The sequence below is a fragment of the Corvus moneduloides genome, chromosome 9, assembly GCF_009650955.1.
Source record: "Corvus moneduloides isolate bCorMon1 chromosome 9, bCorMon1.pri, whole genome shotgun sequence".
NCBI lineage: Eukaryota > Metazoa > Chordata > Aves > Passeriformes > Corvidae > Corvus > Corvus moneduloides.
Window position 1 is genome coordinate 32,505,238 of NC_045484.1, and position 144,179 is coordinate 32,649,416.

At 41.3% G+C, this 144,179-nt stretch overlaps 3 protein-coding genes and 1 long non-coding RNA gene across 4 annotated transcripts in view; 2 read left to right on the forward strand and 2 right to left on the reverse strand.

Annotated features, from left to right (window-relative positions):
• The first annotated feature begins 24,678 nt into the window (after window positions 1-24,678).
• On the forward strand, window positions 24,679-37,815 carry LHX8 (LIM homeobox 8). The gene is made up of 9 exons (XM_032118637.1): window positions 24,679-25,110; window positions 26,887-27,048; window positions 27,263-27,421; window positions 30,177-30,298; window positions 31,729-31,949; window positions 32,488-32,591; window positions 35,115-35,210; window positions 36,270-36,453; window positions 37,210-37,815. The coding sequence occupies exons 2-9, from the start codon at window positions 26,968-26,970 to the stop codon at window positions 37,284-37,286; spliced, it is 1,044 nt and encodes a 347-aa protein (XP_031974528.1). The 5' UTR covers window positions 24,679-25,110; window positions 26,887-26,967; the 3' UTR covers window positions 37,287-37,815.
• An 11,240-nt stretch (window positions 37,816-49,055) lies between these two features.
• SLC44A5 (solute carrier family 44 member 5) lies at window positions 49,056-120,463 on the reverse strand. Its single transcript, XM_032117206.1, is given in 26 exon segments — window positions 49,056-54,037; window positions 56,019-56,051; window positions 56,053-56,088; window positions 56,090-56,110; window positions 56,745-56,836; window positions 57,913-57,983; window positions 59,933-60,006; window positions 61,274-61,377; window positions 61,746-61,840; window positions 62,812-62,891; window positions 62,893-62,999; window positions 63,002-63,075; window positions 64,719-64,832; window positions 65,776-65,868; window positions 68,601-68,700; window positions 71,508-71,639; window positions 72,067-72,179; window positions 74,783-74,866; window positions 75,761-75,884; window positions 77,517-77,577; window positions 78,352-78,480; window positions 80,885-80,969; window positions 84,887-84,971; window positions 86,968-87,041; window positions 88,483-88,531; window positions 120,211-120,463. Coding segments are annotated over 26 exon segments (2,361 nt in total). The 5' UTR covers window positions 120,449-120,463; the 3' UTR covers window positions 49,056-53,944.
• Window positions 120,464-132,446: 11,983 nt separating this feature from the next.
• Window positions 132,447-144,179, forward strand: part of ACADM (acyl-CoA dehydrogenase medium chain) — a 14,845-nt gene continuing 3,112 nt past the window's right edge. The window contains exons 1-11 of the mRNA XM_032117204.1: window positions 132,447-132,551; window positions 135,742-135,841; window positions 136,642-136,739; window positions 136,853-136,922; window positions 138,863-138,963; window positions 139,050-139,130; window positions 140,014-140,144; window positions 141,214-141,322; window positions 142,178-142,318; window positions 142,395-142,490; window positions 143,180-143,428. Coding sequence (XP_031973095.1) covers window positions 132,528-132,551; window positions 135,742-135,841; window positions 136,642-136,739; window positions 136,853-136,922; window positions 138,863-138,963; window positions 139,050-139,130; window positions 140,014-140,144; window positions 141,214-141,322; window positions 142,178-142,318; window positions 142,395-142,490; window positions 143,180-143,428 — 1,200 coding nt within the window. The 5' untranslated portion in view covers window positions 132,447-132,527. The remainder of the gene's footprint in view (window positions 132,552-135,741; window positions 135,842-136,641; window positions 136,740-136,852; window positions 136,923-138,862; window positions 138,964-139,049; window positions 139,131-140,013; window positions 140,145-141,213; window positions 141,323-142,177; window positions 142,319-142,394; window positions 142,491-143,179; window positions 143,429-144,179) is intronic.
• LOC116447741 lies at window positions 136,289-142,181 on the reverse strand. Its single transcript, XR_004241677.1, has 2 exons — window positions 141,860-142,181; window positions 136,289-140,806 (listed from the first exon to the last, which is right to left on the reverse strand). It is a non-coding gene; the product is annotated as an uncharacterized LOC116447741 (long non-coding RNA).

Below are 144,179 nucleotides of genomic sequence, written 5' to 3' on the forward strand. Positions count from 1 at the left end.
CCACAGAGGCAGTAGCCACAGAATCACCTGGGGAGAACACCAGGCACTGCTTGGTGGGGACAGCTGAGCCCAACGGGCTGCCCATGGGGTGCCCCCCACCCAGACAGCGCAGCCAAGGGCACACAGAGCAGCAGGCACCCCAGCCCTCCCACTGCCACTGCCCAATGCCAGGGCCAGCTCGGGCAGGTGCCCCTGCCATGGCTAAGCAGGGTGGTGGGCCAGGGCTGAGAGCCAGGGTGGGCTCTGCCCCAGCAGCCCCTGCACACCAGGCAGGGCTTGACAACAGTGCAGGAACAGCTGCCACAGACAGAGCATCCCAAGCCCTGCACACTCTCGGCTCCTGGTCACCTGCACTCACTGTTTGGCTTCATCTTGCCCTTCCCTTTGATACAAGTGCACAAGGGCTGGTTCCCTTGGAGTCCAGTAGAAGCTCAAGGATTCTTTCTCTCCTCCGTAATTTCACCCACAGCTACCCAGGGAATTGGGTTGTATAAATATTGACAGAGAAATATACGTAACAAAAATATTTATCATTTCTGTTCCACTCAGCACTGAAATTTTGCTTCAGGACATGAGGTGCCGGTTTCAGTGAATCTGCTCATTAGTAGACAAAACAAACAGGATTAGAAGATATGTTTTTAAACAGGATGAGTGATGCACGCCCTGATTTAGAAACTGTCGGGCTGATGCCCAGGCCCAAGGAGTCCCTGAGCAGAACACAGTCCCTGCCTGAGGGGAACACAGGCAGTGCCCAGCTCCCTGCTCCCAGCAGCACAGCACTGGACGAACCGACAGCTCTGTTGACTGAATAAAGCTTCGTGGGAGTTTATTGGGGCAGGTGCAGGGCAATAAATGCATTCCTAAGTATCTTATTCTGACTATATTGAAGTAAAAAGCCATTTTTCCTGCCCTGTCCCTCCTCAGAGATTTCACACAGACTGGAGTGTGAGTAAATATTGAAACACACACTGGGATTCTCAGCATAGCATCACAGCAGAATCATTCCCAATCCAGTCAGAGGAATTTCACTGCTAACAGCACGACATACAGAGCCACAGTGCCCAAGTCAGAGTAACTGGAGCCCTGAGCAAGATGTCGGTCTCGGCCCCATAACTGGCTGCAGCCAAAATGAGAGCAAGTACAGCAGAAGAGCTGTGATCTCCAGGACCTGCCGCTCCATTCCTGTCAGTGCCATTTTACATTCACCAGGAACCCAGTGAACAGAGCTGGGAGCAGACTGAGGGTCCTGTTCTTGAGAACCTCAAACAGCAGTGTGGTTTATTGAGTCAGTTTTGTACCATCTGCCATAAGAAAATAAGGGGAGACATGCTGTATTTGTATGAGTGGCTCAATTCCTATGTCATCCAGGCAAAACAGGAGCCATGTTATTTCTGTCATTAGTTATAATTAGAGAACTCTAATCAACCCCCTGCCTGCTTCAGTACTCAAGTGTTTGAATCTGCAATTTTACTTGTGTTCTTCATTAAGAAGATGGAAAAAGGAAAAGAAACTCATTCATGAAATTTCCATCCATATCAAAGACTTATTTTAGGATTTACTTCCAACTTATGTATCTTTAGACCTTTTAAACAGGAATACAGTTTTCTTCCTCTACTATTCTCTGTATGTATAAATTCATGTAATGTCTATTAAATATAGGATTTTTGTGCAGAGATGGAGAAGAAACGCTAAGAGAATATAAAGATCTTTAAGACAATAGGAGGTATTTCTTGCATGTACTTTCTGGTGCAGAAGGACAAATTGCTTAAAAATCTTCAGCATCCTAAGTCTCAACTATTTCCAATAGATGGAGCTGATGACATAATTACTAGTGATTAAATTTTAACATTTATTAGTGAAGGATTTTTAAAGGCACAGGTTAGCAGCATCAAGTCCAGAGTGAGATCTCCACTGGGACTGCCCAGATGCCATGACACCAAATTTCACCTCCACCCACTCCACTGCTTTGACACTGGATGTCATAGATTTCATTGGTTGCTGGATTTAAGAGGTTCCTAAAGATCAGAGACAGAGTGATAAATAATCATCCTTTTACTCCATCATATGCTTGCCCAAAAACATACCATCTCTGTGAGCTACAACATCAACCAAGGCTTCTTTAAAGCCATGTATTTCTCTCTTTTTTCACAAGCAGAACCACATGCTATTAAGACAGAGTCAAGGAGACCAAGCCACCTGAGCCTGACACATCTATGTTTGCAGGACATTGATATAGGAGACTTACACAGCAGATTTCAGACACCAAGCTGACCAAGGGATGTAAAAGAAGATTAAGAACTACACAAAAGGTTCTGCTTTAGAAAAGACCACTCAACTGCTGACTGCAGGAGTCACCAACCTGTAGCAAGACCTGCTAGTCAAACATTCAAGAGGAATACCTTGTCTTTTTCCAGAAACCCAGAACAGCTTACTCAGAATTTTACCTCAGACACAGATCATTGCCTATATACTTGAAAGAACTAGTAAAATTGAATTTAAATTTCATGCTGCCTTGTGGATAAGAAAAGTCCCCTGAACCTAAAATAGGCAGAGTCTCAGAGTAGAGCATGTCCTAATAGATACCCATATAAAACCTGTATAAAACCTGTGGCCAAACTGCCAGCCCTGAAATCCCCTCAGCATGCTATGAACTCCAACAGTAATCAGGCTAAGATTTACTGGGCACTTGGATCCACGGAGCTCAGTGTTACCAAGTATGCATCCAAGAACCTTTCTATAGAGGCTTTCCAGACTGGAATCAGAAAGTGTAACATTGATTGCACTGGACAAACTTGTCTTAGTCTCACCAGATTTCCATATTGCTGCCATGGAAATGCACTGTGAGACACCTTTACATCAGGCAGCATGGCACATGTGTTGTTGCCACCAGACAGCACACCACGTCTCACACAGTCAGGTGAGCTGCAGGAGCAATACAGACAGCATCAGTTACAGCCTGTTTATTCAGCTTATCTGGAATGGGTTGTGCGGTGACTCTCATATATCTGTGGTCTCAGAAGAGTAATTCTGAGTAAATCTCTGAACTCAGCTGTTTCTTGCTGAGATAAGCCAAGTCAGTGAACCCAGAGCTCCTAGAGCTGCAGTGACACCAGCATGCTCACAAGCCCACTGTTCATGTGGGTGTAGTGCCAAGGACCCAGGCATTCCCTCAGGATCCAGACAGTTCACAACCTGTGCCATCTCTTGTCAGCAACCCCCTCACAGGGATGGGGACTCCAAGCTGCACAGATCTGCAGGATGAAATAGCAATGCAGCTGGAAGACTGATAGAGGGCTTGTTGGGTACTAGTGAACACTTGGCAGAAAGCTGAAAAGAACACATGCACCAAGGACAACCGACTGAGCTCTTGTGGTGGGAAAAGCAAGGTCCTCCATGGTCGCCTTGGCAGTTCAGCCCAACCTACTAAAGGATATATCAATGTCCTAGTGCTCTCAGAACAGGGGACAAGCATTGCATGATACAAGCACTGCGTGAACAAAAAAAAAAAGCACAACTCAGGCTCACACTACATGTTATTGAATTTACTACAGTACTTCCATGCTTTCTACATCCCATAAACCTGCAAAAACTGCCCACAGATTATGATTTCCTGAATCACTCTCTGCCTAAGAAATCCTTCCCCAGGGTGAAAAGTCTAGGACCCCTCCACCTTGCCAGGTGGGACATCACCCTTCTTGTGGCCCAGGTTGCACGAACACAACTGTAAATACAGAAGGCAGAGCCAGCATTTCTGCTAACATGCTTCTCTCCTTAACAATCCACATCCACAGATCCCTCTGCACGTATTTCTGCCACTGGAGCAGCCTGGCTCAGTCTCAGCAGAAAACTAAGAAGCCACTTGTACAGATTGAGAGTTCTACACAGTTGGTCAACAGTTGTCCTGTACACCACAGGCACATCACATTCAGTGTTCCAGTCTTAAGTGCCTGATAGAGCTGATGAGGAACACGCATGTTTCCAGTTTAGTCATCCTGATTTCCCATGCCACCTATTCCCAGCAAAATGAGGAATAAAAAAATTAACAATCTATCATCATGACAGAATTGCAAGAACATATCATCTACCTGCAAATTAAAACTAAGGACAGAGATACAAAGGCCAATGAGGATATCCTGCATGGCTGCACAGACCTGCTTTCACTGCTGTCAAACAGCAAACACACTCGCTCTGATTCTTTTGACATCTTCTGGAAGCTGTATTCAGTACTGACAGCACAACTAATTCAGACACGGTGCTGCACACCTTCAGGGTCTCAAACACTTCAATCAGCAAGGACAACTTTGCACAGGGGCTCTCTCAGCAGCCAGGTCAAATGCTCCAGCTTTCCTGCAATCTTTGTCATCTATCTCACTATTCCTTTCCTATCCACTGATACCACACATCGGCAACAGCCTCACCCTCTTTCTGGAAAAAAATTCTTCTGTGTTCACATCTAGCCCAGGTCTGCATTTCCCTTACCTGAAGCTGCATGGTTTTGCTTAGCTATAGCCAGGGCCCTGATTCTTCCTCAAGATTCCCAAAAGCCTGTTCCATTTTGTGGGAAAGTCTCTCGGCTACCAAGCAGGTGCAAATGTAAGACCAAACGTATGTTTTTCTAAAGGCACCTGGTAGAACCTGAAACACCATGCAAAGAAAAATATTTTTAGCATTGACCACCTCCTGAATTTCACCCACAGAGGAAATAAAAAATGTTCTCTCTTCAAAGTTACTCAGGATAAAAAGGACCCAGAGTTCAGCTCTGGTTTTTAACAAATCAGGCTAAACATCTGGGAAATTAAAAACACCTATAAGGTCAAGGGCAGTTTTAAACAACATTTACATTTGTCAGAAATACTAAAAGCCTTAAGTCTACCCTTAAGGATTTCATTTTATTCACACTGAAACAAAGGGATGATAAGAAGTATCACCCGAATCAGGAATAAACAAAAGTACACAAGTTCAGGATCATCTGAGAATCTTAAGAATTTAGATGGAGCTTGGAGACAGTCACTTCAGAGACTAAAGTTCAAACTTCTACCAAGTGCAAAAAAAATGTTATATGTTAGTCTTCAAATTTAAAGTGAATGGGTGCATACTGACGTTTATGAGGATGCAATAAAGGAATGGTAGATTAGAGAAAAGGGTTAATGAGGAATTATCTGATTACAAGCGTAACTAATGTAAAGAGTACATCAGAAGAATATAGGAAACAATTCCAGTCTGTGACAAGTTTTGATTTGAAAACAGCTGATTCCACCAAACAAACTCAACCTGATTCAGTTACATACCAAAGCGGAAAAAAAAAGTTGACTTTTCAGGAAATCCTCAGCATTACTGATTTACTGAAATTTGACAAAGGACTGGTAATGAAATGTTTGAACAAGATTTTGTAGTGGGAGATTCATCAGAGTTCAAGCCTCATATGTCTGGTATTAAGATCAAAAGTCTGCCTCCAAATACTGTTACTATCCTCAGTTTCTTAAAACTTGTGGAGTTTATCGTGGCCTTAGATGCGGCAGTGGAAAGAATATTTTCCTGTGTAAGCAGATTTGGACAGAGTTCAGAAAGCTGCTGAACATAGGTTTTTCTGGGACTGGGCTTAATGTTAAAGCCAAAGTCAAAAAATATATAAAAAAACTTCCTTGTTTGATTCAAAATAGCCATGACACATGAGAGCAGAAAGCACTAGTCCAAACAATAACATTATTAATGAAATGGAGTTGTATATTTGAAGACAGTGGAAATATACACTAGAGGAAAAAATACATGTCACAACAGGGAGCTGCTGCTTCCCTAAAACATTCCTTCAGATAGTTTCCCCTTGCTTTTCAGGCAGTCTATTTCTTTCATGCATGAAAGAGACAAGCTCACCAAGTGCCAGAGCAAGGAGTGCTATTCTGGACACACAGCATGGCCTGGGTAATCCATCACAGGAAAGGAGTGTGGGGGTGCAGGGAATTTCAGGTTAGAAATGCTGGAGGGCACAGTGGGGGCTGCTGGCACGTGCTTTCCCTATGCTGCTCAAACTCCTCCTAGCCTGCTACTTCCAACAACTTCCCTAAGAAGCCATTTTCTGTACCAAGGAAACACTACTGACCGAGTAGAAACACCACTTACTCATTTAAGGGAAAATAATCTCCCTTTTGTTGGGAACGATAAAAATAAGTGCAATGAGAAAAAAAAGGCAGTCACATATCATGTCTGGCACAAAGCCCTAATCCATCACAATCACTTGGGGTTTGGCTGTCTCCAACCTGCAGCCACTCCTCACTATGGCATCTCAGGCTCCCACAGGCAGCTTGGGGAGCTGGTGCCTTTCTGCAGGGTGTACAGATGTCAGGAGGCACTCTGAGAAAAGCACCCGTGCCAGGTGCTCCAAGCATGGGCTGGATGGAGCCCCAGCTGAAGCTGGGACATGCAGCCTGTTGGTGGCCCTGCCACTGCAGAGCCTGGCTCCTCCCAGGGGCACATGGGGACAGGGGGCATATGCATTGTCCCATCCTCAGGGAGAATCTCTGTGGACAGCAGGGCCAGGAATTCACCCCTTGCCCCAGCTGGTACCTCACCATGACCATGCCTGCTGCAGAGAGGTGGGATGTGGCCATCAGAAAGAGAAGGGATGAAGTTTTAGCTTTGGATTAGAGGAACCCTTTGCCACCTCCAGTTAGCCCCATGCTCCAATTGCTCCTGCGTTCCTCAATCTCGGACTGCCTGGATGATTGTGTCATGCTAGCAGCAGGCTGCACAGATGTCAGATGTCACGCTCTATCTGATGAAGAGGTCTCTGCCTCGGGCTGTTTATATATAACCTACCAGAATTTCCTGCTGCATGATGAAATAATTAGGGGGCCCTCATGCAGGGAACAAGGTTGCAAGTAGGTTGTAAAGGCATTACACATACAAAAAGAAAATCTTAAGCATTTTACTTATCTATGATACAATCTTCTAAGACTCCTTATATACATTCAACTTGTTTGTATTATTTCTTTTAATGTTCTTCATGCACATGCTAAATGAAGTCTTCAAAAAGTTCAGCAGTGGTCTTTCCTTTATGCTCAGATTATACAGTGGGAATAGCAGCATGAGAAAAACAGAAAAAATGGAGATTTATTTGTTTGTTTTAAACCAAGATTGTTTTTTGCATCTTAAGTCGGTGAACTCTAAACTGCAGATAGCTTAATAGAAGTTGATCATGTCATCAGACTCTCATTTTGTAGCTCTCCTTTTTTTCTAATCAGTTTTAATTTGCACCTGGTTTTATCCATAAAGAGATCACCCATATGCCCACATACGCTCCGTGTGCTGATTCATCTCAGCTCGCTCCCCGCCCAGCTCACTACACCAGAAAACCAGCTGGATCATATCCTCAGCTGCAGTCTGGAACAGCTTCCCTGTGACTGTCAAACTTTCAAGTAAAACTTAGGAGTCTGAGGTTTCAAACCTCACATGTCCTGAACATGTCCAAGGCAGTTGAACTGGGCAGTTCTGCCGGCTGGCAGCAGTGGAGAAACCAGCCCAGAAGGGAGGTTGGCACGTAGGTCTGTCCAGAAACACCCCCAAAGTGGAGACCCCCGCAGTCCCTCACCCCTGCCAGGGCTGTGCCACAGCCCTTGCCCTCTGCTCTGTGGTCCAGAGCTCAGCTCACCAGGAGAGCCGCTGGCAGTGAACATGGCTAGCTGGATACACTGGGCCCTCTAAAACCTCCTGGGGTCTCACAAACACAGTTTTAATGAGGTCAGCACATCTGAGGCAAAGTTGGAAGTCATCTTAAAGGAGAAAGTTTGTTGAATATTTGGCATTGGGGTAGCTTGCCCAGAAAGGCTGTGGAGATACTGAGACCTCAGCCTGGTGTAGCCAAGTCTGTTTGAGAGTGAACTTTTTCTCAATGAGAGCAGGCAGCCTCGATGTCCCTCCCAACCACAGCTGTCCTCTCTGTTTCTGTGAAAATAGCAGCAAGATTTAGTGTAAAAAAACTGATGTGCCTAGAAAGTCTTCCTGGACTCCCATGTAATTTGTGCTTATTCTATTAACTACTTACAGAAGAACATTACACTATACTTTATCAGTTTGGAGACAGACATGCAGTTGTCACCCTTCCCTGATGTTCTTATCTGGTGTGGTCTCATGGGCATTTGCTCCATCCTTCTCAGAGCAATTACCTGCTTGAATGGATATTTTGTTTAGAAATATAAATATTTTCTTTTTGTTTTTCCTGTTTCCAAAGCACATTACCTCTATTCTACTAAGAGAGGCTTAGAAATGGTATTGTCATTTGTTTTGAGAGGACAAAAATATTAGATAGATCCCGTGGTTCAGATTAAGAAAATGAATGGATATCAATTTTCAGATTGGGTGCATAACTTACAGCCAGCCACCTAGCTGGATTTTGACTCTCTCATTTGGGGGGAGCCTGAATAAGTAATAAGCATGTCATTAAATAATCAAAACTATGTCCAGAGAGTTAATCAAAATGGGGTATTCTCAGAGAAGTGCAGTAGGAAACAAGGATATGCTGAACAAATACCTAGACAGGATAAATGAATACGTCAGATTTTTTTGTAAATTCCTCTTATCACAAATCATTAAATAATTTTGATTGGAAGGAACCTTAGAAGATGATCTGGGGACCTGTACTCAAAGCAGGGACACTTCAAAAGTAGATCAGGTTTGAATGTCTCCAAAGATGACAGCAGGCACCACATTATTTACCTGCACGGCTCAATCTTTCCGACAAAGCAGCTGTGTGAACCTCTGTGACCCACAGTTACACAAAATGTCAGTAATAAACCAAACAAGAGGTAAACACATGTGCTCATTAACAACTGGCTTAAGCTGCTGACCAGCAAGCCCCTGTGGGGGGGAACCAGTGGGGGCACACTGAGAACACCTCAGCCTCTCAGCAAGTGGCTGTGGAGGGCTTGGCTGCTACCAAGATTAAACCACAGCAATCATGATGGACCCCACTGTAGAACAAACCAGGATGAGCCATATTACCTTTTTTACTTCTTATACACTCTCAAATAATGCATCAAGACATACCAAAATTCTTTTTGGAGTTGAGAATCGACATACCTTCCAAATTGCTCAAACAGTTGCCACACGCGTATCACATTTACAGACTTCGTTCAATTCAAACGACCACAAATAACAGGAAATAGGATAACAGGTGACCAAAACACGTAGAAGAAGAGTTTTCAGTGTGGTGACCATCTATATTTACATGGTTAGGAAAACTACATCCATGCTTTTATTAGAACACAACATGGAAACCAAATTGACATTTCCCAAATATCAAAAAGTACCTATGTCACTGTTCTACAGATACATAATTTAAATCAATTTCTAAGTTATCATTGCCTTCCTACGTCTATCTAGCATCTCAGCAGTCTTCCTTTACCTATCTTCTTCTCTAAATGGATCCTGTCTTTCACTAAGTGGTGGTTCAGGCACAATAAACAGACATTTGTTTGAGTGTGCTGTCCCTACAGGTATCAGTTCACATTAACACTTCTGAAGTTAGGTTTATACATAGCACAGCTTACAGTACTATCAAGGAAAACAATCTTAAAGGTTGGAATAAAACAACATTTCTTTGATCTTAGTTCTCCATTCAGCTCACTATTTAATAGCTTCAGTAACTATATCAGGGAGATAGGCCCTCATTTTTTCACCACCATTAAAATCATACAAGTACTGAACATCAGTGGAGGCTCTGAGTGGGGGCACATGGGAGGCAAGGGTGCATATCGTACCAAGAGCAGCAGCATTCTGCCCCCTCTGAACCAGACAACAATGTATTCCACTGTGCTGCTATTCAGCCACTGCCAGCTCATTTTAAGTTCCTTTTTCTCAGTGCACATTCAAGAAAGAATAAAAAGACCGTAAGAGAAGGAAATTTTTGCTACTCATGTATTTGAAGACTACAACCATAACAGACATCAAGCCACCTATCATCAAGGCCAGGACACCCTCGACAGCAGTCATTCCTCTCTGTAAGGGAAAATGAGCAATGATACGTGATGATGGAAGGCATTGCCTTCCTCAAGGGCCAATTTAGCACAGCAGGGGAAAAGTAGCTCAGGCAATATGCATCTCAAAGCAGGAGAAAAATTAAAGGCAGGAAGAGGAAGAGTGGCTTTGGAAGGGAGAGCAAGGGATGAAAGCAGTAGCAGTAACCATGGGAAGGATAACCATGACAAGGGCAGTGGATAAAGTGGAGAAAATTTAGTCCTTGCATTTTGTTAGTGTATAGAATACCTGGACTGAGAAAACTGGGACATCACAAGCAGGGTTGGAGCCTAGACAAGTGCACATTTACAAGAACAGCTGCTTCTTTGTTCAACTGCTTTCTACCAAAAGGTAAAAAACCTTTAAGAAGCCAGTACCTGCATGTCAGGTATCTTGCAGTAGGATTGCAGACCTGTGGCTCTCCCTGAGCACTGACTTCATCACTCAGCTGTGAATGCTGTGTTTGGGTGAACAAACAGGAGCTGCTTCTGGCCCAGCATGTTTGTCCCCAAACCCAGCCCAGATGAGGTTGTTTCACTGGTTGTCCCTCCACCCTTCTGACCCTTTTTTGGCACAACTGCTTCCACACAGTGCCACCTCTTTCTTGCCTAGCCAGAGTTCTGCATGATGGTGGCCAGCTAATAAAAGCATCCTCACACCACACCACCTGCGTGTACCCACAGCACCATGTGCTGCTGGGGTGGCACTGTCAGACCCCAATCCTCTAGGACCCTAGGCAAGCCATTATCTCCCTACACGTCTGCTTCTGCCTCCACTAAATTTTACTGACTTACCTCACACACCTGAGAAGAAAAATTATTAAATTAGCATATTAAAAGATGTGGAGAATTCCCTTCCCCACTGTCTGCTGTCAGAGCTGTGGAACAGTATCTTACACAATTTACAAGCCCTATAAGTGCCTATTTTTTTGAATGAAGTATTTGTTGAATGAGCATTATCTTTTGACCTCTAATTTGTAACATCATGTTACAACTTCTGCCTAAATGTGCATATTAAACAAAAACCCAGTAGTGGTAGTGTAAGGGAACAACAAAGCCTTATAGAAATTAAATATGATCATTTGAAGTTGATATATGTAACAAAATTTTTCACCTGTTGTGTCTGTCCTTCAACCCAAAAATTTCATAATCTGAAATTTTTTCAAAGTTTCTATGGATTTAGGCAGTCTATTTGAAAATGGACCTCTAACTGTTCTGTAGGCAAAGGACACAAAATAGAGACAAGTCCATTTTTCCAGGTTCACAGGAAATTTTGTCTTGGTGGTCCACTAAATCTCACATATTGAGGGACAATACTGAAATGTCTTCAGTGTGAAGAGAACTCTAGTCTAGGGGAAACCTGAATTTCCTTGCTGCCTGTCCCAGTGATTTTTGCAAATGATTACATATATCTTCATCTTAGTTTTAAACTATCCTTAGTTTATTTCATTTGCAACATTTCTAAGCCCTTTTCTAATAATCATTTTATTCCCTTGTCTTCATTTTGTTTGGCAACAGATGAGCTGGCAGCAAGCCCAAAGCCTGGTAAATGACAAATCACTACCAGATGAAGCTGCGAGTTTTACACAGAGCATGTCCTCCAGCCATGGAAGAGTTTGAGGCCCAATAAAATTACCAAACTGACTGAGAAGTCAAGTTCAAGCTTTACATGAAGGCCTGCCATTAACAAAAAACCAGAATAATTCTCCAAGCAGTGAATCTAGTGATTGGGCTAATGAAGCCCCAGAAAAGCTGAAGAATCAGAAGCAGAGATAGAAATGCAAATCTTTAGCAGGGCCCCCAGGCAGGCTTTAACACTTGCTGCCTCACGGGAGCAGAAAAGGCCCTCTGTTCCCCAGGAAAGAAGGCAGTCACAAAACAAAATGATCCACAAGATGCACTAATCCCCCTTCCATCCTCCATGTCCAAGTTACAGCTCTGGAGCTGTGCCAGGTTACACCCCTGTAGAGTGGCTCAGAACTGAGCCAACATGGGCACAGAAAGCTCCCCAGCAATCCAGCATTTGGGCCAGAGAGGAAAGCGACACTAGGCAGAATTACTGCTGCTAATACCCATGATAAATCGTTCTCTGCAGACTGTATCCCCTCAGAGGGTCAGCAAAGTGGGGTGAAGTTAGGATTGAGAAGATGTTTCTCCTGGGTACCCTCCAAGCAGGCTAACATTGCCTTTTTACCAGGAGTCCTCCCTGCAGAGTCTTGTGAACCCAGCACTGAAGCCACAAGGCACGAAATGTGAATGCTTTCCTGAACCATGTTTCATCCTTCCCAGGCTGATGCCACAGGACATCACCCTTTGTTACCCAAAATTATCAGAAAAGAACTGAGGCAAGCCACCCTGCAAAAATGCTTCCCCGTCTTTTGCTAGGTATATGTTTTTAGTCAAGGCTTTGGCACCCACAGTATCCTTAGAGGTCATGCAGAGAGGATCTGCATGCTCTAGTAGTATAGACAAAAAGGCCTGAATTTCTGTGTGTAGTAATTTTATGGTAGATATAGAATGACAGAGTGGATGTAAACCAACACTCTTCTGAGTCGTGTAACATAGGCTGGACAGCACCTGGCTGTGAACATAGCCAGAAGGTGTAAAGTGAAGCCATCAGAGTCCTCAACGCTCCTGAGATGCACCCTTCCCAGATAGTCATAATGGATGATACATCCATGCAAAGAGTGTTGAAAAGTAACATCAGAGGGGAAGGAAAAGACTCAATAAAAAAGTAGTGTTTGGCTATAATCCTATGTACCCAGCTATCACACAACAACACAAATTCCCTACAGCCTCTCCCCTGGGCTCCCATGGAGCAGGCCCCCCACAGGCACCCATTGGACCCAACTGTAAAAACCACAGGAGCATCCACAGCCCCCAAGAACACAGGGCAGGGGACCCCAGCACTGCCATTGCAGCAAGCTGGAAGGTGGAGGTGAGGGAAGCTTCAAAGGGTTAAGTCCAGACAATACTTTCCTGTCCTGGGGGAGTCAGACACAGTCTGGGAGAGGCCTGTCAGCCTTCAGTGGCCACAGGTAACGGTATAGGGTAATTTCTTCTGATAATGTCACCGGAAGAGGAAATCCTGCAGACTAAACTCATTAAGGTCTGAGGGGAACACTGTGAGGGGCTCTTTCTGCAGGCAGAAGGACTGTAGGCTGGGTTTGTCTGAGTGGAAGAGCATCTCTTGTGGCATATGGTTGGAATGCTCTCAGGGATTTCAAATACCCTTCTTTGGCATATGTCAGCCTTAAAGTCCAAGTTTTCACTTTGAAGTCAAAACTCATCCCTCCTTCCAAAATGCAGCCCCCCCTGAGGGAAAACAAAAACACCAAAGGGAGATGGTAGATTGATGCTCAAGAGCCAGTAATTTAGAGGCATTTGAACAACTGTCATTCATTCACACTCTTCTATCAAGCAAGCAAATAAATAAGACACTACATTGCTGTAAGTGCTTGTCCAGAGGCTATTAAGGCTTTGAATCAAGACTGATAATGCCTTGAGTTGCTGAAGGGCAGCATCATCTGCCAAAAACAAGCACTGTTATCCTTGCAAGGCATCTGAGGTACGTACAGGATTTAGCACCTAGCTCTCCCCTCCTTTGTGCATCCTCAGGTCTGGAGGGAGTCCCTTGTGGCACAGGCAGGAGAGGGCACCACGACATAGGGCTGCTCATGGGGTGAGCCAGTGCCCAGCAGGCACCCTTCATATGGCCAGTCCTGCCAGCCCTGCAACCACCAGCTGTTTTGACCCCAATAACCTGCACACACTGGATGTCCAACACTTTGGCCCACACCTGCTCTCTGACCTTGAGGTGCTGCCCTGCACGCTGGCAACAGATTTGAGAAAATATGGAGTTCCTTCTCTTCTGAGAAGCACAGTGGGACAGCTTATCTACTCAGCTCAACAGAAAAATGGCCTTGATTTCAGAAGCAAGGCAGCCTGATCCCTGATCTTTTATAGGAAAATATTTTGACAGTGTAACAGATGAAATTACCTAAAGCAAGGATGACTGGCATTTAATCTGATAATCCTTCCAGAAGCAATTAACTTGAAAATACCTGATAAAATTTGTTCAGTGTGTGTCTCCGCTGAGGCAGTGCAGGCACAGCCCAGCTGGCATGCAGCTCTGACCTGGCCCTCTGCCGAGGCAGCGACTCCTGGGGACACTGTCCTGGTCACAGTCCTCTCTCGCATCGGCACAGCAATCCCACCCCTTCCTCCACAACACAGCTGGTTTCCACACCTCTTGAGAAACGTGGGACTTGACACAGGCAAAATTCAGTTAACTGGTTAGAGAACTTTGGCTTCATCTCAACACAAAAACCAATTGTAACTTTACACCAGCACTGGTCAGAAAAATTTCTGATGGACAAGTACTTTAAATATTGGCTTGTCACAAGTGAAACAATTTAAGGAAACAATATATCACCTTTGCAGAATGTTAAGCTTTAAAATAAAGAAAAAGATAAAGCATTCCCATTAAATCAAAACTTTATATTCCTACCTTTTCTTCAGGTTTTGAAATTATTGCTCTCCGATAAACTGTAAAATACAAGATCAGCATTTCAATAAAGTGTTTGAATTTTGTTAATCAGACTGTTCAAATTTTTTTTCTTTTTTTAGCATTTGAGATCACAGGAAATGCAGAAGAAAAAAAAAACTGTTCCAGAAGAAAAGTCTAAAATCATAAACTCCAGTAAAAATTAAAAGTCCCATACTTGCATTGCTGCACTTTGAAGCCTTTAACCATCTTTAGGGATTATACTCTATCACTTGGCATATCTAAAATGTCAGCATAACCATACCTTTGGAAACAAGCATATGTATTTCATCTGTGTACATGCATACTTCCATGAGAAACCTGAAATCTGTGGAGAGAAGCCCAGTCTTGTGGTCACTACTCAGGCTAAAGGGCACTTTGACAGAGTGAGGATCATGGGATTGTTACAGGAACAGGGCTGGAATTTGATTTTTAAACATAGAACATCTACACTTGTCATCACTAAATACACAAATAGCTTTTGCCTCCAAAACTGTAACATGTTACATGAACTAAACCGGTTGTCTAAGAGGCCTTTCTTAGAAATGAAAGACAAAATTAAGAGGAACTGTCTGAACTATCTGAAAATGCACTAAATAGAATGACTGTGCCTCCAGTCTGGGAGGGATGGTTTTACTTAAAATTGGTCTGCTGTGTGCAGAGAAAGTCAAAAGCCTCAAAGTATGCCAGAGGCCAATTAACCAGGCATCGATTCTCTACAGAGCAGGTATAGCATACACTGAGAACACTAGGTATGCAGACCTCTGCTGCCAAATCAGACGCCCCTTTCTCTCCAGGAACAGAGCCACTCCATAGGCCATGTGCTGGCTCACGCTGCTTGATGCACCCAAGGGGGCTGGCACCCTCAACTCCAGCCACCCCCAGACCCCTTCTCAATGTACCCTGTCCTGGTTCACCGTGGGCAGAGGCACGGGTCTCACTGGCATGCAAGCAGGACAGTGTGGAGCACCTCTGACAGTCCACTGCAAAGTGCCCTGAGTATCAGAGCACATTTGCCATTCAGAACCCTGAAACTGGGTATTACGCTAAACCTCCCATCGTCAAATGCCAGCCTATGAGGTCAGTAACTGACACAGCAGAAACCTCCATTGAAGGCACTGCAAGCTGCCCATGCAGGGATGTGCTAGCCTAGGTGACATTCTGTGGCGATTGGCAGCAGGCCCAGCCCAGCCCTACCAAAGTCAGTAGGTTCATTGCCTTCATCCTGAGGAAGACAAGCCCAACATGAGGCTTGCAGGGGCGGGATTTTTTTTTCAGATGCGCACTGCAGGTTGTTGAACTCTTACACAAGACGTATGGACACTACTGCTGGACCCCACGGTTACAGATTGCAGGGCAGAGCTCTGAACAAACATTGAGGAATGGAGTGTCAAACCTGCTGTTCAATGCACCTGTCTTTATATCATCTATCCCATGACTGTTTATTAGTATTGCAAACTGCACACCTGTAACCTTAAAATAACCCATTCCTCCAGTATCCCATTTGCAGAGGAAGATACTACACCCCTAACTGCATCCATCACTCTTTCAATCCTTTCCTAAAATAATTGTTTTTATTTGGGAACTTAAATGGAAGGAGACATACATATGTAGAGAAGAATATATTTAAACCATCACTTCTGTGCACTGAGCTGGTCTAATTCTGTTTCTTCTTCATTCCTGACCATGGCCCTTTGCATCAGATCCATGAGCTTGTGCTCTTGCCCGGATATTACCTCACATTTAAAACAAGAGAAAGAGGGTCATAAACAGACAAATCCTGCACCAATGTGACCCATGGGCACTAAGCACAGGAGGACAGTCCTTCAGGTGACCCTGAAGGAAGTGAGAACTCTTCTCTCTGCTGGACCAAGCTGGAGGGAGCCTCCTGGCACACTGTGATGTGCACCTGGCTAAAGACTGACACGAACCCTGAAAAATGCATTTTGTGGGAGCAGATGATCTCAACTGAGCTTCAAAATTATGAACTTTTTGTTGCCAGAAGGTGTTTAACTGTTCTCTGAAAGTAAGGCAGAAGGACTCTCTTGCCTCGTCCCCTGTGAGAAAATGTGAGAAGTTGTGGCCAATGAAACCACAAAGATGCACTTGGAGAGCAGGATGCCCTATCTTAACTACTCTTGGTATCAAAATGCAACTGGTGCTTACACACAGTGGGTAAAAGTAAGTCAATTTGCCAAATCAAACTGGTGAAAACATATTTGGTTCTTAATTTTCTCTTATAGTAAAAATAGAGTTTCTACAAACCCTGAAAGACAGCAGAGCTAGAAAGAAGGGATGCTTCAGCTGCACTAAGCAGAACTCTTTAGTGATATGAACTTCAGAGAAAGCAGGATCCAGGAATATATGGAATATGATTTATTAAGAAGGACCCTGAAAATAAGTTTTATTTCTCTTACATACCTATTTTAAAACTTTTTTTTTCTACTCAAAAAAAAGTGTTACTGTATTTGAGGTCCTTATTATATAATTAGTAGCAACAACAAATTAAAATCAATTAATCCCATTCTGATTTATTTTGCTTGCAGTGTTAAATAAGAAGTACACAAAACACAATTAAGTAATTTTAAGTCCTCTCTTTAAATACTAATCAGAAATTGCTACATCTAGATAAAGCCAAAACAAAACTTTTTATTTGTTATGAGCTGAGAAATGTATAGAGTGCATGGTCCCCACTGACTCCGAGGTAAATACTTCCACTGCTTAGGATTTCTGGCTAAAAAGTTGCTCAACAATTTCAGGACTGTGCAAAGATGTTTACACAGAATCTGCTGCTTGGAATAATTAGTGCAAGGAAGCTTTAACTACAATGTGCAATATGAAGACAGCCATTAGCCTGAGGATGGGGAAGGTCTGACACTTGCTAAAATAAAGAAAGAAATGGTTTATCGACCTGCACTGATACCTCCCTCATATTATGAACTGACATTTCTGCAAGGCACCTCCCCCCCAGGCAGCCTACTTTGTTCATTTTTAAGCACCCAAACAGAACCCAGACTTATGTTTCTAGCTAAGGCATTGCATATGTCCAGATAACATTCAGACACATGGCCCACAGACCTCACTTGAGGGTCAAAGCGCTCACTCAGCAGACACCAGCCACAGACAGATGTGATCACTGATGCGAGCAGAGCAGTGGCTGTGCAGCAGGGCGGGGGCACAGTGCCCAGCACTGCCGCAGCAAGGGGTGCTGGCTGCGCTTGTGCAGGCTCTGCCTGTGTGGGAGGGCCAGGGCTGCAGCACCAGCAGAAATACGGGAAAGATGTGCACATCCCCAGAGCAGTGGTGACACCTGAGCTGCTGGCAGTGTGATAGCACTGGAGGATAGAGGCCTGGCACATTTCTTCCCATCCCACATATCATGTGCATGTGACAACTAGACGTCCAAGAGTTATTGAGCCTTTTCTGGTGTTCTAAATTAGCTCACCTGTGCACAGAGACACTAACCGCCTGCCTGCAGACGTGCACGTCCCGCCAATGCCCATTGACACTCATGGAGTAACTCCTGGCCCAGAAGCTGGTAACCCTGCCACAAAGCAGAAAATAAATATAACAGGAAGCAGATGATTTGTTGGATGGCCCAGCTGCTCTCCCACCAACTTGATGCAGCTCATGGTCCCCCTTCTTATCTCATTTTTCTCCAAGTGGTGCCCAGACTTCTCTCCTGCTGGACAAACCTCTCCACCCAAGATGGCAAAGGTCACCCTGCACTGTCCGGCTGCTCCTAGAGCCTGATGAGAGCCAGAGCCTGCAGATGGGTGCAGCACAAATGAGAAGTTTGAGAAAGGGAATAAACGTAGCTGTTGATTTTCAGGCAGCCTGAGCACCAGAGAGAAAAGGCTGTTCCCCTGGGATGCACCCAAGATGCAACCAATGCTAACCACAAATTCTCTGCATGGCAAAAAACAGCATAAATTAAATATTGCAGAGAGACCTCTTAACTATTCCCAGGGCAGCAGGTAATGAGGAAGGTACCTTGTCTGTCAGTTTGGCAAGCATATAAGTGAACTGTGTCCCCTCAAGAAGTGTCATCATAAACCACACCAGTTACCATCTTACTGCAGGGATGAGTCCTAAACTAGTGCCTCTGTCTGCTCCAGAAGATGTATTTGTCGTTAGACAGGCACTGCACATTTGACATTTTCATGTCTCTGCCAATCAACATTTTTAACCTACATTCACTATTCATTCAATATGGGAAGGAGTCCTTCATTATACCAACACCTTTTTTGGCCTTTAGATGTAATAGCTATCTGGTCGGACTCCATTCTTCTTGTATCTATCATCCAGTCACACGTATCATAGCTGAATAGCACATTCATAGCCTCTAGCTATGAATCTCTCCTCTTATACCCCTGCAGAGATTTAGCTGTCTGAAATACTTGCTATGGGATCATGCATATCCCATTTTACACCAACATTCAGACATAAAGCAGCATCACGAGAATGTGGGGAGCAAACAGTATGAAAATCCCCCAAAACACTGGTATGAACTGCAAATACACCAAGTGGAATGCAGTGAAGACAGGATAAATGTTATTTCCATTTCTGAACTCTCTATGATTTTGTCTCACCAGAAAGTTCAGAGTTCCACAGTAACAGTGGAAACATAGTAAAAAACATTGCAGAACATAACCAATAAACAAGGCAGAGAAGGGCCATGTCTCCCACTCTGCTTGCAGCCACCTAGCAGGCAAAACCAGACAGACCCTGATGACCTCACAGCTGCTGCTGTGACAAGCACAAAGCAGGCAGGTGTTCACAGATTTGTCTTTCTGCTTGCCAAAATCCTGGGCTCCAGCCTGATTGTGCTTCACGCACTGGGAGAGTCTCAGTGGGCAGGAGCATGGCAGTGCAAGGGCTTCATTTTTGTGGCACTCTGGCTTAGCATGCTGAGCATGGGCCCATTGCATTCTTTGTTTTGTAAATCTGCCTCTCAGTGTCATCAGGGGCTAGTTGATGGGGATGTAAATGTTTGGATATTTATAATAGAGCAGTAGAATCGTAACAGTATTATAGTCTGTATAACCCTGATGGTAAGTCAGTGCTTCACTGAATTCTAAGTTTTCTTGTATCCATCAGACCTTCTTTCCCTGAGAGTTGGTGAAATAATTTTTCTTCTGCTCACGCACCAACATTCAGATTGGTGGCAAGGAACAGCAAAATATTAAACAATGAAGTGCTGCTGTATGTAAACCTAAACCTTTTTTCAGGTAATCAGCCAGAGCTGACTCCTCTTTGAGTGTTTGCTTGTATATATTAAAACAAACATTTGCTTTTAAAATTAGTGGTTCCTTCTGTCACTCTCTTGTCCTTCTGCAATCTCAAGCTGAAGCTTATCTAAGATGACCAGAAAAATTCATTTTCTGTTGACTTTTTCTGTGGAGTATAAAGAGTATTGAGGGTGCATAATGAGAGCGCAGCATCTCCTGGGCCCCAAAATGGGAATGAGTAGTTTTGTGTAGAGCAGTGGGGTGAACAAGACTGTGTGTTGTTAACATGCTACTTAAGTAATCAACCTCTTCAGTTACTTTTTTTTACATATGCTCAGTGAAACACATCCTTGTTGTCCTTCAAAAGCAGAGACATGATAGCTGGAGCACTGCTGACTGCAGCAGGACTAGATCCAGATTTCCAATAATTATAACTGAGGTACTGCAGAACAATGATTTTTCCTAGAGTCACCATGTGCTCACAAATCAAAGATGTATTCTAAATCCTGACCAGTGTCTTTTCCTGTGTGAACAGGTTTGTTAAACTCAGAAACAGCTCAAACCAAGCAGGTTGACAAAGGGCAAGTTGTGTTAAACTTAGCATAACATTTCCCCCATCTTGTCACGTGCCCAAAAACACTGGACTGCTTTCAGGCACTAAACTTAATAAAAGATGTCTGACCAGAAACATACACTGTTCAGGCACTTCATTCTTCTCCAGATCAACATCACTCTGGCACCACGTAAAATTTCCCCACTCGATTCTGTGTCAGTCAAGAGTTAATGTTGCCATATCAGTTTAAAAATTATAAACACCAAGAAGAATATGATTTCTCATTTCTACTTAAAACACTGCACTTGCTGCTACTTAAAACCTGCAGCCTCTGCACTTTCCAAAGAAATGTATTTTATTTCAGAGCATTACAGTAGCACTTTGTAAACGCCAGTTACAAAACTGTAAATCTTGATTTACTTGTAGACACATCTTGGCAATTGTAACCTGTGGGCAGCAAACCAGGATCTTGTTTCTGGAGGCTCTCTTGTGTTTTTCAGACCTGGTATGAATTAATCACCTTTCTTTCACGAGCTCCCTTCCCAGTTTGCCCACTTACTAAACAAAACATCTCTACCTCGCTAGTCCCAAATGTGCTGTATCTTTAACAGACATTCATTTTAATACACACACTGAGCACTGTATCAACACGCAGTCATAAATTGGCTGGGGAAGAATTTGAAAGATGAATCTGCCCTGAAATTCTGATTTTGCTCTGAAAAGCATTTGCTGTTCTGTGGGGAGGGGAGCTGTCGTTCCTCACAACGGTGGCTGCCTGTGCCCCCTCGGCGGGGGCTGACACCCGGCAGGGCGCCTTGGAGCAGCCTCCTCCGAGGGGACTTGCAGCCGGCGGCGCTGCCCGGCCACCACTCGTCTTGGCCAAATCCCGGGGCAGCTCAAGTCCTTCCTCTCGAGGACAATCGCCAGTGCGGCCAGGAGCAGGCTGCGGCCCGGCTCGGCCCCCCGCGCCCCGCGGCTGCCCGCCTGCTCGGCCCGGCACAGCCCGGGTACCCATCGAGTCGCTCCCGCAACCGCGGCGGGTCCCGGCCCACCCGGCCCGCCCCGCCCGGCACTGCTCGCCCGGCATTCTCCGTTGCCGGCCGTTGACTCTCGCCTCAGCCGCCCCCTCTCCACATGTCCTTCCCCGTCACCTCTGTTCCTTCCGTCGCCGCAGCCCCAATAGTGATCGTGGCCCACGGGCTGGAGCGGGCTTGTACGAGACCCGGGGCGTGGGGGCTACGGGATCGGAACCCTGTGAGTCCGTAGCGGTGCTGGCTGCTTACAGTGCCGGGCGAGATCGCGCTCAGCTGGACACGCCGACCGCGATGCCGCCGGGCGCGACCCCGGCCCCACCGGGAAAGGGTTCCGCGGGGGAGCTGGGAGAGGACAGGGTTTCCACAATACCTGCCCGGGTCCCGGCGCAGCCTCCCCCCTTACCCGGGCCGCGCTGCGTCCTGCAGAACGAGCTGCGGGACGAGCAGCGGGGAGCAGCCGGTGCGCACGGCCGTCTGCGGCACCGACTGGGTGCGGCTGGGTGCGGCTCCGGGGGAGGGGGGCTTCGGAGTAGCTGGACAGCCTGCGGGGGGCAGAGATAACTCCTAGGGAAACTCTCCTGCTGCCGCACTCCTCGAATGTTTCCCAAAGCCTGTCCCTGGAGGGGCTTCCGGCTGTGCCCTGTCCGCATCGACGATGGCCGAAGGAGCCGAAAACCTTCCGAACCTACAGCGGCCCCGCGGGCCCCCGCCTCCCCCGCACAGGCTATCCCGCCTGGTGGCCCCGGTCTCCTGCCAGAGAGTGATTAGTCATCGCGTAAACAGAAGCGAAAGGAATCAGGCAGGCAGACCCGATATCTCAGGGAAACCTTTCGGGCCCTCCACCATGGATGGAGTTACCGTGCTCACCAAAACCAGGACATCCTTACAACGTTGTGCCTGCGTATTTATGAACAATCCGCCATGGTTTCCAGTTTTGCTTTGGCTTCCATTTCGTTAGGGGCAAAATGCTCTTTTACATAATCTGATCGCTGCTCTAATTTCCTCTGTCCCCAGCACTTTCCCTGAGTGATAACGTGACACAATTAGCACAGACGCTTAAAAAGTCAACTTCTACATCAAGTGTTCACCACGATTTCAGGAACGCAGAGATGCAACCCTTGATTTGAACAGGCACAGCTTTGATCCAGCTAGTATGTTCAGAGCGCAGCGACCAAGAGTTGAAATAAGGTAGATTTGAATAAATGAAGAAGTTCCACATTGGGATGCCGAAATTACTCCCTGCACTTCTGCCCACAGTGCAAGGGCCAGCGATCTAAAAACATGCAGGGCTGCATTTCACTGACTCACTTCTTGCCATCTGCCTCCCCGCCCCAGCCCCCTTCTGAAAGGGGGGGGGGGGGGGGGGGGGGGGAAATGCGGGGGAAAAAAAAAAGCAAATTGCATCAAATTCTGGATCTTGGGAGAGGGGAGCCATAGACTCAGGAATAGAGTTAGGACATAGGAATTTTTCCCTTTGACTGATCTTGTCACTCACAACTAAGCAACACAGAGCTCTACACTGGAAGAGTCGTGAACAAAAGCTCCATGTCTGCAGCCCTGAAAGGTCCTAGACCCGCAAACCGGAGACAGACAGCCTGACCCAAGAAAAGTGCATTGCATTGATTTGGAAAACAAGTCATTGGTAAGAGACGGGGTTCGTTTCCTTCCCGTTAAATCAGCCCAGAGTCAATAATTCAGAGCTAGTCCAAACTCTGCATCTTTTACCACGGGCTGCAATCAGTGAGGATGCAAACTCACAGAGAGCAAGCCTGAGGGCGCTGGCTCGGTTCTTCCTTCCACAGCCCAGAGAGGCTCCACAGCCCAAGACACAGCGATCTGCAGATGAAAATTCTCTTGATACTTGAAGGTGTGCAAACACCCAAGTAGTGCAAAGAGATGGTTGAGACAAGAGAGGGGCCCTTCCGGGGAAGTGAACCTTGTCCCGCACGGGTGTGAGGCTTCCCTCTCCGAGCCGTCCCGCCTCTCCGAGCTCTCCTGCCAGCAGCTGCTGGGGGGAGATGGGGTGGCGCTCCGCTGAGGGGACTGCGCGTCCCCGCGGTCCCTACGGCCCTGCGGCGCGCCGCAGCGCCGCGCCCGTCCCGCCGGCAGCTCGGAGGGACCCGCCGGGCGGGCGCTGGGATGGCCCGGTCGGGCACCGACAGCGCCATGCCCAGCGGGACCCGCCGGGGGTGGGCACCCCGCCCACCGCGGCCGTGGTATCGGTGCCCGTTTTTCGTAAGCTGACCACAGCGGCGGTATTAATTTCTTACAGAACTTGTTTTAACGGGAGAACCGGTGTCGCTGCAGAAGACTCCAGAGAGAAGCACCCAGCCGCATGCACTTGCAGCACGGTGCAGTCTCTGATGAAGGAGTCCGTATGCCAACACCCTCTCGTTAAAACAGCCCTAATTCCCCGCGTTCAGTATTTTCTTCGTGCTGTGTCATGTCGTCAGATATTTAAGAGATCTCTCCTATGTGCAGCTGATCAGCGCTCCCACCTACATACGTCCTGGCATTACTCTTGAGAGAGAGGAATCAGAACCAGATGCAGTTCTCGTTGGAGGGTCCCGCCGGAGACCCCCACTCTTCTCCTCTCTCAAGCCTCAGTAGGATCAGGCCAGGGCCACCCTGCCCGCCCCCGGCAGGCTCCCCTTCCCTTCCGTCTCTCTCTGCCGAGACCACGACGACCTGCCGCGGGGTCCTACCCGACGCCCCAAAAGGGGACACATACTTCCGATGTGCACAGAGATGGCAGTGGGAGAGCAGGGCGTACAAGAGTCGGGAATTCTCTAGAGCCTGCGTGTCCACCCGTTTTCATTTCTTCAGTAAACGATGCAGAGAATGTTCACTAAAATATTGAGGGCGTGTAATTTAAGCAATGAAGTTTAGACTGGACTTCGGAGAGATAGGTGGTAAAGGTGTACGGGCCAAGCATGGGTGCATCCCGAATAACCAAGCCCATATACTTCCCACGTCCACCCTGTACACGTTATCGCGTTTCTGACCGCTTCTCAGAAATAATGCTTCTCTCCAATTAGATCGGCAAACCCGCTCACCTCTTGCGAAGCCCCTCCGGCCATAGCAATAACCCGGATCTGCTGACGGACTGTTCTCTGGGCGCGTTTTCCTCCTGACTCCCCGCACCTCCCGCGCCCCGGGGCGGCCGACACAGCCTGCGGCTCCGCGCAGCCATCGGAGGGGCCCTGGCTGAGCCCCGCCAAGCACCGCACCCCCGCAGTGCGTCCCCCGCCCCGCCTCCGCTGAGACCCTCGCACTGCGCGGGGCTGCTCCGAAGCCTCGGGGCGGGCGGAGAGACCGGGGCGGCCAGTGCAGCGGCACCCGCTCGTCACCTGGCGGAGCCGGATCTGGACACTGTAGGAAACATGGAGATCTCCCGCACGCTGGTTTTCCTCCAACACCGCGGTATGAATTACCGCTGCTCGTAATCTCACGATCGCCACGGGAAACAACGCGCAGATTGACTTTGTTGACTCCTACCGCTGTATTTCCAGCGAGAAAAGGCGCATAGGAAGGAGGTTATTTCATAGAAATCTAACCCGCAGCCCTCCTCGGAGCGCGCACCAACCTCATTAATTAACTCGTTGAAAGCGCAGGAAAAGGAACGACGAGCCTCGACGCTGCTCCCCGCCGCGCCCGATCGCCGCGTCCGGGCTCACCACGGGCTCTGATCACGGTGGTCCGGCCGCACCGCAACGCATCCCTCGGAGCCCCCCGCCAGGTGCTCATTTTCTGTCGTGCCACCTGCGACAGACGACAGTAGTGCTGTCGTGCCTCTGTCGGTCACGGATAGGGAGATCCGCGCGGAGGGCGGGATGGGGGCTCGGCAGGATCCGCGCTGGTCCTGCTCGGAGCCGAACGCTCCGCTCCGCCCCGCCGCGACCCACGGGGCCGCCCGAACACTCGGCCGCTGGCGCCCCGACCTGCACCTCTGCGGACAGGGAGCAGAGCCCAAGGGGGAATCCTGCTGCGTGGGGGGGGGGACGGGGGGGCCAGAGCGCGGCGACGAGGTGCGGTTACCGGACGCTCTGTGGGGCAGCAGCCCGTCGCCTGCGGGGCGGGTGGTCGGGCCCAGTCGGGGGCAAGCACACCCCGGCCCCTCGGGGGAGACGACAGAAAACCGGCTCCGGGCCAGCATAGGTGTTGGCCGGGGCTGGGCCGGGGCTCCCAGGGGCCGGCTTTGTCCGTGTTTCCTGCCGCCGCTCGGGGCTCTGGACGCCGGGCCGGGCGTCGGTCGCGCTGCGCCGAGCCACGTCACGGCCACCGCAAACCCCAAAGCCCTTTTGCCTCACTGAGGCAGCGGTGTCAGGAATACCGCGACTGAATGTCAGCGAGATTCTACCCAGGGTTAGATTGGTTGAAACCGCTGGACAAACGAGTGATTGACGGGACGTCCCGGCTTTACCGGGGCTCAGTACAGTTACGGTTCCGCAAGATCGGGGCACGGGATTTGAAACAACGTTCATGTTTTTTAGAGGGAGAACAATAGAGGGCTTCTCCTTTCACATAGCTCCTCAAAAGCAGAATTCTCTTTTATCAAATCCATCATGTTTGTAAACGTAGGGGCAATTGTCTCAGATCACTTTACCGAGGCTCAACAACACGTCCTGCATCCATGGTGAGGCAAGGCTGAACCACAGAGGTGAGGGGAAAGATGGAAACTAAACGACAACTTTAATTAAAAGCAGCTGGCTGGTTAAATACGTGCCAAGAAGCAGACACCCGGTTATTTACCTCATCTGCAAAGGACAAGATGCTGCTTTATTCTCCTCTAATGTCCCGAGAGCACCATCAGTGTTTGGTGTGAGGGAACTCTGCGGACAAGATTTGTGGTCGTGGAGAAAGGGTGCCTGTAAGCCACAGCCTCTCCGCGGAGAGACGCCAGCTGGTTCTGCAGGTAGTGAGGGGCAGCCAGCCTCCGCACCCTCTGCTCGCGGCGCCACCGGGACACGGGTGTTAATCAGCAGCACCTGTGGGAGCTCAGAGACGGAGGAACGCTTTCGCAGCTCAGGTCCTTCTATTTTAGCTGAATGACAAAGGTCTTATTACTAGATTTCGGAGGTGCAAGCAAGAGGCGAGGTAGTGAGACGGGTGTAGGAGCTGTGAGTTTGAGCTATAGGAATTCGCTTGGGCTTTGGGATTCAAGAGCGTGGGAAAATCGCTCCTGTCACACGGGCTCTCGCTTTCCTTCGTGTTTGTTTTCTTCGCTCACAGGGAGATGTAACTGGAACTTGTGCTTAGACTGGGGTAGCGGGGGGGAAGCTGTGGCAAAAGATAAAGACAAGTGAGGGGGTTCTCTGGGGGGGGGGGGGGTTGTTGCTGGGTTTTTTGTTGTTGTTGATGCTGGGGGGGGTTCCCTCCCTCCTCCCCTCACTAAACCCGCACGGGCTCGCTGGTGGAGATAACGGCCCCGCCGCGCTGGAAGGCGGGTTCTGTGCAGGAGGTGAGGCCAGCGGGGCAGGTCCACCCACTTGAAAACAAAACTTTTTTCCTGCAGGCGCTGAGAGCAGAGACCGGCGCGGGGTCCCCGGAGCCGGCTCGCCGCCCGCCGGGGGCTGGTATGCGGTAGGGTAGGGCCATGTATTGGAAGAGTGACCCGATGTTCGTCTGCAGGCTGGAGGACAAGGACTTGCCCGCCCTCGGCGGCCCCGCGGAGAAGGTGCGCGGGCGGGGGGATGGCGTGGCTCGGGCGCCGGGTGCGGCTTGGTGGGTCTGGTGGTACCGGGCGTAGCGCTCCCGCTGGCTCCCGCGGACACCGCGACTGCCGCCAGAGTCCTGGCGGGACCCACAGGTGTCGGTGGGCCAGACCGGGCCGGCGCGGGGCTCCTGGGGGGCGGTCGGGCGCTGACCGCGGCCTCCCTGCCCTCTCGCAGGCCAGCCCCGCAGCAGCTGACGAGGACTCCTGCTCTTCCTCCGCTGCGCTGTCGCCCTCCTCATCGCCGCGGTCCATGGCCTCAGGCTCGGGCTGCGCCCCCGGCAAGTGCGTGTGCAGCAGCTGCGGCCTGGAGATCGTGGACAAGTACCTGCTCAAGGTAAGGGTGCCCGACCTGGAGCCCCCTTCGTCTGGCGACTCTCCCTACCTTCGGCGTCGGAGGGCGGCCCGCTTAGGGAGAGCCTGCCCGAGCCACCGGCAGTGCCCGGAGAGCCTCGGGGAACCGGGCCCGCCGACATCCCTCCGGGTCGCCGCATCGCTACGGCTCAGCCCTCCCCTCCCCGGACGACGCGGAGCTGCCGCGGACACGGGAGTGCGGAGTCCCAGCGCGCTTGTTCGCGGTGTTCGGGCCAGAGAGGGAACCCTAGCTGCTGTCGGTGTTTCGGGTGACGCTACTGGCGCTGCGCTGCGTGTTCCTGACACGCTGGGAGAAGCGGGGAAAGAATTGGGAACGGGCGGTCCCGACCGCGGTGACTCCCGCGCGCTCTCGGTCAGACGGCGGCGCGACCTGCATTATACTGAAGTAGGTCTGGGGGGAAGGTTGTGAATCTCAAAGCCAAAAGTGCCTCTTTAGAAATGTGGAAATAAATTACTCCTGCAAAAGGTGGTCAACTAATATATTTGAAGGAAACGAGCTGCGTGCATGCGGAGCAGCTTTCTTGTCTTAGCAATCAGGACCGAGCAAGATAATTTAAAAACAAACACAACTAAGTAGCTTTAAACATGAAATGTTACTGCAGGGGGGAAAGGAGGGAGTTTATTCGCCTTTTTCATTATAGCCGTTAAAATTATTCTGGGTCAGACTTTTGCCGTCTTTCCTCTCATAAGTGAGAGTAACAATTATGGCAGAAGTCGGTTGATTCCATCACCCTTAAACAAAATTGTTGTATACTTGCGAAGGATGGTGGGTGACACCCCTGGAAGCATATCTGTGGTGTTATTAGATCGTCCACTTAGATCTTGGTTGAGGTGGAGAGGTCCAAGGAAAATGTCTGCGGGGGCTAGTGTTCACTTAAAATGGGGTCGGTGCAGGAGCTGCCACGGATCCCTGGTCCGGGTGACCCCGTCCCCCTTGCAGTAGCCTAGGCTGGCACAGAACGGGCGGGTGGACAAAGAACAGAGCTGACTTGAACTCTGTTTCAGTTCTCTGAACTCTCGTGACGTTTTGGCAGCTCATTTATCGTTTACTGATCACTGCTGTCTCCTGTCTGAACAACCAGGATAACGGGACTCGGAGCAAAAGACCTCTAAATTATTTAGCCTTGAGTTTAAATTAGCTGTTACTGCTTCTTGTGTAGGCAGAGAGGAATCGATGCTGGTATGCTACTGTCCAGCAGCAGCAGAGCTTCCAACTTTCAGCCCTGTCAACCGACAAGTAGGAATACGGACAAATTACATCAAATGGACTATTATGGAAGCTGCTGGTGTCCCGCTCTTTGGAAGAACGTTGGTTTCTGAAGAAGAGGCAGTGGGCTCTGAGCGGCTGGGATGTCAGCTCACGTTGTGCAGAGCTGCGTGGGCTTCTCTTGCCTGTGCCGGGGCTTGGTGTGGACCTGGGGAGGCCCAGGGAGTCTTGGCACGGCAGGACCGGTTGCGGGGCAGGCTCAGTCTGGCTCAGCGCTGCCCCTCTGCTCTGTGGCTCTTCTGAGAGATGGCTGGGAGGGTGAGTTTGGTAACAGCTATCAACTGCAATCAACAGTTTCATATATTGTGGTGTAAACTTGTCAGCATATGGGAAGGTAGCTGCCAACAAGGATGAGGGTTAGGAAAGCATTGGGCAAACTGCAATGTTACAGCCTGAAGAATGACTGAAACGGGTGATTCCAGCGTGAGTGTTGGGGTCCATGCCTTGCTTTCACTGTGGTTTGTTTGGCTATGCTCTGATGAAAGGCATATCCTGGATTACCTCAAATCTGCTTTGCCTTAGGTAATATATCGGCTGTTTGGTATGAGATGAGAAATAGGCTCAGTGGAAAAAAAAAAAAAATCTAAACTTAATCATTATTTGGTTTACAAAATTCCTCCTCTACAGCATGGGATTATCCAGGGGATCATTACTTAATTTTTGTGGTCACTGGGAGTCTTGGATTGTCAAACGGTTTACTTAGGTGATGCGCAATGTCTGCACAATTAAGAGTTCATTTTATAGGAAAGCAAAAATTAAAATAATTGCTCTCATTTTATTTATTTTGTATGCCCCAAAATGACATGTAAGTTTTCAAAACTGCTGATTTCTGCTGAGTTCCATGACTACATTTAGTTTTGCTATGGGCATTTGAAAGAAATATCGAATTTGCTATTAAAACACCTGCTGCTGTTTTGAAACTCAGATGCCATTCACCAATTTTGCTTTAACAGAAACGTGGCAAATGGAGGTGTGATTAATGTGCATTTCTATTTGACAGACTTTTTTTTCTGCCTTCAATACTCATGTTTTAAAATTTTAAATAACTTTGCAATGTTTGGGGGTTTTTTTAGGCAGGAATTTATGCAGACTAGGGAAAAGACGTGTAAGTTAGCTACCTTCCCAAGGTCACATAAGGCCAAAACTTGCTCTTTAACGCTGTGAGAACAGAACTGGACACAAGTATCTGCATGGAACTTGTATCTCTTGCTTCTTCTCCTACTGCTTTTAATTACAAACCCATGAAAGCTTATTCTGAAGACATGCATCAAATTAGTTAACCTTCAATATGAATGCAGTTCTAAGACATTTTGCACTCAAGATAACTTTTTCTGTGAATCAGGATGCATAAAACTTTTGGCCTGGTCTGGAATAAAACAGGGTTTGTAAATATAAAATGTAATATTGGTAGTACAAGCATTGAGGGGTATTTTTTGTTGGGTTTTTGCAGGTAAATGACCTCTGCTGGCATGTGCGCTGCCTCTCATGCAGCGTTTGCAGAACGTCCCTGGGAAGGCACACCAGCTGCTACATCAAAGATAAAGATATATTCTGCAAACTTGATTATTTCAGGTATATTATCCAGGAATATAATTTATCAGATAACTTGTTATATTTGCCTTGTTACTTTTCACTTCAGCCATAACTGAAATTCACTTGACTGTCTTTCTTTTTCATTTGCTAGGTTTTATTTTCAAGCAGTTTAAAAGTTTTTCTTGAGGAGGGACTTGGGGAACCCTAAGTCTGTGTAATGTGACTGCCTGCTAAGTCTCCCCTATGCCCTTCCCCTGTTGTGCATAGCTGCTGTATTTATACCATCACTGACTTGTGTGTGCACCGAGGGAGAAAAAAGTCAGAGTCCCTGTCACAGTATTGTTGTAAAGCTATTGTATGTGCAAAGAATCATCCTTGGGTAATGCTGGCTGAAAATGCAATGCAAATTGAGATTATCTGTTTGGAGTAGCGCTTTACTGGTGTGGGGCTTAAGGCATCACAAGGAGCTGCAAAATCAACCCAGAATAAACCCCATGTTATTTAAAAGAAGGTTTCAACAGTTATACTTTTCTGTGATCAATTTGATTTAGAATGTAATTTTTCAAGATTACAGGCTAATCTTGCAAGAAAGAATATTATTTGTTTTGGCAATGTAGTACTCAGGATGCAAAGCCTTTGATCCAGAAAGCAGCAAAAATTGTTGCTGTTAATTTTGATGTGATTGCTAATACTTCTCTAGTTTGATTGCTAGACCAAACTTTCTGGGCTTCTCAGCTGTGCAGTGATAGATTGCATCAAGACTTGACTAGTTGGATGCAGAGTGGGAGGAGGCACGCTGAGTGCTGTAAAACTTCTGGAAAAACGAAATCTTGTGTGACTTGAAAAAAATTAGGGTCTGCAAAGATTTTCAGGACAAATTCTTATCTAAATAATCAACATATTTTGGTGGCTAGTCTCCTCTTCAAAGAGAATTTTTCTACTGTAATAATGTAAATACTTGCAGATTTTTTAGTTTATTTAAAAATCATAATGTGATGCAAATTGAGGAAATAACTATGAAGATACAGGTTTCCCCTCCTTCTGCTGAAGATGCTCAAAGATTAGTGAAGGGAGATGTAGCTAAATATAATAGTTCAGACTACCACTAGAGCAATGTGAAACGCATTTGAATAATTGGAAGAATTTTGAACAGCCTACTGTTTCCATCTTTCAGCTTTTAAGAGTAAGTATCTTTATAAAAGGAATGATGAGGAGCTATGAATTCATGTAGCAGTTAAAATGCTTCCGTTTTGCTCTTTGCGTTATGAAAATACTAACCTCTGTATTCCAGTTGTGTCTTGCCTTAAGCTATCAGACACAAACTTGCTGACACTTTTTGCGATGCAAACGCAGTCATGCCGTGGGTCTCTGCTGCGCTGCCACAACACGGTCACCTCTAATCCTGCCGGAGTTTCGCTTTGCCCGAGCCGGTGTCTAACTTCGCCTCCTGGTTGCCGTTCTCATTGCAGGCGGTACGGCACTCGCTGCTCCCGCTGCGGGCGGCACATCCATTCCACCGACTGGGTCCGGCGGGCGAAAGGGAACGTGTACCACTTGGCGTGCTTTGCATGCTTCTCCTGCAAAAGACAGCTTTCAACTGGAGAGGAGTTCGCTTTGGTTGAGGAGAAAGTCCTTTGTAGAGTACATTACGACTGCATGTTGGATAATCTGAAAAGAGAAGTTGAAAATGGTAACATACTGCTTTTGTTAAGAACTATGTTTGTGGTTCAGATTTAATTAAATTGTTGGGGTTTACTTCATTTTCCTTACTAAGAGATAATTGACTGATTTTACTAAGACTGGAAGCACAGGTTCTTGTATCAAAAGAATGTGAAATTATTTCATGTTTTGGGGGCAGTTTTGGTGTGGTTTTTTGTTTGGTTTGTTTTTTGGTGTTTGTTTTTTTGTTGCTGTTGTTGGGGTTTTTTGTTGTTTTTGTTTTGGTTTTAGTCTGTATAACTTGTTTTGTATCCTAAGGAAAAGAAAGCAATAGCATATATTGTTGATGAAATATCATGCTAGATTTATTTCTTTCCTCACTTGCAAGGGAGTTGTTTAGGGCATAATGTGTTATGGTGCTGGATCAATTTAACTTTTAATAGAATATGGCTTTTATAAGCTGAAATTCCGCTGACCCAGTGCTGTTGGTTATTGTTGGAGAACAATCTGACTTAAAACATCATTGTGAATGTTTAAAAGGCAGCGTTGTTTTCTTTTTAATGTTTCAGGTAATGGCATTAGTGTGGAAGGAGCATTACTAACAGAACAAGATGTTAATCATCCAAAACCAGCAAAAGAGCTCGGACCAGCTTCACAGCAGATCAAACTCCAGGTAGAGACAGTGCTACAAACTTGTGTAGCTCAGGTTTATGCAGAATATGGGTGCTGAACCAATAGAAAATTTTAAGCATATGGGGAAAAGAAAAGCTTGAGTGGTTTAAACTATTTAATAAACTATCAAGACACAGCATGTTTCTGGAATTGTTTGTTAGTTTCAGCAGTTTAATATGAAATAGTACTCTTCAAGCTCTTTATTTCCTGGGGGCAGATGGTAATTCTGCAGAGTGGAAACAAAAAGGTGGTTCTATTTTGATTGCTTGATGAAATCTATTTAATCAGCCATTTATATCACTAAACATAATAAAGACAAAATATTTTTCAGATTATGTAATGTGAAAAGTTGTACTAAAGATGGGTACTGTATGTGATTTGAAGACATGAATAGGATGGAAGCTGGAATTGTTGTAATGCCTGCATCTCCCCTGCTTTCTAGGCTTCTTGTCCTTTTGTTGCCTTGACAAGAGTTAACACCTATTCAGATAATCCAGAGCTATTTCAAACCATTTAAGTTAGCTTTTTAGGGAAAAACATTAGGATAGGGCCAGCTTCCAACGAAAGAGGTGATGGTGAGACAAGATTTAGAGGTTTAACCTGTAGTGAGAAGGAAGCTGTGACTTTCTACCTAATCCCAGCTGGCACATCCTTGCCTTTGTTTAACAGGTCTTTGCATTTCTGGTCACAGCAATGAGTTCTGTTTCGTTGGCCTGTCCTCTTATTCATGGTGAAAAGCAGTTGAGAAAACTCATGTTGAGGTGTAATAATGTATGAGGTGTTAAAGTAGTGCTATATAAAAGGGCATGGGGTCATTCAAAGCTTGGGTTCCTATTATAGTCATGACTGGAGACAGAAGGTGCTGTTAACACAAAACAAGCATGTTAGCAATAATCCAGCCAGGTGCAGAAGGGCAAGGGCTCTGAACATTGAGCTTGAACTTCTGCAAAAGGGAAGTTTTTTCCCCAGCAGTAGCTGAGGAAGGGAGGCGGGACCAGCCAATAGGATGGGAACTGTATTCAGGGCTTCTTCCCACCTCCTGTCATTGAAACTTCCATGTTCCCTTCTTCTCCTGTTTAAAGTAGATTGTAACATACTTTCAGCAGGTGTTTGAGATCTTATGGCCTCTTGTTATTTAATGATACTTTCTATCTGCTTGTTGCACCTCTATACCTATCCTTGAGGCTGCTGTAAGACTTTACTTCCAACAAGAGAAACACTGTAGGGATTAAGTGGACTGTCAGAGTGGCAGCATGCAATTATGCGCTGCACAAAGTACTTGTACAAAAGAATGTCCACATTTTTTTTATGTTTTAGTTCTGTAGCACCTTCCAGGACCTAAAGGGGGCTCCCAGTCATCTGGAGAGGCAGTTTGGACAAGGGCCTGGAGTGACAGGACAAGGGGGAATGGCTTCCCATTGACAGAGGGCAGGATTAGATTGGATGCTGAGAAGAAATTCTTCCCTTTGAGGCCAGTGAGGCCCTGGCACACTTCCCAGGCAAGCTGTGGATGCCCCATCCCTGGAAATGTCCAAGGTCAGGTTGAATGGAGCTTGGAGCCACCTGGTCTAGTAGAAGGTGTCCCTGCTCATGGCATAGGGTTGAAACAAGGTGAGCTTTCAAGGGCCCTTCCAACCCAAACCACTCTGTGATTCTATGAAAAATCACAAAAGTAAATAGTTTCTGAATGTGGAATGAATAGTAGTCTGAATCTTGAAAGATGAAGCCAGGCAAAATTTGCTGGGTCAAATTAAGGGTCAAAAATCCAAAAATGAGAAACTAATGGTGTGAAATTGCTGAAGATACCCTGCAGAAATCCACAAAACCTTACTTTCATAAACAGGGCAAATCCTTGAAGCATTTGAAAGTCTTCAGGATGCAGGCCAAATTGACATCTACTTCCTCAAAAAAAAGGTGTAATTTATATCCTCATGACAAGTGTTGACTTCAATTTTCTGTAAAAAGATGAGTAACCAAACCATCGAAAAGGACAGCCAAGGTGAAGCCTCTGTTTCTTGGGTTGGTCAAAGGCAAAGTTGGTTAAAGTCTTCCTAGTTCCTGCATCCTCCATGGAGATGAAAAGAAGATCAATTACTCCATATAACACTGACAAGTTCAGAGTGGTGGATTATGGCTCATGCCTTCCTTATGTTGTGGTCCTGCTGCTATAGCTGTTTATTGAGCATATTTGAGTTGCTTTGCAGTGAATTTTCTCCTACGGCTCTTTTAAAGCAATCTTAAAGAGCACCTCTTTCCAGTTTTCCACTACTGCCGAGCAGAATCCATTTTTTTTCATTCCTGGTAAATGTCACAGCTCAGTTAAGCATAGCAGGGGGCTTGTGCTTTGGCTTTGGGGGATTTAAAACAATTTTTTAAAATGTATTGGGACTCTCTAGGTACTAGTGATTACAAAAAAAACCCAGTTTCCTGAAGAGAGACAAGGAGTAGTACCATAGTCTGAGAAGACCGTCAAATGTGGCTTTCCACACAAATGCTTCTGCAATCTCATATCTTGCTTTTTCAGGTTATGCAAGCACAGTTTGCTCAGGACAACAATCCAGATGCACAAACACTTCAGAAACTGGCAGAAAGAACAGGCTTGAGCAGGCGTGTTATACAGGTAACAGTGTGATGTACTTGACTCACAAAGTCTGGTACTCATACATTGGAAATGCTCAATCACAATTTTCTCTGAGGTTATTCTAACATGGAAAAAGATTTAATCTGTTTTAACTTCAGACAAAAGGAATGTTCAGGAATAGGTCTAGAACGAGCATGGTAATTTGGAAAACTTGCTGTATTCCTCTTGCACTTGGTGTGGGGGATTAAGTCTTCTAAGAAGAAACTTCTCAGCCTAAATAGTATAGAAATTGGCACTATGCCAGTTATTCCAAATATGTATTTCTGTTTGTAGTAGTCTGTTCTTAAGACCCTGCATCTTTTGAAAGTGTCTTGTGGTATGACACATTAGGAGCAAGTGAATATCTAGTCATTTGTTCTAGAGAGCAGAGTTCAAATAAATGCCCATGTCAGCCAGAAATGAAACACAAACTTGCAATCTTTGCTTGAAGATGTCTCTCAGAAAACATATGAATGCTTTTTTATATGTAAATGTGATTTTTAAAATATAACATAAATTATATGTTAATATAAATAAATTCTGAGTTGCCTTGGCTCATTCTAACCTGGAAGACTGACAGAGTGTTTCTATAGAAATGAGGTATTTCACTGCTGGAATCAATCCTTAAAAAAAAAAATCTTGCCTGCTTTTCCACGTGAAAAGGCAAGTGGGTATCCTATGAAAAACATAGCTTTGCTGTCAGTAGGGATCAGGCAGGGAGAAGACTGTGTCTGGGATGTGGTGAGGGGTGCATTCCAAGCAGAGCAGGGCTGCTGGTGATGTTGCTTGGCCTGGGGGGCCACCAGCCCCGGGAGATGCCTAGCCCCTTGCTGTGCCTGTCCCTGTCCTTGGTGGGCTGCTGGGTACTGAAAAAGTGTTCCTGACTTGACCACACTTGTAGGCTTAGAATGGATATTTCTCCATTTGGACTGTCAGCACTGTGTCAAAGGCCCAATTAACTATGTGAACTCAGCTTAAGATAAGTTCCAAGGTTGTTGTTGTTGTTGTGCTAATATTGAATGCAATCTATCAATGTGATGATGTTTCCCTCCTTTTCAGGTGTGGTTTCAGAATTGCAGAGCACGCCATAAGAAACATGTAAGTCCTAATCATTCATCTACTGCTCCTGTCACAGCAGTTCAGTCCTCCAGGTTGTCTCCACCCATGTTAGAAGAAATGGCGTATTCTGCCTATGTACCCCAGGATGGGACTATGCTCACTGCTCTGCACAGCTATGTGGATGGTAGGTATAACAGCTTTGCTGGTTTTGTCCGAGTAAAATCATTATCAGCTGTAGCAAGAACAGTTTACCAAGTACTGATTAAAGAAACCTAATGGATTTATAATTTCTAGTAGTTTCTATAGGATATATTAATACTGTACTTGCTATCTACACCTCATTAAGGTGTATAGCCCTTCACTGTAATAGCATGGCTGAAGATCTGAGTATGAAGACAACCATTTGTGCTTCTTGCAGACTATTAAAACAAGAAATTAAGTACATATTTAAACATCTACTTCAACGTATTTTAATGATACATAATCTAATGAAAACTGTTTGCCACCTGCTCCCTGGCTTTTATCCCATGGGGCTGTGTGAGTATGCTCAATACAGCAAATTCTCTGAGAGCTTCAGCTTCCCTCACAGTAACACACAATGGGAGAGAGGGGGAGAGCGTGGTGGTCAAAGATTTTTTCAGTCATTGTTTGTCTTATGAACCAGCAAGTCAACAACTTTGTCTCCTATTTGTGATTAGGAGGAACTGTGAAGGTTTTGGGAGAACCAGGCTGAGCCGCATGTGTGGCCTGAGCTTGTTTTCTCCAGAGCAGAGGTGTTAAGGTGGGCTGTGGGTGGAGGAGTGGAGATGCTGGGCTAGGAAAGAACAGAACATGCTGCAGGGTTGGGACAGTGAACTGTCATTATGCAGTGGGATTTACTGATTTATAATCTTTTGCTACTTTCAATGAAGTTGACTGGTAAATGTTTCTGTTTTTGTAGCTCATTCACCTACAGCTCTTGGACTTCAGTCTTTGCTACCCCATTCAATGACACAACTGCCACTAAGTCACACCTAATTCCTTTTCATTAGAGATCTAAACTATTAAAGATGTAACCTTAAGTCATAGTGTATTGAAAATATCATTGGAAAGATACTAATGTTAACTTTTTATTTAACACCCAAAGCATTTTCAAGATAACTTTTGCTGCCCAGGTATGTATGTCTATTTAGCCTGCAAGACACTTTTATGGATTCTGCATAAGTAACTATTACATTGTTTACAAGCCTTATTAAACACCTTTTTGTACTGTCTGGAAGTAGTCCATGCTAGTTATGTGTGTGTGTTAATTTATTTGTCATCAAAAGAGCACTTTGCCTAGAAGAAAGGACTGACAATTGTGCAAAATGTTTACAATTCTTTGTGAAATTGTAGTTTATCATTAGTTTGTATCTGTAAGTTATTGCTAAAAGTATTACCTGTATTTGAGTTGTATACAGCCTATATGTTAAAGCTTATTTCTGTGAGTTTACAAAAATAAATTTTGGTTGCAAATATTTTCAAAAAGAACTGAATAAAGTTTCTGCTGTAGCATGCCAAGCAAAAATGTTGCTGTGTCTATGGCTGAACTGTGATCATTTGTCAAGTGCTTAACTTGAATCTTCAATTTTAAGAGAAAGTCCCTGATATACTGAGAAACATTACACTGAAGTCCTTCAGGAGGGCTGATACCCATTTCAATTGATAGTAAAAATCATTTCATGGACTTAGATGGGTCTTGAAACACTCCAAATATGTGCTATACAAGTGGGTACATGCAAAGCAGTGCTGCTTCTGAGGGTGCACACCTCGAGGGGAGGGGAAATTGGGGATGTGTAGGACAGATTTTAAACTGTGACTTGCCAAGTGGGAGAACCTAAAGTCACATCTGCTTTAATATTTTGAATCTTTCTTATTTCAGCTTTTGTTTTCTTCTGTGTTTTTATCTCATGATTTTGTTAAGCAGAGCAATAAATAAGATGCAATACTTAAACAGCCTGCTTTTTAAAAGTAAAATCTAGTTTGGCATTTAACTGACCTATATCAAACTGCATATAAACAATGAGTGGAATTCAATCAAATGCACTACAGTCTACTGTGTTTAGAGTGGTTAATGTGCTAAGATTTACTTATAGAGCATGTTTTGATACACTGATTTGATGAACAAAGGTTACTATAAATTCAACTGATTTTTGTCTTCACAGACTAGTTTCCTGCAATGATTTAAGATAGATCTCCTCTGCTCAAATACATTTTATTTGCATCAGAAGAAAAACCATACTTTGGAAGGAGTGTGTGTGTCCACATCCCTTTTTTTTCTCTCCCAACTATGCATTAGTGTCTACTCTGTGAAATTCCTTAATGGTACTGGTCAAACCATTTCATTTGGAAAAGGTAGTGTTCTCTGTTGACGACGTTTGCAAGCCAGAACTTTGATGGCAAGCTCTGAATTAATATAAGTTCCGTAAGTTAAATGCTGGCACTGTTTTAAGTGCTGCTCATAGATGTCTGAAGTAATCTGAATTGCAAAAGCAATCTCCTTGGCACTGGCACAGTGGTTTGTCAAGGCTTTTATTATCATCCTGCCTTTTTGTTTTTTTCTTCACAAAACACTCAAGATGGGGGCTGTAGTGGAACTTGACTGACTTTACATTTTATTTGAGCGTACATAACTTCTAAGTTGAAATGCCCTGGGTAGAATACTGAATTCCAGATGCTGTTATCAGTACCTAAGGTAGCTCCATATATCTGCATGCTACCAAACTGCATGTGTAGCAGCAGACAAAACTAGTTTTTGTTAATTTGTCTGATATGCCTGAAGTTTACCAGTTAAATGCTAAATAATGTTAATGTAGATGTTAACATAACTTGGTAATTTAAAATGTAACTTGGCTTGCACTGAGTCCCTTTAAGGAAAAGTACTTATTCGCTCGAATTTGAAGAACTGAGTAGCTTCAGGTTGCCTGAAACAAAAGCAAGTTTAAGCTTATTTATGCAACACCTCTTTCTGTTCAGCTCCCAAGTCAGAACAGGATTAAAGTACATGGGGAGCAATTTTCCTATTCCCCTATGAAAATAGGATGAGCAGATGTTTGTGAGCGTGGCTGAAAAAATGCAGAGTTGAAAACCGGAAACTCCAGCAGAGAATCTGGGCTTTGAGTCTTCCTTTGCCAATGCCAGAGCTGTCTGCAGCTGGTGTGTTGGGCTGACAGAGCCTATGGAAAACTGAGGATAGTTTTAGTCAGCTGGGCTCAACTGAAGCTGCTGCTGTAGCTTGACTTTGAATGCTTTTTTGACAAGCCTCAATGTTTGTCTTTCTCTCCTGGTTGTGCACTGGCTTCATTTGTGACTTCACTGCTGAGCTCTTCAGCCCTGTAGCCATCTGCTCTGCCTCCTGCTGTATAAAAGAGTAGCTCAGATAATGTCGTGATGAGCAATTCATGGGCTCTCTTTGCAGAAGGAGAGTGCAGCTATAGCAGGAATATGTATGCTGAGTCCACACCTTTTAGATGGCACAGATTCAATTTAGAATTGCAAATTTGTATTAAATTTATGTATGAAATAATCTGCTCTTAACATCTCACACAACCCATCTTGAACAGAGAGCAACATAGAACTTTGCTGTGTGAATGCTTTCACAGAGCATTGTATTTGCAATATATTTGCTCTGATCCCAAAGCATTTAGCCTACAAGGTAGGACTTGCTAATAGTTTCAATGTGACATACATGAAGATACCTAAAATGGAACTGATGGTTACTGACTTTCACACCTTTTCCCTTTCCTTCCCTAACCTGTCCAACTAAGGCAATTTTCATGTATTACTTTCTGTTGGCTAAGTAAACTGCAAAGTAAAATTTAAAATTTATTATACTTAACCTGATAAGAGGAGGGAGAAATATGGAAGAAAAATATCCTCCTGGTACAAACTTCCCAGAATCTCTAAGGGATATCTTCTTATTAGAAGTTGGTAGTATTTTAGGTTGCAGAGTAACAAAATGGTCTACTGCTAGGGTATATTTTGAAGGTCTTTCAGAAAGATTTCAAACTCTGCAATTAAATAAAATATTGGAATTTAGATGTTTTGAAATTCCAGCTATCCACTGGAACACTGGTTTGTGTTCATGTGAAAATAAATCTGAAAAGTACTTAGGTATTCCCTAATCTGCTTTTCACCTCAAAGCACACCAAAATAGTTTCTGCTGGTGGAGATATTTGTCTAATCTGCTCTAAAACATCTTCAGTAGCAGAAATTTTTACAGATTCTCCAGGAAATCTGACACTTCCTTCAGAAAAAAAAAAAAAAATTAAAGAGTCTTCTCCTGCTGCCCAAGCAAATCTGATTCATTGAGCTTTTCATACCAACTTGTATTTTCTAAATGTCTGATTGTTTCTGTGCTGTTTTCTTTGCCAACTTGTAGCATGACACTTGGGTTTAGCCGAGCTCTTACTGCTGCTTAGCTGAAGGATTAGAGCATATAAATGGCTCGTTGTAATGGGTTCTAGACTGGCAACTGATTTTCTTCTATTAGCGCTGCCCTCCACCTTCTGCTTGTGGCCAGCTGTTACCTTGTCTCTTGTTTACCATTCTGATTAGATTACTGCAACTTACATAAGCAATTTCTATTTTACCATACTGAGTTTCACCCTGTTTCTTTTTTACTATTTCTCAAAGTTTTCAAAATCTTTTTGAATTCCAGTTCTGAACTCCCTCATACTGCCTCTTTGGAGTGTGCCTCAGTGGAAAAGTGTTTTGACCCACTTTTTTTCCCAGTTTCTGTTTTCAGTAAGTTTCCAAATCTGCCCTTCAGTCAGAAGAGACCCTTCTAAGCAGAGTACCTGAACTTATTATTATTCTCTGACCAGCTAGCAGCAGAGGAGTCTACTTTGACCTAAAAGGCACAAGCTGCTTCAATATTTCTAGCTGCAGGAGTCTGTTGATGCAACCTGACATGGTTTTACTGTAACCAGTGGTCCAGCACTAGTGACTCTTCCCTAGTCCTGGACAGATGCCAGCAAAAATGCAGAATGACAGCCTTTGTCTTCAACCTCCAGACAACAGGTCTCTTGCAAAAGGGTTCCTCTGTAGTTTATTTGGCTTTTTAAATATCTTTGTCTAAATGTACCTCATGTTATTTTTACTATGCTTGCTGTTTATGACAAACCTGCCCTGTTCCTTCAGGAATACCAAGGGTTTGTTCTCCTATACACCAAGGCTGCACAGTCACAAACAGCTCCAAAGGAGCTGACAGTTCTGACAACTCTACCTTCACCAGCTGTGGGACACTCACTGCTCTGACTGCTCTGCTGCTGCAGAACAGAGCAGCTTGGATAAAGCAGGTAGCTTGACATGTTCTCCTAAGTAATAATAAAGCTAAAAGGCAGATAATTTTTTACTGCATTGCTGTGCTGCAGCACTCAGGCCTTTTAGTGCTGGAAAATTATTATGGTAACCTAGAATATACCATGATTTTAGAATTCAATTTATAGAATACAAATCCTAGCATTTTCAGAGCTAAAAATGCAAGCTTCCCTGACTGAAGATGTTCTTTAGTATTGTTGTTCCATAGCTTATACCTTAGCGTATCTAAGAAGAAGAGATTTCATCTTCTATACAGACAGGATAAAGTGTAAGGCAAAAACAGCCTGATCATGTTGCTGGATACAACAGGGAGTTCCACATTGTTCTGCTGTTTCTTACATCAGTTAGAAATAACTGGTCTTGCCTTTCCTCTTCACTTGGATGTGCTTTTTTTCCTGTATCAATAGTTTACTAGTTCAGAGGGGAGCTCAAGAAGACATATATCTATACTGTTTGAGAAAAGTATGGAATATACCTCCTAAAACTTTGCTTAAACCTTAAGGGCCTTGTTGCAAAACCACAGAAGTCCAAGATACTAGAGAAGGATTAACAAGAGGCAGTTAGCAGTCTTTCTGACATCAGGCTTATAAAATCAGGACTTAATTTTTGGTGAAAGATGCTACAAAAATATCCGTATCATTTCTAGGCACGTTACAAGTGTGGTTCTGTGTGTAAGGCCATCATCCAGAAATGCAGCACCTGCTCATCCCCAAGGACACAGCAAGGAGAGCTCATATTTGTTGGAAGGCCAGCCTGTTCATAAACTTCCAAATTTCTGTGAAGTAATAAAGGTGCTAGTCACAGAATCACAGAACAAGCTGAGTTGGAAAGGACCCTCAAGGATCATCGAGTCCAACACCCAACCCTGCATGGCACCATCCCCAAGAGTCACATCATGTGCCCAAGAGTATTGTCCAAATGCTTCTTGAACTCTGTCAGGCTTGGTGCTGCCACCACTTCCCTGGGGAGTCCATTCCAGTGCCCAACCACCCTCTGGGAAGAACCTTTTTCTAATATCCAACCTAAACCTCCCCTAACACAACTTCAGGCCATTCCCTCAGGCCCTGGCACTGGGCACCAGAGAGAAGAGATCAGGGTCTGTCCCTCCTCTTCCCCTCACAAGGAAGTTGTAGATGCAATGAAGTCTCCCCTCAGTCTCCTCTTCTCCAGCCTGAACAGGACAAGTGATCTCAGTGGCTCTTCACATGGCTTCCCCTCAAGGCCCTTCACCATCTTTGTTGCCCTTCTTTGGATGCTCTCTAAGAGCTTAATATCCTCCTCACATTGTGGTGACCAAAACTGCACACAATACCCAAGGTGAGGCCGGCCCGGTGCAGAGCAGAGCGGTACAATCCCTTCCCTTACCCGGCTGGCGATGCTGGGCCTGATGCACCCCAGGACATGGGTGGCCCCCCTGGCTGCCAGGGCACTGCTGACTCGTACTTCAACTTTCTGTCAACCAGGATTCCCAGGACCCTTTCCACGGCACTGCTTTCCAGCATCTGGTTTCCGTACATCCAGGATGCCTACATTCCATGTGCAGAATCTGGCACTTTCCGTTGTCAGACTTCATATGGTTGATGATTGCCCAGCTCTCTAATTTGTCAAGGTCTCTCCGCAGGGCCTCTCTGCCTTCGAGGGAGTCAAAAACCCCTCCCAGTTTTGAATCATCTGCAAACTTGCTTAATATCCCTTCCAGTCCTGCATCCAGGTAATTAATGAAGATGTTGAGGAGCACAGGGCTGAGAATGGAGTGACCTCTTCCACCATATCCACCTTTGTGCCCAACCCATGAACCAACTGCTCAGCCATTGCATGACGTGTTTATCCAGCTGTATGCTGGACATCACCCTAGAACCAAAGACCCATTCTTTGTCTATCAAAACCACCATGGATTCGAGAGACAAATTATCTGGCAGCTACACTTTTTCCTAGTAACTTTAAGTCTGTGCAGTATACCCTCTATTTTCCAAACATGTTCCCCTGAAATGAAAAATATGACAGTGACTATGGATGGAATGCTGACTCCTTTCACACCGACTTGCTGTCATCAAAGAAGTGACGTGACAGAAGTCTTCTGAAGTCTAAAATCTTTCTTCTCACCAGGCTGCTGGTGCTATACCATACCTTCACACTATCGAGCTCTTTCTTCTTGTTACAAAACACATAAATCAACTTGATGAGGACATGCATAGACATTCCATTAATATTAAAAATACTTTCAGCCCGAGAGAATTACTGCTTATTTCAGGAGTAGAATCAGGACTATGGGAAAAACAAAGTCTCTCAGGAGAGAGAATCAGGACTATGGGAAAAACAAGCTCAGCCTAGAACTATTACACACTAGTCTTAGACCAGTTCACCTAGGTTTTGCCAGTAAGTGCTCTGGTTTACCACTCCGAAAGGCTTGAACCCAGCAAAGAAAGCAATAAAAACACAAATCACTATAGAGAAACTTCTGAGTCAATTTTGATAAAATGGCTCAATAGAGAACAAACCAATAAGGAAATACTACTACTACTACAAGAGAAAAAAAAAAAAAATCACACAAATTCTAATTTAAACACCGAGCTATAAAGATGAACCTTTTCCTGATCCCTGATCTCTTATCTTGTATTAATGAAAATGTGCAGAAGGTTTTGGTAACTTCTGGAAGCCTGGTTTTGGAACATCCAATAAAACAAGGACAAAGATTTTGCATCTTCATATCATGCTACCTGCTCAAGCACAGCTACACTCCCGTGGTGATTGCTTTTATGTCAGTATACAATGTTCTTATGTGGGAGCAATTATTCATGCAAATATTAAGATGACAAAACCTATACAGCATGTAAATATTCTCTTGGTACAACGACATCCTCAGAGGGGACTGTACAAGGATGCATTAGAAAACAGGTATTGACCAAGGTAAAATCTATCCGGGTAAAAAAAAATCAGAGCATATATCATATCAGATCAGTCTATTATTTAGACAAATGCTTCAAAAACATATTAATGATATATATGTGTATGTGCATGTATGCGTGTATGCATGTGGGGGGGGGTTTTTTTCTATCTTTATTTGGTTTGTGCTCTAAAGTGTACTCACTTCACATGTTACTTATAGCTGTGAATCCCTTCAGTTAAAAAAAAAAAAAACGAAGTAAGCATTTACTCTTTTATTTGAAACAGCTGACTAACTGAAGTGTGATATAAGACATTTGAGCTTCAGTATTTATTCCTTACCAGGATTAGCAGCACAGGTGGAGCAACCAAAGTCAAATGTTTGGCTCTGCATCCATCATTTGTCTCTGTGACAACACTCGTCCTTTCTCTTCTACTCCTGCTAATTTTTTTTTCCCCCACAAAAATAAGGGTACAGCAATTCAACAGTACTCTCAGGAAAACACCTCACAGCTTCTTTTCTGCCTGCGAATTGTGCATTCCTCTCTTTACACAGCTCTCCCTGGACTTCTTCCCCATCCCTCTCAAAAAGAGCTTTTCCCTGTTGGGCACATTCATGACAGTGCATCAGCTCTCTTTTGATCACTGCTGTCTTATGGGCTTGTTTGTTTATTTCGATGAGCACTTTTGGTTTGGTTTGGATTTTTTTAAAAACTCTGCCATACTGCAACAGAAACCAATCCCCTTCCTGAATGATATAACAGCTGCCATCACAATATATACTAGTATATATATATACTAGTATATAAAAAAGTTACACATTTTTTTATTTTAAAATTAGGCCATTGCATTTGTAGGATAGCTACTCCATTAAAAAAAAATCACACAGGGAAGTGTTTGGGTTTTGTTTAATATAAGTTAGCAGGTCATCCAAGAAAGTTAATCATAAAAATACCATTTAAATAGTATGTAAGCTGTAACATGCTGAATACAGACATCACTAGCAGCCACTTTTAAAAACTATTTTCAGAAATAATCAGCAGAAATACTAGCATTCCTGTAATACGGATACCGGCATTTAACCAAAATATGATTTTAAGATCAAAGAAGTGTGTATCTATGTTATGCATCGTTAAATGCATAAAAATGTTACTTTTCAATGTGCACTTTGATCTTCAGTGTCTCTGCAGGAATTTGTGCAGGAATTTGTACAGCTGATTGGGTAGTGGGCTGGGATGCTCAGACACACCCCACCGATACATTCAAAAGAGTTGCCACTACCATACAAGAGCCACTAATATTAAACTCAAAAAGAGTTTAACAACAATTTTTTTTAAGCTCTGGTGACCCAGAACCACTACAGCTGACTGTTACACTATGATTTGTTAATCTGTTTTGGACCATTGTTAATGTTCTTAAAAAGCAACCCACTTGTGAGTATAAACATACCAATATGACACTGTTCAAGTTGTCAGTATTTCTGTAAGCAAGTGGAACTTCATAAATTAAAACAAACAAAAAGTAAAATAAAAACTAAAAACCCTTTTGACATTATCATTTGGAGTGAAATAAGTACAGACCCTTCTCCTGGGAGGACTCTGATTCTTCTCCAAACTCAGCCTCTTTCAGGCTCTAAAATTAAAACAGATTGCCTGCAGAGCCCAGCCAAACCAACAGAAATGCGAACCTGGGACTTAATGAAATGAAAGTTGACTCAAGACAGGAAATTGAGTTGGTCAGATGTGTTGAAAATGATGGCAACCAGAAACTACATTATGAAGCTCTGTATAAAACAATCCTTTCCTTCTCCAAGCCATCTGTAGATGTGTGGATTTGCAAAGGAGCATGCCAGGTTTTTGCAGAAAATGCACCAAAAGCAACATTTATCTGCAAAGTCAAACCACAAAGATGTGTACAGGTGGTACACATCAGACACTAGCTGAGATAAAAACAGAAATATTTTCATCCCATATTTATGACCAGGGTCTGTTTGACTGTAGTCAGTTAGGTTACCACTTCCTTCTTTAGCAGAAATTTCAGTCAGACCACACCACTGCTGCTCTGTTACTGTGGCCCAGAGTAACTGCAGCACAACGGCAAGTCATGGTGCCAGAGCAGAGGCAGCCTCTTTTCCCCTCTCCCTGAGCAGCCGGCACCAGTGCTGGAGAGGGCACCTCCATGAGCAAGGTGCTCAGAACATAGGTGCTTCCCAAAACAAGCCTACCGACTGAAAATGAGTAGCCATGCTGCATTCCATCAAGTAGTGACATGGGTCACTGGTCTGTGTTCCAGGGCTGCTGGGCAGACGTGCACCATATGACATTCCTCTCGGCTAACCAAAAAGAACAAACTGTGCCAAAGTAGGATCCCTAGAAAAGACTGGAGATCAGACTGCTGGTACATGAGAAAAAGCTCCAGGTAGGCTTTGAATTAATCTGGATGTGGAGTAAAGTTTCTTTGGCATGCAGCCAACATTAGATTTAAATGTAATGTGAATAGCAAGAAAACCATGTGAGATAAAAAACCCATCAGTCTGAAAACAAATTTTAAAAGAGGCAAGAAAGCAATTTTGTTAGTGAACCTGACATTTTCTCAAGGAAGACAATATAACTAATAGCTGCAGTCAGTTCCAACAGACTGCATGTGTTAACAGGAGATACTGATGTTAGTTTAAAAAATAAAAATATTCAGTTTTTAATCAAAATAACAACGTCCATATGAGACACACAGTAAAGGTCCTCTGTGCTCTGGAATCCCCTTAAAATAAATTTTATGTTACAATTGTACCTTCCAGTGTCTATGTCTATGTTAGATTCTGCAAGGCTGTACATGATCACTTGAATTCAAACAGTGTTCTTTAACATACACAATGCTTTACTGTTATTGTTACTTTCTGGCATGGTCCTGGCATGGTCAAAATTGAGTTTTACAGCAATGCTTTACAGAACAAAAAGCATGCAGGTTTTGTTTGCCAATTTTCCATCTGATTAAATGTTAAAAAGAAAAAAACCCAAAGCAAATAAAAGGGAAACAAAAGTAAATCTGCTTTCATGGAGATTTACCATAGAACAGCAGTGTCTTTTTTCTCTTCCAAGCAACTGTAATTTACCTCTTCCTGTGTGGCATGGTTTCAGTCAGTCTACCTGCTAACCTGGGCTCAGGGAACACCAATATTTCTCTGAAGATCGCTTTTGCTTGTTCACCTTTCATTGTTTAGTTTGGACTGAACTGGTCCACACCTAAACTTCCTAGGCTGTGTCATTCTCCTCTCCATATGCATTTGCTTTCACAGAATCACAGAATACTCTGAGTTGGAAGGGATCTTCAAGAATCCTCGAGTCCAGCTCTTAGGTGAAGAGCTCATACAGGGAGCAAACCCACAATTTTGTCTCAAGTTCCCTTTTCCAGCAGCTGCCTACCACCCCTTGTGGGACAGACCTAGGCTGAACAAGTACTGCTACTCACAGCCAGTGACTGGACAGCACAAACCAACCGGTCTCCCCACCAACACTGATATAATTTAACCCTTGCTAAAAAAAAGCATCTTATGGTATAAGCCTCATAAACATTCATTTTCCCTTAAATTATATATGCTGCAACTATGTGTACAGAGATTGTGTATGCATCTTTTCACTATCCAGCCACAGAAACCCAAACACAGAGCCATACCAGCTTCCTTTGCAAATTCAAAAACTTGCTTTGCTAATTCAAGGTCTCATTGCAGGGAATGCTGAATGCCAGAAGCAACTTCAGACAAGGCTCCCCACATATGGAATGACTTACAAGGCATACCTTAACCTCGAGTCCAAATTCTTCCTTTGTCCCGACTCCAAATAATTGCTCCACTGCTACCTCTGCTGAAATCCATCCCCATCCTGGGAAAGCTTTTGCACGGGGTTTGGTGGTGGCCTTTTTCCTTTCCTGTCTTCCAGAAAAATGTATGCAACAGGCCCCTGGCCAGATGGGGAGTCATCTGCCACAGGTCATCTGCCTGTGATGCTCTGCCAATTCACGGTGTACGATAAAGGCTTCTTCACTTCTCACAAAGACAGGGGAAAATATGACTGTGAGCATCCTAAACTCCAAAAAAGATTTCTATTGAGTTCCATGGTATCATTTCAGCCATACACCTAGCTTTATATAAGATCTCAATTCAGGTTCAGACAAAAACCAATATGGTTTATTATTACGTGGTTCAAAAAATTTAAATTGAAATGAAAAAATGTAACAAACAATCCTCCATTCTTTATAAATAAACCCCAGAATACCCCTCCAACCAGGAGCAGTGGCAGCAGCCCCTCCCCGCGCCTCCTCTGCTCTGCTCCTACGCGGCAAGCGGTCGCCCCACCCGCCCTCAAACACCAAACTAATCCTCGCACCCCGTGGCTCGCCGGCACCAAACCTCGCCCTCCATCCCGCCGGCACCAAACCGCGCCCGCGTCGCCCCCAGCGCAGCCGGAGCCGCCCCGTCCCCGCTCCGTCGCTGCCGGCGCTCGGCAGAGCCCCCGATCCCGTCCCGCACAGCCCCGCGTTCAGCCCGGCGCGGTGCAGACGCACTCCGGCTTATATCGAAATCTTTATTAGAACAATCCCCAAGAACTGTAAAACGGTGAAGTAACAACAAAATTAAGCACTTCCGTTATCAAAGAAATTTAAACAATAGGTTTCCATTTCTGCATAGCAGAAGCAACAGGGTTTAGAGCTCAAATCATCGTGCTCGCGTTAATTCAGTTTTGGCAAAACAGTATAGTCTTAAGAATCATATTAATGAAACAGTAACCTACCTTTCATTTCTTAAACCTCAAAGAGCCATTTTTATGGTTTTAAAACTCATTATTTGGGACAAATGCATGTGGACATTTTGTAGCATAGAATAACAGACAATTTTAATAGTAGCACTAGTATTACTTGAACATGAAGAAACACTTATTTTCTAATTGTTTACAGCGTAGTACAAATTACGTATTACCCCAAAAATCATTACCAGTATCAAAAGTTTAAAAATTTAGAACAATTTATAAAATGCTTCCAGAATAGGAAATTATCAGTCTTGAAATGAAGAAGGAACTTTATGCTTATAAACACGCAAATAGATGCATTACAGTAATATATTATAACTGTTAGCTTAATTCCTTCTGTTGTAAGTAGCAAGAGCCCAGTTCTACTCACAGTCACATAGGTACAACACGCATGATCATTGTAACAGAAAGCAGAATAGGCCCTACTCAGAAGTCCACTATAGCACAAATTAAAGCTATTTTAAAAATCTACTGTATAAAAATGGAACAGTCTTGCATTGTTTTCATTCATTTGCAACACTATTGTCATGTTTTCTCCCGGACCACACCATCAACTTTCATAATTTGACAACAGCAACCGGGAAATGATGGGTGCTGCATCACACAGCCCAAACACACCTGATATCCTTACCACAGTTCAGTTTTTGTTAGTTAATTTGAAATAAAGTGTTGGTTTTCCTCTCTAGCCTTTTCTGTTTTGCAGTCTACATGGTATAAATGAACTTCAAAATATAAGCCAGGTAAAGTAACAGCCAGTAAGGCACTTTGTCTTCAAGGACACAGCTGTCCAGGCTGAGCAACTGGTCAAAGGGAGACATTCTGTGTTATTAAAAAACAGTCAGTTTATTCTTCATAATCACTTCTCTGACAGCCCACTTGTGGAAGAACACTTACTGACTATTCTAGAATCAGCCTGACATTGCATCCACCACAATATTTTTCCCGTTCTACAGCAGAACATGCAATAGTAAAATATTTCATTAAATACTAACATTTAAAAGAATATTCAGCATCCTTGGATCACCCAAGAATCATCTGCTGAATACTGTTTGGAAAAAAAAACCCTCAGCAGAAGAAATGATCCCATCTTCTTGGTTCTGTGTTTTGTTTCCGTGGGGTTTTTTTGTTTGTTGTTGTTTTTTTACAAAATGTGAAGGCTTGACATTAGAACTTTGGTATAAAACATGTAAATGAAAGACATCCAGTAATATGCTCTAGGGAGAGCATATTAATTAATCCAAACTGAACTAAACAAACGCGATTACATGGATGTGATAGCAGATGTTTTCTACTGTCTTGGTTTCCACATTCTGTTTGTTTGTGATCCTGAGAATGTTCTTTTTTTCCACTCATGTAAAAGGGTCTTTCTTCAAAGCCACCTGCTCTTCCAAAGCTCCTCCCAGGGAGAAGGTGCCTGGCATGACCCTGACTCGCGACCCCGACCCTGGCATGGCCCTCGGCAGTTCGGGAGCCTGCTAGTTCCGAGTTCTCCATCCCCTCCATCCAGCACTGCAAGCACAGGACCAGCACCAGTGGGTGGCACGGTGGGCACTGTGTCATCAGCCCCGGGGGGCTCAGCAGCAAAGCACATAATGTATTTACCGTGTTCCACTCTAAAGTAAGAAATGGAATTTTGAATTTTATACTAAACCAAGCAACAAAGCAAATGTCCAAATCCATAAATGTCAATACTAGTACCTCCTCTGCGGCACACATCTGCAGACTCTGGCCCCCAGGATTAATTAGGAACTGTTATAAGAAGATAGTCTTGAAACATCTTGGGTGAATCTTTCCCAAGTAAATACTTGCATTAATTTTGACTTAGTAATTATTAGCAATTTATTTTTAGAAAGCCAATTTTAATATTAAATAATTGCTATTTACTTACTGGATTTATTGATTACAAAAATCTACATGATATTGCTTTGTATTTTCACAGTTCTCATAATTATATCATAAGAAAATGGCTTTTAAATTTTCTTCTCAGAAACGATGATCACTTACATTCTAAATACTTTCACAAAACAGGAAGAGGAGCAAATTTACACATATATATTTTTTAACCATATATAAATAATAATACAATTTTAAACTTTCACTTTTAGAAATTCCTTTAGTAAATGCATAGGCTTGTTACAAAAGTTTTCTAATCAAATAACTGTATGCTATTTCTATTATGTTTTAATCCAAGTAAACTCTGTGGTTACATTCATATGATAAAAAAGCAAGCTCTATTCAGAAATATGCTTTTTCAGTTGAGCTCCCAGTAAGACACTCAAGTCCAGTAGAAATATAGATTATGTAATGCAGTTTCTTTAGCTGAAAATTAATCAGTACCATTAAAAAAAAAAAAAAAAAAAAAAGCTTTAGAACATGGATTGTAATGAGACCAACAGCTTCTTTAATCACAAAATGGTTACACATAGCCCCAAAAGTTACTGACTTAATTCTCAGAAAAGATTAGAATCATGGCGGGGCTGTGTATTCCATGCCATGCATGTAATGAGAAAGGAATGCTGTTGCTGCTGCTGATGATAATGAGGATGATAATGAAAAACTTCATCCCTCAGGAGTCTTTTTCCCCGAAGGTAGGATTCCTTTCTGAAAGTCAAGTTTACTCTAGGGTATCTCAGGAGTGGTTACCAAAATCTAAAGGTGCCTATAATCAGTAGTTACATTTGAAACCGTATGCCTTTATTTTACATTATTTGAGTCCTAAACTGAACCCCTCATTTTTGCTTCAGGGAAAAGGGCTCCAGCACCCACTGGACCACAGAGAAAGCTTACAAGGACACATTGCCACCTGCACCTCCGGTCACCGAATTTCAATATCTTACCATGCCCACGACTGCAAGCGTGTGGATGGTGGTCACTTGCGCATAAACATGACCCCAGACCTATGGCATGAAGGACAGTGTTACTGCCTTTGCAGTGATCACAGTCATCACAAACCAGAGCTGTAAGTTGGGGAGCAAAATCCCATTGGGATGTGGATGGCCAGTAAATTTTCCCCAGAAACTTGCCTTCAAATCATCTGGAAAAGAATTTGCATTTCTTTTTGTGACACCAATGGACTCCTAGAGTTAGAAAAATATTTCCAGGTGCTGAACTCCTGTCACAGAACTGGCAAATGTATGGCACATGCCACTCCTGGAAAGGGGACAGTACTGGAGTAACTTCTTCAGTACACTGGAATCCATGAAAACTAGGGGCAGGCCTCAGTATGGCTGGGTCCTTGGCTCCCACAGGAGACTAATAAATTAAAATCTTTTTAGCTCAGTCTTGGCAGTAACAGACGTGAGAAACTCTCCAGTGTAAAGACCTTTTCCATCAGCAGAGCTGTTAGTTAACCACAGTGACAGTTCCACTACTGGGAGGGTCATAAACCACATCTAATGTTAATGTGCTTTCTACCAACAGGTGTATTAATGACTTTGTACTAATGACTGGGCAAATTTAACAATCAAAAAGCAAACGAAATCTTTCGGAGCATCTCTCAGTAGTTGAAGAATTCATCCTGTATAATGAGATGACTTGAGTTCAATGTCCTAGTACCTTACTGTGTGAGCCACTGGGAGCATGGAGACGTGCAGGAAGCACAGCCCTGGCCCTCTGCAACTGCACAGTCATTCCAATGGCTTGGCAGGAGCCCTTCTAAGCTAGGCAGAGGCAATGGAACTCCTTGTGCACACACACAGAGCAAAGACTTTCTTTCAATGAAAAAAAAGACTGCATTTAGTTTTCCTTTCAGTGAAGCTCAACTTCCTTGTAAAAGAACACAATCAGATATTTGTCAGAGATAGGGAGATATTAACCCATGTGCATCTCTCTTAGACATCAGCTAAAAATTATACATTCACCATCTTGTACCAGATGAAACCTCATTTGTGTGAACCACAAATCACTTCAACTGCAGTGGGACCTTCTCTCAGTTGTATCATCTTTTAAGCACAACTCCCAGAAAACTTCACTTTCAGCAGTATCAACAAAAGTCTTTTCTGACTACCTTCTTTGGGACCTGCAGGGTACCATTACGTCTTAAAAGATGCAGTTGCAGATGTGATTAAAATATCACTACATTTTTCAGTGTAGGGAATCATTAATGCATGTATAATCACAGTTTAAATAGCTGTGAAGCAGCTTGTACAAAAAAATACAATCGTAGCACCATATTTACAAATTTAGTACCATCTCCTCATTAGAGTCTCAAACTATCTTTTTTTTATGGCTAAGTAGGTTATACGATAGTGCTTTCAAAAAATTGCCTGAATTTCTTTTACAAATATACACTTATAAGAAGAAACATTATCAAAACTGCTGTCATCTAAGGCAGCAAGTTGTATTACAAAAGTTATTAAAACATCATTATATACTTATAAAAGTTTCAAATTTACATTTTCCTTTTCATAGGCACTCTATAAACTAAAATGTGGCCTTGTTTTCACAGCTGTTAGTTTAAAGCATTTAAACTAGTTTAAATGTTACCAGTGTTTGCTCTTTTTTTTTTTTAAATAAGCAAAAGGAAAAAAGAGATCACCCATTAACCAGAAGCATCGTTTACAGTTTTTACTTTTGCCTACTGTATATACACGTTTTGCCTTAAAAGTGACACTTTTTGATGTTGAGTTTAGCGTTTGTTATCCCACTGCCTTCTTAGGGCTTAGTTTTCTTCTTCCCTAGAATTCGGTGGAGACTAGCTGACATGAAGTAGGGTTTTGCTGTAGATCCATCATGTTCTTTCTAGGTCTTCACCTGAATTTACAACAGCAAAAGCAGTCAAAAAGGAAAACAGCAATACAACCACACACATGGAGACAAACAGAATTGAAAAAAAGGAGAGAGCAAAAGACCCAACATTAAAAAAAACTCAAGGTAATTTAGCTGTATTATTAAGTTGATGAAGGACCATTAGAAAGTTTCTCAATTTTCTCAAATCACAAGAGGTTTTACATGATGCAGAGACACAAACATCTTGCCATTTTTAAATGATAGCAATATATCCTTTTTATTCTTCAAATCTTTAGTTTGGCAGCATAGGTGGAAATTTTCAGAAACTCTCATTCCTCCACTGAACCCTGGCATTTTGGAAACCTCTTGCTAGAAAATGTGTCAGAAAGACAGCCATGGATTTTAGCACTTTCTAAAACTGGACCATTTTTCACCACTAAGATAAAGTTCATTTGAAAACCTGTTGCCATGAATGAATAATAATTCTATCTGATATACTGTTCATTACTGGAATGGAAGCACGGGAAGCAGAAATAGAATATTAAATTTAAAACAGGCAGAACATTACTTTTTTTTCCTACAGAAGGTCATGACTAAATCACTAGTCAGGGTTCAGCCCAGTTGGTGCCACAACGCAGCAGTGACAGACCAGTGAACAATTACAACACCAATAGGCAATCGGGAGGGGTGTCAGTGAAGCACAGTCACTGCAACTGCAACCCTGCAGACAGCTGGATCTTCAGAGCCAAAACGAGAGTATGACTTGTAAGGAGTGGCCAAAGAAATTAGAGAAGGCAAATCTTAGTGTATCTCTGTGGCAATATATACTTTGTGTCTTTGGAATAAACTAAGAAAAATCTCTCTTCGTTTTTGGAGTGCACCAACAAACTCCCTACAGTCCCATTTCATTCTAAATAACAAAATAAAAAAAATAAGTAACAGTATTTATTTATTTATTTGTGGTTTAGCTTATTTCTTTGAGATTTATTAGTGCTTATCTGTCTGTGCTCATGTTTGCTTTAGACCAAAAGTCAAAGCATGAGAAAAATAGGATGTAGCCTCAAACTAGATACCAGTTTGAGTTTTCTAACTGATCTTGTTCCTGTGATTCTTTGGCAACATGCGTTTTCCAGAAATCCCTGCTTACCTTAGTTTCTAGGGAAAGCGAGGGTTAAAGTGAGTGTTTAAAGGAAGTCAGTATTACCATGTTTTACCTCACTTCAGCAATCCATAGTGCAATATATATGAAAGATCAAGCCTATGAACTACTTCCTTAGTATTATCAATAAGTTTGCCAATTGCAAGAACAATCACTAACCATGGTAACTAACTTCTACTTGGACCTACCAGAATGACTTTCACTATAGAAAAATACAGCACATGGAAGTACTACATGCTAAGGACACTGCTTCTTATAATATATCGTAATATCAAGACCAACAGATTTCTTTTTTGATTTTAAATGTTATCATGATTGGACAGTCTGAACAGTAAGTCTCCTTGATAGGGCCCCCGATTGTTTGCCATTGTGACTCCAAGAGACGACAGTTTCAGAGTGGTATTTTACAGAAATCTGCGAGGTAATGCAACATAATACTTTGTGTGCAGGGTTATTAAACTGAAAACAAAGTGCCACCTATATACCAAAAAATGTATTTGTTATTATCAAGATGCTTAAGGAAATCAATACTGTACAGGGTGCTCTGGCACGAAAGCAACCCAGAGTAAACTTAATGAAATTTAAAGACATCTGAAAAACAAACGCTAGCTATCTCCATGAACCTTAAAGCTAACCTTACACTTCTCAAAGTATTAAATTTGAATACTAAAGCACGGAAATACCCTATCACAGAGCCAATAGTGAAAAAGAAGAAGTTGTTATATTTTCATACAGTCTGCTAGAATGGTCACCAGACATCTGTAAGGAATGGATAAGTGATTTCTGACTTCCTCTTTCCATGATTTGCAGGGTATTACTGAAAAGAAAAACGTACAGTACTTACAAAAAGCAGAGGAAAAGCGTGTCGACACAGCATTGCATAGACGCTGAAGAACCCGTGTGCAACTAAGGTAGGAGCCATGATGGACGGTCTACAAAAAACAAAACCACAATAAACCCCCAAATTTTTTTCGGCACCAGTGTGGTAGTATTAACACAACTCAGAAGCCTAGTCTGCTAAGCAAATTTAGAAGAATTTAATGTCAGCTCACTATTTCTACCAAAGATTACTACTGCTGTGGACAGGGATCACAGGTTCAAGAACACTGCATTCTAACATGTAGTAGCTGCTAGTCCTTCCAGCAGGAAATAGTTTCGAACTGCAACTATTTTAACCTCTGAGGAGAATATATGCCAAGAATATTCTGAACTCCTTCAAGAACCACTCGGCCTGGGACGTTTCTGAAGTTTAAGGGGTTTCTACAAAAGGAGGAAGAGATGCATTGCAAGGTCTTCTTCCATTAGAAGCCATACTGTCATCAGTGTCTTGGTGTCCTGGGAAGTCTGAGATGTGAAACCTAATTTTTGCTGAAGATTCAGAGTCAGCTGCAGTGTGACTTTTGCCTGAAGGATCCCAAGGACTGGAGTGCAGCTGATCAGTCCTCACTTGAGTGGATACTATGCCACTGGGAAGCTGACCAAAGAAGCTGTTACCAGACCATGTCCTGAGTTTTTCTGAGCACCTCGAACTGCCCAAGTATTCAGGAGATTAAATGGTTGCCTTACCAACAATGGTACCCAGTAGTAATTTAACATTGGTACTTCCTGTGCAAGAGACTGGTATTTCTCTGTGTGAAGAAAAAGAACGCGAAGAACACCTGCAAGAAGCACAGGCAATTAGTGATTCCCATGCTAGCTCTGGTTTCCCAGGATCCAAAGAACCGGGTAAGAACCAGACAACAGATCCAAGGCTAGTTTTCAATAAAAGTTTGTAAACAATACATTCCTCCAATACAAATTATCTATCAGAACAGATATGTAAAGGTAATAAATTAACCATAAAGATATTCATGAGCCCAGAACTACTTTAATGAGTTGTTTTGTTTCACCCATTCTACTGAATTTAACAGCAAAAAGTAATAAATAATGTAATTCTACAGTGGATGACAAAATATTTAGATCAGCTCTGGGTACTAGTTTACCTTTGATTAAAATATAATGAAATTAGTTAACTTGAAAGTAGACAGAATGCAAAATACAGTTATTTGTAAAAATAGTTTTTTGAAACTGCTGCCGATTTGGAAAAACTGCAACAGAAACACTGCCAACTTGAATTTCTGGAAGTGCTTTAATTTAAAAAAAAAGAACACTTTTCTGTCACAGAAAACCATGAATAGTCTACTTAATATTTACTGATAACTAAGAAGACCCTATAAGGATGCTAGAAATATTCTATTTCTTTTACTATAGCTTATAGCTATAATGGCTTGAAATACAGCAGAGCTTCAGGACCATTCCTGGCAGACCTGTACCACCAGCATCTTGTAGGCAGTTGTCTGTTACCAGGTGAATCTCATTGCAATTTTGTTCAGTTCTTCTGAAAGGAGAACTGACTGTGGCTGACTTATTGGATGTGAATTTGGTTTGATTCAACTATAATGCTGTGGCCACACAGAAGTCCTTGCAACAGCCACACATGCAAGAGCTGTAAAAGCAATTATGGAAAAGATACTGGTCAAGGCAAACCAGGTGCTGGGCAGGGGGGGGAAGTGGAAAAAAAAAGAAAAAAAGGTTTTTAGTTCAATCTAGCACCAGAAACACAGGAACAGATTTCCAAATAGTTAGCCCAATGAGAACCTCCAGCTGCTAACTAAGCATATATTAATATGGCAGGCATGCTTTTGTATACCAGAATAAAGAACATACAATTCAGAAAAAAAATCTACTAGCTTACCTACACCACCAGCAACAAGGATTTTCCCCAGGAATAGAAGAAAGTCTGTAACTTTGTCCAGAACTGCAACCCTGTTTATCAAAGGACAAATGATACATAATCATCACAAACCCGACATTTGTATTCTTTCTCCTTAAATCTATGGATCATTGCAAAACATGACCAGAAGCTGTCTTCTGCTGGTTTTACAGGCTGACAACACAGCACCACAGATAGGCAGTGCTGAGATGGGTGTTGCTACAGCGTAATCTCAGGAGGCCAAAAAAGCACTGAGCCTTTGTTGAGTAGGCCTTAATGTAGCAATGCTGCTACAAAGACTGACCGATGGAAGACTGTTTGTTGCTCAAGATGGTTTAAAAAAAAAAAAATCAACCAACCCAAAGCTTCAAAATAGTTTTATTTCAGCCTTTCTTCTAGGGGCACAGATAAGCCAGGCCAGAACAGGTGAAGTACACATCAAAACAAAAAGCAGTATTTATGTAGATTGCTGGTAGGCCTCCTTTTCACTTGGTCCTATCCAGCCACCTTTAATGACCCAATAACGTGCCAAATCTACTATTTTAAGATATCACGGTACAACACTGAAGGCGGAAGACGTCAAAGCAGGAAGATAATCACAGATGAAAAGAAGCAGACAGAAAAGCTGACAAAAAATCTTGCAGGCTTTCATCGAAAGCACAGCAGGGAGTTCCTGCTCAATGTCCTCCCAGACTGCCTAATCAGAAATTGCAGGTAAATAATGGGATGAAAAATGAACTTTGTAATCATCACCCTCTTGACAGAACTGAAGGCCACATTACCATTATGGATATGGTAACTATACAGTACTGCCTACTGCAAAAAATAACGTTAAGAACTACTAAAGAGACAAATCATCATTAGCCTGTCAGAATTCAGATTCAGCAAAATACACAAGATAAAAACATCTTTATTTGAAACAATAGAATTATATGCCTAGCTTTTAACTACTGTTCTTACTGATTAAGAGCAAAATCATAAAGGGCAGAGAGGCAATATTCTGTAAGGAAAAAAAAGGCAGCTTCTCTTTCTATTGCACAGGCATTACACAGTAGGACATCACTGTCCTGATATTAGTGCAGGGGTAACACAGTGAAGGTATTCCATTCTCCCACCTCCAATTCTTTCCTCTTCTTCTTAAGCATTATTTCTATTTCCTCTTTCAGCCTTCCCCTCCATTTCTCTTCTCCTTCCAGTCCTTCACTTAATGATTTCAACCACCTAACCAGTTTTTACTGTGTCTCTTGCTTGGTAATTAGATTTTACGTCATCGGTTGGACTAGATGATCTTAAAGGTCTTTTCCAACCTAGTTAATTCTGTGATTCTCTGTGCTATTGCATCAATATGGCCTGCTCCTAAGTTATTCTCCCATTAGTTTTTGGTCTTACAGTAGCAAGGAGGAGCCAGGAGCAATGAAGGAAAGTACTGATGAGAACCAGGAGTTTTGGCAGCACACTTGGTAGTGGAGAAAAGGGCGAGGAAATTTCCAAGCATCAGAGGTGATCTGGGTATGTTAAAGACAATCTTTTTGAAAGGAAAGTATTTTGTCTTCTTTACTTCCACTCTCCAACACCTCCTAAGATTTCTGAATGAATCTGAAAAATTAGGATTTTTCTACTTTCCTTTTTCTCAGACCAAGTGGACCAGAGCTCAAAAAACAAACATTATGGCAGATGATGGGCACCCCACTCCCATGTATCCGCAGATCTCCTCTCAGAGGCTCCACTTGTTTCTTGGAGGCATTATTACAATGTACTTAGGTATTACTTAGGAATTTACAGGAGCAATCACAACAAAACCATGAGATTACATCAACTCTGCCTAGGTTACTGTACTGGCCAGCCTGCTGTTACACACTGAGTGTAAGAAGTGAGGGCCATGTCTGAGGACACAAGTAGCAATCAATATTTGGAAGAGATACGGGAGAGGAAAGAAGCGTGTCCACAAAGTGCAATAGCAGGAACTCCCGACATTTCCAAGGACTGGGAGACAGTCCCTTACCTCACCACATTTCGCATGAGCAAAAAGAATGCTTCCTTTGCCGAGGTGCAGAAGTTTTTACCATATATGGCAATCTGCAAAGTATAGTAGCTGTTAAGTATTTTAAATAATTAGGATACCTCCTCATATGCCAGGATCTTACTGCATGCAACGCATAGTTCCCCCTAATATGCGGCCTTGAAACTCAGATGAACATAAAACACTTTCCTCTGTCACCTGCTTACTTATCATGCTTCCCATCAGGCTGGGACAGAATATTATCCATCTTTCCCCTTCAAATCACCTTGATTTGAATGATGAATAGATGAGCATGCTACCCTTGTGATCTCACAGGTAGTAGGACTCAGTACTTAGTCTGCAAGCAGAGCAAAAAAAGGTACTTGTTGAGGGATTCTTCTACCTTTGCTAGTTACTTACACTAGATTTATACTGAGTGGAAAAGAATAGGCACTTGTAGAAACTGAAGTGAGCTGACCCCTGTAGCTATCTCCTTGGACCTGATGCTGCTTTCACCGAAGAAGAAATCGGGCATAAAGTAAAGCAGCTAAAGTTATTCAGGAACAAAACCATTTCTTCCTGGAATAGTGTCCACCAGGGTAAGATACACTAGAAACAGCTCTCAGCTCAGACAGTTTATAGACTGTAAAGAAGATTGTAAAAAAACCCACTTCCTCTTCAAGATGCCAATAATTTGAAACATCAATTGCATCTACACAGGTTGTAAATGGACCCATTACAGCCACCTTCTTTGAGGCAAGAAGTCTGTGACCATACCATTCAATCACTGAAATTGCTTCAAGCCAAAACATCCAAGGCTGAAATCTGTGTATGTAATTTAATATTAAGATTTCTAACTTGTCCTTATCTGGAAGCTAAGGGAGGCTTATTTGAGAGAAGTACCACTGCTGCTGCTAGTAGAATTTGTGCTTTTAACTTCCAGGTGGAAATACAATTATCACATGCCTTCTGACCTCCTTATTCAAATATCAACTCCAAACAGAAGTGTCATCAACATGCAATAATGAAATAAGCTAATATTCCTGTTGAAATCAGGATGTCAGTTATGGAATTACAGGGGGAGTTAACCAGTTATGCCATCCCTTCCCACTTATTTTGGGGGTGAGGGTGATAAACAAAGACAGGAATAAAAAGAGGCTGAAATTAGAAGGGAAAAAAAATTTTACTTTTTCATGGTAGAATCACATGCATGTACTGAAAACTCCCACAAATCCCATTATTTATTCAGCAGATTCAAGTACTGCTGGCCTTCTGATCAACTAGTAGTGTCTAGGATATTTCAGTGTCCTAGATAGGGAGACCACATGCAGACATGGCACATACCATGATGTAGGCATTTCTGTTTATAAATTTTAAGAATTTTTCCAAACACCAGAAACAGCACTTGAGGCAGCAGAGCAGAAATCTAGTGAAGGAGTTCTGAGTACCTGAAAAGAGCAGGAGAGAGTACATCATATGTAGAACTCATGCACAGTCTTCAGAATGTAGAAAGCTATTCAGAGGAACGTCTTAAATTGTGACATTATTTCTTTATTACTAGGTATGGACTCTCAACTAAATTTAGCTCACTAGCTTTCAATTAGATCAGACTCTATCCCATCTGAACTTTGCATTAAGTTCCCAAGAACATAGACTCAGTTTGAGCGAATCAACACAAATTTACTGGCTTCAAAAGAAACTACAATGGATAATGTGGAATTAATCTCTTTTCATTGCTAAAAAACAGCTTGGGAAAGTAAGAAAATAATTTAGCAAGGAAAGTCTTAACAACTCAGAGCAGATTCATAAATCTCACCTTTCAGTTTGTGATCCAGGTACTCCAGTATTACTCTAATAAGCTGGACAATTGCAAGAATTAAGGCTCCAAATGCCAGCGAACCTGTATGGTATCTAAAACCAAATATTTGATTGTTATGTCACACGTAGGCATATGTACACGGATATATGTATGCACATATGTATGTATATACAAATAAAACCAGAAGTGGAGGAAGGTCCATTAGTGGGAATTACATAAAACTAATAGACCTTCATCCTGATCCACCACAGAGGAACAGGATGAAGCCATTGGTGCTGTTGGTGTTTGTGAGTGCTGTGTCTGTCTCTGTACACATGTGTTGTATACATGTATTTAGTGTGTGTGTGTCTGCTGGAGTACTTGCTCAGTGTTACAACTGGTTGGACGTAGAGGCAGGGAGCTGCAGCAGCTTTGGTGCTGTAGGGCTACAGGATTCAGCCTTCCCCTAATAACTACATCTTCCCAATTGTGCTGGTTTTGGATGGACTAGAGTTAGTTTTTTTCATAGTAGCTAGTGCTATGTTTTGGATTTTTGACCGGGACAGTGATGATAACACACCCATGTTTTAGCCACTGTTGAGCAGCACTTGTACAGCACCAAGGGCTGCTCTGCTCCTCACCCTGCCCCACTGGTGAGCAGGTTGGGGGTACATGAGGAGCTGGGAGGGGACATGGCCAGGATAGCTGACCCCAAATGACCCCAGGGATACCTCACACCATAGCGTGTGGTTCTCAGCAGGACCAGCTGGTGGAAGAAGGGGTAAGAGGGAGAGCATTTGAGTTGCGGAGTTTGTCTTCTCAAGTCACTGCCTATACATGAAGAAGCCCTGCCGTACTGGGGATAGTTGAACACATGCCTGCCCTGTGGGAAATGGGGAATGAATTCCTTGCTTTGCTTTTCTTGTGCATGCAGCTTTCTTTTACCTATTAAACTGTCTTCATCTCAGCCCACGTGTCAGCCAAGATTAAACCATAATGCTGACTAATCATTTTCATCTGATATTCTAAGACTGGCTTCCTAACATTACACGCACAAGGCTCACATCCAGCTCCCCAGTCTTACCGTATTGCTCGTCCAAATGAAGAGAAGAGTGGCCACAGTGGAATATCAGCTGGTTTTCGATAGGCCCAGTAATAAGAGGCCAAAGGCACCAGCAAGGGTACACTGACCCGTGCAATTGGCAAAGTTCACCAGCCAGAGAAAGACAAAGGCATTGGCTAACTGGAAGATGAAGATGTACTTATGGTACAGGCTTCTCCTCCATAAAACGCAAAAGTACACTGAGCACCTGGGCAGAATTTAGTCACGTTGGTTGTGTTAAAAAGTCTAAATAGAAAGAGAAATAAACAACACAATCATAAGCAATGAATTCTATGTACACAGCCTCTGAAGTTTAGCAGGTTAATACAAATACAACTCTGCTTGATGTTTCATTAGCTCATTCAAAACTGCAACACTATGTAACCTGTTTACATATTTAAGGATTCATATCAAAGACTTATGCAGTCTTATGCAAAGACTTAACTTAAAGTAGGTGTCGGCAAATGGGGCTGTTCACCACATATCTGAAACCTGAATAAATGGAATTTGAATTTCAGGAATCTACTTTTAAGACATATAAATGCTTTGTTAGAGAAAATCTGCTCAATTAAAAATATATATATATTTATTTGAAAACCAGAGGCCAAATCAGATGTTCAGGGTAAATCACTAACAGTTGAAATGAAAAACTGAGCTATACAATTTAATACAAACAGTGGATGTGGACACAACTTAGCTTATGTATCTCAGAGTATTAAAAAAAGGATTAATCTTTACATTGAATTACTTTTTCCCTATTTCTAGTGTTCATTTCATGTATTTGCTTGGTTTGGAACATGAAATGAAACCAGATCAATTCTAATTCCTTTCTTTTGTAGTGTTTAAACATCAGCAGGGTGTGCATCACCACTGCAGTACAATGGAATTTCCTGGGCATCAGTTTCTGCTCATTGCCTCTTGTCCCACAAAGCAGAGTCTGGTCCATGCTCTGCCCCTTCCCTGCAGATGCTGACAGACAGGGATGAGGGCCGCTCTCAGATGCGTCTCCTCTCAAGGCTGAACAGCCCCAAGCTCCCTCAGCCTTTCCTGGTCAGGGAGATGCTCCAGTCTCCCATCATCATCTCCACAGCCTCTGCTGAACCTGCTGCAGGAGCTCCATGTCCCTCTTGTCCTGAGGAGCCCAGACCTGGACACAGCACTCCAGAAGTGCCTCACAGGACTGAGCAGAGGGGCAGGATCACCTCCCTGACCCGCTGGAAATGCTCTTCCTGAAGCACCTCTTGGCCCTCAGCACAAACTGCTGGCTCAGGGACAGCTTGTCATCTACCAGGATCCCCAGGTCCTTTTCCCCAGACCTGCCCTCCAGCAGGTCACCTGCAGCCTGTGCTGGTGCATGGGGTTATTTTCCCCCTGGTGCATAACCTTCGATAAATATTTCTAGTTTTTAAAGAATCCTTCAATTCAAATCCACAGTTGAGTAAAAACATTTGACCAAAGGCAAAATTAAAAAAAAAAAAAATACAAAACTCAAAAAAACATTTTTTTGGAGCTTCATAAAGGTAATTACTGTGCCAGAAGAAGCTAAGCTTCTGCTTCAAATCATGACTAGTCCTGAGCAAGTCTGAGGCGCAGCTTTCAAAGTTTACCACTGCCTATAGAAGACCAAAAACAGACTCCTCACAAATTCAAGAACACCTTTCCAATAAAATTGTATTTCTGTCTCTTCCTTTCTCATCCTGTAAATCAGTTAACAGTTACAAAACAGTTTCACAAAAAAACTAGTTTATGTCTGTAAAACAAAGGAGTGTTACCTGATCACTAGGTAATATTTTCGGATTTAACACAGGGACTCATTATGTAAAATATGCACTTTTTTTACTAGCATAGCATTAACAGTGATTAAGAAATGCAATTTGTATAGCTCTCACTATAGGTAAATATTTGTGACACTTACCTCCGGGTCACAAGTCAGGTTTGCATACTTGCACAGCGTTTGATTAGCCATTACTTTATACACAGGTTCTCCTGATGTGGCCAGAAAACTGAATGAAGTATTTTAAGGAGGAATCACAGAACTGTGGGTTTTGAGCAACTTAGGATTCTGCAGTGGGTAACTCTGCAGAACTCAACTCTAAAGAACTTCAACTCTAAAGAAATTGTGTAGATAACAGAAAAACTGCTCTTGCTCTGCAGAGATGTTATCTGAAGGGTTGACAGACAAGACTGAGTACTCTCATTACTTAGAGAACTAAGGCAAACTCATACCTGGAGCTGGAAGGGGCAGGGGGCATAATCTTGAAAACTGTCCCCATTTCTCCTCCACATCTATCTTTCACAAGGCAGACTATGCAGTAGTTCTTGTATTTTAGCAGAAATAGATACAGAACGTAAGGATGAATTAACACTGTCCTGAACAGCAACAACTGATTCTCTTTGCATATGAAATAACAACTGGTTTTCAAATAGCAGTTTTCCCTTTTTTAAATCCTTACCGGATCCTTGCTGTTCAGGAGCAAACAGTGGTTGCTGTTAGGCAATTCAGAGAAGATAGTGCACTGTATATTCTCTCACTTCTTTCTCATGTTTCTGAACAAAACACACACAGAACCCACTCCACCTCCAGTTAACTAAGAAACCATTAACATCACGCCTATAGAGCACACAGCACATTAAAGACCATATTCACTTTTTGCTGAGGGCCCTTTTCATCCCCCAGAGTCAGCCTCATGCAGTACACGAGGCCTTGTATGATCCCCATGCCTTGGCCTGAATTTTAGTCCAGGTCTTTCTGATTTGAATAAAAGCACTGTCCGATTTGTACATCACACGTAGATGTGCAGTGCGGAAGACTGCATCAGAAGAGTAAATGCTAAGTGACCAAACAGCCCTCTTAATATTGGTTTAATTAACGTGAAATAGCAGAAAATCATCTAGTCTTCCAAACCAGAAGACTTGCTCCAGATAGGTACACAGACAGAAGGATACACAGCTGTCACAGCCCAGTAGGAAATACAAATTGCAATGAGTAAGAAGGTGACGATTGGGTAGAACAGTGTAGACATTATATAGCCAATTGCCCTATAAAAGAAACAAAACATATCAATAAGCCACAACAATTTCAGAAACAAGGATTTTATCAGCCCTCTTCTAGCAATTTTACTTTGAGATCCTTGTTGACAGTCATAGCATAAGCTAGTGCTGGGATCTCAGAATACTGCAGGATTTTTTTTCTTATGTCTTCAAACCTTCACTTTGCCATTTCTACCACTCCACTTTTACCAATGGTACTACAGTGGACTTTATTAATTTGCCATGTTCCAGCCTCTCTTCTACTTTCTCCTTCTTCATGACTGCTTCAGAGATCCATCTCTTTCCAGGTTATTAACTGATTTCCATGACATCTCCTTGCTGACTGCTGCAGACATTACCCTTTATGTCCTTATCCCACTCTGCTCATCCTGCGTTCTTCCTTCACTCCTACAGACCTGAAACTACCTTGTTCTATTTTGTATTTGACAACTCTGTTCCCAGCAACTTTCCTGTCTTAAGTGCTAGCTATTTGGGGGCAGAGATAGTCAACTTGTCTTTGCAATGCCAGGACAGACTTACACCTTCCTGCGACTATGTGACTTTCCTTGCATGTGCCATAGATAAGAGGTGCTCACCTTGGACTACTGGCAGGCAAAACGAGTAATTGCCTTTTTCTGTTGACAGCTTAGACACCTTCTTTTAATATCAAGGAGTATGTAGACTGATATTCTACTGCTAATCCTTGTGGCTAGAATGTGACTAGTGACTAGCAGGAACTTGAGCATGCCAGTTCCCACTCTGCCAGGGGCTCCTTCTCTGTAAGTGGGAGTTGATACCACCCCTCTTGGTAAACTGGCTGCTGCTATCCCGCAAGTGAACACCGCCAGCTGGGTGTCTCACTGGATGGGAATTCAGAGAGTACGTGCTTTGTTCACTGAAGCTTACAGGTTGGCTCTCTTTACATGCCTGTAAGCTACGTCTTCCTGGTATTCTAAATTTTCTGTGGTTCTGTAAGCTTAACACAAGCCTTTTTGTCTAGTACTATTTCCTATGACTTATGGCACTTCTTATGCTATTGGTTTTATAGGATGCAGTTCCCAGAATGCAAAAGGAGAAGAATTTAGTCAGTTTCTAAGGGCAAAGTAGTAAATGCTGGGGGGAATGCAAGGAAACTCTGCAATGCAGAGGTTATGAGCAAAACATCGATTCTTGTCTTGAGTCCAGAGACAAAAAAGTCCATTACGAGTCAGACAGGAGGACACAGCCTTATGCTGTCTGAGAAATAATCACAACAAATTAGCTGTGTTCAGCAATTATTGGTAGGCCTCTTAGTTACCACTAAGACCATGACCTATTATTCCAACAAACTGATTAACAACTGTTGTTTCTAACTATGGATTTCAAGTCAATTACTGGCATTATAACTGTAATATTTTTGAAAATGTAGCTAAAAGGTACTGAAAAACATAATTTTATTTCCAGTCATTAGCACCTTACTTCTCATCTACCTAAATACAGGGCATGGTCTGTTAGGTTTACGGTAATTACATACAGTGTTTCATCTCGCCCGTTACGCATGAGAGCAAAAAGTTCATCTTCAAGTGACTACTCAGCAAGAAGTTTATGAACTTTCTAAAATCCTTCCACCTGTCAAGCTTGTGAACAAAGGTTTCGAAGAATGTTAAAAGTGTTCCTGGATTTTAATGAACAGGAATTAAAGAGTATAATTTAGTGCTGCCTAAATTAATTGCTATGCTCTAATTGCACAGTAGCATAAGACAGGAAATAGATACCTGGCTAAATGCAGAACTTCAGTATTTCTTAATCCCATCACAAAAATCCCAAATCCTGATTCCCAGGAACCACAATGTCAACAGAGATGGCAGAAAACCACAAGCAAGTGCATATGGACGAACTCAGAGCTAACTCTATGTCCTCTAAGAAGAGAGCCTTGCTTTCACGGCCTATGAGACTGTAGCCTATTTGCAATGAAATCCAAGGGCCTGATGTTTTAAGTCAGTCAGTTTTAAATCCATTTATCTTTTGTAATATTCCCATAAGGAAAAAAAAAAAAACAAACCAAAAAACCTAAGTGTTCACACTCTGTAAAACAGGAACCACTGTGAACAAAGCCTATGCAGATTTCAGGAAACACACAATGAAGAGGCCCCTTAGGCCTTCAACTCTCATATCCTGCTCTGCTTTCTTCTTTACTGAGAGCTGAAAAGAAATACCTTAGACTGCACCCTCTTACAATGTCTGGTCACAGAAGTCTCCTTTTCTCTCTGCAGGTTTATGCCTATCCACACAGAAGTTTGATTGAAGCCAGTAGAATCTCCTAGTCTTTCCTAAATAGAAGCCACAGCCAAAACAACACCAATCCTCTACCACTAGTATATGACTCCAGAGACAATCCAACGATAGAGTGAAGTTGGCACTTATAGGTCCCAAGCTCCTGTTAACAGTATACCACACTTAGCTTTTCTGCTGAGACACCTTCATGCACTGAGGATATATGGTAACATCAACAGTGTATGTATTCTTAAGGCAAGAAGTGGAGAGATAAGAAATACCTTACTTAAAAGAGAAAGCTCTTTTAAGCACAACCTCATTAAGAGGTAACTGGCATTCCTTATATTACCTGTTTGGTTTAACAAATGCAGTGTTGTATTTTAACCCCCAACTTTCTGCTCTTGGTAGTGTAAGACGGAGCTCAAGAAGAGTGTACTCTAGGGATCATTTAACAAAATTCAACATATATTAAAATCAGGCAAACGTACCTACTACCTTCCTTCAGCAGTGCAATAGCAATCCGGATCCGATTTCTTAGGAAGATCAGCATCAGTATGATAATGACCTCAACACCACAAAGTATTATCACTGTAAAGAAACAAACAAAGAAATTATCAAGAACCAAACCAATATGCTGCCTCTGTAATTTTTTTCCTTGTAATTTGAACCATTGTTCATGAACTCTGTAAAATTCTCTGCTTGAGCAGTTCTTTCTCCAACTGCACCTGCCAAACTTAATCCCATTTCATAGGTTTCTAAGTCCAATTGTAAAAAAATTCTGTATGCAGAGAGTTAGTCAGAATGTGTACAACCCTGATATTAGCATTTATATTTTTAACAGAAAAATAGAACATATAATTCTCAGACAAAGATAAAAATTTACTTCAATGTAACTGCGGTATCTAGCCTTAGATACAGTTCATCCTTTACATATTCTACTTTTCATTAAAAAGCATTTTGCTCGTACTACAAGCATTTGTTCATACTATACTGTTGTTCATTTGTAGTATTTAGATAATAAAAAATAGGAGATGAAGAGTCAAGTTTTTCATGGAGAGTGCATTTTTCAGATCTATATTGTTCTAAAATTTCGATGTACCAAAATCAATAGGTTTGTTTGAGTATTAACCCGGCATGAGCTCCTTTCAACTCATTTGAGTTTAAAAAAAAAAAAAGAGAGAGTAAGGACAGTTCTGGACAAACTACTTCCACTTTCCAGTTGTGCTGCTGGAATCATGCTCTGATATTAGAGAGCTGAGAGCTCTTAGTTATAAGCAGTATTTAAATCGTAACTCTGATGTCAGTAGAGTCTGCTTCTGTTTGATTCCTATTTGTGTTGGTTCAACACCTACTTCTGTGGTAGAAAGTAAGAAAATTCTGTGAACTTCATCTAGAGAAGACGGAGTCTTTAATGCCTGAAGCACACATCCTGTGACTCTGAGACACACCCGTTTATTTTTGGTGCTTCAGATCATTAGACAACACTTAAACCAGCCCAGTAGGGGCAGGTTGTTGTATGCAGCAGGACCTGTCTCCTCCAGCTGAAACCAAGAAGTTCTGTGGAGGGAGAGAAAGACAGAAGGGACAGTACCCTTAAGAATCCCAAAACTTATATTAAGGTTTGCAAAGGAACATGAGATTTGGCTTTAGGTCCCACAGCTTAGACACAGTCTCAGAGTATCAGACCCAATAGTCACAGATGATGCTGAATTGCAGTCCCAAGTATTACCCTTGGCAACAGAACTGCAGGTGGCAAGTGACTACTGTGGTGCTCAGAGCCATAGACCTTGTTCAGAACGAAGTTTTTATTAAACACATTTCAATCCCATTTTCCCAAGAAGGAATATACAAACAGGTTTCTTTAAAGTTGGTCTCATTCCAGCTTGGCTCTTAGGTTAATGTACTCGTCCGAAACATTAAGAAAAAGGCAAGCAACATCAGTACATGGTGAGTTCTAGACTAGGACTCTATGTTTTCTTCAAGGATATATAACGATTTACTTTGCTGGGTGATTCTGGAAAAGCAATTTAATTGCTGAGTACCTCAATTTATTCATGTGAAAGTGACACTAAACTCTATATAAACTATATACTGGCTGCTAAGAATCAGGCAGGGGAAGAGCTTGAAGAGTCACAAGAAAAAAAACCATAATACAGTCCTAATATTCTCTAGGGAGAGCACACCAAAAAGCTCTGCCCCAACAATATATAGAAGATGCCTCATAAGCTCAATGATCCAACACAGAGGTGAACAAAGGCACAAAGAAGATAAACGAGATTTAAGCAGCAAACTACTGTTCTAATAATTTAGCTACCAATAGGGAGAGGCAGTGTTTTCGGTTATGACCCATTCATCACCAGTTAAGAGTCTGCATGTCTTCTAATAGAGCAGTAACAGGAGTGCAAGTAATATTTGACAGGTATTTCTTCTCTCTTCTGCCCCTCCTTTATTGGGGAGGAATGTGTATGCTGCAGGCTGTCTTGTTCCAGTAGGATTTTGTTTAAAATACACTGTCCTTGTAAGAGAAGGCAATGGAGCATTTCTGAAAATAAAGGTCACGAAATTTGCTACAGTTCATTCCACAGTCTTAGATCAGACTCCAAGAAAATTCAGTGACATGAATGTAAACTGACGGGAGACCTCACTGTGGTCTTCAATATCCTCACAAGGGGAAGTAGATGGGCAGGTACTGATCTCTTCATTCTTGTGACCAGTGACAGGACTCGAGGGAACAGCTGGAGCTGGGTCAGGGGGGTTTAGGTGGGAGATCAGGAGAAGGTTCTTCCCCCAGAGTCAGGCACTGAACAGGCTCCCCAGGGAATGATCATGGCTCTGAGGCTGCCAGAGCTCAAGGAACGTTTGGACAATACTCTCAGGCACAAGGTGGGATTGTTGGGGTGTCCTGTGCAGGGCTAGGAACTGGACTTGATGATCCTGAAGGGCCACTTCCAACTCAGCATATTTTATGGTTCTAAGATACAAGGAAGTGCAGTTATTAATGTGACTTATTAATGTCATTTCTGGGGCTCTCAAATAGGGGGGAAAAATAATCTGAGAGAAAAGTACCCTTCCTTATGCAACTTCACCATCACTAACTTAATTATCACCTTCTGCTTTCCCCATGATGAAGACTGAACACACAGGAAGTAGAATGCTAATAACAAAAGATTTTTTTTCACTCTTACCACTAGTGTAATTGCATTATTTCCCTTTACAAATATAGTAGTCTCCTTGAAAAAAGCACATTTTTACACAATACAAAGGAAGGGAATTCTGCTTTCTTCTCTGAGCAACATGTGTAGAGGAGGAGATTTACCAAGGCAGAAAGTGTATCAAGACACTGATTGATTTTCCTGAATATCCATTAACAGATACCAAATTTAAAGGGCACTTACTAAATGCTAACCATGTTTGCCTCAGTTGCAGGTACACTTTGAAGTCTGTCTGGAATCCAATATCATAAACAGTGAGGTCAGATCCAGGTATTCCTTTAAGATGATCATACTCCCAGTAACAATGCCAGATGCCTTTTAAAAAACAATCAATATAACAGGAGTGTGTCTGAAGAATGCAAAGACAAATTTAAAAAAAAATCTTACAAGCCAAGTGTTTTGCTTTTGTATAAGCCTGTCAGGTAAGCAAAACCCAAAAATGCATCACTATGAGACTAGTCAGTCATGATATCACATATATGAGAAAGAAATACCAGTACAGGTGATCACAGACTAAGCATACTGTGCATAGATAATGCAGGTTACTACATCCACTGCTAAGTATCAGCACAGCTGGATTCTTACTATATTTTGCTGCCGTTTATGTCCTCACTTAACTGTGGCTAAAACTAGGCATTAATTCACCCAATTGTAGCATTTAATTGAAGTAACTACTGTTTTTCCTTGCCCAAACTTAAGCAATAAGAAAAAATAGTCTCAGAGGCTAGAAAATTACACCTACCATAACCTATAATTCCAATCACACCAAAGATGAAAATCCAGAAGAGAACCCCAGCTGTGAACCTCAATAGCACAAGAAAGAGCAGACTCAGCATCATTGCAATGAACAGCCCACTAGAAAGTGAAGAAACAGAAACACAGGGAAAACAAGTGTGAGAATCTATTCACTTTCCTGTTACTCCAAATGAGGGTCACTTCATCTCACGTAAGAGAATGATTTTTAAAAATGTATTTCAAAATCTTCATTATGAAATACATTCTCATAGCTGTTATCTGCCATTACAAACAAACGGCTTATATATGATGATCTCACAGGGCAGAGCCTGAAATGTTTATGTGCACTAGGTTCTCAGGCTGATTGAATGGGATTAATATAATGCCTTTTTTGTCCCTTACACCAGCTGAAAAACTCACTGTCTTTTTCAGGCCATGGTCTAATCTACAGTACAGAAAGTTAAATAGGAGGAATACCTATGTGTGGGGAAGTTGCTGGTTTAAGTCCTCCACTGAAAATCCCTGCTTGCAAAGAAACAATGTTAGTAAACAACATTCTAGGAGCTTCCTAGAAAGAAAAAAGAATTAAATTTAGGAGGAAAACCATGAAGAGGTTAGTAGGACATAATTTCTACTCATCACCGCTTCTACTAATCAGAAGAGGAAATGATCAGGGCATTACGATGCATGGAAAGAAACTGTTAAAAGCCTTTCTATGGAGCTCCTAGGAAAGACATCTACAGTGCCTTCTCTTCATTAATATAATATAATATAATATAATAATATATTTGTTTTCATTTCACTCCTAGAAAGCAAGTCAGAAAGGAAAAAATTACTGCAAAAAGCTTTTTTACTCCATAAGGCTTTCTAAACCATTATGAATAAAGCAAAATGAATATTAGTCCCATCAAACAAATATCCAGCTCAGGTGCTTCAAAGAACATTTAATGTCTCACTATTTTTAGTAGGTGTTACATCAGAATTTTTTATTAGTACAGACTCAAAAAAATTTAAAGCCCCTTCTTGCCTGTGCTCAGTAACTTTTCTTCTGAATGTTCCCAGCTTATTTAGCCAATAACCAAAGCTAAAAAATGGGACAGCCTGATCATAAAAAATCAAAAGCAGATGTTTTGGGCAAACTAAGCCAGATGTGCAGAAGGACAATACAAAAATAACATCAGCTTATTTAGTTAAACCTTTGTAAGCTTGCCTTAAGTCCTACCCCTTTAAAGGCTTCCTAACCTGATGTACTTTCCCTGTCTGAATGACTTACTGAAATTCAGGATGTATTCCTCAAGAAAAGTTGTTGTTTTGGAGTTCCATCTTGAAAGCAGTAAATTATCTTTATCTAAAGTTATCTTCAGCTATATGCGAGTCCTAGTAACACCAAAACTGAGTACACAGTAGCAACTGTCTTCAACAGACTAGTTCCCTTAAACTGAGGCTTGAAGCCGTAGTTCTTTTGGGGTATGCTAAAAAGACTACAGCAATTCCGTATTTAAATTTTAATCCAGCCTCCCTTCACTGTTAAGCCTTCACTGTCATCACCCAAATTCTGGAACTTAAATATATTTGTCCAGAAATAATTTGATCTATGCTATCATTTGGTGAAAAGTGAGAAGAAAATTCTATCCAACTACTTTAAAGTAGCAACGCTTCCTTACAAAAAAAATATCGCATTTGAAATGTGGAAACTTGCTTCAATATTTAGAATTGCTGTTCAAAAAAATTGTCAGTTCCCTGTCCTATGTGTTCAGTGGTATCCTCCTTTGAAAGAATTCTGTACCATAAGCCTGGTTTCAGTAAGAGACAGAGAGACCCAAGCGTGCTGAGTATCTGTCAGTCTCCTGCCACTAAACATTGTGAGCAGAGTATCAGACTATGAGAAAGCTGTCTTTCCACCAGTGACTGAATACCTTTAAAAGCTGACAACTTGCGTTTCTGAACTGACTAAATCTCCAAATTATTATCTAACGTATGTATTAATAGTCACGGATTTGCATTCAGGATTGACTAATGTAGTATGCTTAACATGTGCATGTTACAGGTTCTCACCTGGAGACGACTTCTGCTCCTGTTTAAAAAGATCAACACCCTGGGCCATTAAAACCAATATTAATGGGCCAGGAATTCACAAATACTTACATATTCGCTTCAGCAAAGTAGCTACTTCTTCTGTTTCAGTGCTGCATTTTAATTAAGTGGTGATTAATGAATATCAATTACAATATAAGGTTAATACTGTTCAGTAATTTTGGTTCTTGATGCCTGCTGCATTGGATTTGTGGATTTATATTGGCCTTTGGGATTTGAATGGATTTAACTGTATATTTCTTGCACAAATTTAGAAACTATCTGTTTTATATATATATACTAGTGACACTGCGACTGGCTTGAAAGTCACTTAATTAAGATTTTTCAGTTTTGGAATTACCACACACATGGGTCCTGCAAAGGAACACAGCACCATCTAATTTTCTGTCTGGCAGGACATTAAAAAGCTATTCCAGATCAACTGACACTCTGTGTATGTATGCTGTACTATCCTTACCTCACGCACAGAACCATAACAACCTTACTATCATGCGATAAAAGAAAATTACAGTTCCTCCTTGAGTTTTTAAGTAGGACTTGTACCAAACACATACATGATCTATGTTTTTATTCCCTGCACACTCCAAAAAGAGTTTGGAAACACTAAAAATACCAAAAAAACCCCTTACATTAAAATCCAATACCAAGAAATGGCATAGTCTTCAAAAATTTTCATTCCAACTGATCTTGCATCCAGGACATTATTGATGCCACTGAGAAAAGACAAATCAAAGAAAAGGTTGCTTCAGAAAAAGAAAAGGAGAATTTATTTAGACAACAAACAGGATCAGTGAAAGAATTTGAAATATCTTTGCTAGCGATAAGAGTATATTACAATTTTTTAGCTCCAGTTCTGTCACTGAGCCAACATCAATCACATTTAGAGCAAAGAAAAAAACTGCATAAGAATGTCTCTATCAGTCCTGAAAAAAAATTTATTAAAAAGGCTTTATTGTCAGAATTGCTTATTATGTCACAAGACAAGTGTATACTATCAATATCTGCAATGTACCAAGGGACAAACACTTGTGATCTAGAACTGCTAATAGCACAGAACCAGAAAGCAGGTCAGTGAAGCAACTTCATGGAACTGTTTTCCTATCCTGCAGAGTGCTTGCCCATATAATTGTTTTCTGAAGAATAGCCCAATACATTAATTACTTTTTACCAAAAGCAGGACCACTCTGATGAGGTGAGATGCCCAAAGTACTAGGCCAGCCCATGATAGTGGAAAGGTCGTCACGTAACAGGATAGCCAAGGCCACTACTGGCTGGCCTGAGTCCTGCAGCATGAGGATTGCATCTTGAACCTCATTAAACCCTCCTAGCAAAACTAATTTTTGCTAAGAAAAACAAGAATCATTTCAACAAATGACTGAGACAATCAGACTAAAACTTTTCGCACTTTTGGCTCTTTTCTGCACACCAAAGTGCTGGATTTCCTTGATGGAACTTTGGAAGTGCTCAGGCACAGAGAGACCATTTACTACCAAGTCTTGCTTGGGTAACCTCAGTCATTTGCTACAACAGATTCTGATTATTTTTCCATTACTAAATTATTGCACAATCTCAGAATTCAACAAACACTGAAGAAGGGTAAAACCTACTTTGCAGCTTCCCTGAGATCAGTTACATTTCTCGTTTTCCCTCTTCCATCTTTGAATGTAGTCTGATTTGCCACGGTCAACACACCATTCTTTGTGGAGAAGTCTGGGAAGCATCTCTTCAAAACTATTCAAAATATCAAAACAAAGCCTGCATATTACATTTCATGTCAAGCTCCGCTTTTATCATGTGTGTTTTGTAAAATATTTAAATAATTACAGATTCACAGTCAATTGTTTTTCAACTGATTATCTAACAATATGTTGACTTTGACAGAGCTTGGAAGAACCATTACATTCAAGATTATGGTTTTTATGCTCTGGGGCATTTTTGTCTAAGCTCAGGCAGGGTGGGATCATAGATTTCATCTAGAGGTTCTAGGTCCTACCAAATAACAACAGCACTATATGTAGGCGTTTAAGAATTTGTAATACATGTGGAACTTACTCTCTGTCAGCATCTGGGCAGCTTATAAAAACTGCAGCTTCTCAAATACACCATTTTATGGTAATAATCAGACCAGCCCCCAGGGACAGATTCAGCTTCACTGGTCACAAATCATACTAGCACCCAAAACAATACATAACAGCAAGTGTCAGTTTCCTTATATGCCAGATGAGCTCCAGTCACTATCATTAGATACTCTTGGAGATGAAGCAATGGAAAAAAGAAAGAAACTACTGGTTAGAGAGAGGGAGAAGGAGATTATAAAAAAGTGAGAAAAGGAGAGATGTTTGCGTACTCATTTATGCTGCCCTGTTCTTTGCTGCAAAACATCCTTGGTTTCATTCCAAAGAGAAGAGCAGGTGAGTCCTCCTTCACAGCTGTACTTCATATAACCATTCAGTGCTTTCCTTACCAGATTCCAATAAATACCGATGCCAGGGTTCAATATTCAGTCTGGTGTATCTCCCCCAGCAATTATTCTGACTAAATGATTAAGCAACATATCTTAACATATCTTTTCCTCCCTCTGTAATCTTTGCCCCTTGATGTAGTCTAAAAGAATGTAAGAGCTTCTTTGCAAATTATTTTATGTGTTTTGGGTCAGTACTTCAGTTTTCATACAAATTCATACTCTGTTTTAAAAATTAATCCATATTTTCTCCTTTTAATGACCTGTTCCTGGTTTACATGATCCCTACTTTAAAGTATGGCAAAAATAAACAGCAATTTCTTATTTCTGTAAGATTCTGTGTCAGTACTACACTTGTGCAGCTGAGATGACCTCTGAGATCGGTGGTAATCTACTCAGAAACACTTGCCGACCATAGTGACACCCTTAATTCTCTGTATCCCCTTAATTCCTCTGTATGCCCTGCGTAGCCAGCATTGCACTGAAAAGAGAGCTGCATTGTAACTGAGCTGAAGTATCATTTGAACTTGAACAGCTGGCCATATGATCCTTCCAACATTGGTAGCATTTTCTTTATGCCAATGCCATTGCTTGTTCTCATTTTGGAAGGCACAATTTGAGCTGAAGAGCTTTTGCTATCAGTGATGATTCAAGAGCAAGAAAGAGCTCAGCTTGACCTGATCACACACTGAATGTTCCCAGATGACTGTCAGAAAAAATATTAATAAATATTTATACATTTAAATTGAATTGATTTATACTTTAAAACTGAATGGATGTCAATGTCAGATAACAGACAGCTCCGAGCAATGTTGCCACAAAACATATTTCAGACTGGAGTTGTGCTTTAATATGAATGCTCACAATCTGCTAAGATGTGTGTAAGAAGTAGAACCACTCACAAGGCCTGCTTGGAATGATCATCGAAGGACAATCTTCATCACGTAGGACTTGAGCAACAGACTAAAAAGGGGAAAAATAGGAATGCTGAATACATAGCAGTGTAACTACTGTTTTTTGTTTCTCACCCAGTCTGAGGGAATGCCCCAAACTGGGCTTTGTAGCCTCCTCCCTAAATTTCACTGGTGGAGCTGCAAGATACATTTATATCTAAGTGAGAATCCAAATTGTCATTGTGATTTGGGAAAAGACTATTCTTCTTTTCTATTGACAAAAGAAAAGACCTTTGGATCAGCATCTAAGCTGGAACTGACTGGGCAATTGTTCCTTGCCTGCCCTTCACCTTTTCTCTCAAAGAAAAGTAAGAATTTAACCCAATTAATATAGCTGAATTTCAAGGCATTTTAAAGATGGGAGAAGCAATACAGTACATTTGAATGCAAAATCAATTACATGAAGGATAGATTAATTTTCTTAGCTAACTTTCTAAGTAGCTATAGATGATTTAGGAGCCTTAAGAATTGGTTTGAGACACTCCACTCTACTGCTGTGGGGTACCTAAGTACTAAAGGATACTGCTTGCCACAGTACTGCAACTACACGAGTAGCTGCAGATAGTCTATTAAGCAAACAGCAATCATTTGAAGAGTGGGAGCTTTAGTGTGCATTCAAGACCTTCACCCCGGATTAAACAACTGTCAAATGCCATAAATGGGACATCTCCTTATATGCTGAAAACAGAATAATTCGAATCTTTGATGCAGCTCAATAAAATCATGCATATTACATACTGCTTGAAGAAAAAATGTACCTTATCATCTACTGATACATACACACCTTGCGAGGATTGTTAAAACCAGGTTTGCAGAACTGCCTGAAGTAATTCCACTGATCTGGTCTATATCTGTAGGAAGCCTGAACATCAATGTAGGTTGCAAACCTGTCTGGGCACTTTGAGACACAAAGCTGCAAGAAAGAAAAAAGTAAGTAAAGATACACTCTGGGTAGAGAAGGGTAAGGAAAGTTGGTGTAATGAAAAAGCAAGGAAAATCCCACTGCCTTCAGTAATATTTACTGCAGGATTTAGAAAGGGACATATGTTGTCCTTTTGATTCCCTAAATGAATATTTCTAGAATTCTTTGATAGAAAACACTTTCAAAGTGCATTCTCCTCATATCTGGCATACCAAGCCCCTCTCTGTATCTTCTTAGGTTCTACACATTCTGGTAGATAAGAAGAGCTTTCAGTCTGCTGAAAAGAGTATTATTTATTTTTTTGGACAGCAAGAAAAAACCTGTCAGGTCCTTCTCTACACCTATCAGCAGCAGTGTATATGAGCAAGGTGGTGTGACAGCTACTTTCACAGGATACATGCAATTCCTTTCTATTACATGTGTAAGGAGAACTTTCTTTAAAGAAAGTCTCAATAAAATCAAAAGTCTTAGGTAATGTTATTCCACCCTTCTACACAACCTCTTCAGTCAAATACATCTCTACAAATATTGTCAAGTCAGTTAGGTGTAAATCACTCAAAAGTGACTTTTAACTGCTGACTAAGAATGGCTCTCCCCTAGTTACAAAGCCAGGGGATGCACATGTCAAGAATGAAGTTCCCATGACTCAAGGTACAGCCATTATAAGCTGGATTTCTGTGAGAAATCAGGTGATGACTGGGGTTTATTGAATGCATCCACTCAGAAGTTGTGATTTAGATTTAGGATATGGAGAAGTGGCTGCCTCAATAAACAGACTCTGCTCTGCTGCTCACTGGAATCACAGAAGTGGATAGACATTCTGACTCCTCAGCATTAAAGACTGTGAGGTGGTTTGAATTCCATCTTCACAGCAAGTTTCAGCCTTTTCTAGAAGGCAGTTTGTTTCCAAAGCTGTAGTATCCAAACACCCTTTGCAAAGCTCTGCTGTCCCAGTACCAGAGAGACACCATGCACAAAATGGTCTTTCATGTCAAGGGCATTCCGCCATATGTAATCCACCTAAAGGAATTTTGGGAAAAGATCTTGTACTAATCCTTAGTACAGGGCAGATGCTGCAAGAGGGTCTTTCTAGATGAGTATTTCAGTCCTACAGACTACCCACAGGCCAAAGAACAAAGAAAGAAGAGTTTTGTCCTTGTTGGGACAACAGGTGACTAATGTTAAAGTACACACTTTAATACGAACTGTTTCCTATCTATGAAACAGGCAGTGAAATGTGCTGCCTATGGATCCAATGGACTGTAATAACAGTTCGCAAATCCAGTCTTATTCGAGAACTGAAGCTCTTCTCATGTTAGTTCTTGGGGCTTTTTTCTCCTGCTATTTATATGGATAGGACAGGTATGAAGGACCCTGTTTGCAGTTCAAAAGACGAATTATCAAACAAACATTTCTTCAGCATTTTCCAAAAAGACCAGGAATTTAACCATCCACAGTAACAAACAGCATTCAAAAACATTCTTAGTTTTGGACTTGTTGCATATTTGAAAATCAACAAAATAGTTACATTGCTCCCAAAAACTCTTCTTCAACAAGTATTTCACCCTATTTGATTCATGGCCATCGCCAACTTGGCCACCGCACCAGTCAAATCCCACACAATGACCTTGTATTTCTGAACAGACTGAATTATTCTAGTAAGAGAGTCTAAAGACTGCAGGGTAAGAGTGTCAGTGTCTGCATGTGGACAGATTCTTGAAGCAATCTGCAGCTGATGGAGCAAGTTTTCATTCTGAAAGCAACTAGCCAGTGTTAAGATGGTTCTTGCTCTTTCTTGTTGGAGATTTCCATGTTTTATGGTCAGGAAAACGGTCTTGTAAGAAAGATTAGGAGGTTAATTTTAACCCACACAAATACAGTGACTGGGTTTATTTCACAACTTCATGAGGAGTCACAGCAGAAGAAAGGGAGTACAAATTATGGCATAAGGCAAGAAGCAGCTTTCAAAATCTTTGCTTTTGAAAGTGCTATAGGCTCCAACCACACCCAGATACTCCTGTCACTGGCACTGTGCAGTTTCTTGAACATGTCTAGCTTTGAAAATCTTAGGTATCAATCAATATTTTCTGCATGCACTGAATACTACTGGATAGTTGCCTGCGATGAATTCATAAGTAACAAATTGCTGTACTCAAGTCAGCAGACTTTTTTTGTCTACTCTTATCCAAAATACACAATCTTGTGCATTTCAATTTCATTTTTCTGACTCTCACAGGCTACACAGAGTGTGTACTACAAGTCATCTATAAAACAATCATGTTATATTCTGAAGGACATGAGCAACAATTTTTAAATCCAAACAAATAGATGTCTCATTTTTAAGCACCATGACTAGGGTGCAGGGAAAGTATTTTATCTCTACATTTTCGCTTACCTGTGTTGTAGGGCACTGTAGGTTTATTAACACAACGGGGCTGGCACACTTCAGAATGTTGAAGTAAAACAAAATGGTCTTGTTCCTATGGAATTGGATATAAGATAATTATCATCATAAATATCGGTGCTTATACATCCTACCATTCCAAAACTTACAGCATACATTGATATTTAATTCTACTACTGTGAACATCCATACTGCAAACGTAAGACCAAAAAAAAATCCCAAGCAGACCCTGAATGTTTCACATTAAGACATCTGTGAAACCAGAAGTATTTGTTCTAAAGAACGCTAATTTTGACAAGCTTTTTTTGGCAGCAAGATTTTAAGCTGAAATAATCCATGTATCTGTAGTCCTGCCTTGAAAGGGTGAGGTCTGTAAAATAACCCTGCAAAAACACCATAGTCACTGTGCCACAAATATTCTGTGTATGCACTGCACGCAAACTCACCATCAGCAAATGCTTCACTGTAAAAGCTGCCTCATTTTTATTGATCAGAAGGTGGCACCAAAATCAATTAAAAGCTTTTTATGCCTGGAAACCAAAAGCAGTTGCCCAGAAAACAGAATGATAATAGCATCTACTAATACCACTGACAAGATCCCCTTTGATATAAATAAGGGTCAATCTGTCAGTCCCACATACTTGACATCTACTTGAACTTGGGGCCTTGTGGTAGCTGTCACTTCAGTCTGGATTTGTTGGAAACTGAGGACCCCAAGATCTCTTGATTTAAAGACTTGGGTCTGGAAGACAGCAAAATGTGCTGCTAATCTTCACTATGTCACGAAATTATCAGACAGCTCTAGTGAAGATAATATGGCAGTAGTCCTGCCCTTTTCAAACAAGACTTCAAAGCCAGCTAGTCAGGGTTATGCAGTGTCCCTGTAAGGAATAATGGTGCATATGCCCACCTATGGACTAGGAAGGGCCACCAAGTTGATCAGAGAGATGGACCACCTCTCCCATGAGGAATGGCTGAGAGAATTGGGATTGTTCATCCTGGAGAAGAGAAGGCTTCAGGGGTGACCTAACTGTAGCTCTCTGGTACCTGAAGAGAGACTACAAAAAAACATGGAGGGGCTATTTACAAGGGCCTGGAGTGACAGGACAAGGGGGAATGGCTTCCCACTGACAGAGAGTAGGTATAGATGGGATAGTGGGAAGAAATTCTCGGCTGTGAGGGTGCTGAGGCCCTGGCACAGGTTGTCCAGAGCAGCTGTGGCTGCCCTATCCCTGGAAGTGTTCAAGATCAGGTTGAGCAGAGCAACCTGGTCTAGTGGAAGGTGTCCCTGGCCATGGCATGAGGGTTGGAACGAGATGAGCTTTAAGATCCCTTCCAACTCAGGCTATTCTACGCTTCTGTGAAGAGACCCCACAAAGCAGTGTATGAGCCCCCACTGTCCTTCACCATGGCAATGCAGCACAGTGGGACCTCTGTCTTGTGAGCAGGATGGCAGTAATAGGGTGCTTGGGCTAACAAGGCTGCCCCTCTTCTATCTGTCCTGCTTCAATACCAGTCCTGCTTCTACTTCTCATTGTATCCCCCAGTCCAGGACATATCCTCTGCTTTCCCACCAGCACGTGACTCCCACCAATTGCTGAAAATGGCTATGCCTTCAAAGCCATTAAACAGCACCACTGCACATTCAAGCTCCCTTTAAGACTGGAATTAACTCAACTGCCTGACATTTTACAAGGTTAACTTGTTTTCACTGAAGTATATTCTGCTATGCACTGTTTAAGAAAAGATGCATCCTGGCAAAACCAATTAAATACCATTAGCTGCTATTTCTTCAAATTAGTAGAACACAATTTTGGACTGAAACATAATCATTCTTCAATAGTTTCTTGATGGTATTTATGATCTGTGAGCTGCTCAAAACCATTAATGAAGTCTTTTTCTTTTTCTTAGCCCACTTGCTGGTATTGACAGCAGAAAAGAAAGTTTAAACATATACACAACACATGAAAACAGCCACTGAGAATTAGGTCTGTATTCTGTATAACGAAACTGTGTTGTATTCCATTAGTACATTATGCTCTGTAGAAGGCAAAAACAAGTTTAGAGATTACACGGCAACTAATGGACAGATTACAAGAAGACATGAAGAGATTTAACAGAGACTTTCATGGCAATACGAAAAGAATTTATTTGACTGCACAGCATTCACTGGAGTTCAAATGGGTTTTTGCATAAGCTGTGAGTGTTGGTTTGGTTTCTAGGTTGTCTTTTCTACTCCTCAGTGAGATTGTTGAAAATACTTGTTACAAGGACAAGATTCAAAACATGAAGACTGTGATTACTTTCCAAGAAAAATGTCTCAGAATAAACCCTTGGGGACTTTGGAAAAATGATAGTACTGGGGTTAGCCTTTCACACTGCTTACTTTCAGGGAATCTGAAAAACAATGGTATTGACGAAAGCCTCACGAGTACATCCACAGCCCAACTCCAGGGACTAGAGGGACTCATTCAGAGGGGTGTCCTGGCCTACTGGCATAAACACTCTCACTTTTCCAGTAGGTTGTATTATGTGCCTTCTGGTTTGTATTTTTATAAGAATCTCCTCAATGTACCAAATAAATGCCAAAGTGCAGTCTCACTAGCTGTACTATTCTCCAGCAATCCTATATAGGGAGGGTCATTTGTAAATACAAACCAAAAACCACAGTGTAAGAAATAACTGAAGAGAAGACTCAAGTAACAAAGAGAAAGAGGGAATGGGAGTGAATGGTAAGAATCAGAAAGAAGCACCTGGGTCCACATCACACAGGATATTGAAGCTACGTGTCTGAGACTCCAAAAGCCATTTGTCCACTACTTCCTACTGGCGACAGAGGGGACAAGGACAAATTGGCAGCAAAGCAGGGAGCAGAGAAGGGGTGTAGTGAGGGGAACACACATCACTACAACTTTTTCTCGTTGTTTTTCCTCTTCAGGAAGTTTGACTCTCAACAATTGCTGTGAAGGACAGTCAAAGAGTGGAACAGGTTTTCTTGCACTAGCCTGTTTCCTCTGTAAAAAAAACTTGAGAAGATATGTAGTCCTAGCTCTACTTCTGTTCCAGTCTCTGTTTCCTGCTCCTCCCCTTCTGAACTGCCTTTGGACAGTGGCTTCATCATTTTTTTTCCACAGAAAACAAAATGGGGAAAGAAAGAAGATGCAAAGAGTTGTTATGAAAAACTAGCGTAACATCCAGCTTCTTGAGAATGACAAGGGCACGACAAGGGTGCCTAAAACTTACCTTTTGAAAGGAAGAAGGTGAGTGAAAAAGCAAACCTTTTTAAAAATTCTGTTTCATAAACCACATAAGATTTTCAGAGAAAATATTGATGCAACATCTTTCTTCCCTGAGCAGCTATTTTCATGTGTAAGTGCTCTGTTGGTATCAACTAATTAATTTAACTCTTACAATTCAAAATCTAAAAAGACTGGAAAACAGAGGTAAGTAAATAGAGCCATTTGGCTCTATTTATCTCCTGTTTATCCAAGGAGGGTGTGGTTACAGTTGCCCATCTCCCAGACTACTCAGCCTTCTCTCTACTGGCACCGGATAAGCACCAGAAAAAAACCAAGAGCCTTTCACTACGGACTTTTCTGTTATTTGGTGCATGTTGAGAAAAACTATAAACCAGGCTACAATGCCTTAGGACTACTCTTATCCCATGGTGGATGAAGAATTACTCAACAGGTTATTAATTACCCAAACTTTGGCAGTTAGAAGCTGTGCCAGCTAGTCACTTTCTACGCAACTGCTCACACAATCTTCAAGTTATATTGATACCTTATAAAATATTCTCTAAATGACACAAACAACTGCATTACAGTAATAATTTGGATCTGGATTTGCACTGAGAAACTAATATATTTCTGAACTTTATTTGGAATAAATACAGTTAGAGTGTCGCTGTCTCTTCGACAGAGAGAATTGGAACGTCGCATCTTATTCACAGTGCACGAGTAATAAAGGTATGTGAATGGATTTAATACTCACTTATTGAGGGTATTTTTCTGACCACAGAACTGCCCATAGCTGTCAGTTGGATAAATCACTTTCCTGGGGTCCCCGTGCACCCAAGCTGCAAAATATACAGTACCGCTTAACATTTTAGTCAAGTGTACACAGTTAATGATTAAAACTAGCTAGCATGAAAATGTATCACTTCTAAAGTACCATTTTATACTTTGTTGATCACCACTGAAGAGCACTGATGAGTCGATTTCCTAATGAAAAACTAAAATACAAGGCACAGTAGCTGAATGAAGATATGGATTAACCTGTAAGAAAGCAATCCAGTTCACTTTTTACCTTCGGAGCACACATATCTGGGTGTATCCAAAATATGATGTCATGGACTTATAAAATAATGGTTATTACAAGATGAAAGAAGAGGAGCTAACTATGTATACAAATCTGAATGTTCACAGACAATGACAAGGGCATTGATGGGAACCTTCCACTAGACCAGGCTGCTCCAAGCCCCCTCCAGCCTGGCCTTGAAGACTTCAGGGATGGGGCAGCCACAGCTTCTCTGGGCAACCTGTGCCAGGGCCTCACCACCCTCACAGGGAAGAATTTCTTCCTAATATCCAATCTAACTCTGCCCTCTGTCAGTTTTAGAAGCCATTTCCCCTTGTCCTGTCACTCCATGTCCTTGTGCTAAGTCCCTCCAGCTCTCTTAGAGACCATTAAGGCACTGGAAAGGGCTCTAAGGACTCCCTGGAGCCTTCCATTCTCCATACTGAACAACCCCAACTTCTCAGCCTGCCTCCATAGCAGAGGTCCTCCAGTCCTCAGAGCACTTCCATGGCCTCCTCTGGACTTGCTCCAACAGGTCAATGTCCTTCCTGTGCTGGGGGCCCCAGAGCTGGATGCAGGACTGCAGATGGGGTCTGACAAGAGTGAAGCAGAAGGGAAGAGTCCCTTCCTTCAACCTGCTGACCACACTTCTTTCAACACAGCCCAGGATATGTTTGGCTTTCTGGGCTGCAAGTGTACATGGCTGGCTCATGCCCAAACCTCATCAATCAGCATTGCCAATTACTTCTCCTCAGGGCTGCTCTCAACCCAAACTTTCTCTAGCTTTTGCTGCCTGAAACTTTCCATCAGTTGCTTTATGATTGCAAACTTATCAAACCATGTCATCTTTTTGAACACACTCGATTTTTAGGGTTTTTTTTAATCTTTGAACTTCTCCCTAACTACCTGCAGAAAAGCAGCTTTTCAGGGAAAGACCTGAGGGCCCTGGGGGGCAACAAGCTGTCCCTGAGCCAGCAGTTTGTCCTGGGGACCAAGAGGCCAATAGGATCCCAGGGTGCTTCAGGAAGAGCATTTCCAGCAGGTCAGGGAGGTGATCCTGCCCCTCTGCTCAGTCCTGTGAGGCACTTCTGGAGTGCTGTGTCCAGGTCTGGGCTCCTCAGGACAAGAGGGACATGGAGCTCCTGCAGCAGGTTCAGCAGAGGCTGTGGAGATGATGATGGGAGACTGGAGCATCTCCCTGACCAGGAAAGGCTGAGGGAGCTTGGGGCTGTTCAGCCTTGAGAGGAGACGCATCTGAGAGCGGCCCTCATCCCTGTCTGTCAGCATCTGCAGGGAAGGGGCAGAGCATGGACCAGACTCTGCTCCGTGATGCCCAACAACGGCACAAGAGGAACAGGCAGAAACTGATGCCCAGGAAGTTCCACCTGAACATGAGGAAGAAGTTCTCCCCTGTGCAGTGATCACGCACTAGAACAGAATGTCCAGAGAGGGTGTGGAGTCTCCCTCACTGGGGATATTCCAGAACCAGCTGCACACAATCCTGTGCCATACACTCTGGATGACCCTTCTGAGCAAAGATATTGGACCAGATGACCCACTGTGGTCCCTTCCAGCCTTACTCAGTGTGTGATTCTGTGAATTACAACAGATACTGAATGTTAATTTATTATTTGCTTCTATGAAAGGCATTACTTATTGATTGGAAAGCTTTGCACAAATATAAGCAAAAGGGGCATTTTAATTAAAAGTTCTAACATTCACAAAGCTGCTTCCCCTCCATAGGAAAATGAGTTACTATACCTGTGTTTACTTACCCACAACTCCCAATGCAATGTAACCCAGAATGACAACTATGAAGATCACACAGCAAATAATGTCTGTGCAGTGCCTAGGGGCAAGAAGAAACACTTTGTAGAAATAACGTGTTTAATATGACTCCAAAACCACTGATTGTCATAGGGTATTTTAACATCTGAATAAGATGTCTGCACCAGCACTTTGCAGAAGTGTTAGTCACAAACTGATGTTTGAGGTGTAAGGTCCTGTTTTTGCAACAAGACCAGCAAATAAACGTGTATGTTTTTTTCACTGTAGACAATGAGAACATATTGAGGAACAGATTTAAATATTGTTGAAACAAGTAATACCTTACAACACTGAACCCATGAGATCACTTATCATATAAGTGATCGTGTAAGTGGCAAGAAGTACTACAGGACACCTGCCTCAGAACTGTCATTTTTAGCAACTGACATTCTTTCTGTTTTCCAATCTATGTTTCCTCTTACAGAGAAACATTTTTACCATAAAAGAGATAAAGAGAGCAGGTTTTTTAAACAGTTGGAGAACTTGAAATGTGTTTCCAAGTGTGGACACTTCTCTAGAGAGGCACAGCTTTATCATCTCACTGAAATAAACTTTTGGTGAGGCCAAGGTGGTACAGGATCCAGGGTCAATATGACAGTAATCGAAGATAGGACAACTGCTCGAAGTTGAAGAAGCAATGCTAAAACAATGCTTCTCTTTTTCCCATTCTCGGTTCAGAAGCAGTTCTGACACCGGTCAAGCTTGGCTTGATACACTGGCAGTATCATAAAGATACTTCACAAATTGGGACGAACTCCCTAAACAAGTATTTCTATTTATTTCTAAAATTATTAGCTTTCAGAAAGGAAGGAATACATCCTGCATAGATAAGAACAGTATGTGTCTTCAAATGATAGTATGACAAGACTGCAGTGTTCTTCTCTGTCATAAATTTTCTCTTGAGAATGATAAAACTGAAGTAACTTGTGGTTCTCTAATTTATTCTTCTCAGTAGATAAGGACAGCAGATGCTAGTTTAGAACTTAGCTCTCTAAATCCGGAAAAACACTGAAAAATTGCCCATGATTAAAAGTTGGACTTGATGATCTTGGAGGCATTTTCCAACCTTAGTGATTCTATGATTTCCTTAGATGCTTTCTGAGCAATTTTGCTCTGCTTGTAAACTAATGAACCTTCTAAGTGGTAACATGTTTTCAATCCACATTTCATAAAACTAAGTGAAGTCCAGCCAGGTGGTTCTGGTAGGAGGCTGTCACAAAGAAGTATATCAGAACTACTACACAAGGTAAAATGGCAGATTCTAGTCAATACCAGCCACACAAAATAAAAGGACTTAAGAGAACCCAGCTTAATACTCCCCACTAATCATACATCCTCAAGGGTAGTAAAGATGGTGTTCTGGATTTAGAAGACTTGCAGAATCAAATTTACAAGTTTTGCTAACAAAATTTTTTACCCCCTGTTCACCAAAGGAATTTAACAGAATGAGTTACAATATTTACCTGTTATGAATAGGTCCTCTGAACTTCGGGTCAAATTTCCTTGGTTCACCTGCATTTAAAATAAAACAGTATAAAAACATGTCCTTATTTAAAATAAAATCTGTTCAGAGAGGGATGTTAACATCAGACTTTGAAGAACATCTTCCATATATTCCTATTTAATCAGTTTTGTTAAAATCATTTCATGCGGGCAATACCAGTAACTCACCAATAAAATTACCTAGGTTTTGTCTATGAGACTAAAGCTTTTTTTTCTAACGTATAAAGATTGAGGGCCTCACATTTACCACATGATAAATTACCTTTCATATACATCCTATGACTACGCCTATGCATAGGTTCACAATCTATTTGAGATACAAGGATTATGTCTCCCAGTCACTGGCTAAGTGTGTTTGACAGTGAGTAAATGAACCTACCTCTCCGCAGTTACAGGCTATGTGCTTCTCATTTTTCTCTAGAATCATAGAATGTTAAAGGGTTGCAAGGGACTTGAAATATAATCTAGTCCCAACGCCTCCTGCCATGGGCAGGGACACCTCCCACTAGACTAGGTTGCTCAGAGCCCCATCCAACCTGACCTAGTACACTGCAAGGGTTGAGGCATCCACAGCCTCCATGGGCAATCTGTTCATGTCTCATTTCTTAATATCTGACCTAAATTTCTCCTCTTTCAAATTGTACATATTATTCCTTGTCCTGTCACTACAGTTGCTGATAAAAAAATCCCTCTCCAGCTTCTTTGTACTACCTCTTCAGATACTGAAAGGTTCCTAAGAGGTCTTCATGTAACCATCTCTTCTCCAGGCTGAACAGCCCCAACTTTCTCAGCCTGTCTTTGTAGGGGAGGTGCTCCAATTCTTACTGACTTCATGGCTTCCCCTAGACTTGCTTCAACAGTTCCATGTACTTCTTATTTTGGGTGCACTAGAACTGTACACAGTACTCCAGGTGGAACGTCACAAGAGCAGGGTGAAGGAGGAGAATCACCTCCTTCGACCTGCTGACCATGCTCCTTTGGATGCAGCCCAGGATTCCATCGGTTTCTGGGCTCTAAGTGCTCACTGCTGGCTCCTTTTGAGTTTTTCATCCTCCTCCCAGGGCTCCTCTCATTTACTTCTACATTCAACCTGTTAGTGTGTCTGGGATTTCCATGACCCAGGTGTAGGACCTTGTACTTTGCTTTGTTGAACTCATGACGTTTCCATTGGCCACATCTCAACCATGTCCAAGTCCCTCTGGATCCATCCCTTCCCCCAGCACATGACTGTAGCACACAGTTCAGTGTCATCAGCGAATGTGCTGAGGGTGCCTCGACCCTGCTATTCACGTTGCTGACAAAGATGTGGAACAGTATCAGCCCTAGTACCAACCTCTGAGGGACCCCACTCGTCACAGGTCTCCACACAGACAATGAGCTGTTGACCACACCTTTTTGCATGTGACCACCCAGCCACCGAGTGGTCTATCCATCAAATCTATGTCTCTCTGATTTGGGGACCAGGCTATCATGCGGGACACTGTCAAATGCTTTGCACAAGTTCAGGCAGACAATGCCAGCTGCTCTGCCCCATCCACCAATGCTGCAGCCCCACCAGAGAAGGTCACCAAAATTGTGAGGCACAATTTCCCCTTCATAAAGCTATGTTGGCTGTTAGCAATCACCTCTTTGTTTTCCATGTGCCTTTGCATAGTTTCTAGGACAATCTGCTCCATAATCTTGCCTGGCACAGAGGTGAGAATGACTGGTCTGTAGTTTCCAAGGTCTTCTGCTTTCCCCTTTTTAAAAATGGGGGTTATATTTCCATTTTTCGAATCATCAGGAACTTCACCTATCCCAATTTTTCAAAAATTATGGACAGTGGCTTAGGAACTTTGTCTGCCAGCTCCCTCTGGGCCCACAGATGAATCTCATTAGGTCTCATGAACTTGAGCACATTCAGGTTCCTTAGATTGTCTCAAATCTGATCCTCTTCTATAGTGAGCTCAGGGTCTTCATCCTCTCAGTCCCTGCATTTGCATTTCCCAACTTGGGCAGGGTGGCTGCAGCACTTGCTGTTGAAGACTGAGGCATAGAAGTTGTCTCCCATTTCCTTCTGGAGAGGGCCCACATAATATCTAGTATTTCTCTTGCTTGCAACCTGTCTATAGAAGCCTTTCCTGTTCTCCCTAACATCCCTGGCCAAACTCAATTCTAAGTGGGCCTTGACTTCCCTAAACTTGTCTGTAGCATACCATGTAACATCCCTGTATTCCTCCCACAACACCCGTCTCCATTTCCACCTCTTGAAAGCTTCTTTTTTGCTCTGAGTTTGCTCAGCAGCTCCTTATCCACCCATTCCTGTGATTTTTGCCCAATTTTCTCCTTTTTGGGATGCATTGCTCCTGAGCTTGGAGGAGGTGATCCTTGAAAATCAGTCAGCGTTCTTGGACCACTCTGCCCTCCTGGCTCTATCCCACGGGTCCTTGAAGAGGCCAAAATCTGCTCTCCTAAGGTCCAGGGCAGCAAGCTCGCTGCATGCCCTCCTCACTGCCCTGAGGATCTCAAACTCTACCACCTCATGGTCACTGGAGCCAAGGCTGCCTTGGAGCATCACATTCCCCAGTCTGTACTTAACATTATACTTACAGGTCTTTCAGAATTATTCTTATTTCCCACTGCTTATGTTACAGGACTTTATAGACACAGAGATGCAGGTTTTCCCCATTTTGAATTGGGCTTATCAGATGACAAAGCACAACTGGAGACTGCAGAAATGCAATGCTGATTTTGCTCTACACTATCCTCTATCAGGTGGTGTAACTGCAGCAGCTTCTGCAAAGCCGGAGATGAGGTACAGTGCTCCAAAGCAGGCAGAAGAGCACATGCTTCAAGTGCCTTCTCTAACTCTCAAGTGACTGTACCCACCACATATCCCAGGGCAGAAAGAAAACCAGGTTTTGAAGTTGGTTATGCATACATCCGTGAGATCGTTGCTGCTTTCAATGAATCTCAGAATGATCAGAAGGTGAAGCCAGGTTCCTTGTAGAAACAGGCAGTAACATCTGGCCACAGCTTACAGATGGAAGGAATCAAACATGATGCATCTTTTTAATGTGGCTATCATGGTTAGCATAGTTCCAACTGATTTACTCTACACATAAAAAAAACTATACTAAAAACCTACCAAATACTAACCCACCAACCTGTGCTCCCAATGTGGAACTGAACAAGAGAAATTACAGTATGATCTCACTTGGTAAAGAGTAACAAAAGATTACGGTCAAATTTGAATTTTCAAGTTTTGAGCTACTGTATGAAGAGAAACAAGCAGTTTTCCATTCATCAGACCAAAATTAGGATTTTTCCTTTTGAAGCTATCTATCCAGCTTTACGGGACTTTTTCTTATCAAAGTTCAGTAATTATGAAGACCTACTGAACAAAACTCTGTACAATGAAAAATTACTTCTTCATTCAAATGTCAACACTACAATACAAATTACTGCTTCAGAGTTCATTTTCACTGCTTTCTTAAGGATCTTCTCTTCTGAATATCCCTGGTATTACATGGTGTTACCAGCCTAAATTTCCTCCCCTGTGCCCCAAAGAAAAATACTTATTTTCATCAATTAGAGAACTTCTATTTCTTCAGCAACTTCTCAAAAGCAGAATTTACTTATTAACTAAATGCCAGACTTTGTTCTTGGTTTGTATCAGAAAAACTTTATCAAAATACACACAGACCGGTACAATAAACACAGTAGTTAATAAAATCCTATTCGCCCTTCACGTGAGGTGTTCACATCCACCTTAGCAAGCTCCTACAACAGAAGTATCTTAACACAGAAGAGACCAAAAAATTAAAACTTTAGAGAAGTGACGTATGACAGCAATGCTGGGGAGTGGAAGAAGCTATGCTGTGATACATGATCGGGAAATCAAGTGTACCACACACAATACCTAATGCTGGGCCAACACCTGTATATTGAATGAATCTTTTTGAACACAAATGTCTACAAAATAAATATTCCTACTACAAAATAATTTACCACCGGAACAAATCTGTCTGTTACATCATGGCCTATGGACAAATTCTGGCCTTAAGGCACATTGAAGTTGAACCTCTGTTCATTGCTCATACAGGACCTGTTTAGCACAGAAGAACAGCCACACCAGATCACACAAAAAAATCCACTGAACCCACACCCTGAATCTTAAAAGGAACTATATCTGAGGAGGAATGCAACGCCAAGGCAAACACTGTAGTATTTGGCTAACACTGATATTACAGAGATTTGCAACTGCATTTTTCTTAACTAAAAGTACTCAATTTGCATTTAATAGCTGTGAGTGAATTTTTTTTTAATTCATTGAAAAACTGAGATTCAATGAATCTCTATTTACCTTGCATATACTTTAGCAATCTGCAATGCCCTACATCCCAGAGTACTACAAGTTAAACAGGCATTGAAGTGCTACCTCCTTTTATCTGTTTTAAGCTTGCAGTCAGTCAGTTTATAACTGTACTTTGTAACATGGCAGCATGTTATGCTACCAAAAATGTTACAAGTTATTACACTTAAATGTCCTAGTCTGCTCAAATGTTTCTTGTACACAAGCCATTTCATAGTTTTGGTGATGCTTATATTCCTTTTCTTACCTTTTACAGTGCTACTACAGATCACTAGGAAAGGAGGGGCCAGAACAGCACAGCACAGGATATTCACCACAAATACGGGATGTCATTTATATAATCCTATAATGAATGACTCTTTCTATCTGACCCCAGTCCATTCCTAACAATTCTTTCTTACAGTCTATTTGCTTCTATGGGCAAACATTTTTACTTAGTCATCCATTAAAATTCCAAGTTCTCACTCTTGAATTTTAGTAGTTAGCTTAATCCCACTACTAGAGGAACTTATTCTCCAAAGTTATTCAGTGTTTTCCTTAAAAATTCGAACAATGAAGTAGAATGAACACTTTGAAACTATGCAGGTGACAAGTGTTACAATACTTCTGGAGACAGAAGTATTTATCAAAATGGATTTTGATAAACAACACTTCAAAGTGATTTTTGTAAAGTAACAAAAGTTATAAAGACAAACTCCATTCAGAAATCCATACAGAATAATTGCATTCAAAACCACTATTGAGAAGAATCCTAAAGGATTACAGCACACTACGAAGAGAGAATGAGCCAGCCAAGCAACCTCTGCAAAAAAAGTCACCGTTCCTTGTGCTTGGGAACACATGAGGCCTCAGATGAACAACTATGTCTAGATCATGGCACCAGAATTTCAGAAGATACAAATTGGAGAGAGTGGAGGGACTAATTAAAAAGAAGATACCGGGAGGTTTACAGAAAGCCGTAAATGAATGCAACTTCAAAGCCTGTGATTAAGCAAAGCAGCACAAAATAACAGTCTCCAATCACCATACAAAACTGACAATGATCAGTAGTTCTGTTTTCTCTACCAGTTAGAGAAGCTAACTTCATTTATGGCAAAGATGGTTTATATTAGGCATTAGGAAATCTTTCAGGACACAATTATACACTGGAACATACACTGGAATTTTCATCACCCTAAGCTTTTAAGAAAGGATTACACGAATACCTCTTGGGAAGAGAACAGGAAAACGTAACATCTCAGCACAGAGACAGCCAAATGGATCTAGTAAGTAAGAGGATAAAAACAAAGCACTCCAGAAAGGGAGCTCTGATTCAAATGGAGATTCTCTTCTCCAAAAGCAAGAAGATGGACGCTGTGAGATAGTAACAGCCACTAACAGCTGTAAGATTATTGTGGTACTGCAAACTTCTTCAAAGAACTGTTCCTCACACCAGCAATCTCTATGCTTATGGCGGCATGGTGTAGAGTAACATGGCTCAAACCGCCTTCTCTGCCACTGAGCTCTTGCTATAAATTCATTACAGAATATGGTAGGAAATGGTAACAACAGTCTAAGTCCAAAATACACTAGAATTCACTGTCAGAAGTAGTCTGGATCCCTGGAACACTCATCACCAAAACATATGACACAGCTGATCACAACTGTGATCAGTTTCATGGAACAACAGAAGAAAAAAAAAAAAAAAGAAAAACGCCATTTGTTTAATCTAATTTTTCTAACTTAATTCTAAATTAAATTCAAATTCCCTACTTAATTACTACTATTTTTTAAAAGTTCAGAAGATTTTTTGGGTGTGAATTACTTATGCATCTAGTATCTACATAGTTCCTGGTAAAAGCAAACCACTTCCCCAGCTGCAAAACTCCAAATGTATTTAGAAAGCAAATTCCAAGCTTTGGGAATTTGGTAGGCATAAGGAAGAAAGCAGCGGTGAGGGGGGACTGACACCTTTTGCTGAGGTTAAAAACTGGGATTATATTCGTTCTTTGCAGATAAGACATCTATTTTACAGGCTGCCTTATAATATGGAACTTGTGTATGTTGAAGTATAATATCATAACAAGAAATAACTCACAAGATATTTACCAATTCTGACTCCAAACACCATATGAAGTTGATTGTTACACTTTATCACTGTAAAAATTTTAAAAAACAACTCTAAATTACTTACCTAAAATAAAAATCAACTATATACACATGTAAAATTTACCTTTGATGTGCAATTTAAATAAACTAGCAAATGTCATGCAGGAAAAAATTAGAATATTGCTAATAATTGAAGAAGTTACAGAAAACCATTTGAGTCTAGATCCAGCCCCATTTAAGTCAACTGAAATAACACAGCTGAAATACATGAGATTTAGATCAGGTGTTTTGAATTGTCCTAAGAAAGCAAGTAAATTACCATGTTTTCCATAGTAGTTTTCTTCATCTCTATCCATGTTACTGTACCTGGATCAGTTAAGCAAGCTGTCTGTGTGAGATACTGACTGTGAACTTCTGTGTTGCTAGTTAGCACACTTTCCCCAGCAAGCAGAAATACAAAAAAATACTATTTAAATAGATTTAAAAATAAAGCTGATTGTCAGGGACTTCTCCAACCAGAAAAGACATTCACAAAGTAGGCAGGACTTTCTGTGAATAGAAAGTTATCGCTAGTGCCTTGGCCACCTACCCAAGCCAGTCTGAACAAAGAGAAATTACTCTTATCAGCTTGCATTAACCTACACTGTATACGCAAAAGGGAAACAGCTGCACCTGAACACCATTTGTGAAATAAACATATGGAAGTCAATACAACCAAAAAAAATTCTGATGATTTGCTTACTGAAAACAAGGTATAGCACTGTTGGCTACATTTTTTGTAGCCTGTGCTACTGTGAATAGTCTTTACATGCAACAGGTAGCCACATCTTTCCTCCTCTATACATATGACTAGCACCCCAAAATTCAAGTCATGTAAGTCTAAAATGTAAACTGTATGTCTGCTGTATACCAAATTTCTGATCTTGTCAAGTGGAAATCTATCTCTAGAAGTAGTCATAATTTACTAAATTATACCTTACTAAGATGTACTTTTTGTATTTCTGCACAGCACAAAAGTGCAGAACAGAAGAGGTAGCACTACAAGGTCTCAGCATTGTTACATTGATACTGTAATGTTTTTATAGTGAAACAAAGTACAAGGCATTATACTCAATTTGTGAAGCCGAAAGCCTGAGGCAATCTCTCCTTTGAAGCCACAAAGGAACAGAATCTACATGTGGTGATCCTGACCAGAATGAAATTTCCATTCTCTGTGGAATATGATTAAAACATCAACTGTAGAATTCTGTAGTGAGAAATGTGTACACTTCTATATGCACTCCTATGATAATGTACAAGACAGGGCTGAACTACATGCTGGTACAAAAAAACCAACATTTTTAAGTCAGCCCTGTCACTGTATAGTACGCAATGACACAGAAGAATAATCTCATATGACAGTTAACCAATGACGCCTGTGATACAAAGTCACAGCCCATTTTGTTATCACAGAACTTAGCAACAATGCTCTAATGTTTACCGAATGAGATATTTAGTATAACCAGTATCAGGCAAACAAGGTAAAAGTAAAGATGTAGGCTGACCTCCTGCAAAGCATTAACGGTTGACTGAACTCTCATACTCAACTACCTCCCAAGACTTCCCGTCATTCTTAGGAAAAAAACAAACAAACAAACAAACAAAAAAAACCAACAACCAGAAATGCAGTGAAGCCACATGACTGATTTTACTGTACTCCCACTCAAGTTTGCACCTCTGTGAAGGGCTGCTTCAATAAATCTCAATATAGTAAAAGAACAGAAGGTGCTGAACAGACAGTGCTAAGCAAAAATGCACAGTAACTAACATGCATTTGGTCAGCAATATATTACTCAACTCCAATAAAATGCTATTTCTAGTTTGATAACTATTAGTTTCTTCAGGTTTTTTCCTGGTGTTTGGTCAACAATGACACGTGCCAGTGACTAGAATAGGTACAGCTTTTAAAGAGAATAGTGGTTTTATTAGCAAGCCGTTGGAGCTGCATGTGCAGGCGCTGCTCCCCTCTACTGGAGCACATCAGTCAGTTCAAGTAATTCAAAGTACTGCTAGAAAAGGCTTCAGCAACAGTAATGCCTCCCCGTACTCAAGCTGCTAATTGATGCTCAAAGATGCAAGTGCACAAGACAATGAACTAGGCTGCTAACAAATGCACGGGGTGTAGTAGGACTGAAAGAGGTTCATCCCAGTTGTGTTTGTCTAAAAAATCACGTTAAGATTTTGATGCTTCTGCCCATCTATTCTGGGTAGGATTATAAAAAAAAAAAAAAACAACCAACACAAGTTCCTGCACAACTGATCTATCCCTTTCAGAAGCAGCAACTTCTTGAACATATATAAAAGCCTAATCTTTTCAAGGTTAACAGTCTTAATTTTGGAAAGAATCCAAATAAATGTTTGAAATGTACTGCTGTTTAGTGGTAGCCAATTTAATTTTACTTAGAAGATTTTTTAGGTAAACTTAAGGTATATTTTAAGCCACCTGTAATATTCCTTATGCGGACACAGCCTAATAATCCTAGTAATGTAAAATAATACATTACTACTGTAAGACACAAATGTGTTGAAGCAGTCTAGTAAGTCAAAAGGTTGACATTAATAGAAAAACAACTCTTTCAGTAAGTCTCGTACCAGGTTTACTGGCATGCTGGGGGTTTTTCCTCTTTGAAAGATTCAGGTATAACTTATTTCTTATAAGATCATGCACACATAAATTGCAATTATAATAAAATACACTTATGATTCCTTTCCTGTGTAATAAACCATACTAAATGGTAGCTGCCTTTGAAATATGTTTTATGTGCCAGTACAAGTCTTTATGGACTGCCATTAATGCTGTTGATACTGGCTCATGACTTGCAAAAAATGGAAGGGTGAAGAGGGAAGAGAAGTGGTAGATGAGACAAGTCACCTCGTCACTTAAGTGTCCTTTTCTTTACACAGCTGCAAGGGCACAGATCTTAATGTGCAGGTCAGTTTCCTACTCACACTTAGTCCAAGTTTCAAAAGTGACTATCGCTGACTTACAGTGAAGCTGAGGGCATTCAGCACTGCTCACAGACCAAGTGCCACTGCTGCAAGTCTTACCAAAGGACAGAATAAAGGAAGAGGAGGTAAAAAACACAACACAGTGAAAGGCAAGGGTTTAAGGTCTCAAGCAGACCAAACTACTATGTGCTATTTAGTTTGACCCATCATTCAGACTCCTTTGCTTCCCAAGCAGTCTGGGTCATGTGCACTACATAAAGAGAATTACCCAGGAATCCTGAGGTCAGTGACAGTTCAGTGGAAAAGGCTGACCGTTTTTCTACTGTGGTTAAAAAACCCTAAATCAAACTCTAAGAATGAAATTATTATCATTGCATTCTCCTAATTAGTCATGTATCTGAAGAAGTATGGTATACTCCATGTCACAGCCACAGGACAAAGTGAATGACAACGCATCATACTTACAGATGACTATCAGCCAAAAACTGCAATATTTTTCCCTGATGGGGACTGTACAATTAACATGCTGTCCATGTTCACTTAACATTAGACAAAACATCACCAGCATGATATAATCAAATGTCAAAGGTCCACACCTAACATTCTCCTAACAGTAGCGATGGCACAGGCTATTAGGCAGGTATTGAAATACACCAGTTGTCAAACAACTACCCTCAGAAAGGGAACTGAAAGTGTATACAGTTAAGGTATTACAAGCAAATTATCACTGAACTGCAATTCTGCCATGCAATCGAAGTCACCAATAGCTAGTGGAAGTTTTACAGTTCTCTGAACAACAAACAAAACATTCCAAGCAGTTTGGGTCACGTACAGAGCTTCATTACCGTTTCCATCTCAATGCGCTTATTAGCTGTTCCCCCAAATTCCTCTTTGCAGCTGAAATTGTCTGCTCTTTTTTTCCCAGCTTCCATTTCTTATTCTTGCTCTGGGACTAATGCAGCAACAAGTTTCATGGAATATCCAAGCAAAGACACAGCTACCAAGATGCTTCTGAAATGGTATGATGTGTGGGAAGAGTACTTCTCTGCAAACTCAACTATTCCACAAGACTTTTTTTTCCAAGTGAGTGGGCCCAGGAGACTGGGTGAACTCTAGAACAAAGCAAGTTCTGTTCATTAGTTATGTTTGATGTAACTGTTTTGTTAAATATTTCCTTTCCCCAAATTCTGAAGTATTAATCCAGCTAGAAAGGGCTCTTCGTCTTGAAACACACTCTCATGCTTTAGGAAAAAAAGCATCTAAAATACAGTCTTTGACAATGCTTTACCCAGAAAAATTGATGTTTTGAAATAATCAGATGCTTCCTACTCAGGATCAGAAAATGCCATAGTTTTCTGTTTCTAGGCTGCATCACTCCAGCTGACCTAGAATGACAGATGACAGCTAATGATTTTTTTCTCCTAGCAGAGTCTCTAACCCCAAATACTTTATACCACTACATATCATTGCAACCTTTTCTACTTATGCTGTAAAATGCTGCATGCAGATACCCTGCCAAGATCTTTTCTATAAGTCATTAAAATAGCACTTTCATAATCTCAGAGGGAGGGTATTATCTTCAGCATCTACTATTAATAACCACAACACAGCACTGTTGCTACTGGGAAAAAAAGTGCAACTGTACACATTTTTTAGATATAAAAATGCCAGGTGGATGAAACAAGAGCTGGATTATTCTGGATTTTGTGTACATCATCTATCTGCCACTATTTTTATTTGTACAAATGCATTCAATTACTTTGAAAACAAGAGAACAGTCAGACTCACAACCTTATGAATAAACTAGTGTCTAATTCACAAAAGCCATGTTGAAACTGCAGTAATCAGAGCCTTAACCGCAATGCATAAATTTTGAAGATCTGTCTTTCTCTGTATATCAGGCCTTTTCTAATGGCTGTGTATTAAACCAAGAATGGTCAGTGGTTGCCTGTATTTGTTTAATGAGCTGACTTTTTTTTTCTGAAAGCTTGACATCAAAATTCCTAATGTAACATGTTGGTACAATGTTCAATATAAAATGAACATAGGTATCATATGTCTCAAGTTGTTCCATAATTCCAATACTTGTCAGTCAGTATTACTTACACAAGTCTCAGAATAATAAGATCAGGTTCTATCCTTTCCCTCCCCTCCTCCCTGCATGGCCTTTTTAAACATTTAGAAATGCAGCTTGTGTCCTGAAGACAACGAATCAGGCATCCAAATTTTAAAGACAATTACCTCTGTTTTATCTCCTCTTGTGGTTCTTCATGTCTCAGAGACACTGTACCTGGTGTGCACTACCCTGTTCCTGATGTAGTGCACATGTACTACACTTCCACTTCAGCAGGAAGTGCCTGCTGAGCACATTCAGAAACTGGTGACTTCACTGTTACAATTAGGACCCCACTTTTAAGAGGAACTGTGTTCCTGCAGGTAAACATAGGAATTTGAAAATAATCTTCACACAATTACAGAATGTACTGAGTTGGAAGGGATCAACCTCAAGGATCGAGTCCAACACCCAACCCTGCATGGCACCATCCCCAAGAGTCACATCATGTGCCCAAGAGTATTGTCCAAATGCTTCTTGAACTCTGTCAGGCTTGGTGCTGCCACCACTTCCCTGGGGAGTCCATTCCAGTGCCCAACCACCCTCTGGGAAGAACCTTTTTCTAATATCCAACCTAAACCTCCCCTAACACAACTTCAGGCCATTCCCTCAGGCCCTGGCACTGGGCACCAGAGAGAAGAGATCAGGGTCTGTCCCTCCTCTTCCCCTCACAAGGAAGTTGTAGATGCAATGAAGTCTCCCCTCAGTCTCCTCTTCTCCAGCCTGAACAGGACAAGTGATCTCAGTGGCTCTTCACATGGCTTCCCCTCAAGGCCCTTCACCATCTTTGTTGCCCTTCTTTGGATGCTCTCTAAGAGCTTAATATCCTCCTCACATTGTGGTGACCAAAACTGCACACAATACTCAAGGTGAGGCCGGCCCGGTGCAGAGCAGAGCGGTACAATCCCTTCCCTTACCCGGCTGGCGATGCTGGGCCTGATGCACCCCAGGACATGGGTGGCCCCCCCGGCTGCCAGGGCACTGCTGACTCGTACTTCAACTTTCTGTCAACCAGGATTCCCAGGACCCTTTCCACGGCACTGCTTTCCAGGTTCTCATTCCCCAGTCTGTCCATACATCCCAAGTGCAGAATCTGGCACTTTCCTTTGTCGAACTTCATATGGTTGGTGACTGCACAGTCCTCTAGCTTGTCTTCTGGTTTTTCAGACAACAACAACAAACCCCTCATCACTATTACTACAAAATTAAATGAGTCTGATACTGAAATCAAATGGAAGGCGTAAAATAAATAAGATAACCTTTATCTCTAGAACCAGTTATGATTTATGGTTAAGGGGAAAGCAGACTATTAATACCCTTTCACAATTCATTTTTGGGACTAACAATTTATACCACTAAATCTTTATAGCACAAGGTTCAAATTCCACAAAACATTTACATCTTGTGGACTCTAACCTTTGCTAATTACTTTAATTTTCTGCAAGATGGATGCTTGGTCCTACATGATTAGTTACTCCAAAATGTAGACAATTCATAGATTTTTCACAATTGTCTATTAAGAACTAAGAACACATAATAATTTTAAATTGTCTTTTATTTCCTATTGATTTTTATACTAACAAGTATCCACTGGAAAACAACTATCATAACCTAGTTAGAACCTTCCATTTAAAACTTTTGCAGCAAATTTAAAATTTCTTTTAGATGCAAACAGAATACTGGAAGTGGCATTACAAATTATATTTTCCTTCTATTGAAGTAGAAGCATTTCAGTAAGAACTTTGTAGCATTGGTTCAGTTCAAAACCAGAGAAATTACATGAGACTATTCTGCAAAAGAAATATACACATAAAGTTCTGCTTTTTAAAATAACATTAAGAAATTACAAAAAAAAAATTAAAGTTGTAAGCCAGACATCCTGATTCACTCAAGATAAACTACTGTCTCTCACCCTTTGTTTTTCAATAGAATATACAAATATCCACTCCCACAGTCCTTTATTTTGAGGGAAAAGGGGACACAAATCTATAAAGTATGGTCTTATAAAGTAGCACAAAGTCTCTGGAAAAATTGTCACTAGTAATTAAATGCACAGCTTCCAGAAACTCTTAGCCCTACAGTCTAGGAGAATCTGGCATGGGAACCACACCCAGCTATGATGGCTGATTACTAGAGGAGACAGAAAACCATCCAGAAAATATCCCTTTATAGCTTGGAGAATTAGTAAAATTTTAATCAGTTTCTTTAACAAGTCCTTGGATGCCATTATTGTACAACAAGCTGTTGCAACACGTTTTCTGTGGGTGTCATCACCATTCTCCTTGCATTCTGTATCTGAAATAAAACCATTCTTTTGCTTAGAGAGACTGAAAAACTGGACGTAAAGCAAGACCTTTTCTGCCCTAGTTCAGGTCTACGCCTCAGGCATCCCCTTTCGGTGCACACCTGAGTGAGAGAAGTGCTAATGCCAAGCCCTGCGAGCTCTCTGCTCTGCCCCAGGCCTGGGCTCAGCACGGCCACGACACGTCCTCCGTCAGCCGTCTATGGAAAGGCTCCGGAGCCGCCAGGACGCCTCAGCAGGGGCCGATCCCCTTCGGGAGCCCCGCCCAAGCCCCAGCTCGGCCGTGCCCTCGCCAGGCACAGCCCAGGCCGCTTCGCGTTCCTGCCCGAGGCCACGGAGTCGTCCGACCCTACTCAGCCCACGGGGCCCGTGGTCCCGCTCTACCCTGCCCTGCGCCAGCCCTGCCTCCCGGCCGCAGGCTACCCCAGCCCCGGGCTCGCGTTCACCTGCTGGCCTTGCTGGGCGCCATCCAACAGGCCCTGCCTGCCAGCCCAGTCCCGGCACTCGTGGCCCAGCTCTCAAGGCAAACTTTGATCTGGCAGCAGGATGGTTACACAGAGAGTGACTAATTAATTTTTCTCAAAGAACAACGTAACAGAAGTTCAAGCATCTTTAACATTAGTAAAACATTTTCTCTCAAAAGAATACCCTCCACAGCAACTGAAGGGTGGTTTCACCCAAACATTGCTGAATACCAATAGATCATGTCTGCAGAGCAGTGTCTGGTAAATTACACTACATAAAGCTGGACAATTTAACATATGACATGGGCTAGTTCAAGGCATTTCCAAAGCTAGAAAATGTCTTATTTTGCCTTTACAAAGGGCGTGCTTTGAACCAAGCACCCACAGTTTCAGCTGCCCAAATGCGTGACCAACTTTTGTACTTGGTTACTAGTATTCAGTATGGTATTAGAATACAAAAATAAAACCATTCAGATGGGGATTTGGTGAATCATGACTGTTGCTGCTTTAACAGAGGTTAAAATTTATGTCTATTGAACACTGTACATAAGATGCATTATTATCAATGTCTGTCTTTCTGTACAGTCTCTGTACAGCATACTGTCTGGTATAATGAACAAAGCACCAGCTCTCCCTGTTTTTTTCTGAACCATTAGATATACAGTGACAATTAAGAGTTTGTAAGGCTATATTAATTAGATCCAGTATTTTAACAGGCAGGCACATTTTCATTTATTTTGCCTTCATTTCTGAGACTTCTGCCACTTACTGTAGGATGCGCTCTGCAGTCTTAGCAGTGTCAACAATGGCCCTGCATCTGGAACAGTGAATATATTCTCAAAATTATAATACAGACAGATGCCTGTATTATTTAAGAATTTATTTGAGCAAATACAGTTGCTTAGAAATGGTCAGAAGCCACCCTTTATTCCAAGATTTTTCACTTATTAATAAAAACAGACTTCCACTGTATTCTCTATTTTGTCTTCATTAAAAAAATCGTCTGGAATCAAAAGCTTGACTTTACACAGAGCCAAATGTGTTCTTAGACAAAAGAAGAGGACTGTGACTACTGATGTTTTCTGTTTCTATAGGCTTCTAACGGAACAATATATTATGCTAAGTTGGTCTGCATCCTTTGAGCCAGGTTCTATTCCTAGGACTGTTAGCAAAAAAATAATCCAATATTAGTAACAGGTTTTTATTCCTCAAAGGAACTTGTTGGCATTTCCAACATACACAATTAATGCGATATTGTTACACACTAATGCAGAAAACAATGTCTCCATGCATTTCGCTATTAGGTATTACAACAAAAAAAATTATTATTTGAATGGTGATCTGAAAACTATTTGAGTAATTTTGGATGTAAGAGGACTAAGTCTGGAAAATTTCACGTTAGCTAGGTATCTGTAAAAACTGATACACTGTGACTCCTAAACCCATACACAGACTGACTTGCAATGCCACTATACTGAGCACTGTGCATTATAAGAAAAGTCTTTCTAGGAAACAACCTGTTTCTGCCAAAGCAGATGTCAAGTTAGTGTCTAAAGCACAGAACTGGCTGATTCCCCCTCCATTTCAACAGAAAAATACACGATATGCTCAATGTATAAGACTAGGTTTATTATAACTAGTTTGCAGATTTTCCAGTTTGTGATCGGTAACCTAACCCTAATTTGGAACTTGTCTTCTACTGCTGTTGGTGTATCAATGTAGAACAAACAACTGAAAACTATAATCCTAGATGTAAATCCAAAGACACAGCGGCATAAATGACAGTCCTGAATGCTCAGTCTAGACTGAAATTATTATAGGACTAAAACCTATATTATATATATTTTTTTTAATATATATTTTTATATAGATATATATATATATATAAAATGATATCTATTAATCATTAGATGTGTATCAACTATATGTGGAATTAATGAAGACGTGATTACAAAAGACAAAGCCCTCTGGGAACATTTCCACCATGCTTCTTGTTCTTCAAAAGAAAGGGTATTCAGTGATAACCCAGCCCAATATCTGCTTCATTATAGGAATGGGCTATGGGCCTTGGTAGCATCTTAAAAAGTGTTCAGGATCCAAAAGCTAGCTCATATCCTCACTGTTTTCTAAGAGGGAAGAGATATTCTTACAGACTTTGCAGCAGCTCCAGAATATGACACACTCGTTATACATAAATGACATGAAAAGTGTGTTCCAGCTGCTGGAGGGAGAGGGAGGAAGGAAGGAGAAAATCGCAGCCCACTGTAGATGTGAATGTTTAATGTGAATGTTTAACACATGAATATTTAACAGCCTGACAAGTAACTTGTGTAGAAAAAACATCTCAAAGACACAGACCAAAACAGGAGGCAAAATACGATTTGGGGTATTTAGGGAGATTCCCAGAATACGTATTAATCTTAGCAACACCGAGAAGGCTTTTAGGGAGCTGTGAAAAATATGAGAAGATGGAAGCTATATGATAAGAATTTGGTTTACTCTGATGAAAGATCAGAAAATTCCTTCCCAGTCTCAGAAGTAGAACAAGTTTTACCTCCTTACAAAAAGTCACAAAAACCTAGCATTTTACAGTCCTAGACTCAGCTTTATACAGTGCAGATGTACCTTAGCATTTTGAGAGTAACAGTACGCAATAAAATCATAATGTATATAGGAACTTGCTGACTAGAAGTTCTGGTACTATTTTCTCAGCTGAAAATGCTTAATATTAGGCCGAGATGCTTAAAAGTTAATCTCTGGTTTAATCTCCAATTTATTCCTGGAAATTGATGTCTTGTATTTGGTAAATATTAATAATCATGTAAATTGTAACTGGAAACCAGTTTCTGCTCTTATATGTGATGAGGTTGTAATATCCTCTGAAAACTGTGAAATCCTAGGAGCTGGAAGCAAAGTAAATTTTGAAAATTGAGCCTTTAGCATTACAGTTTTACTACTGAATCAACTCCAGTGCTTTTCACTTAGGGTTATCTGGCACTGAAAAGTATAGTCAAGAAATATTATACTACTACTAAGTAACTACTACATTGTTATTATTACTGTTATTGTTGTTACATATTCCCATTAAAACTGCATTTTTTATTTTTTAAAGTGGCACACATTAACACCCAAGTTAGTGACACTTTTCTCTGCAATGTATGAAGCCAGTTGCTAGTACACAGATACCAAACAGGTGTACTGAAAGCACATAAGCCTAACATTCAGCTATGAAGGTGCTGCTAACATGCTTTGCTACATGGAATTTATAGCAATAAGGTTTCTGTGGCTAGTAACTGCTACTGGTGCCATGAAGAATTCTACTCTGCCTTTCCCAATGGTATTCTTAGCGAATGTCCTCAGGACACGCATACTTGGAGCCAGTGCAGGTCACATCACTGTTTTTATAGCCTTTAGATACTGTGCTTAAACTATGACTGAGCCTACAGAATGCATTACCACAGGACACCTAATCTCATCTCTTGATACCTTGAGGGAATTGCATATCACATCAACAGAAATGTTATGGTATGCAGTCTGAATCTGCCTTCTACGGTGAGCCACCACACCACAGTATTCATTCTGATGAACCTCTGGTTGATGCAAACAAAAGGTATTGCAAAACTGAAGTGTCAGGGTATAGAGGGAAGAATTCACAGTGCATGCTTATACCCTACTTTTTCCTTACATTCTGTTAATCCACTCATCTCTTTAAAGAAAGGAAAGTGAGGAGAAAGACATTATATCTGTACTATATTATGTATAAATGCTAAATACATGAATTTATTATCAGCACTCACTAAATATTTGAAATCTCTGGAGAAGCTAAAACACCCCAAACTATTAACTAGCAATTTTGCAGCAATTGTATCTTACCTACTGTTTGTTTCCATGTGTGTCTGTGAGCATACACATAGACTTTAAATTTTAATTGGAAGAATTTTCTTCACTATGACTCTGAAATGCAAGATTCTAACACTCCGGGGTGACATGTATCCAAGTGTTATTGCATAGCAACATTTTTTGTCACCTCTATTTAGCTAGCAGACTACATACTTCCTTTCCAGTTGGGCAGAAGTGACTGTTCTGCTAGAAGAGCAATCCCTTAGTAATAGGGAGATCTTCATGGAATTCTTCTGGCTAAAAAGTAAGCAGACCATGTTCAAGGATTCAAGGATAAGTGCTATTTCCATTATCTGTGATCTCCAATGTTCCGGGTCCTGTAACCTGTTTCCTTCTGTACTGTCAATGTCCTTCAACCCTCATTTCCTAGTTCACATTCTTAAATAATTCTCCATCCTGAATCCCAAATTATTCTCCCTTCTCTTCCTAACCACATTTTTATTGCCATTCTGCTGCCATATATGAAACAGGACTGCTCCTGAATGACAGGTTTCCATTCTGTCATGGAAGAGATAAAATGTTAGAGATAAAAATGTTTTGTACATTTTTTTATGTGGAGAGCTGGTCCAAAAATCAAAAGGCTACCTAAGAAGGTACGCAAAGACCAGTCAAATAAAGGGACTACTGCATACTAAATCTGCTTTCTATACCTTATAATGCATAGCACTACTTAAATATCTCAGTGAGCAGCAGCATTTGTGTAGTCTCCTCTGAATTGGTATCATTTACACTGCACCATCAAAAACAAAAGCAGCACTTCATGTCCCCTAAAACATTTTGCCAGTCAAGAGTCAATCTGTTTGGAAGCCTATCATAGAAAATAACTGTGAAGAGTGAAATCAACATTCCAACAATATTGTATATTATGTGAGGTAACCGGAAACTAATTTGAAAAGAAAGAGATGTTTTGTAGAAACAACCCTGTGTTGACAGAGAGATTAATAAAAGGAAATGTCAAAAAAAGGAATGTTTATGTTATAAGAAGAAAAATACTGATTTTGATATACACTCCTTTCCTGGGTGCAATTCAGCATTATGAATTTGAAAGTTGATGTTCTGAATCTTGCAAATCTTTTTTAACTTGCTCAGTTAAAAAGACACGTATCTCTATAGGTTCCACAGGAAAGGGACCAAGTTAAGTCTTTACTGTAAGTAGAATGAGACTTGAACTAGTCTGAAATAATGGTTCAGAAACTTCATCATTCTCTGCTGCTTCTAAATTGTATCTTCTCATTTGTCTTTCTATATGACAGATGGAGTTCTTAAAGAGCAATCTAAATTTGTGTGGCAATTACTACAGAAATTCCAAGAAAAGCTGCAAACATTTGCACTAAAAATAGCAAGAAATCTTGAATTTCTTTCATGTTTTAAGCAGCAGACCTTATGCTAGAGAAACTGATGCCAAAGATAAGTATACGATGTTTCTTGACTGCCCTTTTACTATTTTCTGGAAGGTCTTCTCTACAGCAGTAACCCAGTTTGGGCTCACCTAAGGTGAAGAGACAGATCCTTTTATTCAGGACTTTCCTTGGCCTCTTAGCCAGAACATCCTCATACGGGAACCACTCTGTTGAGATTTTTACAGCAGTAGAGCTCTTCCGAGTGTTTGCCTATTTAGATTCCCCAATCACCTCAACAAGACTTATGTTATTGCTAAGAAAATATGCAGTCTGTGCAATAGCAGTGTTTATTTTTTTTATGAGTGCTGCTCCCAGGATGGCAGGATTGTGGGTTTTTTTGTTTGGTTGGGTTTTAAAATAGGACTGATCAAATGTTTTAGAATGCTAATGTTTTTGGCTTCCCAGACTTCATTCCCTGTCAATGAAGCAATAGCAGTATTTGTTCTTCAGCTTAAAAGACACAATACCAGATGTCCATCTAAACTGCAATTAATGGGGCTTGATTAATGATTATGTGGAACAAAAAATCTGGAGGGGAAAAAAAGGAAGGAATGAAAAACAGAATGGAAAGCAAGTAGAAATGGAAACACTTAATCAGGTAAGCAAGGGAAACAGGAACAAGATGATGCAGAAGGGTAAACTGAAGAACAAACTGTAGCATAATTGCAGGAGAGTTTATAAGACTGATCAGGTATCCAAGTACAGCAGCAGATTATCCATGTGTCCTTCACTAAAGACAAGTCCACCACAAGTTGTATTTAGTAGGCAACCTAAAGGCATTAAGTTAAAGTTGGACTTCAGTTATCCTGACAGCTGCGAAATGGAATAAACTATTCAAAAAATCAATTTCTGAATCAAAATTTTGCATCTAAAGCACAGACATTTCATAATTAGGAAGTGTGTGAACTGAAAGAAGTTCAAATCCTAGCATGTTTTCAAGATACAATTCATATTAAGATTTACACGTAATTGTTTCTTGAATCCTAACCATCAGCAATAATTTCTTTTAATGCACCTAAACGTTTTCTAACTAACAGTACACTCCCATCCATTGAATCCACGTAAGTCAAACATAACTGCAGTAAACTGTGCATAAATGAGAATTTGATAGTTACAATATGTTATTACTTGATTTTGAGTTCTGGATAATACAGTAATGAAATGATTCCTGAATGCTTACAACAAAGACAAAACCATAAAGATAATGAGCATGTACTGGTAAAACGCAGAATCAGGTGATAGTACATATATATCCTGAATGCTTTAGGAAATGCAATAAGGAACTTGACTGAAGGAAAATTACCTGAAACACAACCATGTCTTTTCCTATTATTAACAGACAAAATGAAGGGTAACAAATGGGTTTTCTTCTTAGAGTACCTTTTGTGAGAGATCTCAATCACTAAACCTAATCAAAGCTTCTATAAAAATGGAAAGGATTAATATAGATTAAATGGGACAAGTTGGGTATACCAGGACACAGAAGACTGACTTTCTAATGTCACATGCCAGAAGGCTGTTTCAAATTACTGTTCTATTCTAAGGATGGAAGCCTTTGCTTTTCAGTCCCAGGCTTTTTTAGACATACCAATAACTATCCTCAGTCTCTCTTCCTGCTTCACTACAGACTAGGAAAAAAAGTAAAAAACTGCTTGAGTTGTGGATTACTATCCTCAAAAATCTCAAAATAGGAAAATTAAATCAGTTTGCCAGTGACTCTATAGTCTTGCAAAACACTTCTATGTGTTTGCTGATTATTTTATGCCAAGACATGTTCCTCCTTGCCCTCACTGTGATTTGGATACCTACCCTGCTAAGTCCTACTTTGTTATGCAGCTTGTGCTGGAACACTGAAGCAGTTATGTGTCTTCACAGAACACATAAAAGCCATTATTCAGACTTAAGAAAAAGAAAAAAAAGATGGCAGTGGATTGGCCCCCACTCTTTAAATACTTCCCACCCACTAGAGAATTCAAGCAAAAATCTGTCCCACAGTGCACATTCCATCCTACTGGTATTCCCAGAATAGAAGTGTTTTAATTGTTTGGCATGGTGCATCACCAGGAACAAATACATCAAGCCAACCAGAGCTTGATCATTAGGTATTATTTTGTCACAGTATCAATACAATTACATTTACAATTGCTTTGAGTGCTACTGGGAAATGGTCCTGAAGCATGAACAACTTCTCACACATTATGCAAGTTTCCCATCTTGAGCAACACACAAGTCATTAAAACCTAACAAACAAGAGGCTTCCTTTACCAAATAAACATTTCCTCATCTTTTTCTAATGTGATAGTACACGGCAACATTCTTCTTACTCAGTACTTCCAGAGGAAGACTTTCTCATGGCCAAAATGTTTCTTTTATTACAGATTCAGCACGTTAACTCATCAGAAGATTTGGAAAAGGTTTGCGAACAACTTTCAGCTGTATGGAAAATCTGCTGCAAAGTGCTTTCTACCTAGTTCTATGAAAGCTGCAAAACAAATGAACAAAATCACCTCCAACAACTTCCTGATCAATGTTTATCACTACTGAGGTTTTGGCAAAGAAAATGGCAGGTTTCCTACAGGGGTCCATCATGCATTACAGAGGATTCACAGCTGGAAGTCAAGTACAGACTCCTCCTGAGAGAAGTCTTGTGTTCTAAATACAATTATATTTTGGCAATCAGCAATTACCCTTAAAAAAAAGTTCTGACGGTGAAATACACTGCAAATGTAACACAGAAAAAAGCTTCAAATTCCTTGCCTTTTGCTCATATTTATTTAGGTGTAGGTCAGATCTGTAGAATTGAAACCAATAGAGTGAGAATGGGGAGGAAAAAATCATAAAATTCCTCTAAAACAGAGGACAACAATGAAGGAAGATGCGATAAACTAAAACTGTATTTTGTAACAGAAAGACAGATTGATAGAACAGAGACGGATAATAATGAAAGACAAAGCACATACTCCAGATGCCAGATGCACAGACGATGTCAAAATAGATGCCTGTAATGATAACAGCTATTGTACAAGAACTTGACATCTGTACTAATAATTTGCATAAATTTTCTTTATCCTTGCAGGCATGCAACCTCACAATTACTTAGAAGCTGTATTAGTAACATTAGCAGCATTTGGTTGAGGGATTGTGTCAAATGGGCAGGAGGAAGCTGTGAGTAACCACAATGTAACTTACCACAGCTTTTGTAGTACAGCCAAAGCAGCAGAGAAAGACAACATAATATGTAGTTGTCAACAAATGTGAACATAGCTCACAAAAATGTAAGTACATAATTTAATCTTCTAGTCAAATATTTATCTTTCATCCATCTTTGAAAACGAAAAGGTAAGGACATGGGTGAAGAGCAAACCAATCCCAGCTGTAAGTGGAAATCATGTACAAGACCGTATCCTACAGTGACAAAGCAAGGGAAAGCAGACACATATGGCTTTGCCCTTCATTACACTAATCATGACTGATATAAAAGTTAAAATACCGTAACATCAGGAAAACATGTTTTAAGATACTGCCCAGCTATCCCAAGGGTCTGCATGAGAGGATGAGCAGACAGGCCAAGACAGCACAAGCATGTTTCAAAGGTCCAGAAATGCACCGCTATACAGACTACAGTCCTATCCTTCCACAAGTGCTCCAGAAAGGCTCTTGGGCTCACACAGTGAGAACAGAATCCACTTCCTATTTCAGTTTCTTTTATTATGCAGGCTACAAGCAGAATTTTACCCATAAACAAGAGAATCTTTCCAAATACATTGCAGTCTGTATTAAGGACCACTGCCATTCAGTTGCCCTTGTTTAGTTGGGCAACTATGACTTATTATTTTAAAGGCAAAATCAATACAGGCAAATGCAATACTTTAAAGCAAATTCACTGCAGGATGCCTTTTAAAGATAATTACAAATCTTTGGTACAGACACAAAACTATGATAATTTACCTTAAAGTATGACAGAAAATGGTTAGAGACAACATAGTTTAGCACAAGCCCATTAGGACTAGTCAAATCTAATAAACTTTCATTCCCACATTGAGTGTAATATTATCATTAACTGATCCCACTAACTGTGGGATCCCACTAACTGACCTAACAGCTTAAAACAAGTCAAAAAACAGATGACAAAAAATACATTAATTGACCATCCACATCCCCCAGAAGTCAGTCGGTGGGGAAAAAAAGAAACACTTCCCCAGATTGTCCTTTACCATGCCATTCTTTCTTACCATATTTTTCTTACACTTTTGAGTGAGACAGAGCATAAATAAAGAACATTTGTAGGTTTTCTCATATATCTTCTTCTGGCAGTGGTTACAGTGTACATAACAGGGAAGAGTCTTGGAAAAAAGCTCTTGGCAGTAGGGGGGTTTATGTTTTTCTGCTTGCAGAGCCACATTTCCAGGTGTACTAAAAAACTTCATTGATAGTCGTTGGCTCAGAATTCTAGTAGGCTTGTTTGTTTATTTGTTCACCATCCTGTTACAGATTCACTTGATTTGGGATAACTTTCACTTTGTTAAGAAACTTTTGCTGAACTTTCACTTTGTTGAGAAACTTTCACTGATTTATCTTCCTATTCTGCTTGTCAGTATCCCAAACCACTAATTCACTACCTACAGATTTTTGATTTCCTCAGTTGAAAGGAAAACCTTTCATTATAAAAGGATTAGAAGAAAAAGCCAAGTTTCCAGTATCTGAGCTCTCTTTATTATCTTCTCTACAATTCCAAAATAAACTTCCACACAGCTGCCAAGATAGTTGTTTTCCCTCAGACTGGAGACGAAAATGGTGGCTAACCTCAAGCTTGTGGACTGGTGTTACATGGCTCTTGCCACAACACTTGGTCATTTGTGAAGAGCCCATCAGCATAAATTAGCAAGGATCTGCTCTGCATGAACTGCACAACTAGAAATATGATATAATGTAACATTATGTTACTTGCTTTCCAAATGAAATTATGTACTCCCAGTTACAATTCTGTTAGCAATACTTTCTCTAGGTGTAGCAGGGACCTGCACAGATACCAGAAAAATACTAACAAGGAAATATATATGTACATACTATATACATATTTACTGAAATACACACATGCATATATATATGTATGAAAGCACTCTGTTACCTCACAAATCCTACTCAAACCTTTAAATTACTTATGGGGTAAATATTACAAGAGTTCAAGAGTATCGGTCACAGGGCACATCATTTCCCTGTTTACAGCAGTTGCCTAGATGCTAGCACAGATATTGCATTGTACTGAAACCAACAAAAAGGCGTATTCACAGATACAGCTTATTGTCTTTTGCCAGACAGAGTAAAGCAACAGCATAGGAATTACTTATCATTCTGTCAGGGTGGGGGGGCAAATCTAAAAATAACTACTGTATTTTGCTACACTTAGCTAGTTTTTAGCAACCTGATCATATCCAACAAATTATAACTCTTGTAGAAAAATATCAATGATGAAAAAAACAGTTAATTTTAATGTAATATCCACTACAAATAATCTTATATAATAAATACCAGAGGTATTATTCCACATGTTCATTTATTTCGAAGTACACTGATTATAAAGGACACTAATTCAGCTACCAAATTTCACAGCACATCAGCTTGTACAAGTCTAGATGATCTGCATGCAATAGATATTCACCTTCTTCTATATACAATCAGCTGTGCAAAAGAGGTAATTATGTGGTATCCCAGTCCACTCATGTTAGAGCTCCTCTTTCTGGTGAAATATATTCCTAAGGTACAAATGGGTTCCCACCCTTATCACATCAGAAGTACACACTAAATCATATATTTTAACAGATACGGGTTAAAAATAGGTACAAGCATGGGACTTCCTGCTGAAGAAGTAACCCACCAAACATCTTTTGGGAACTCTAATCAGTGGTCCACTTTAGGGAGAGGATCGCTTTAGGCAAAACTTCCTTGTCTTGGCACGTGTCAGAGGTCAATCAAAGGCACCATTCCAGGTTTTAGTAAAACAGAAGACCTTTGACTTCAAAGTGACTGTTCAACAGAGTACCTTCAAGGAGTATAGTCACTTGCTGCAGCTCTCTTCAGCACAGTCTAGGAGGGAAAGGATGACTTCATTTATATGGAATGAGGCTGGAAAAATGCTAATATCCCTTAGTTACAAGGAACAGTCAGATGTATCCCATCTCTGCCTGTGACAAGTTCCCCATAACTTGTACAGGCATGTGGACAGCACTGAACTTCTACATCAGCAGTAGGCTCTGTGGGATTGTCCCACAAGCGAGAGTGAGTCCTTCCTGGCTACTTTTCCTTCTGGGTGCTTATAGCAGCCCAGCTGCTATGAAGTGCCACAGCAGATTAATGTGATAAGAAAAAAACCCCCACTCTTGATTTTTGATATGGATTGGAGCTCTATTATTTGGAATGACAGGTATAAAGCTATTTATATCTATACCTGGAGAGAAGCGAATTCCAGAGTCTGGAATTCCAGTATCATAAAAGCTTGGTACCAACAAATTTAGACCAAACAATATAAAAAAAAAAAAAAAAAAAAAAAAAAAAAAAAAAGCAGAAACAGTCACATAAAGTTTAAGTTGCACAGGTCTTTTGTCCAAAATTATACTCAGTCACTGTTGGGATCTGTTGCCTAAGAATACTTAGGTATCTAAGACATCCATCTAACTCTAACAGCTGCCAGGCATTTATTTCCTGTCATCCTAGCAAAAATAAAACACAGGTTTACATATAAACTTATTTTTTCCCTGTAGTTACTTATTAGACTTGTCACCACTTTCCCACAACACCTTCAAGGACTTTGAATCCTGTGTATCGCACCACCTCCCAAGTAAGTGCTCACAGAAAATAAAGTTGGAAAGAACTTTGGAAGGTTATTCTGTTAGTCTTCTTCCAGGATTTCTTGCATACTTCTTCACTGTTTCCCCAACCTCTGACTGAAACACCTTCTTCAAAGTCCCAAATTAATCAGTACAAGTTCAGAAGGAAAAGACCACATATGGAAATCTAAATGTCCAGGTTCACATATATGTTGTACAGTGCACAGCCATCACATTTTCCTTAGCCTTCACTGTAACAAAGATAGATTGTTAACAAATTTGGGTATTTATCTTCACTGTATTAAACAAATCAGAGTAGTATTCCATAAAACACATCTTGTTCCTAACCTCCCAGGAAAGCTTTTACGTTTATGTGCTTTAATAGTCCTAAGTTAACATAATTTACACTATCCTGCTAGATGCTTCTGTACTATTTTATTAGACTAATAGACATTAATGACACACTGCCTCCCTGACATAACACCCAGATGCTAGGGAAACACATTAGCAGATTCTGTAAATCTGACTGCCTCTGAGCCTGCCTCTGAGCCAGATACTAGCAACAGGAAACACAAATAAACACAGTTAAGCAACTGTGAATGTGATGTGCCTTTACATTTCAGGAGTGAATGCAGAGCAAACAGATTTTCTCATATCCAAGTGAAGTTCAGTTACTGAATTTACTAAATCACCTCCACATTTCTGTGTGTTTAACAGCATTTTTTCTTCTGACCAGATGATCATGTCCAATTTATTTTATTTTTGCTTGTTATGTAACAACTAATTAGCCTGTGCAGAATGAGATATTTATGACTCTAATATAAGGATACAGCGTAGAGAAATACAGGCTTGGTAGGACAGGAGAGACTCTGAGAAGCAGAGACGCAAGACTGGATGATAATATACTATACAGGTTTGGGATGGTAGTAGAGAGAACTTCCCCTCAACTGTGTATTAGTACCCTTCTTGTTAAAAGATAAACAAAGTTTAATTAGTCAACAAGAAGCCTAGCCTATTAAACTCTTTCTAGATAATGTTCAGTGACAGTTACACACAACCCACTCAACAGCGAATAACATTAATCTCCTTACTTACAGATGTTCTGATTATATCATCCTTGTTCATGGCTGAGCAATACCTTACTACCAAGAATGGCTCAGCTTAAGTCAATAAGCTAAAAAATGTACAACACTCAAGTGCTAAAGGATAACAAATGGATAACCTGGATGCTTTCAGATACTCTAGAATCTTAATTGGACTGGAAAATGCAGTAATTAATTTGGCTCGAGAAATATGAAGAAGTACTAGACCACTAGATGAGCAAAAATTGTATTACCTAAATCCTGCCAGTTTTGTTCACTATTCACTTACTGACCAAACCATCTCTGATATGCAGTACTTTTCATATTTTCATAGAACCACAATATGATTTGGCTTGGAAGGGACCTTAAAGCTCATCTCATTCCAACCCCACGCCATGGGCACAGATACCTTCCACTAGACCAGGTTACTCAGAGTCCCATTCAACCTTGGACACTTCCAGGGATGGTGCAGCCATAGCTTCTCTGGGCAACCTGTTTCAGCATCTAATCACCCTCGTGATAAAAAATTTCTTCCTTACATCCAACCTAAATCCTCTTTCAGTTAAAAACCATGGCCCCTTGTCCTGTCTATAGAAACCTTGGGGGAAACAAAAAGAAAAAAAAAAAAAAGAGGGGGTTAAAAAAAAGAAGTTTTTCTCCATCTTTCTTACAAACCCCCTTTACCTCTTTATATATATCAAAAAGCTGAACAATCTCAACTCTTTTAGTCTTTCCTCATAGGAGAGGTGCTCCAGCCTGCTAATCATCTTCATGGCCCTCCTATGGACCTGCTCAAACAGATCCGTGTCTTGCCTGTGTTCGGAATGCTGGAGACAGATGCAGTACCTTCAGGTGGGGTCTCACCACAGTGGAGTAGAGGGGCAGAATTACCTCCCTCAACCTGGTGCCCCACTTCTCTTGATGGAGCCCAGGACACAACTGGCTTTCTGGGTTGCAAGTGCGCATTGCCAGGTTATGGCCAATTTTTCATCCACCAGTACCCCAAGTCCTTCTTCTGCAGCATTGCTCTCAAACCATTCATCTCCCAGCTTGTGCTGATAATGGGGATCACCTGACCCAAGTGCAGGACCTTGCACTTGGCCTTGCTTGACTTCAAGCAGCTTGCAGCTCCTCAAGCCTGTCACGGCCCCCCTGAATGGCATCCCTTCCTTTTAGTGTATCAACTGAACCACTCACCTTGGTGTCATCTGCAATTGTGCTGAGGGTACACTCGATCTCATTTATTTTGTTGATGTACATACCAAATAGCATTGGTTTCAGTACAAACACCACTCATTACTGGTTCCCACTTGGATACTGAACTGACTGTAACTCTTGGGACACGGATGTTGTGGAGGACCACAGAACCAGATAAAAAAATGAAGCGGCATGCTAAGAGAGAAAGTTTTCACTCAAAAAGACCTGTCTGCAGTAAAAAAACCCCGTAGAAAATATTACGAAGTGTTGCTTTTAAAATTATTTCTCTGTTTTTCTGCCCAGCCTCCCAAATTTATTCCATAGTGAATTGTTTTATGTAAAACTAGGATGTTGGCAAAATCAGGTACGTCTGAAGCTCTGTAACTAGGTTCAGTAGATCTGCTCAAAGAGTAAATGATCTATCCCGCCTAAAACATGCACTGCAAAGCCTAGACGAAGCAGACCAAATTTATGTCAAAGAAAGGCTTAAGCCATTTGAATCTGCGATTCACGTATTTCCCATACTTCTGAGTATATTAAAATATTTAAAAAGTGTTAAACTGAGTTTCATTTTTGACATGAACCTACCCCACTGGTATGAAATTTGAACCTCAGAAGGCAAAATGAATTACATACCACATGCACAAGGATTTACCAGCAGGAGCTAAGGAAGCTATATCTGCAGTAGTGTCACAGGCAATAGCTTCCACATCATATGACACTGCTGTGGCTAAATAGCCCATTTTCCTCAGATTGAGGATGTCCTTCCTGCATGGTACATACGTGTAACTGGAGGAAATTAAGAATGGCAAATGCAGGCCAAGTGACCAGAATGACATCTTGATAGAAGTTACACAGTTCCTCAAAAATTCTCCCAAGTGAAACAGAACTTCCCCAACTTGGGAACATAAACAAATAGAATTCTTCTTAGGAGAAACTTAACATGATCAGTTCACAGCAGTAACTAGGAAATCATAAGACTCAAATTTTGGTTGCATCCACTACTGGCAAAAAAATCATAGGCAAGTAGTTTTTCCTAGAGAAGATCTAAACATGCAGATATAAAAAAGCTAGATGAATTTGAGTTGGGAGTAATAACATTGGGCACTTCATAACCTTCTCAATGTTTCTTAAAATAGTGATTAAAAGTTTTTTTTAAAGATGTCATCATCCCTTTGGCCTTCAGTGGCCATTTGTAAGGTAAAACTGAACTGCAGTTCACTGCTATAGGAAATTGTTTATGGGACAATCACTGATTCTACTATGAAGAAAAAAATAATTTCAACATTCATATGACAGCATTTAATATTGCAGTCACATAAAAGAAAAGTACTACTTCACTTAAAAAATAAAGACCACACTCATAAATAATGCACTGGAGTAATCTCTTCGAAAGAATCAGACTGATGCCACAAGTTAAAAAACTTTGAGAAGAATTTGCCTTTGTCATTTATAAATGCTGTGAGGAATTCTTGAGATTCCAAAGAGGGAAGTTTAGGACATCTATACCTCTGAAAAATATACGTGCCAGCTAATAAATAACCAGTTGCTGGCAAAGACAGCAAAGTCAAGAGGATAACTATTACAACAACCTAATTTAAAAGGAAAACCATATTATCTATGCTCAATTTGAAAATGCTGCACTTGCTGTTTTATAAGTCCTTAACATTATGGGATCTAACAAGGGAAAAAACCTTGCTTCCCAACACAAGAATAGAGTAATTGCTCAAGACTTTTACAAATGTAGTAACACAATAAACATTACCCCTATTAATATCCATACATGTAGATAAACTAAAAGGAAGTAAATGCACTGATGGAACAGCTCAAATAGCAAAAATTCTACAATTCTTCAGAATATTGCCTTCCTCCCTAAAGTTGAGTAAAAAGATTCACCCTTTCTTACCCATGTAACATGCTTTCAAAATGAAGTTTAAAAAATTACTGTATTATGACAGTAAAACACTTGGTAGCTCCCACCATGACTTTACCAGAGTGTTCTTTCTTACAAATGGCAATTGAGGAAGAATACGTAGCACTTACTGAACTCTATTTGGAAGCTGTTTTTCCCTTCCTGAATACTGTGTTCCTGCTCTTCCTTCAGAATAATACTTCCACTCTTTCTACCATCAGTGCTGAATATCTATGATCCTAGGCCTACAGTCTCTCTGCAGTAACCTGCAAAACCATTTGAATTCCATAGGAGTAGAAAAAGGTTCTCTCGGAAGTTAAATTATTTCAGACTCACCAATTTTGATTTCACCTTTGCTTTGTGGCCTGTCTTCCCTCTCTAAAGGCTTTTTTTTGTTTCTTTTCATTTCCCTTTTTCGAAGGAAGCCAAGCCATCTTTCCTTTAGTCAGATCAAGGTTCAGACCATGGCAGTGAATTAAAAACCAGATTTTTCCAAGGTGTAAACATGTCACATAGCATGCCTGTGCCACCGAGGCAAAGGCTGCTTTATCAAGCCACGTTTACCCTTTTCTGTAATTCGGCTCATTGCTGGAGGCCTCCAGGGCTCCCGGAGCAGCAGACTTGTTCTAAGAGGGTTTGCTCATTCTGCACGTTTGTTTTGCCATGGAAATCTCGCGCACACTGGAAGAGGAAATCGGCTTTGTAGCGACACCTTCAAACAGCCTAAGCAGCTTTGCAAACCCCATGTCCCCCATCGCAAATACATCGCCTTCCAAGGAGCAATTAAAGCAGAGCCCAAACACCCAGATGAAGTTCTGCCCCCGGTGACCTTCCCGCGGCGCCGGCTGGCAGGACCAGCGGGAAGCTCCCGCGGCACGCGCCCCAAACACCAGCAGCCCACAGGTACCACATCTCAGCGGGCTCCGCCCCCGCACACCGCTCCGGGCACCCCACGGCCCCTGGCCCCGCACACCGCTTCAGGCGCCCCACAGTCGGCTCGGCTCGCGCACCTGCCGCCTGGCCCCTCTCTGCCCCAGAACACGGACAAAGCGGCTACAACGCACCTGCTCCCGCGGCGGGGGCGGCGGCGGAAGCTCCAGGTCTACCCGCCCCCATCTCTGCGCCCACCGGCTCTTTCCCTGAACCGATCGTCCTGCTTGCTCCAGGCCGGGCGAGGTGCTCCGGCGTCCCGGGGTCTACCTCCGACACGGGGGACCCTGCGCCCACCGCGCCCCCACATTCGTCAAGGGAAACAAACTCCGTCTGCCTCTGGCCGCCGCCGCCCGCCGGGCAGATCCGCATTGTAAACAGGCCGGAGGGCAGCGCAGGCGGCGGCGGCCCCCGCCCCAGCACCGGCGCTCGCCCCGCCGTGCCCCGCGCTCACCGTAGAGATGTGCGGAGGCTTCGCCCTTCCTCGCCATCGTCTCTCGGTGCCCTCCGCGCCGGCACCGCCGGGGCACAGCCAGGGGCTCGGCGCCTCCGCCCGCCGCTCAGCGCGTTCTTTGTTGCCGTGAAGGCATGAGAGGCAGCGGCGGCCGGGCAGTCTCCAGCTCCGCTCTGCCGCGGCCGCCCGCAGCACCGCCCGCACCCCGCGCCCACCCTCCCGTCCCGCCGGCTCCGCGGCGACGCCTGCGCCGACCCGCGGGGGCGGTGCCGGTGCCCGGGTCGCGAGGAGGGGGGTGCGGGCGGAGCGGCCGCGCCGAGGGCCGGCGAGGGGCACGGGGATGGGCCGCGCGTCGCCAACTTCGCTTGGGCCCGGCGGCAACTTCGGCATCCGGTGAGAGCGGGGCCAGACCCAGCGGGGCCGTACCTGGCAGGGCGGTTTCCATCCTCCCGCACCAACCGCCGCTGCCCGCAGCCGGGTGCGCTGCCCGTCTATGCCCCTGCCCTGCGCAGAGCCCGGAGGTGTTGCCGCTGGTGGGAAGCGGCCGGCCGGCCCTGAAGCCGCTCGCCTCCCGCCCGGGCCCCGGCGGGAAGCACCTCCCTTGGCGGAGCTGTCCGTGCCGCCCGTGCTGAGCGCCGGGCCGGCCAGGCCGCCCGCGGGCAGCGGTCTCGTGCCCAGCAGCCGGCACGGGCTCCCGGGGCTGGAGGAGGGCGAAGCGCTCTTGTGTGCTCACCGGCAACAGTGCGACTGTCTCCCGACGGGGGGGAATTCTGTTGCTTCTGGGTTGGGGCATTTTCATGATTCAGTCAAAAAACATCCTCAATACTGAGAAATACAGATTTCTGGTCATCAACTTTCCTTCAGTTGACATCCTCCTCCCTGCGTTGTATCTGAATGGGGCAACGGACACTTACGAGCCATTAGTCTGATTGCTGAGATTCTTTTACAGTCGTGACAGCACAAATCATCACTACAGCAAAAGGCCACTATACACAGATGTCACAATGCTATTAGTCTGTTGTCACTAAGTCCAACACACAGAATATTTCGTAAAAGAAAACATTTTGAAATGACAGAAGTGCACCTGTTGGCCATTACTTACATTTTCAGATATGACCTTTAGAGGAAAAGTTATTTTCTGAGGCTTGCAAATAAAGGTACCCTTTCAAAAATTGGCTAAGACCTCAGAAGCACATGACTCATTTATTTATGAGTAAATTAATGTCCACAGATCATGGAAGTTGTTGCTATGCTTGTATTAAAACGTAAACCAATCACCTGTGCATTGGTGAGGGTACATGACTCTTACATGGTCCGTGCATCATCAGGTCTTGTAGAGCTAGCTGCCTTGGCTAGTTTCAAGAAAACTAAATCAGGCATATGTATGACCTTATCCATCCTCCCAGAGGTCTCAGTTCAGGCCAATTGCTCCAACAATAACTGAATTTCACATATGTAGTTTTGTCTGCTAGTAGTGAAAATACTGGGGGGAGTTATTTCCCCCCCCCCCCCCCCCCATATATTGAATTGTTAGAATTTATACTTTTAAATACTGTGTTTTCAAATGAGTACTTGCTTCCATCAGTCATCTCACTTCATCACAGTATTACCTGGGCAGAGGTTTATGATTCTGTGCACTGCTTGTGGTCTACAAATTTGGTAAGAGTTCTTTTTTAACCTAGCCCCCTATCATCTAGGCCACCTACCTAGCCTAGCTACCCAAGATGCCTGTCTGTGTTCCAGGACATGGACATGAAGTAAATACCTGATGTGGAAAAAGGCTGACATACTTTGCTATCTACGAAGAAATCCTTATTTCATCTCAGTGATGTTGACTAGGAAAACAATTCAGACAATCTCATCTACAGAAGAAAGAGCTTCTTGTGTCAAAGACTGAGTCAAACATGAGAAAAGCGGCATAGGACAGCTTTGTAAGAATGAAGGAGGTATATTAATGTCTTCTGGCTCATTCTGATAACGCATGGCAACCTAAAGGTAGCAGGGCATGACCAGATTTGATAGTCAGAGCTTAAGTAGCATTCTTGAGGAGGCCTCAGTATTATTCTACAGCTCAGTGTTGTTCTGTTCCCCTTGTGCAGAGGAATGTATCTATATATATAGCCTACCTTCAAGAATGAATATTGGAATCTCAACAATAAAAAACATAGGTAATACAGTTAGTATAGCCTGTTCTACAAATAAATATTTAGGATATATAAGTATCACATGTTATATGTCTAATATGTAATACAGAGCATATACAATGTCTATATTGTGTCTATACTAGAAAGTTTTTATAATACAGTATTTATATCCTCCAGGAGAAGAAGTAACTTTCGACTTGGTTCGGACTATCAGTGTTGCCTATCCCTGGTCTTAAGATTAAGAACCAAACACGGTTTAAGGGAAAAGGGAAAGGGAAAATAAATACTTTGGTATTTATTTAAGGATCCTTAAAGGTGAAGACTTCGTCCAGGTGGAATGCACCAAAATGCACACGGAAATGCACCCAAAATGCGCCCCAAAAATGCATGCTCACCCACGATAGATCACATATACAATTTATAGACTTCGCAAATTAGCGTATCTATCAAAGATTCCCCAATGAGAAGCTTAAACAAATAGCGTGATACTTCCCCATCCTGAAGAATTCCCCCCTGGATGGGCCTCTATCTTAGTCTACAGGATGTGTTCTAGAGAGGACCTTAGTTTCTCAGGATAGCATAGGACTTTCTGGCCCCGACTGTGAGGCCTCCAGGATGTTTGGTCTCCTTCCTGGCTTAACGGAATATTAGGACTATGCTAAATTATTGGGCTTAAGGAATTACAAATATGCATGCTAAAAGCACTGAGGATACATAAAAGCTATAAAAGGGTATATAAAAGGTACATAAAAGAAAAGGCAAAAAATCATCATGGCATCATCAGAACCAAGGAATAACCTAAAAATACACTAAAATAAGAGAGAAAACTTGCTAAAAAGAATTCAAAAGGTTAGAATAGTGCTAAACACTACAAGGTATCTATTCAGATAGATGGCAGATTATATAAGGAGACCACTTTGAGACACAGCAGATCATCTTTGTATATTTGTGTTTCTCTGAAGGGCCTGAGAAATGGCAGAAGGAAGCCACCAGGACTAGACAGAATGAAAACAGCAGTAGCTACAAACAAGGAGGAATATTCCTATATTCCTATAACCTATCAAAATAGGGAACAGTTGTGTTCAAGTGAGTAAATTATAAAGGATCACAAAATTTGGCACATTAAGTGTGGAAGAACAGTAAGGCAGGCCAAAAACGTTTGAGCATTAATTTGCAAAACGTATGGATGCTAAAAAGAATCCTTTTTCTAAAGGCCAAGAGGAGGAAGAGAATACATAGAGTTAATAGGATATTTTCCTTGATATTTTTCTTAAGCCTCCTATGCACATATAGACTTGAAGGTGGTAAACATTTTGAAAATTTTTGAAAATACTTCTGATGAAAATTCATAAAACTGCAGACCTTGCCTCTGCATGCTGCAAACAGTGAAAACTACAATCATGCAGACAAATTTGGAATATGTGATATATTGGGAAGTATAATTTCTGTAAAGAGAAGTCAAGGCTCAGAGAACTACTGAAGACTTCCCAAGGAGACAGCAGACATGAAAATAAGGGAATACAGCTGATTTTCAGGTTATTTGGATTTCTGAAAACATTCCACAAGGTTCCTCATGAAAAAGTTTTAAATCAAATAAGACACCATAGAGGGAAAAGTCCTTTTCTGGCTAAAAATTGTTAAAGGGTGTTAGAAGGGTCTGTCATTTCTTGCAGCTCCAGGACCCCTCCTGTCCTGCCCAGCCGCTGGAGCCCAGGCTGGTGCCTGGGGACACAGGGTCCCTGCCAGGCAGAGTGACGTGGCTGCCGCCGCCTTCCTGTTTGTGGTGCCACAGATGAGGCACAGTCTTCAACAGCACCTACATGCAGGACTTACCTTCACCTCCAGCACAGAGCACAGGCAGCCATGTCCTCTCCCCTCTTGGGCTGGCAGAGACAAAAGGTCACTAGTGCAGGCGCTCACAAGACTCCCTGGATGCCCAAGCACATGAACATTCACCCAGTACCCTTGCCCAGATCCCAGCCTTCTTACCTGCCTCAGGAGCACCTTATTTCCAGGCTGGTTCAGCTTGATGCTTGCTGCAAACGTATTTCACTCACACATCCCACAGGCACTCCACACTCACAGGTCACCATGGATGACAGGATGGATCCCTGTCTGTCTGCTCACCTGACGTCTCCCATTCATTAGCAAGTCCAGCTTGAAGTTTGCCAGGAAATGAGACACGCACACCCACTATGGGGAAGATACTGGCACCCTCAGCATCCAGCGCCATGCACACGGGCTGTGACATGTGGTCACGCTCCGGCTACTGGTGCTGAACCCCTCACTCACCTCACCCACACCAGTCCCTCCCAGTGGAAGATTTTCAGGACGTGCACTGCTCCCACCGCAGCAGCTGGCAGCTAAGACCTCCCACCACTCCAGTAGCAGATACTGAGGCCTCCCTGACACCAGCAGCACCAGTGGGTACCCACATTCCCAAATGTAACCTTGGTACCAAATCCATTCAAGGAGGACCCTCAGTAGCTGCCACTTCATCCTTACAACACACATACATACGGGATAGTGAGATTGGGCTCAGTCAGACAAGTGTACTTACTGCCCTTTTTAACATGACTAGTCCATTTAATAGCCCATTCTTTATTTTCTCATCTGTTCCTCCAGATGCCCTTCCCCTGCACATTCCTTCATTAGTTTGAATAGCTCCACAGATCCATTTCCAACATTATGGACCCTCAGGTTTGCATCTCATCAGGTGCAAAGTTTGCCTGCAGTTTACTGAGAGGCAGTTTGTTTCTTGTATTTGTCACTGTTATCTTTGACTGTCAAGTTTGTGTCTCCAAATTTTCTTTGTGGCTTTCCACCTTTTCTTGTTATCTCACTTGACAAGACCTTTGATCAGATAACCATACTGAAATAAACATTCCTCATCAGTTAATATGACTGTCTGATTTGTGTCTCATCCCTGCCTCCCTTACCATTTGTCAGTCAGGTCTCTGTCTCTTTATGTTCTTGTTTATGGCTTCCTCCTTTTCTTGTTCTCCATTTCTGCACTGAAAAGATTAATGACCAGATATCCTTAAAGAAGCACACATTTTCCTTCCACATAACCTTATGATTTTTTTTTTTTTTTAATTTGAAGACTAAATCAAAAATGTGTTAAATTGGTGGAGTCACCCATGGAATCTCAAAGGCTTGTATGTTGGGACTCTTGTTCCAGATACTCATCAAAGATTTTAAAAAGGAGAGGAATACTGAAGTGGGAAAATTTGATGCCAATAGTTATGGGGCTGAAAGAATTTCAGATAAGCTCAGGGCAAATAAAATGTAAAATGACACAGACAAGGGGTGCAGAGAAATAATTACATACAAAGATGAGCTTTGAGTAGACCATTACATCCCACATCTTGTTATCATAGATATTATACAAAACTTTTCACTGTTCAGAGGTAGTAAAAAAAAAGGTAACAGAAAATCACACAAAAAGAGCACAGAACTTATACTCTTATCTTTTTGCAAGAACATGAGTGACTTTATGATTCTGATTCTTTGACACAAAGCTAAGACATTGTAGAAAGTACTCAAAGAGGATTATTCAGCTTGGAAAAGAAATGGCTATGGGGGTATGAAGATATTTTTCTATTAAATCTTTGACCCAAAGAGGGTGACTGCCTCAAAGATGGTTCAGTGCCTGCTTGAATTCAAGTAGTAGGGATGACAAATGAATTTAGCAGCTGTCTGATTAAAAAGAAGCAAGCTGAAGTGGTTCTTCATAGTGTAGAAACTAAGCTGTGGTTCCCAATACATTCAAAAAGCAACCAGTCAAGTTAATGGAAGAGACATCTATGAAGCATTATTAAACACAGAGGTATCACCTCCAGCTCAGGAAACTTACAAACTGAAAAAATTTTGGAAGGTATAAAAAATTTTGGAAAAAAAAAAAAAAAAAGATAAAAAGAATCACTGCGTTATTGGTAAATGATATGTTCTGGAACCATTTCCTGACCATTCTTTGTTGCACTGCCATAAACTGGATACTATGCCAGATGAACCTTTGGTCTGACCTGGTACAAGTCTTGTTGCTTCCACGGCAAAATGAGCTTCAGCTATTCATGTTGCAAAGGGCATTGTTTGGGGCATTGTTTGTCACATGAACGTTACATGAAAATCTCAATCACCACCTTCTTGTGCTCATATGGTCAATTCCATTATTCTTCTTCCAGAATCTCCAACCCAAGATTTCTCCCCTTCTTCGCTTTTTCACTGCATGTGCCTCAAAAGGGCTATAATCTCAGCTAGTGTTTCTAAACTCTACCTTATACAATTCAACAACAAGCAACACCTATAATCATTATTGAATTCTGTCTTTATTATGCAGGCTTACGTTCTGTCAGCTGATACAGAAACTGAACTCTTGTGATTTAAGGCATGTTTTACTTTGTGTTTTTATCATTTGCTGCCCTTACTAAAAATAAGTATACACATTTTACTATAAAATTAGTGTCTACATTGTATCAATACAGATTTACATGGTTAGGTTCTTGTACACTATTAAATGTTAGCACTGGTATGGTCTTGCAGAGCCACAAATGGAGTGTTACAATATAAATGTTTATTAAAATCCCACCCACCGTACTGTCACGGTGCTGCTTATTTGGTACCTCACCTTTAGTCAGCTTGGGCTGGCAGAGTTGTGACTTCACTGTTCCGGGTTCTAACCTACAATTGTTAAATTCATTTGAGAGAGATATGTTCGCTACAACTGGACTTTTATTAATATCTGATTCTACAAGAAGAAATGTACCAAACAGTATATCTTGAGGATTTTTAGGCTGCTAATGTGCCATCTGCAGCATGTTTAGTGCAAAAATGTCCTAGATGCTTCCTTTACACATGGCTAGATCTACCTCTATTTCTTAATGATTAACTTATCTTTCATGCAAGCAAAAGCCATGCTTGTCTAAGTAAGTACTTGTTTCTTAAAGCAGTTAGTCCCAAAAAAGTCTCATCATACTTTAAAAAAAAAATTAGGACAGGTGATTTTTACACTAAGGTGTGGTTCAAAAGTTAATCTTCTGAGCTTTCTACTGACTTTCTGTTTCTTCAGAAAGTCAATAGAGAGCAAAATTATTACAGGGTGCCACTGTTTGTTTTTTATTTGTTCTCAAGCTCTGTACATCTGTCCCTTCTCTTTCCTTACAGTTCATGTTTGATAGTCACATGAATATAACACAGTGTGGTTTTATGACATTTAGGAAAAATATTTGATGTGTTTACATATAGTAGTCAAAATAAGAAACTTTCAAGACTTAGAGCAGCTATGACTTTGTAATTTAATAAGACTGAAAATTTTAAATTAAGTACTGTTTGTGACACCCAGGAATTAAACAATATAAAAATATACTTGAAAATGTTTTAATTCAAGAATCACATTCTCTTGATTTTAGATCATTCAGAAGTTTCCATAAAGGTGCTTTCCTTTTTTGTTTTTCCCCACCAATAAATTTACTGCTTTAAAAACCATGAAAAAAAAAAACCTAACACCCCCCCCCCCCCAACTAAATGCCAAGACAACCCAAGACAAAATACAAATATCACAAGAGCTTGCAACAGAAGTTTAGGAAAAAATGTTTGGTTTAAGATATTTTAAGTTACTATTGTATCAGGGATCAAAGAAAAGCAAAACATTATATCCTAATTCTATTAAGAAGAAGTTACCATGCTTGTTGCATTGCACTACATCAAAAATTATTCTGCTTTATAGATCATGAATTCAGGACCTACACACTAAATTTTACTATGTTTGTTTACTGCAGTAACTTCAGTAAACAAACACAAAAGTAAAAAAGTAAACTTTTAGTACACAAATCACTGCAGAAAATTCTAGTTGCTTTCCATTTCTAAAACGAAAGTTCATTAACAAATGGTAAAATCCTGTTTATTGTTAACAATTAAAAAAAATCCCAAACCTGTGAAACACTAAAAATTACTAATAAAAATTAACACTTCAGTCTAGAATAGAGTTGCTAACTTTAAGGGATAAGCATGCTGCTTCTGGCCAGGACAAGGTTAATTTTTGCAGCGGCCAGGAGGCACATGGCCAGGACCAAGAGGTTATTCTATATCACCTCTCGTCATTGCTGGGGTAGGGGGAAGGGGCTGCTTCTGGTTGGGGTAGTCAGGATTAATGAGCATTTTCCATGTGAATCACTGTCTCTCTTTTGCACAATTTTATTATTATTATTGTTGCAGTTACTTTTAATTTTTCTTATCTCATTGCTGTTTCCAGTAAATTGTTCTTATCTCAACCTATAATCTTTACATTTTGTGCCTCCGGTTCTCCTCTCCAGCCTGCCATAGGGGGAGGGAGAGGGGAAGAGGGAGTGAGCGAGGAGCAGCGTGGTTTGGAGAGTCTCAATGGGAGCACTAAATTAGGGAGTACCGTTCCTAAACTACGACATTACAATATCTTCAAACAACCCTATATCTAACATTACATAATAAAATTTATACTTTTTTAAGGTTTTGGGAGGAGCATGGAAAAATATGGAATTTACAGAAGTGAAATTCAGAGATCAGATTATTAATCGACTGTACAAACTTGGATTACAACTAAGCAGTGTCAAATCTTCAGCACATAATCCATTTAGCTTGCTCCTGTAAGAATGTGTCTCCCTCCATGTTTTATCATACAATTTATTGCCCTGCATACCCTTCCAAGTAACAGATGCTAAATTCTTCTCTCCAGCCTGCCACAGGAGGAGCAGAAGAGAGAGCGAGTGAGCGGCAACGTAGTTTGGAGAGTCTCAACATGACAACTAAAAATTGGGGAATACCATCCCTAAACCATGACAATGAGCTGTAGTTTGCAATGTAATAATCTTACTGTGTTTACTTGCTAAGTTATAAGTTTCAGCAGTAAGCATCATGCATTCTGCTGGTTAATATAGAAGAGAGTATTATAGATTAATAAAGCAACATACTGTGCAGTATACAATTCTTACTGTAGTAAAAGTTTTCAGAGGAATATTAATTAAGAAATATGGCACAGTAGTAAGCATTTGAGAAAATAAAAATGAAAGACAGATGCTATATTTCCTGCTTCAGAGAGAAATGCAAAAAAATCTAAGGACAACTTATGGAAATTTCTATCTGTTGTCACTCCTTACGTAAATAAGTTTGAACCTCTAAGATATAATGGATCAGGCTTTGACAGATAACCTTGCCATCTTTCATACCCCTCAATTCCCAAATACTTAGTAGACATGGACCACCTGGGCTTTGAATTTTCTCCTCCAGATTGCCTTTGGAAAAACTATGTTGACTACATATTGCCAAAAAAATACTCATTCATTTACCCAAGGAGATGTGAAGAGAGGTAGTAAGAAAACAATTTGAAGGAGAGAAGGAAGGTAAGCAAGGGTATAGCTTCGTAAGTGCAAGCTGCATAGTGAGCAGCTGGTTTTATTACCTTAACCCAGTTGCTCCTGTCATTTAGCAGTAATGTCCTTGAACACTTTTGTCTTGGCTCCATGCACTCTTTCCTTCCTTTTTCTGGAACAACTTCTGTTCTTTAACCTCTACAACCCTGCAGGAAATCACAGATGGTTAGCAGCTTTTTACTACAGAAGCTTGCTTCCAGAAAGTATAGACATCTGTCTTCAGAAGCAAGTAGCCAATTTCACATGCAAAGATGCTTCCAGTGTAAGGCAGACCTGGAGAACAGCAGATGTTACAGTGTATTCCTGACTCAATTTGTTCAATTGGACAGTTTCAGACAACAACCTTCTCAGTCTCGGTCTACATGAACAGTTCAGTTCAGGTGAGGAGTGTAGTTTTGAGGGGAATCTCCAAATTGTCCTCACTTACTGTGCCTTACTTGATTCACAGAGAGATCTCAAAACACATGAACTGATTTTTGGATGAAATTTACTGGAAGACACAATCTAGGAGTGCACCCAACATGTTCCAGCCCCTTACTAGGGAGCACTCTGCCAAGCCTGAAGTAAAAACACTCCAAAATGTTTTATAGGTCTTGAATACTACATTTCACTGTATAAACCAAACAGCATTGTTCTGCATTACTTCCTGATGTCAGCATTCCCTCAGTGTACTGATTTATCCTGCTGTAGGGATGTCCTCAACCCAGTTCAAAGCTGCCTCTTCACCTGAAACAAAAGCTTATTCACCTACTAAAGGGATATGCATCCTCATCTCAAAGGCATCTAGAAATAATGTTGTATTTCTGATCACTGTAGGATTTAAATCACTTCCTGCAGCTAGCAACTATGCTTAGTGTACAGCATCCTTACAGATGTTTAAGCATGATCAGTCAGCTGAAGTCACTTGTTACATATCACAGGATATATTACATATGACATCAGCTTTTCGTACAGACTCTGAACCCATCTATGCATCTTTAGAATTTTCATGTGTGCCATCTCAGAATATGCATGGTAAAATCCATGCCGCAAATCAAAAATTCAAACTTTAAAGCTTTCAAATGGGATTAGCATATCTCCTCATATATCATCACAACATAGTGTTGCAATGATAAATAAACTGAGGAATACAAAGATATTGCATACACAGAAACTGCACAAATTGTTAAATAATATATAGACAGAAAATGGACTGCTCAGTAATTAAATTCCCACACTACATTCATAAACATGACCTATGGAACAGAACCCTATATAAAATGGAATACAAAATGCAGACTTTGAGCACTGGTATTTAAAAGCCCCACTACAGCTTTACATTCCAAAGGTATAGAGTACTTGAAACAGGAACATACAGAATCTTCAAAAATAATTAAGCAACATAGAGTTATAAATTATGCTTATGTCTTTTGCTCAATTACTCTTAAACTACAGGAAAAAAAATTCTACTGATATTAGAGTGAAAAAGCAGCAGCCTGTGCACTGAATCAAAGCTGCCTACGTGTCTCCCTTAGGTAATCACCTACAGTCACAACAGTATGAAGTCTATAAAACATTACAATCACCTCCTTTCAAACGGTTGATAAATATGCCCAGAAATAACTTTTGCATGGCTAGTTTTCTATCAAACTGTTTCTTTGGTATTAACTACAAAATCAATACTGTCAACTGTGAGAAACAAAACAAGCAATTAAGAACCAAACATAAAAAGGTAATAATGATGCAAAAATGTTTGTGGCATATTATTTTGTATTCTTATGCAAAATAAAATATTATCCAAAATCAAGCTTCCAGAGAAATACTTTGTTTTGTTAATTCTGTTAAAATGTCACACCAAAAAAGGAATTCGTAGAAAAATCAAGAGTGCCATTCTTCTTGAAATCGTTGTTTTAATAAACCCCTAAATAACACTGCTGTACAACAGCGAAACAATAATATTCAGAAGAGCGTATTTTAAGCACCGCAGATGATTTCCGAAAACATTGCCTTTCCTTTAAAACACAACCGGAATTAAGAGCATTTATAAATACATTTTATGTAACTATCAACACAGTTGGTAACAACTCCCGTGCGCCAGGCCCACCCCCTCTCCAGTTCCTGGCACACCTCCGAAACACGAGTTTATGATTCCCTGAGGCGCAAATTACAGTAAAACTGCTTACGCGGGCTTTTCTGCTAACAGGTGAATGATGTAGGTGATTGGAGCCAGCCTAGGACACTCAGCAAACAGACAGCAAACTGGCCAAGCCTGCGGCTCGGACACCGGCCGTGTTCAGAGGACGGGCCGGTCCAGTCACAGAACGCGGCTCTCCTCGCAGGAGCTGGGCGGGGCGATCGAGTCCAGGGCTTCCCCGGCCGCTCCGCTCAGTGGGCGGCCCGCGCGGCACCGCCCCGGCCGCCCGAGCACCGCCCCGCCGAAGCTGCTGCGGCTGTAGGGCACTCCCGCCGAGATGGCTGCGCTGAGGGCGACGCGGGTGAGCGGCAGGGCCGGGCGGACGCTCGGAGGACACAAGGCCCGGGGAGAGGCACGGGACGGGACGGGACGGGACGGGACGGGACGGACCGAACCGAACCGAGGCGCTGCCGGTGCTGGCGGCCGGGGGAGCCCGGGCGGCGGGGAAGGGCCGCGGGATCGCAGAGGGCGAAGGGCGGAAGCGGCGGGGCCAGCCCGGGTTCCGCCCGCCGTGAGCGTCGGGACAGCTGTAGGCATAAGGGCTGCCTCTGTGGGGAGAGCCGGTGGGGCTGGAATCTGCTCGCTGTGCTGTTTTTCCTGCCTCGCACTATTACCTGAGTTTATGGCCGTAATCCTCACGGTTCGAATGGGTATTGCCAGATGATGTTCTTCAGCGGCGTTACTGCGCAGCCCGGGGGCTCCTCATGTGGCAAAGGCCGCCCAGTGCCAAGTGTGTGTCTGGCACCTCCCATTTGACGGTGGAGACGGCTTCAAAACACCGGGATTATAGTTCAGGGTATTTTATCCAATGCATTTCCTTTAGAATACGTAACTGTACTACGTATGTTAATTTTTTAAAAATATGTGTGACGTATAATAGTTGGTTTTCTTAAGTACAAACTTTCTATTGTACTGAACCACCAATAACCTCACAGCTTCAAACTAGAAAATAAAAACTATTCAAAACACATTTAGCATTTACACATGCCTTTTTCTGGATTCCCCATTTCCAGAGGCATTCGTGAGTCTGAATTACTTGAAAGGCCCTTCACAGCCTCCTGGCAGCAGTGTTAGTTTTCCCAAAATTGATGCAGCTTGGCCACAGGTCCCAAGTGTTGCTGTGAGAGTGAAGGAAGTCAGTGAGGGAAGAAGTCTCCATCTGAAGTTGGTATCTTACGGATCAAAAGTAATGTTTTAGGCAAAGGAAGCCCATAGGGAGGAAATTAGTATTTCAAGTTCACCCTCCTGACACATTACCCCAACAACAAACTCCTCTTGGTAATTCTTCTCATTTTTGCCCTGAGATATGTGAGGGAAAATCAAGGTTAGTGACCCTTAGCTTATTGTTGTCCCATCATTTTCTGTGATGTGCATCTTTTCAAACAGGTTCTATAGTTCTTTTGGCATCAAGGTGATAAAGAGATTGCATCACTTTTGTGAGTAGCCTTGTAACACCCTTTTCCTGACAGCACATTCTTCCACTGTTAGTCTCGCTACACTGATGATCATATTTGTAATTGTGACAGATTTTATACAATAGCGCAAGGAAATGCAGTAGGAGTTTCATCTGAACATAACTAGCAGTAGTTTCTCACTGAATCTAACTGCTCCTCAGAGTCAAGCAATAGGAAAGTTGACAAGTAGACAGATGGTCATCCAAATTCTTACATGTAGCAAACCCTCATCCTTTGTCACCTGATCAGTCATGCAGCTTCCAGGTATGAATCCCATCTGTCCATATTTGTTTGTGAGGGTACTGTTGAGTTTTTCCAGAGTAATCTTCAGTGTTACCTTGCATACTATACCACAACAGACCTAAGTTCACTGGTTTAAATTTTACAACTCCTTTCATACAGGATATCACTTTTAGCATTAGTTTGAATCCAAGCACAGACAAAACCTTTTGGTGGCAAACCTATGCATTAGTGTATCAAGGGCTGCTCCTTAAAAAAACAAAAGAAAAAAAAATACAATCACCTGACTTTTTTTCAACCTCATCTTGTCTTTTTTCCAGATAAAATAAGGTATAAATCATTCTGAATAATCGAGGTCTTTCTAGATGTTTGTGGTATTGTTTTTAATATGAGAGGTAGCAGTAACAGAAAACTTAGCAAGATGCTGTTTTGCAATGTCTATTGTTTTTAAAAACTTGAAATTAATAATATATTACCTACTGGAAAATGCAATCTTGAACTATTAATAAACTTACATTACCAGCACAGTATGCAAATATGTCATAGCCTCTCCCTCTTCTGTGCCTAGCAGTGGTCCTTCTGCATTTCTTCACCTTTGAACTTTATAGATGTTTTCAGTATCCTCTGAAAATATTTTTTTCACTGTGTTGATACCTATTATTTGCAGTATTCTTCATGCTTCTTGTGCTGTGTTATAACCATCTATCACATAGCATTATTATTTTTAAGAGGACAGTTTATCTACTATAACTTTTTTGAAGATACTTGTTGCCTCCCCAACTATGTAACTTTCTGTAATGTCCTTGTCTTCTAGAGTTCACAGTAAAATTTCTGTGATATTTTTTGCATCACTGTCATTAATTCAATTTTTTTAAAGTCTACATTTTCACATAAGAAAATCAAGCAGAAGCCTTTTCTTAGCATTCAAGCAAATTTGTTTTTGCAGTATTGATTTGGGTTGTCCTAAAAATTATCCAATTACATATTTTTCACTAATTTCCAACCATTTCAGAGATTCATAGCTCTTGAAGAGAGTAAACCAACCTCTTAAAACAGATTCAGACATGTTTTTGCACAGTATTAAGACATTCTGAAAATAGCTGTAGCAACAATATTTGGGGCTCTAAACTTAAAAAAGCAAAGAAAATATTTACTATGAAAAAGAATAAATTTGTGATAAGTATTAGGAAGAAAAATAAACTTCAGATAGTCTGCTGTGTTCTGTCCTATTTGGAATATAATAATAATCACCAAGTGTCAGTGGCAGCAGCTTAATAAAAGAGAGCAGAGATGAGTCTAGGACATTATCAAAATATTCTGATATATTGGCTAATAGGTAGGTTGTTTTTAAAATCTTGCTAAATCTGCATGTAGGTAAACATTGGGTAGTAGGATTCACTAGAGGGCCAGAAAATGAAGTTTTGATGATTGTGTGTATAAATGAAAGAAATATATATTGCTGTGTCTCTGTGAACATAAATTTTAATTATGCTTAATAAATTTTAAATACTCAGTTGCACAATACTTAAAAGTGCATACAGCAGTTCACTCGCCCTTGGTCCTGTTAAAGGCTGAGATCCCTGGCAGAGCTGTCAATTCATGTAAGTGCTGCTTGCCACAGGAGCAAAACACAAGGTAGCCAGTAATTCCTTTATGACTGTAGTAATTGTATTATACTTGATGTGATACCATTTCTAGAGAGGGAGTCTGCATTTAAAGTCATGCTGCAGATAGGTTAGTAGTTTTTGGAGGCTTGAGCTGTAAAGATCTTACACCTCATGTTCTTTTCCTCTTTAGCAAATGCTTCAAACCATCACAGGGCATGGATGGAGGTCACATTCTAGTAAACCTGCTCAAAACTTACATGTAGGCAAACCTGGAGCTGGCTTTAGCTTTGGTAAGTAATACAGTTTTTGAAAGAAATATAACAATTATGGGCAAATTGCAGAGTTAAGAAGAAATAATATCCTATATTGTAGCTCACCATGAGTTTAAAATGAAGGTGTTTGTTCAAAATAGATTTCTATTAAAAAAATAGTTTGAAAAACAAAGTAACTTTATCCTCAACTGAGGCAGATATGCGTGCAGTGTTCTTAAGAGTTTCTTCTTTTTTTAACTCATGTCTGTCTTAAGCTTTTTTAATTGCCAGAGTGTCTTAGCTTTGAATACTTACCTCATATTGCTGTTTTCAATGTTACAGTACTTAAATGTAGTCACAGTTGAACTTGGTTATCAAGAAATGTAAAAAAAGAAATCATCTTCATCTTGGCATTTTATATGTAATATATATACAAGCAAACTTAGAGGATCAGAGCTAGATGTTTGAAACTGAAGAGTCAGGATCTTTGGGCAACCTCTGTCTTTTTATGCATTTAATTAGCACAGCATTCTTGTTTCTTTTGGTAATACATTTTATGTTACACAGTCCTCTCTACTTCGTCTTCAATATTTTGTGGATCATTTCATCAGATGTAAGTAAGTGCATTGTAGGTGTTGATCAGAGAACAATGGAGGGTTTTTTCCCAGGAGGAAGAGGAAACTGAGCTTTTTTTGCTTCCTGGAGAGCCCCGCACAGTGGTGGTTTGGGTTGTCCTGGAAGGATGCTCTTGTTTACTTTTTTTATCATAGTCTTGACAATTGGCAAAATAAAAGACAGTAGAGAATTTGTGGTCTTTTTCTCTTCCTTTTTAAAAATAGAACTTACTGATGAACAGAAGGAGTTTCAAGCTACTGCTCGTAAATTTGCTGTGGAGGAAATTATTCCTGTTGCTGCACAATATGATAGAACTGGAGAGGTAAATCTACGATAGTGTAAGGGAGAAATTGGGGAAAAAATATCTTAACCTGTATAAATTTTAAAGTTTTGGTTGTGGTGAATGAGAAGGTGATTTTTCCATGTCTGTTTCAGTATCCTGTTCCACTTATAAAGCGGGCTTGGGAACTTGGTCTTATGAATTCACACATACCAGAAAGCTGTGGTAAGTAAACATTCTTTTTAATCTGTAAAATGAAACAACGAAAAGACATTAGATGAGATTCTTGTGTGTAATTATGGATTCTGTACCGAATAAATAGTCACATACTTGAATAATCTAAATTTAATCAGTAGGCAAATTGACACATACAAGTGTTACTAGGTGTGGACGTAATCAGGAGACAAATTAGACAGATTATGGTTTAGTAATTTATGACCAGATTTTTCTACTGTGATTACAGCTGCTTAACGTTCCCCTGGTGCAGTGTCAGCTGATTAGGCAGAGAAATTAGAAGGTCATGTTTTTTTCTAGTCTCTGATACAGGCTGGAGCAATTTAGGAGTTTATCCCAGAAGGACAGTTTTTCAGTTTAGATTAAGTGCAATACAGCAGAGTCCTGGCATATAAGGTGTATGAGTAATACAGACAAACATGATATGCTAGAGAAGGGTTTTAGTGAAAGGAACTCATGCCTCATAAAATCACTGGTGTTCTCTGAAGTAGCTAATAAATGTGTGAACAAGGGATCGCTGGTTGATAGAGAATACTTGAACTTCCAAAATAAGTTTGAATAATCATCAGGTTTCGTACTGGCAAAATTAGCAGCACAGCCTTGCTGGGTCTTGTGCTATTTGGCATGTCTGTAGAGTGGAAAAGGGGGTAAATGCAAAGGTGATATATAATATCTATCTAATTTGCTGATAATACTAAGTTATTCAGTGTAGAAAAGATGATCTGGTTCAGAGAGCTGCAGGAGAAGGTCATGAAACAGAGTGAGAGTTAAAATGGCAATGCGATTCCAAAAAGAAAAAGTTATGTGCATGTGAAGGGAAAGAAGCAATCTGAACTTCAGAGAAATGGTATGCTGTGCACTAGATACTGCCTCTCAGAAAAGACATTTTTGGATCCTGTGAACATGAGCTTAATGCTCAGAAGTGGTCAAAACTGTAAAATCTAAGGTCAAGAGGGACCCTTAAGGGAATGAAGAAAAAAGCAGAAGACATAATTATGGTGCTGCCTGAATCCAAATTGCACTTGCCTCTTTAACTCGTTATATGGTCAGATCCTTCCATCTCAAGAGAGTATTGGGGAAATGGAAAAGGTTTCTAAAAGGATGACAAAGGTTATAAAAGTTTTATCTTCTGTGTGAGATGTAAATTCTGTAGAAGTGACTAAAATGTCAGTGTCATGGGAGAGTGTGAAAAGGGATTGATGGTTCACTGTCCGTTTCAGTATAACTAGAAGGCATCAAATTACGTCAGCAGAGGCTAGATTCAAAACAAGTGAAAGGAGATGGTTCTGTATGCAGTGTGGAGTTAATTTGCAACTTACTGCCCCTGTAGGATATAAGTGCTAAAATTTTACATAGATTCAAAAAGAGACCTGACAAATTCATGTAACAGATGTCTGTCGAGGGTTGGTATAACAAAGACAGCAAAGAGAATTATTTCTTTGACCGAGGAAGTCACCTGAGAGTTCAGGCAAATATTTTTGAGGTAGTTGTTATTGTATTTGTATGTAGTGTTTGCCATAGTGTTGTCTTCTGCCAGAAACAGATTTCTGCATCCGTTGTTTGCTAATAGGGACACTTTTTTGTTCCCAAATGAGTTCGGCTCAGGAGCCCTTTCTCTGCTTCCTAGGAACTCTTAATTCTTGAATATACAGTAGTAAAAAAATGTGAGTGGTACATTCTTGCCACTTTGTGCAAGTTGTCCCACACTGATCAAACAATAACTGGACACATGATATGTAATTTTCAAATCAGCTGTTACTCTTCTGATGAGGATTTATTTAAAAAGCTTGCATGAGAATGCTTAATCAAACACAGTACACAATCACATGTATGTGGAAGAACACGTTTTTGTTAATTATGTTGTGTAAATCACTAATATTAATATGTTATAATTTAAATCCCCTCAAGTAAATTAAATACTTCAACCATAGGTGGCCTTGGCCTTGGAAGTTTTGAGGCGTGCCTTATTACAGAAGAGTTAGCTTACGGATGTACAGGGGTTCAAACGGCCATTGAAGCAAACTCCCTAGGGGTAAGCTCTGTCTTCTCTTACATCCCTTAAACTACAATCTCTGCACTTGAAAGAGCCAGATTAACGATCTAAATGTTTTCTTTCAGCAAATGCCAGTTATCATTGCAGGAAATGAGCATCAGCAGAAAAAATACTTAGGAAGAATGACAGAGGAGCCAATGATGTGTGTAAGTGTAACTGCTATCCTGTAGAAAGTTCCTAAACCATGTTAATAGTACTACTCCTTTTCTTTTTTCTTCTTTTCTTTTTTCTTTTCTTTCCTTTCCTTTTCCTTTTCCTTTTCTTTTTTCTTTTCTTTTCTTCCTCTTCTTTTTTCCATTTTTCCTCCCTGAACACTTGGATGTACTCACAGCTTAGCCCTTTTTGATTTGTATATAAACAGTGAAATTTACTGAAAGTTAGCAGATATCTAATGAGATACATGCAGTAAGCAAACAGAAGATACTACTTGGAAAAATATCCCTATCCTAAGTCACTTATCAAAAATTAATAGTTTTTATTTGCCTTTCAAGAGGGGCTATAGACATTTAAGAAAAATACAAGGTTTATATAAGGAGACCCTTAACTTGGATGGGAATGAAACTCTGTTTGTGACCTTAAATACTACATAAAAAGTACTTGTTACATAGAAGTAGGTAAAGATTTGTGTGCAATATATGTAAATCTGTACAACTGAGCCTCCTAAAATGAAGGACTTGGTAAACATAAAATGTTACTCAGTGCTCTTATTTTTAGACTTTAAAGATCCTCAGCTTTCCCATGAGAATTTTTGAAGCCTGAGGAAGTGATAACTTAAGAGTTACAGAATGTTTCTGTTTAAAAGGCAATTTTGTGTACTGTTATGGATTTATATAGAAAATTAACCCTTACTCAGCCAGCCGTTTGGGGGAGAGGGGGTTATGTGTTGGGTTGTTTTGGGGTTTTATTGGGGGGTTTTGTTTATTTGGTGTTTGGATTTTACCATGCAGTTCACTTAAATCTGCATTAATTTGTAGTTGACTAAAGATAGAACTGTTATTGCCCAAGACTTCACATCTTGATTTCTTTTAGGCTTACTGTGTAACAGAGCCTGGAGCAGGCTCCGATGTGGCTGGTATAAAGACAAAGGCTGAGAAGAAAGGAGATGAATATGTTATTAATGGTCAGAAAATGTGGATCACAAATGGGGGGAAAGCAAACTGGTATGTTAACTGGTGTCATAGTTTTATGCTGTTATGTAGTGGTTTTACCCCACCCCTCCGCTCTCAGTTAAATTCTTTAAAGACTTGATATGAATCTGAATGTTCACTGTGTTTCAGCAGGCTAAATTTTAATCTCTGCCCAGCTTATCAGGACAGCTATCAGGATAGCATATACAAATGCAGTCGAGTGCTATGCAAAGCCTAAAAAGGAAAATGAGTGATGACATCATGACTCCACACTCAAGAACGGCCTCTTGAATCTTGCTGCTATCAAAATGAAATCTGATTCTAGTAGAAACACCTCTTACTCCTAGTGAAGCTAGAAACGCTGTTGGATTGTAGCGTAAATTTTCATTTTCTGAAGACATTTTCTGTCTGTCAAATATTGCAGATATGGCTGTGATGTCTAGAGCGTGCTTTTACAATGTAAACCTCTTAAATAATGTCTTACATCACACTGATTCACAACACAAAAATTTTCCTGAATTCAAGTGGAAAAAACTTTATACACTTACCCAAAAGCTGAATTTTCTAGTTATTTCCTTGTTGAAGGCAGACCCACCAAAGACAATCTGTCAGATTTCTTTTGACCTTACTGAATACCATAAAAGTGATTTACAGCTGTTTAATTCCTAAGAGAAATACTGATTTACAACTTACACCTAGAAAAATAAAATCAAGATCTTTGAAATCAGGTGATAACTTTTATGTCCAAGAATGTATGTCCTAAGCATTAATTTTTATTTACATGCTATGAATAGGTTTCTTTTGTACTATTTGGGAAGCTGGTAATATCATAAAGACTTACAATACATAGAAAAGGTAGAGAATCTTTGCATGTTGCTCAGAATAATTTTATTAAATTTTATGAAATCTTGAATCTTTGAAACTTCCACTCTCTTGCCCCCTCTCTTTTTATTTTCAGGATGGGCAAGAAAGAAGGGCTGTTAACTTACAGACAGAATTTATTATATGGTAGAAATGAACATAAAAATGTTCAAAGTGCTAGATAAATATATCCTGTTAATTGTGAGGATAAACTGCATCCATCTTCTTTGTTTTACATTAGGTACTTTTTGCTAGCACGTACCAATCCAGATCCAAAAGCTCCTGCAAGCAAAGCCTTTACTGGATTCATTGTGGAAGCAGATAGCCCGGGGATCCAAATTGGAAGAAAGGTATAGACTGTATTTCTTGTTTGACAAGCCAGGAATTATTGTTCAGTTTAAACCAATAATAAAACAAATGTACCACTAAAGAAAAGAAACTGTTATGCAACTGAAAATTTTCATATGCTTATGTACAACCATCTTTTCATTTTCACAGCATAGAGGAACTATTCATAAAACATAATTTTAAAGCTATTAGTTCAGAAAAGGAATTATTCAGAATGGTCTAAAGGAAGATGACTACTTTGAACAGCTGCAAAAGAGTCTTTGAGAACTACTGTATTGACAGGTGCCAGTAAATGAGAAGTAGTATGCTTTGAAAGAATAAGAAGCAAGTTGGACAATTTTGGCAGTAAAGACACATATAGTGAGTTTTAATTTTAGCTACTGCTGGTCAAAGAAGAGGCCTTAGAGATATTAATGGTAGTTCTCTCTTTTCAAAAAAAAAAGGTACTATTTTTAATAGTAGGTAAAACTGAATGTTGAACAGTAGGCAAGAAATCTGAAAACTTGGAAAGCTCATTTATTTATTTACTTGTAGTGTACCTTTACTTCCTGCATATTAGATTCTTTTTTTTTTTCCACTTGCATCTCAAAGACAGCGGAACTAGAGGAACACAAGAAGACTGATTACAGTGACAGAACTAATTTCATATAAGGAGAAAGTAAACTGCCCAGCTTAGACAAGTTAAGGGCATGCTGGTCTGCAAGTACAAAACTAGTATTTGTCTTGTATGCGGTAACTTTTAGATTAAGTGTTTTGGGGAAGAAAAACTATATGCTTTGAGTCAACAAAAGAATGAAAACATGCTGTACCTTTGAATAATCCAATTTAGTAGCACATCTGTAAATTTCCCACTTCAGGAAATGAATATGGGTCAACGCTGCTCAGATACAAGAGGCATCGTCTTTGAAGATGTGAGAGTCCCAAAAGAAAATGTATTGATAGCTGAAGGAGCTGGCTTTAAAATTGCAATGGGAGCTTTTGATAAGACCAGACCACCCGTAAGTATCGAAAAAACTTGGTTATAAAACACAGCAGGAACTTCTGATTTTTTATTCTGGCCTGTATTCAATTCAGGTAGCAGCTGGTGCTGTTGGATTAGCAAAAAGAGCTCTTGATGAAGCTACTAGATACGCTTTGGAGAGAAAAACCTTTGGGAAACCAATTGTTGAAGTAAGTGTGGGGGCAGATAGACTATAGTAAAAGCTTATGTTTTCACACCAGATGTACTGGTACTGATTTTTCAAGGTTATTCCTTGATATTTATATTTCCTTAATTTTTATATTATACCTCTGCCATTTTGGGGTTTCCAAGTATATAGGTTGCAACATAAGTAAACTTAGCTATGTGATAACTTAAGGAATTTTTTATAATTTATCAATAATGGTAGTAAAAGCAGAAAGAAAACTTTGCCCAGAACCTCAAAACTTAAGTACCAGAAGGGCATACTTAAGTTCTTCAGTGCTAATAAAGCGGGGTTTTCAGGAAAGAGGAAAACATCTGAAGTATGTGAAACAAGACATACAGTATTAACACTAATAGTATACATTGCCAATCATGCTGCTTACCAGTTTTGAAAAAATACGAATAAACTGCAAGGTAAATACCAATCTCATAAATAGGAAAGAACAACTTCATAATCACTATTTAATCCCTACGGCTAAATGGACTTGAAAATCAAAAACTTAAAAGAGTATAATTCAACATACATATATGAGAGCCTGAGGCGTATTCTGTAGAACTTCTCTTGTACAACTTACTGAGTTTCTTGAAAAAAATGACTGTGTTTAGGAGATGATGTCTTTCTTGGATGTCATAGAATTTTAAGCAGGCAATATTAACCTAGTTTATTTAATCATAGCACCAAGCAGTGTCTTTCTTGCTTGCTGAAATGGCAATGAAAGTTGAACTCGCTAGGATGGCTTACCAGAGAGCTGCATGGGAAGTTGACGCCGGTCGTAGGAATACCTACTATGCTTCCATTGCGAAGGCATTTGCTGGTGACATTGCAAACCAAGTAGCTGCAGATGCAGTGCAGATTTTTGGAGGAAATGGATTTAATACTGAATATCCTGTAGAAAAACTAATGAGAGATGCTAAAATCTACCAGGTAAGTAAAACAGAATGTGATAATGCATAGATTTTATATAGAATAAACTAATGGCTACTTACTTCAAATCATGATGTACACCTATTAAAAAAAATAATTTTAGAATGAAAGCAGTAATCTTTCCATTTAAAGAGTCATTCAAATGAGGAAATTATTTCAAATCAGGAAATTACTTCCATACAAAAGTCATTGCACTTGATGAAAACTCAAACCACATAAAAGAAATAAATTATATTTTTTCTTTCTTTCTTTTTCCCCTCTAATGTGGTAACTCTTTGCAATTCTTGGATTCTCAATTCTGAAGTTTTTGAATTCTTAGGAAAAAAATCCTGATCAAAATACCAACGCTTGCTTTGGTATTTTGTAAGTAGAGGTGGTTTACGTATCGCACTATTCTTGAAAACCTTCAGAGGTGCAAATCTGCTGACCATCTATCTGTATTCTGGATTGATGTCTGCTTAAGACAGTCTAAGCTGTCTTAGCCTGAACAGTAAAGCAGTTTCTTACCCCAGCGACTTACGAGGGAAAAGGTGGTTTTTGTTCGGTTGGGATTTTTGGTTTTATTTTTCCTTTCTGTTTCCAGTAACATCATCTGTTACTTTTAAACTTTCTGTTTGAAACTTTGGTATCATAAACTGTGTAGAATGCTGTGGTTGAGGTATCATCAGTATTGGGTGTCATGGTGTTGTAGTTTAACTGCTCTGGCAACTAAGTAGCCACACAGCTGCTCACTCCCTTCCCCTCCCTGCTT

Excerpts from the sequence above, each read along its gene's own strand:
- LHX8 (XM_032118637.1), top strand. The coding sequence starts at position 26,968 with ATGTATTGGAAGAGTGACCCGATGTTCGTCTGCAGGCTGGAGGACAAG. Across the intron at positions 27,049-27,262 it reads TCGGCGGCCCCGCGGAGAAG|GCCAGCCCCGCAGCAGCTGA; the intron begins GTGCGCGGGCGG and ends GCCCTCTCGCAG. Across the intron at positions 35,211-36,269 it reads TGAGCAGGCGTGTTATACAG|GTGTGGTTTCAGAATTGCAG; the intron begins GTAACAGTGTGA and ends CCTCCTTTTCAG.